Source organism: Ochotona curzoniae, unplaced genomic scaffold (genome assembly GCF_017591425.1).
Source record: "Ochotona curzoniae isolate NIBS_2020 unplaced genomic scaffold, NIBS_Ocur_1.0 contig_1302, whole genome shotgun sequence".
Taxonomy (NCBI): domain Eukaryota; kingdom Metazoa; phylum Chordata; class Mammalia; order Lagomorpha; family Ochotonidae; genus Ochotona; species Ochotona curzoniae.
In genome coordinates, this window is record NW_024465035.1 from 16,847,340 (window position 1) to 16,991,518 (window position 144,179).

Consider the following 144,179-nt stretch of genomic DNA (forward strand, 5'->3'; position numbering starts at 1 on the left):
CAGTCTTCATAGCTATTTAAAATGTTCTAACATGAAATAATTGTAAGCATGCTATGTTTGTATAAGATCCTAAGTATGCAATATCAAAAGTATGCAAGAAGGCTTGGCCTGAAGCAGCAACCGCATGGATGGATAGCACAGAGACTGAATGTCCAAATTAGGATGTCCACAACACACGTAGGGAGGAGAAGCCCAGGAGAACGAAGCCTTGTTACTGACATCCCCGTAAAGAAATCCTCTGTAATTCTAAAAGTCTTTAAGGAAAAGGCCAGCGATCCCCAAACTTCCATGTAAAGAAGAAACAGTCAGACTTATTCTTGTAAGTTGAGTTGAGGGGTCACTGCCAAGATCGGAAGGCTAAATGGGTCTATTTTTCTCAGTCTGCTCTTACTCAGGAAAGATACTAATTAGAAAGATACTAAAGATGCTTGTAGCATCCCCCCTCCCACCCCTCAGAGTAGCTATTGGTTTATGGCCCAATAAGGGAAAAAAAATGCAGTAAACATCTTTTGATGACGAATTTTACGGGTAGAACGTATTTATATGGAAGAATAAAGTAGACAGTGGTTTGGAAAAATGAGAAATTTACAAGGGATGAAGCTAATGAAGAGTGTATGTAAATCTTCACTTTTAAAGAAAAAAATGATGGGGTCCAGCGTCATAGCATAGTGGCTAAATTACTCATCCTGTATGTGCTTGAATGGCATATGGGCACCGGTTCTAATCCCAGGTGCTCCACTTCCCATCCAGCTCCCTGTTTGTGGCCTGGGAAAGCAGTTGAGAACGGCCCGAAGCCTTGGGACCCTGCATCCACGTGGGAGACTCAGGAGAAGCTCCTGACTCCTGGCTTTGGAGCTGTTCAGCTCTGGTCATTATGGCTGCTTGGGGAGTGAACTAGTAGTTGGAAGATGTTTCTCTCTGTGTATCTGCCTTTCCAATAAAAAAAATCTTTTTTTTTTCTTTTTTAATAAAAAAGAATAAATGTAAAAAACTAAGAATTGGTAATGTGTTAATTATAATTTTTAGCAAGTTGCTTAGCTCTACTCATATCTGATTAGCATGAAAATAGCAAATGTTAAAAAAACCATGGAAATAATTCAGATGTATATTCTACATCTTTCCTGTGGTTAAAGGTTTTCAGGCAGGCTGTGAAAGCTTGTATTGTGTGTGACACTGCAGGTGAATTCTATGAGGTTTATTTACCAACTAGTTGTCTTCCGAAGGGCCCACAGCTAAATATTCGGAGTTCCACTCGTTTCTTTTTTTCTGATTGTCATACACCATCATAACCTCTCAAATCCGCAGGGGTGGAAACATTTTCAAAGCAGCTCTGCCAATGTTCCAGATCTCTGCCATAAAACATGAGTCTGTTTTCCTTGTTTCAAATTGCTAAGGCAACTCTCAGCAGCTTTGAGTTGCTGAGCCTCTACCACCACTCACGGCAGTTTTCCTCTGTCTAAACCAGGGTAGGCAGTCGATTCAGGCTTTTCCTTCTGAACAAAATATCTTGCTTTGGACATGCCTGATGGGACTGAAACGGAGGCAGAGCAGAATTGGCTGTACAGCTGCTGTTGCTCAAGATACTCAGGTTTATCAAATTGCTAATACCCGTATAGCGACACACCTTGCAAAGTCCCACTACAAAAACCCATGTATCCATTTAAAAACTGTGAACTTTGTGAATGAATGAAATGCACACCGTCTTATTTTCAAGCCCCCTGTGGTGTTAGGATTAGAAGCCGCAGTTGGTTAAGTGCTTCCCTAAAGCATTTCCCACTGTGACCCCCATTTGCTGACAAGTGCCTGGAATATAGTCTCTGTGCATTATACAAGGGACAGTATGGGAAGGACACTACGACGCCTAATGAATCACATACTGGAATGGAGAGCGAGCCAAACTGGTGGTAGAAACGTGACCTTCCTTCGTAAGGTCAGATAGTTTTATTTTGATTAAACACTACAATACAGTATATATCCGTTTAAAAAAAAAAAGAAAACTCTATTGTGTATATAAATTATTCCTTTCATCATCATTTTTTTTCTTTTATCTTTTCCATTACAGCTTTGGTACAATGTGATTTCAGTATATAATCTTTAAATACTTTTAGCATCACAAACCCAACACAAAGTACAAAACTAATCCAAATTAAGGGATATTAGAATCTACACAGTGGTATTCAGTGGTAGGAGAGAATCTTACCTTGATGAATTCATGTCACTAGCTAAGCTATAAAGGCATACCTAGCAGACATGACAGAAGTATGCACCATTAACCAGCTAACATTTTGTATTAGTCTTTGTTATTATTATTATTATTTTTTTTTACAGAATGCCAGCAGCAATCATTTGAGTGTTGAATGAATATTTAAGTCCTCAGCCAGTTTGCCCACCTGGTTCCTCTCCCCTTAAAGGCCATGAGTATTATGGAAAGAAATGTGGCACAGCTAGAGCTCTCAGAACTTAACCTGCCAGCCGGTGTTGCTCATACTTGCGCAGTTTGTCCTGCAGCTAGCTGACACCACAGGGACTGCACTGGAGGGGCAGTGTGGTCCAAGCAGCCTAAGGTTGTTCTGAGGGGTTGGCGGTGTGACACTACAGTACATGGGCATTCCGGTGGCTGGGAGGGACCCTTGACCTGGCTGGTTAGGTAGCATGATTGGTTGTTGGTATGACTGCTGGGGCAGTCCTTGAGAACCCTGGGTCATTGGCACCTGCAGAAAGACACAAAGAGGAACGCTGCATGAGAAGATTCTTCCGAGTTATCCAAAGGACAATGCAGTCTCCCGAAACATTCACTCATTGGAGTTCAACCTAAAGATCACCAACTCAACGTTACTGTTTTAAAAGCTGTTTCAGCTGGGAAAGTCACATCAACTTTCTGATGTCTAGGTCATTGGGTGAATGACCCTACTTCAGAGGACCAACTTGAGGACTGCAGAAATGGGGTGCAGTGTCTGACATGCTGCCTGGCACACAGGAGATGCACCCAAGGTGTCAGTTGCGAACATCCTTCTCTCCTCCCTTGAAGCACTCTATAAGCTGGTTTTCTCTGTTTTTAAAACAAAGGCTCTATTTATTAGGCCTCATGAAGGTCCTTTAAATGAGTCTGATGCGTTATTTAGAAGCATCTTACAATCTTGGTAAAAATTCTTGGATGTGTACAAAAATGAGAATTTGTCATGACGGTTTTCCACCATGAAATAAAAATTCAATAAAACCCAACTTTTTTGATTACTGATTTTTTTTCCAGAAGTGTTCGATTTTATATTGAATCAAATTGAGCAGGGCTTTCAGAAGCCAAAATAGTTTTAGAAGCATATGCTTTCCATCTCACACTTTTCTTTTACAATCTTGACTCAAAATCAGCTATCCATAGTGGCCAGGCCAAACACCTTTGGCACAACCAAGCACCCAACACAGTGACACACCTACGACTTTGGACAAGTACTACTTCATGACTCACACAATTCCAGGCAGTTGAGGTATACCTGGTAAGAAGACATTGTTGGGTAGGAGACCATCATGCTTTGCACCGGAGTTCCTTGCTGGTTGTTGATCAGGTTCTGACCCTGTGGCGGCTGCTGCACTCCCATTAACCCTTGAAATCCCTGTTGACCAGACAGAACTGGCTGGTAACCTGTAAGAAAGAGTGACCATTTCAACTGTTGGGGCCAGAAACAATACAGATGACATATCAAGGGGTAAGAGCAACTGTTCACAAGGCAACCGTTAGCCCATTCTTATGTCATAAATTTGTCAGACACATGTTTGTTTCCTAAAAAATGATTTGTTTCAACTTTTAGAGTAGAGAGGTTATGACTACAAAATAGCCTCTGACATATTGGTTGTAAGTCATCCTGGTGCCAAAAGCCTAAGTGGTGATGGTGAATTCTTCATGGTACCAGTTGACTGCTGCAAACTCTATTTGCATGTACACTTTTCTCATGGCTTGAGTTCACAACTTCATGCTGTTTTATTTTAAAAAACATTGGACAAACTCATTCCTACTTTACTACTCACCTTCTTGTACTGTTCTATTTTGCGCAGAAACCACCAAACAGCATATTAATTTTGAATGATTTCTATTTTCCCACATTATAGTGAGCAAAATGACTCATTCCTCTTCGGAGTTCAATATCAGGGGTCGTAGAATAAAGACAACAGTAAATGAAAGGTGTGCCCTGCTTTTCCTCAATTATCCTATCAGTTCCCGAGAGCGTGTTCTGTAACTCTGAGTGACCATATACATACAATAGAACATACAGAATATAGTGTCCTAAGAATTGGCTTGTTTGTGCTGTTCTTAGTGGGTCACTAGGCTGCCTTTCTTTCCCTTGTTTTTTTAAGTGGACCAGATTAATTTATGAATTTATTCAAATGAATACCACATACCACAGATGGTTCAGCATGCACCTGAAAAAGACTGTGAACCCTTTATATAAATGCTGAGGAGAAAGACACAGTAATAAAGAAATGAAACAGAACCACTTCAGACCGTGAAGTAAGATCTCTTCTGAGGTCATATTAACCATGCCAAATACTTTAATATAAAAGAAACTGCTGTCTTGACACAAATATTTGAGACAGAGGAGTTTCAAAATCCATTTTTTTTCCCAACATAAATACCAACCTAAGTGGTATAACCAAAGCTCAAATTGAAACAAGATTTAAAAAGTGCAAAACCTCCTTAATCTATGTGTCAGTTATGAATGACATAGTTATACAAAATAGTGTATTCTGATGTATGTGAGGATTTGAACTCAATGGAAGAATGACAGATTGATATTTATGCCTTTATAGAGACAACACTTTGTTGTTATCCTTTGCTATTCCCTAAGATATCTTCATTCGCTTCAGACACACTGTGGAAACACGGCTTACTGAATTAGAAGATGGGTCCAATTCCTTCATTGAGACTGAGGTAAAGCTGGGTAAGGAACACCCAATGGGAGAGTCTGGACCGCCCATAGCTGATTGAGGGGTGCAGCCAGCATATCCTCTGAAAAGCCACCCTTTTATCTTAACATATTGTCCCCTTTTACCTTCCCATTACTGTGATTGATTTTCTTAGATGTGGAGTTATGTTTACTTCTCGGAAAGACACGGCATATTGTCATGAACATGAAGGGGAAGAGGATTGTCTTTCCAGCCACATTCTGTCCAGAGGAATAAACCAAAGCTCCCCTGTATGTTCAGTAGCTGATACTCCAACACCTTCAGGTTCAAGACTAATATACCAGTTTTGAGACCTGCAAACCTTCCTAGTGTTGACAACACATACAATCAAGAAAAACTCTCAGATTGGGGATAGGAAATGAGTAAGACCATAATGTATTTTCCTTCGTTTCTTATTAGAAAGCTTCCTAAGCAGAAGTTTCTGGGAGAAATTTTTTTCAACATTGATTGCCCCCCCAAAAAAACCTGTTTTTAGTGTGCATTGGTGTTTAGTTCTTCTCTTTTAATTGTTTTAATTTTTATCTAATTCCCCACAAATTTTGTTATGGCATTATTTTAAATTAGTGTAAATTGTTACCCGCAGAAGAAAATGGCTTGGTTTCATCATAGGCAACTAATCACCGACAATCCTTCTTTACCGTTTAGTTCTACAGCAACAACAGGCTCTATGACGTTACTTTCAAATCCATGTGATCACGAATACAAAACAGTCTTGATTCTTGTTGAAGATTCAAAGCACAGGTGGGAAGTGAGAGCAAGACTTTTCCACATTCCGGCATTTACTTAGCCATACACAGGATGTCTTGTTGGCTTGGATGGGTCTTTGCAGAATGCACATGGCCACTATGTCAACCAGACGTCGAGTAGAGGGGAGAGGAGAAGGGGATAGAGGAGAGAGGGAGTAAGGTGCCCTGTTTGCCTAGGATACTGATATATGTCCACACTGAATCCTTCAATCCTGTCTGAATCCTCTTGGTCAAAAAATAAAGTGAGTTCGTTAACCATTCATTTACCACACCACTCTTTAAGGCAAAAATAGAATGGAGCAAAAATAACCGACTTGTTAAGACATTCAGGGTATATGAAGTCAACGTCAGTTGATATTCAAGGGGAGAAATGTGCTGGCCCCATTCACATCAAGGCCCAGAGCCTGGACCAGCACCATTCATCCTTGCTGTGAGCACAGACCCAAGTGCCCTGCATACCTTTCTCAATAGACTTCATTGGCCTGATGATTAGTGAATTTGAATACTCAGTTATACACAGCAATAAGCTCTGCACTGGAGTTCTTATGGTAAACACACTCAAGGCAAATCAGTGGAGTATGTACGCTACAATTTCAAGATAAAAAATTTAAGTGTAGGAAGAGCTCAATTTATATTCAGGAATCCCATTCATGTCTCAATTTACTCTCCAGGCAAGAAATTTATATGTGGAATGGTTTAATTGGAGGAGAGGAGTGCCCGTCTTTTTCAATTATTGTGGAATGATCTTGAAGAGCTGAGGCTATTTGGAAGAGTCTGAGCTCTGGTCCAGGAAGAGAGAAACAGCAGTGAGAAGGCAGTGACCGGAGAAAGAACCAGCCGTGTCTGCCTGTGACACAACACCCCGAAGGCACAATGGCAGTGTTGGTGACACCCTGCTTATCTTGTCTATTCTAATGACAAATGTGTTCCAGTTTGTCTTTTGCTAGCTGGAGAGTGATCACTTTTTCGTATCTACATAGAATTGGCAAGGTGCAATGCATCTCATAAAATTGTAATAACAACAGCATTCTGCCTCATAGGCTTGTGATGGAGATGATAAAGACAGAAGGTATTTTTTGTTTGTTTATTTGTTTTCTAGTCATGCTTGTTTCAATTTCCAAGTCACATGTGTCATTTATTTTCTGAAAGCAAAAAGTTTAAGAATGGAGGATTGGGTCCCAGCAAATAAGTAATGTCTTGGGCTACGATTAGGAGATTGTATGAACCTAAAACACTGGAATCACATCAACCTGAAAATGGAATAGCATGCCGAGAGTTTTAAGATACTCTTTGCAGTTTGGGGATACTTCATCACTATTTGAAGAACACAATACAGCAATATTACAAAAAACTAGGATGTAAATTGATCAACTCTTATGTACTATGCTATGATGGTGATTTACATTATTTCAAACCTTATTTGAATACCTGCCTGCAGATTCAACATTTTGGCAATTAACAAAATGACAGAGTAATAACTTGTATTTCCTGGTGTCTGTTTGCCTTGCTGCTGCATTCAGTTATGAAAGCAGAACAAGGAGAATGGAGGAGGTAAGAGAGACGGCTTACCTTTCTCAAGGGAACCACTCCCTTTCTGCTCCACCGATCCCATCCCATCTCACCCCACCCCACCTCACCCCACCCCACCTCACCCAACCCCACCCCACCTCACCCACCTCACCTCACCCCACCTCACCCCACCCCACCTCACCTCACCTCACCTCACCCCACCTCACCCAACCCCACCCCACCTCACCCACCCCATCCCACCCCAAAGCACACCACCCCACCCCGCCCCACTCTACCCCACCCACCCCACCCCACCCCACCCATCCGCTTCACCTATAGTGCGTACTAATTAGAGTATTCTTAACATAGTAGAGTGTCTTTTCAAATTACTAGTATTCACAATCTGCTTAATATTAAATCACACATACCACATATGATATTTCTACAAGTACCTAAGGAACTGTTTGAGTTCACGTTTGCTCTTTGCTCTAGTCTAGGGTAGAAAGGCAGTGGACCCGCTACTTCCTGACCGTGGCATAGCAGATAAAAAGTGCAAATTCAGATGTGTCTGGGAGTGGCCTCTTCTTTAGCTGGTGTTTCGTAGCCTGAACATTTTTCCATTTCCCATTATCTACCTAGTTTTGCTTCTTGGCTTCTTATCAGTTCTGCATGTTCATCTCTTGCGAAGAGTTTTCATTAATTTCTGTGACCGGAGTCCCATTATTTCTTTTATTGATCATTTACTGTAAGTTGAAACGTGATTTACATGTCTCATGATTATGATGCCAGTCCAGAAGACCCTGTGCTGTTTACAAACACCTTTTATATAAGAGAAAATTGCAGTTCAACACGGTGGAATAATTCATCCAAGCTGCACAGCTCACAGGAGAGAACATTAAAATTTAAGCAGCATTGTTGAGAATTCAGTACTTTTGCTTTGGAACTGCTTAAGAATTCCTCTAAGTCTTAATCCCGTAATATCATCTCTTTCATTTATCAGGTACTTAATGACCAGTTATTACACTTGTTGTTTTCTCAATGGTTAAAATAATTATGTGCAGGGGCAAGAGATTAGTTCTACAGTTTGCAAGAAACGAAGCAAGCAAGCAAGCAAAAAAGAATAATAAAACCCAAAAGTAAAACCCAAAAGTAAATCATGGTTTTCCTTTGCAATCTAACACACACCACAATGCCCCTTTTAAACATTTCTTACTAAGAGAGTATGAAGACCAAAGGAGAGAGAGAAAGGAAATAAACAAAAATAAAAGGAAATAAACAAAAATGAATTAAAGAGAAATGACTGCACTCTGCAATGGGTCGGCTGCTATTCTTGGGCTTTCTAATTCAATAAAAACAACGGGTTTATTCCTGAACTGTACTTTATTATCACTGCAACACCTGCAAAACATGGAACCCTTGCTAAGGTCTTCTGTCGATAGCACTTGGTGTTTCAGATGGCTTTGGTTAGGGAGCACAGACTCGCAGCTGAAACTTGAAACAAGCATAAAACAAATTGTACTTAACTTTCTGTTGAATCTCCACTATGAATTCTTCCATTTTCAATCAATGCCTACTTTCATCTTACGTTTTAGCGGTCTCTGCACCCACACTGGATTTCTCCTCCCAGCACACACCCCATTTTTATGCAAGGACTTTCATTCCTTAGGAATGTAATGCAGAATGACCTGCAAGGAGCCTGCATGACAGTGAAGTGATATGCGACACGCATCTGAGTTAGGACTGGTCCAACCTAATGAATTTGAGGAAAGCTGTGACAGTCCCTAAGTGAGATTGGGTTTCCAGATGCAGTAGTTTTTTCTCCACACTTGACTTGTGCTCATTAGCTTTCATAGTGCACACAGCATAATTCTGAAAAGCCTCTTTACTATCCCCTGAGAACATCCCTGCATGGGTCATTTTCTAATGGCTGTACACATCAGATGAACCACCCTATTCCTGCAAGCTCGGGGGCCTCTTCGCTACAATTATACTATCCGGATCCATGTTATCACAAATGCAAAGCTAGTTTTCTTTTTTCTCTTTCTTTTTCTTTTTTTAAAAATAAGGGCAAACATGAGAGACATTCTTAAATGACTAGAAGAAGGGGTCATGCATGGAATTTCAACGAATGCCTCTAAGGGAAGCCAGCATTGAATTTCATTTTAAATGGAAGAGGCTGTCATGTTATTGAAGTGATTTTCTGAACTTTGCTGGCCCAAGTGCTGTGCTGGCAGAACTTCAACAACCCAGAGGGAAAAAGACTGCCTGAGATACTCACAAACATTTCACTTTCTTAATGAGGTTGTGCGGCTCAAAAGAAAATGTGGCATTCCTACACCTCTTCGGTGTGTTAATTATGGACATACTTAAAACCAGGCTGGATGGCAGCAAACTGCTGTGGAGGCAGCGTTAGGGGCTTTGTCCTATGACCAAGTTTGGGGAAATGTCAAGAGATAGATGTTTCTAAAAACTGCCCTATGTTAACCCTCCATGGTGGATGTTTCTACTGATAAACTATTATTGACCAGCAGATAATCACGAGGCCAAGCATCAGGGATCAACATACTTGTGGTCAAATTAGTGACACTTGCATGTGGCCTCGGCCAACTACCTTGATATAAGACTACTCTTACAGATTCAACCTACGCAAACCCACCTATCACTATTACTTTAAAGGCAAGTGATGAATCAAATGTCAAAATAAGGTACCCCCTTTACATAATAACCATCTATATCATTACCCTCCCCAGATGGCTCAAGATAACTATTTTGCTCAGTTTCAGACTGAAAAGATTTTTGCCCAAACACTATTCTAGTAGTAGATTGAACAATAATATTGGTCTACTGCTGTGTCTACTGGGAGGCAACACTAATTATGACGCACAGAGAATGGAGATGTGAATTAAGGCAGGGATGACATGAACGCAGATAAGGGGCGCACAGAGATACTTGGGGTATGAACTATCAGACACAGGCTCTGTGAATTCCAGTGGTATCACATGCTTGATGAATGTGAGATCATGGATTAACTGACTTGTTATAGTCATAGATGTAAGTTGTCTATCTATCTAGGGGAGATGAATAAGCCATGATTTGTAATGTTTGTCTGTTTCCCTTGTGTAATTCTCATTGTAATTGATTTTGAGCTACTGAGAACTTATACATCAGATCTTTTTAAGCATATGTCCCTTACGAGCTGGCATGAAATAGTTATGCACACCACTGATCAGCATGACCAGTGACACTTCCATGTCCGACAGTCAGCTTTCAGCTTTTCAGCTTGTGTAAATCTCTGTTCCTTTGATTGCTCCTCTCACAAAGCCCATCTGCAATTTGCTTTTTTTTTTTTCCCCTCTGCATTTGGTGGAGGAACGACCAGAAAAGACATTCATAGTGCTGAGAAAACAGATGGGAAAAGATATCCTGGCATGGCATGGCGTGGGAATAGGAACATGTCTCAAGGTCTAGGATCACTGAGAGTGGAACATTTGCTTCAGGTGTGGAAAGGGAAAGTTGGAAGCATTCCATGGAAGATTTCCTGGAGATGTGTTTGAATCTCTTGTTAGAAGGCGGTGGCATATTTGCTAACAGGGTGCAGAAGAATTGACATAATGGAACTAAAAACATAGATTCAGCATATACAAATCCAAGACATGAAAAACATGGTTTCAGATGGAGATATCCGGGCATGACAGGCAGGTCAGAAATAGGCAGAAGCAACACAAGTGCCTAGAGATGGATTTAGAAGTCTATAAAAATGGATATTTATTGCATAACACTGTTCAATTTTGTTGAGCTGAGAAAATGAAACTTGAATAGGGAAATGAAGAGTAGGTAAGAAAACCCAGAATTTAGTATTAAAAAGGAATTGGAGAGGAGTGTGTCCAAAAAGATAAACTGGCTATGATTTTAGTGGCAAAAATCCTGAGAAACAGACAAAAGTAGACTCTAGGTTCCAAAAAAAAAAAAGTCATTGATCTTGAGAAAAGCAAAGTCAGTAATGGGTAAATCACTCGGGCAGAAAGGAAAATGAAGGAAAAGGATGCTGTGAGAAGTCTGGCAGTGAGGCAAAAGTGGCAGTCAGACCTGGGCAGTCAGTCAGAAGGGTACTTAGGAAGATGAGGTTCTGTTGTCTTCTTTTTGCTGCTATTTTAACACAGGATATATGTAAGGACTTCAAATACGTTGGTGATAGCAAGCCAATCTCTTGATGCACACCACATTCAACAACAACGGGTGCAAACAACCAACAAGGTTGGGAGTCTATATATTTTTTTCCCCCAGATTATCCATGCTACCTCCCCACCATCTCATCTCCTTCAGCAGCAAAGTTGTCTGGGCTGTTTTCTCCCTGTTAACTTGATGGAATAAGTAAGACATCTCTTGAGAGCTTATCTGGAGACATCACCAAATGTCATAAGACAATTCTGGACCAACACCATAAGCTAGCCAAGATGACGTCAGACAAGAATTTGAAAGAGACTACTCATGCAGTTTTATGAAGATTTGATTTACATAGAATCGCAAACATCCAAGAAGACCTTGATTGAAGATAAATGAGATGTCTTCAATCCTACAAACTCTATGCAAAAATCGATTGTCACTGTGACATCCTCTGAATTATTTACTGATGCACACAATCAAGTGGAACTCCCAGAATAGAGCAGATAGAAGAGTAAGACATTTTCCATTATATCATGGACACATGCTTTTTGAGCATTACCTTGCACACAAAAATACTAGGCACTAATATTCTCAAATCTAAATTCTTCTGATGTTTCCTTAGGGTCCAGATAACTATGATGAGTCTGTTTTGAATTTCAAGAGATCCGAAAATTTCAAAGGTCAAGTGGTTCAGGTTTGATTACAACTCAAGTTTCTCCATTATAAAATGTGTGAGTCATTTTTCTGTGTTCTACCTCTAACCAATATTTTCCACTGAGAGTTTGGGGGTCTGTGTTTCAAAATCTCTCATCACAGAGTTTGTGAAACTTTGTATCTGGTTCCTTGTTATTATGTGCTTCATCAATATCCATGAGGACTCCAAAGCAAAGCCTCTGAACACCCAAAAAACCCCCACAAATCCAAGCAACAGAGAAGGAATCATTTTTTTGTTCATCTGCATAGTCCACAAACATGCAATCATCCTTGGTAATAGCAAGAAGAAATGCCTTTTATCTCACCATGTACGAAGCTTGTACTGAAAAGTAGTGCTGATTGCATGCGGTTGAGGCAACGGTTGTAGATCTGCAGGCTTGGCTACACAAAATAAGCATATTCTCAGCTGGCTATGGTCAACGCTCAGAGACAACCTGTGCAGAAGAACCCTTCAATTACCCACTCCAGGCAGTCTGTCTCCACCAGGACAGGGCAGTGTCTTTATGTCTTTTAATCAATTGTGCTAGAGCAAGGAGAAAAACGATCCCAATCGCTGCTTATTAACTTTGCCTTCAACCCAAGACACTCAGATGTAATACTTGCATCCCATCATGGTTAAGAATATCAATGAGCACTCACACAATGTGAGTATTTTTAGGTGAACACAAGCCTTGTGGCCTGGGGTTCCTTTTGAGGGTGCAGAAGAATTCTCCAAACCCAAGCTCTCTGGACCTTCAGACTAATGGAATACTTGGGGTAGTGGCATTGCTATTATCGCCACTGTAGTGAGATAATTGCTAAGTTCTGGATCCAAGAGTACATGACACAAGCCCACAGTCATTGCACGGCTGGACACCAGGTTTTCTCAGAATTTCCTATAGCATCCTGCCACACAGCATAATTTACTTGCTGACACTTAGGGGTTCTGGATTCTCACTGCCACTGCTCAGTCCAAGCTCGCCATTTTATCCCCACCTCTGGTGGCTGAACTTCTCCACCCAGGCTAGGATGCTCTTTTTTCCTAAGCTGCTATTTTGGCAAAATCAAAGGCTGTCAATGTATGCCTGCTTGAAAATGACTCAGAGGACCTGTCGAAAGGCAACTGGGCTCCAAACCCCATGATTCTGATCCAACAGGTTGAGGTGACAGTTTGGAAATCTGCATCTCTGACACGTTCCATGGGATGCTGACACTACTGGCAGAAGGACCACACTTTAAAAATCTTTGCTAGGATTTTACTGTCAATCAACTCTTGCCTTAGACGTATATTGTTTATCCATACTCGTTCCCCTTTCCCTCAATAAGTGAAACAGGATCTGGCCAATCACACACTGTTGGGAGCAGCTCTCCTCCCTTGAGTTCAGTGTTCTTCTCCATACAGTACGAACAGTTTCAGGATGGGCTGGTAGCCCTCTTCTTCAGTACCTGGTATTGACTGATACATGACTGCCCTTCTCTCACCCTTTGTTCTCCATACCTTGCATGACATTGAATTCTATTTTGGTACTTATTTAGGCCATACTCCCCAAGCAGCTGATGATTCTCTGGAAAAGGAATCTTTGCCTGCCCCTGTGTTATTTATTTAGCATCTTAAGAGCACCCACTGATGCTGCTGGAAAACTTCCCCATCTCTCTACAAAAGCACATGACAGAAAACAAGAAGACACACACTTGAAAGCAAACCATGCGGACTGGAGAAGTCAAAGTCCTACTCACGGAGGAGGAGTGGCAGGTATGTCATTGGAAAGACATGGACAGAAATGGAGACAGAGAGAGAGGGAGGAAATGATGACTATCCACTGGCCCACTCGCAGATGCTCACACTGAGGCAGGGCTTGCATCACACCAAAGCTGAAACCTGAGAAACCAATGCAGGTCTCCCCCAAGAGTTGTAGGGACTCAATCCCACGAGTGATCACCCGCTACCTCCTGGGTTATGCGCTAACAGAGCTCTAGAATCAGCAACAGAGTTGGCCTTGAGTCCAGGCACTCTGTATCCCAGGAAGCAGTCATCTCATTATCAAATGTCTGAGCCTCCTCACTCCGCATCCCTTTCATTAGCAAATCCCACTTGGAAACCACAGGGCAAAGACACGGTGCAGTCTACTGTGGTGTTGGTGGCTATGTGGTAAGAGGAGAGACCAGCAGAGGATATTCTTCATATCCCTTTCCTTCAAAGATTACAGTACAATGCGATCCGTCGTTAGGGAGAATTTTCCAATAGACTGGTCCAAGCTGCTGAAATGCAGATTTAGAAAAATAATGTTGCATAATGATGCTACTTTTGTACTGTCTAGGATTTCTGGACCCCTTTTTCCACATTAGAAATTAGAATTTATAACACCTGATAATACATCAGACTGTGCACTTAGCAAGACTGCTTCCACAATTAAGCAAATGTTAACTCTCAAATTTTTATGTCACTAGACATTAGGAGAGAATATTTGACTCACTGCCCTCATGCCTGCCTTTCCATTTGGAGGACATGGCAACATTTGTGAGGAACTGATGATAACTTAGATAGGCGTATTAAGCCATGTCACTGTTTAGATGTCCCGAGAGGCAAGGCAAGGGGTGGGGGGAGTTAAATTATGGTTGAACTCAAGCAGTACCACTCCTTTAGCTGAATTTGACATTTTCCATTCCTGCCCGCAGAAACAGATGGCAGAGATCAAATGGATAACAGTGGGTGAGGATTATTCCAGGAGAAATGAAAAAGAAAGGAGTGGGAGATTTAGAGTATTTCTCCAATGATGCTAACTGTTCCTTGCATTCTCACAAGCATTATGTAGTTTAGAAAATCCTCCTAGTTAATCTCAGATTGAGTACATTTAGCCATTAAATACTTAAAGAAACTACCAGCAAGGTGAATATAGCAAGAGGGAATATTTAATATTATTTTTTTCAGTAAGCTTTCTGATGTTGAGTCTGAAAAACACCCAGCCTCCTCTTGGAAAGATCACAGGCTCTGAGATCAGACACACAAGCAGTTGACTGCCAGCTCGCCTCATACCAGCTCTACGACTGGGCAAATTCGTCCTCCCTACATGCCTCTTGCCTATTCATTGGGAACCAATAATTCCCAACTCCCCAGTGCTTCTGTGAAGGTCAAGTAGACATTGAGTAAATATGACTTGCTTGGCACATGGCATTTACTACATGGCAGCTGGCACTGGTTGCCACCAACTGGCACTCTGTATAGAATAATGTTTTTATATTTCCAGGAATGACATCTCAGACAAACAGTAAAATCAGTTAGCAAGGTGAAGTTCACCTGCCACAAACAAAAACAGTTTGGAAATGATTCTTTTAACTTTCCATGTTCAGGTTTAAACACGCACTTTCAGAAGACCCAAGATACTGTTGTTCACTGTAATCCATGCCGTAGGAACCATGAATCCCACAATGAATACACTTTTATGTCCTTGTCTTCTACAGTAACAGCCATCTCTGGTAACAAAAGCAGCAGAAGCAGCTCTGGACATGAGGATAAGTAGAAATACTCGGCACAGTAGGGATTGGAATAAGCGAGCTGGTCCTAACCAGGGAACAGATGTCCAGGCAGGCATCATTTGGAAAGGGCCAGACTCCAAGTCCGTGGGGGTAGCACTGCTCTCTGGGCTGTCACTTTCAAACTGCCAGGCTGCAGGTCTCCTCTTTGACTAGTGGCTCTCCCTAAGGAGCATCACCAAGGACTCAAGGAAACCAAGGTCTCATTCTTGCTTCTAGAGAAGAAACAGAGTTCTCCTAAGGGTGCCTTACCCATCTCCGGCTGTTATAGTCCTACCATCTCAGAGACAAAGTGTAGTTAGTGTATTATGGATTCAAGCAGAACCTAGCAATCTTTTTTTTTTTTTTCAGGTGATATTAAATGGAGCCTGATGCGATTGCCCGCAAGAGAACATACAAAGCTGTGTGAGCCCTCCTCTGCTTGCCTTGGCCGGCTCCTCTCCTGTAGCTTCCACCTGATGTTTAAGCCATTATACCTGAGTGACACTTCCCGGCACACCTGAGCCTCACAGAGCGACAGACTCTTCTATTTCACAAATATCCTTAACTTAGCCATTTCTTCATAATTTGTGCTAGATAATTAAGTGAAATTTTAATAGAAGTGTAATATTTTCTATTAATATATTACAGATGAAGTTTTAGTATTCTCTAAACTGTGACACAGAGTCATAGTACCTAAAATCAGAACACATAAAGGCGCAATTTTACTTTGTACATTTAACAAGGGACAGATGATGTCATAGGGTCATTCACACTCTGTTTAACTCCGAAACAAACAAACAAAAACACAATTTGTCAACGGCTATCATTTGGAATGCTGGATAGGGAATGAAATTCATAATAAAGTGGCCATTACATTGAGGTCACGTTAAATAGTTAAAATAGAACCAAGTTTTTAACTTATGTTTGCAAATGTTACGTTTCATGAACTCGACAAGTCAAATGTGTGGTTTGACGATCTGTTGCTTCCAACTTAGGAGCTAAGACAAAGAGACCCATTTTACTGACTTCTAGTGCTAAGTCACAAAGTGCCCAGTGTCCTCTCGATGGGCTCTTTTCCTCCCAAAGGGCCAAATTAGATAGAAACATCATTGATCCCCCCTGTAAACTTTGGAGGGTATTTATTTCTTTAATCATCAGCCCTTACTTGTAACATTTTTTTTTTAAATAGAAAATGGAAAACAAGATCTACCTTCATCACTTCTAATTTTTTTTAAAGACTCATTTCTTAGTTTTTTTTTATTGCAAAGTCAGATATACAGAGAGGAGGAGGGACAGAGAGGAAGATCTTCCGTCTGATGGTTCACTCCTCAAGTGACCGCAACAGCTGGTGCTGTGCCAATCTGAAGCCAGGAGCCAGGAGCTCTTCCGGGTCTCCCACATGGGTGCAGGAACACGAGGCTTTGCGCCAATCCCGATTGCTTTCCCAGGCCACAAGCAGGAGCTGGATGGGAAATGGGGCTGCTGGGATTAGAACTAGCACCCGTATGGGATCCCAGCACATTCAAGGAAAGGACTTTAGCTGCTAGGCCACCGAGCCGGGCCTGTTGGCTAATTTTTTAGAAGCAGGACAGGCATAGGTTTTACTAGCAATACCATTGATGCCTAATATTGCTGACGCTCTAGTGTAATAAGTATTAGTCCCCATTTTCATGCTCTTGTGCATATGCAATATATACACACATACATAATTATATACATGTGTGTTCTAAGATGTGTCTCCACATATATATATGGTGTGTGGATATATATATATATATATCTTTTGTAAATCAAATAACAATTTTATTGGCATACCTTTCCAGAAAGGTTATTCATTCTGTTGCCTCATAAATTGCCTTACAGCATTTTTCCTTTTTCTTCCTATTTGTAACGCTTCTCTGTCTATATACGTTCAGTAACAGAATTAAAGCTATTTAATACAGTTTGGTTGCTAATTAGACTCAAACGAGTGCCAACCGTAGTACGGAGTGTTGGAAAGCCAACCGACCTAATTTCCTCAGCCAGCCTCTTCAAAAGCCTCAAAAGCACAGCTTCTCCTCCCCAAATGGCTAAATAAAACACTTTGGGTGGAGAAGTGTGCTTCTATTAATTTGATGGGCTAGTCTTCTTGTTAATTGACATTCTGGCTGTAATAGCTGGAGAGCTCAGCAATCCTTTATGTTCATCTTTTGCACATGGGTGCTTGCTTTTCCTACGGATCCTTGCAAGGCAGAGAATGGGACAGTCATATGTTGGCTATGACTGAGAAATATTACTGATCAATGGTACTGACATTTAATCTTTATGTAGGAATACGGATCCTAGTGAACATTTGATGAAAGCCTTGAGCCCATATACTAGTCAATTGTACGGAGGCACATGTTACAAAAATATCTTGGATTACATTTTTCTGGTTTTGAGAGCCCCAGAAACCCAGTAACTAAATTCGGATTTCCAAAGGTCTGACCTAGCCAGAGATCAGCCTTTTTCACACTGTTTTGGTCAAATGTAGCATGAAGCCTGCTGCCCCTGGCTCTCCTTCAGGCAGATTCCAAGTTCTGAAAGGCGTGGGGCTTGAAGTAGCCTCCAGGAGGTGGTGGGGAGCATCTGTGCATTGAGGAAGAGCTGGTCCATGTCACTGGAGAAAGTGCATGCATCTGCCACTGGTCTGAGAAAGAAACAAAACAGCAGCCGCCAGATGTTTCTTAGAAGAAGCCTGAAGAATTACATGGAAAAAGGGAATTCTGCTTGAACATCCCCAAATACAACGCATTTCCTTTGCTTTATTTTTATTTATTTTTTTTTTTTTAGTAAATTTCTTTTAGCAAGATTTTTTGGAAAAAAAAAAGGTCATTTTTCACATAGGAAATCATTTCAAGTCAGTTGTTAAATCGGTAACCTGTGGCTGGCACTGTGGTATAGCAAGTTAAGCTGCTGCCTGCAACACTGCTATCCCACGTTGGAACATCATCCAGGACTCATCTTCTCTGTGTTTAATCCAGCTTCCTGGTAGTTCATCAGGAAAAGCAGCAGAAAAGGGCCTCAGTGCTAGGGCTCCTGCTATCTGTGGGGGAGACCTGGATGAAACTTCTGATTCCTGTCTTTGGCTTCTGACCCAGTAGAGGGAAGACCCCTCTCCCACCATCTTCCAATCTCTCTCTCTCTCTGAATCTCTGTATTACTCTGCCTTTCAGATAAAGAAATAAATCTACAAGAAACAAAAGTAGGAATATTCTGGGGGCCCACTGCAATGGCTTGATCCGCTAACCTTCCCCTTCAAGCGTCTGAATCCCATATGGGCACTGGTTCATGGCCCAGATGCTCCACTTCCTATCTAGCTCCCTGCCTGTGGCCTGGGAGAGCAGTAGAGAAAGGCCTAAAACCCTGAGACCCTGCACCCATATGGAATACCTGGAAGAGTCTCCTGGCTCCTGGCTTCAGATTGGTGCAGCTCTGGCTATTGTAGCCACTTGGGGAGTGAACCAGCAGATGGAAGATCTTTCTATCTCTGTCTCCCTCTCCTTGTAGATTTGCCTTTTCAATTAAAAAACTAATAATTAAAGAATATTCTGGGGAAACTTTCTTCATCTTAATGTAGCTGACTTTAAGGGAAATCTCTAACTTCATTGGAAGTTCTTCTATCACCATCACCAGGATTTCTGGTCCAGGTAGAACCCAGACACGTGATAGGAGCATCAGCTAAGTTGTTACTGCCTCAGTATCATCAAAGAATAAAATCTCAAGTGCTCATACGTTTAAAAGATGTAGCCAAAGCTGTGGCAAATAATTGGTTTCATTAGTAGCTAACTGAAAACACGTCTAGCTGTTTTCTTTTGAGACCACAATTTTAATTAAGGAAAGTTTGTGTTTCAGCAGCTGAGGGCCCTTGGAAAGCTTACATGATGAAATTTCATGAACAATGGCTCCTAGGCGGCCTGGCATTATTAACAAGATCATGATGAAGGACATAGCTGAGCAGCTTAAAAATAAATGGTTACAGCTGCTTTATGGAGATCTGTGAGAGCTGCCCTTTGGCACCTGCTGTCCATCACCATTCAGCTAACGATATCTCCATAGATACGCACACCCTCCAAGAAACTGGTTCAAACCCTTTTGGGGGAGGAAACAATTGAACTGATTGTTGCATTATATAGGCAAACATTGTTGAGTCATGAGAGAATATGTATTATGGTAAAGACAGTTTTCAAGACAGGCTTTTGGTATAAGTATACTTCAAAGAGTTCGTGGGAATCAGAATTAAAAGACAGGTTTAGTTCTGATGCAAAAGGTTCTGAAACCCAAGCACACACGAGGTCTTCAAAACGTCGCTGGGCAATGTTGAGTCTGAAAAACTACATTTGTTGTTCAAAAAGATTGACATAAAAATACAGGTGTCTTTTCATTTCATTTGCCATGAACTTTTGGAAGCACTCTTACGTATTTTACAGTAGTTACACTCATTTATGCGCATTGATTTCCATTCTTCTTGAGACGGGGAAAGTGCTAGAACTAGTGACGTCAACCTCGTAGGGTTACGGCGAGGATTAAGTGAAATAAATGCCTGGGTCAGCTCTGACACATAGAAGGATCCCAGTTGTTTAGGTCCATACTTTTTTTCTTTTCTTTCTTTTTTTTTTTTGGTTTTGTTTTGTTTAAATGCTTAGCAGTTTGAAATCCACTTCCTCCAGGCTTTGCTGAAAAGATGTGATATTCTAAGACTGTTTTATTCTTTGGATGGCATCTTTACTCGATTTCAAGGGATAGGTTTAAGCCCTATGAATAAAAAGAAACTCAACACTCATACTGCAGATAAGGCCAAGTTATATATTTTTTTAAAAAAAAAGCATAAAAATCCTTTTTATCTCGCTTTAATAAAAAATAAAGTAACTATGAGCAGCTCACTCACTATAGGCAGAAATAATTGCAAACTAATAACGCCATGACAGCAAAGGCAGCTGATCCAGGCTCTGGCAGGCACCCTGCTCGCCACGCGAGCTGACATCCATGTATCAACTCACGCAAAGCCCAAAGCTCTTTAATTTATCCGCAACTCAGAAATCCACACCAATGACTGCTCCAAATAAAGTGCAATAAAAGAGAGGAAGATTAGATCTTGTAGAGGAAGTTCGCCGGGGCAGAAAGTGTAGGCTGTCTTTGAAAAGGGCAAAATGAAAACACACTGGAGACCATGAGATGGGGGTGGCCATCCAGCAGGCTGTTCACACCCATGTGACTACAGAAAACCTGCCTGGCTGCTAAGACTGGCTTCGCTGGCGCATCAGCCAACGGGAGACATTGGCTGTCAGCCTTTATTGGCCATGGCTGCCTGCTAGCAATGTGACAGTAAGGCTCGGGGTGTGGGTTAATATGGGTCTGCGGAGAACAGTATAAAATTCTAATGGAACTGTTTCATTGGGGGAATTGAAGAAATCTTAACCACTGGGAGATGCTCTCTATTGAAACAACCTTGGTTTTTGTGCCACTTCCGAGAATGACTGATGCTGCTACTGGGTTTTTCTCCAGATGCTAAAAAGGCTTCAAAAATAAACCTGTTGATTGAATCCAAGTCAGCAATTCTCACTGAGTACAATAAGCAGCTGTGACCAAGATAAGACCATGAGAGACTTGAAGTAGCAGCTGCATTTGCTAATTGCAAAGATGGTACTGAACTGAAATAAGTCTGTTATTTAGTCATTAAAAAATAACTGGATTTTCTCCATGTCTGTTAAGTTCAATCTACATAAACAGGATTTAGGAGGATACAGTAACAACAAACAAATTAAAAAAAAACAAACAAAAAACCAACAAAAATCTGACTCGAGCATAACATAGTCCAAAGACTTCTGTTTTACTATATATGCCAATGCAATCATTTTAAGTTATTTTCCTCTTAATTGCAATTTCCTGATGACATTTCTTATATAATATTTTTTGCCTTACTATATTTTACTTACCCTTGCAAGGAAATGCTTTGCAATTGTAATGCCCTTGCAAAATTCTCCTTACAATGCAGTGTCTGCATATAGCAGATGTCTAATAATGTTCTGTGTTACTGATGAATGAATACTGATCATCAAAACAGCATTATCTCCAGATGTCACGTAACATCTCACACAGAGCTCTCACTGCTTAACAGTAGTATCTAGAGGCAGCAAGTTGAAGTGGGAATGGACCAGATGAGTATGTCTGCACCAGGAGAACTGATGGAAAAGGAGATTGAAAAGCAAGTGTCAGTCTCCAAATGGGGAAAGAGGAGAAGGAGGAAGGAGTCCCTCTACCTACAAAACCGTATCATGAAAATGACAATTACGACTCTCGGCTCTTCTGTCGGACCGTCTTGACTGGCCAAGTGCATTCCAGGTTCTACAAAGCAAGGCAGAAGGTAGAAGGACATTTTCTTCCACTGCAGTCCTGGGCACCACCCTGATCACTTCTGTGGCACTGGAAAAAGCAGGGAGCTCACTGGCCTTCAACTTCTTTATTTTAAACATGAGAGTTAGAGCAGGGATAGCTCCAACAATTCATGACGTTAAATCTGGTCACTACCAAAGGACATTCTGCTACTCGATGTGGAGAACCCAAGGTTCTTTTTATTAGGTATTAATTTACTCCCTTTGTCACAACTAGTAGCCAACCCCTGACCAATATGTTACATATTTTAAGTATGTATTTTAAGATGTATTCATTTTGATTGCAAAGTCAGGTATACAGAGAGGAGCAGAAACAGAGAGGAAGATATTCCTTCCAATGATTCACTCCCCAAGCAGCCACAATGGTTGGAGCTAAGCCAGTCTGAAGCCAGGAGCCCAAAGCCTCTTTCAGGTCTCCCAGGAGAGTGCAAGATCCCAAGGCTTTGGCTAATTCTCGACTGCTTTCCCAGGCCACAAGCAGGGAGCTGGATGGGAAGCAGGGCTGCTGAGATTAAAACTGATGCCCATATGGGATCCTGGTGTGTGTAGGACAAGGACTTTAGCTTCTAGGGCACCAAACTGGGCCGAGACTAATGTTACATATTGAAGCCGTGATCTGATGCATAATGCCACAAATCAAAGACATGATGGAGGCAAATGGTCTGTTAGTGCATAAAGCAGCGCAGTTCAGGGAGGCAATCGGCAGGCCACTCTTGATGAGGTCAACATGTTAAGTTAAATATGTGGTTTGGAATAAGCCATGCTCAGAAATGGAGCTCAGTAACTGTGTCCTCAGGAGGAGATGCTACTGTCACTGACCATCCAAGAAAACACAGGTGCATTCATGCTTCTAAAGCCTGGGTGTGTCTCCGGACAATTCTTCTAAAAACGTAGCTGTGACTGCTTGGTGACTGAAAACAGAGCTTGTCTGTGTTAAGAAGAAAAAGACAAAAAAGAACCACCGGCTTTTTCAAAGGCTGATCCACCAAGACCATTGAGATAAAAGGACACATGTTCAAGGGCAGAGGCCAAGGGCACTCTACAAGCCTCAAGTGCTTCCCTCGGCTAAGAATGCTGAACCATTTTTCCAAATTTTATGACCAAGACCCATCAAGAAACTATCGTGGATAAAACCCATCTCTTCTTTCCTAAGCCAAACTGGTGAAAAGCAAGGAAATGAAAAAGGGATTATAATTGTTAGACATTCCAGGAAATAAAATATTCCTACTATAGAAAGTTTAAAATCTCATTCAGGACTTCAGTAGAGACTGGAACATCATATAAAATAGGTTTTATTTTAATTGCAGAAGAGATAAAAATAAATGTCAGATATGCATGAGTGTATCATGGCGCAGAAACTTTCCAGCCATCTTTACATTTGCAGTGACAGTGTCTCTATTAGCTGTGGTAGCACAACAGAACAGAAGCAATGAGCCACCTGCATTCTGAAACCTTTTCTTGGTGGGCTGTGTGTCCTCACACTCCCGCAAGCAGTGTGCACTCTATTTTTGTACTTACGGGCACATAGTTGCACGTTTTCAGGGCAAACCACCACCTGCCCTTTTAAGAAATGACTCTATCCTATGCCATGTCGCCTTTTCCATGTCTTTGCAAGACAGTATGAGTTTAGCTACAGGAATGTGTTCTTTTGTAATGAACATCGCTAAGCAGCTTCTCCGAATAATTATCAAAGGGTCCTGTTAAGCCATGCAATAATAAAACTGTGATAAATGATTACCCATTGTAATGAGAGAGCCCACTTCGCAGAGCTATGGGGGATCTCCAACGAAAGAGGAGGAAACACAGCTAGATGGCGTCCGATTCAAGGAGCGTGTTGATAGGCTCGAAGCAGAGTGCTATGGAGTCAGCACCTGAGGGCGTTCAATCCTTCAGAAACACTAAAGTAAGAAAAGCGGCGTGCTGTGAGCAGACTGGTCTGGGAGTGCTTCTACGGCGCTTGTACATTCACGGTTCTACAAGATCATAGTGAGTTCAGCATAGGATGCCATAGTCCTAACTGACAGCACGTCAACTGGAAAGGCTTGCTATTTCATGATACCAGAGGACAAGATTTCTGGATGACTAAGAAAGCAGTACTGATGGTCAATAAGGGGTTATTAGGATAACCTATAGCTGCCACAAGTTCCTAGGAGACATATGGTCTTGCAGGATTTTGTGCCTGGTATAGTTTGTGGCTGTTCTTTCAGACAAATAGATGGTAGTATAGATTTTGTGTGCTTTTTCTTTTCCTTTCTTTTTTCAAAGTAATTTGCGCTTTCTCCAGTTACAGATATATAAACAATCTCTCTCTCTCTTTCTCTCTCTCTCACACACACACAAGCACACGGAAGAGTTTTATTCAAGGATTAATAATCATTTCCCTCTAAGTTCCAGTCAAGCTTTACCCAGGCTGACTTTCTCTTTTAAAGATTTATTTTTATTATTTTTTCATTGGAAAGGCGGATATACAGAGAGGAGAGACAGAGAGGAAGATCTTCCATCCGATGATTCACTCCCCAAGTGAGCGCAACGGTCGATACTATGCCGATCCGAAGCCAGGAGCCTCTTCTGGGTCTCCCACGCGGGTGCAGGGTCCCAAAGCTTTGGGCCGTCCTCGACTGCTTTCCCGGGCCACAGGCAGGGAGCTGGAAGGGAAGCGGGGCTGCTGGGATTAGAACCGGCGCCCATATGAGATCCCAGGCGTTCAAGGCGAGGACCTTAACCACTTGCGCCACCGCGCCGGGCCCCAGGCTGACTTTCAAAAGAGAAATTTCTCTGTTCTAGCCTTTCCTCATATTTGAAGCTTAAAGAATTGCTAACTGTTTAGTAGACTATGCCTTTAAAATGAATTCAGTATTGAACGTTACCAAGCCTGCATCTAAGGACACGTTTACAACCTGATGAGAAACACTAAGCATGTGATGGTGACACAATTGTAATCATTTTTTCATAACATAGTAGTGAAATAGAAAAGGATGCAGCTCGTCTCTGCGAGAAGACAAATAAGCTAGAATACGCGATGCCTGATTAAGCACTTGAAAATGTAAAACTCAACATGCTAAAATGGAATTCCCACTAAAAGAACATTGGTGGATGGGGTTCCTCGCAGAAATAGGCAATCATCCATGAAAGCGTGGTAATTTTAGTGTACAGTCATTCTCCTTTTTATCTGCAGCTTTTCTTATTATAGTTTCAGTTACTCAAAGTCAACAGCAGTCCAAAAATACGAAGCAGGAACTCCAGCAATTATTGCTATGTTTTAAATCACATGCTGTTCTGAATAACAGGATGGAATCTCACATCTCTGCCTAGAATGTCGATCACTCCTTTGTACAGCATAGCCACACTCTATATGCTACCTGTCTGTTGGTCACTGAGTACTTGTCCTGGTTGTCAGACTGTGGCAGTATGGCATGGCCTGTATTCACAGAACACTCGCTTTGGTTAACACTGTGGCAGTAAGAAGATGAAAAGCATGGTGCATCATGAGCAAAAATTGTTAATGCTGACTTGTGCAAAGATGCTTATGAATTACTGGGTCCAGAGACTTTTTCAAGGGCTAAGAAGTGGCTAACACCTACCCTTTGGGAAACCAATTTAGAGATCTGATCTGGCCTGAAGAAGTTAATCTATAAAGTCCTTCAAAATGCTTATTTAGGATCTGCTATGATGGCCTAGCAGCTAAGGTCCTCACCTTGAACGCACCAGGATCCCATATGCGCCCCGGTTCTAATCCCAGCAGCCCTGCTTCCCATTCAGCTCCCTGACTGTGGCCTGGGAAAGCAGTCAAGGACCAACCAATGCCTTGGGACCCTGCACCCACGTGGGAGACCTGGAAGAAGTTCCTGGCTCCTGGCTTTGGATTGGCTTAATTCCAGCCGTTGTGGCTGCTTGGGGAGTGAACCATCGGATGGAATATCTTCCTCTCTGTCTCTCCTCCTCTCTGTATATCTGACTTTCCAATAAAAATAAATAAATCATTAAAAAATGCTTATCTAGTGGTTTGACTAAAAAGCAAACAGTCATTGCAACCTGAAATAGATGCCTAGAAAAATCAGGAATTCTATGGCAGGAAATAGAAGCCCCTTCTTGATAACAAATGTAAAAAACAAACAAAAAACAAAAAAAGAAAAACAACTGAAGCAAAACTGGATACAATAACATGTATGCAAAAAAAAAAACCCCACTTCATTTAAGAGCAAATAAATTAGTCTCTAATTATTAAACCTGCCATATGTACAGACCTAATCTCTGCTTGTGGTGAACTACTGAGGCAATTACAAATACTTTCCTATCATCTATAAAGCAGTGGCAAATTAACGTATAAATATTGTGCAGTATATCAGTCAAGCCAATAAAGACAGAGTATTTTTTTGGCCATCATACTGCATAGAGTCCTGAAACAACTGGAAAATTAGATTTTACTCTCCTTATCAGAAGCTTGAGAGATGATGTCATTATTGTAATACGCGTTCTCTCTAGAGGCTAAACAGTTCAAGTCAGACACATTCTCGATTTAGACATTGTGAAATAAAAGAGAAGCTGCAAATCAGTCTCAGAGATCACTTTGAGCAAATATTTGCTGCCACAGCCTGACCTACTGGCATGACTGGCTAGACAGCTGAGCGCAGAAGCACATGATACATTCAAAATCGTGCTTCTTCCTCTTGTGTGTGATGGACCTAAAACGAAGCAATTGTGCTGAGCTCTAACTTTTTTTCTGGGCTGTTTTTACTGAGACGCTGCAGCAGTCAATAGCTGAATGATGTTTAGCCCCCAACTATAAGCTTTTAATGCTTACATAATTATAGCAATAGCAAATGCATAAGCTGCTGCTATCAAATAAGGATAGAAAAGCATCCTGGCTCTTGATGAGCTTATAGTTTTCCTTAGGATAATTCCTTAAATTGAAAATACATACATATATACATATGTACATACATGCATATATAATGTCTCTCTAATTTCACTTTAGGAAATGGGGTATGATATATTACAATTTACACAAATAAAAGTCTTGGAGAGAACAGTATCTATAAAGCACGAAAATAACTTACCATTCTGGCAAATGATAAAACTGCTTACAGTGGCAGTAGTGATTTATTGAAGCAATTGAAATATACTGGGAAAGTATATTAGCTGTGCCTCTGCCCACAAAGGGAGCATTTGACCAGGGTAGGACACTCCAATGATAAATTACAGATTAGAACCAACTGAAGGCAATTGGCACAACAAATGCCCACAGGCTCCAAATTCCTCCAAGAATATGTTTTTTCATGATGATCCTTCACATGCAGAGCCATTTCAGGCCAGCCATGGAACGAATTAGCAACTGATTGTTTCATTCTGGGAAGGTGCTGCTCTCTCTTCCTTTTAAATAATAAAGCTGCCCTGGTTTACATCACTAAAGACATTGGCACTTTGGTACCGCATTCAGCATTACCTTAAGCACATTTGCCACCACAGCTCCAACTGGCAGGGATTTGCACATCAGTTTCAGAATGGAACTTGGCAGAGCTGTGCGTTTACATGTCCCCCAATGAATAGAATCCAAAATGCTCAGTTTCCTTTTCAATGAATCAATGATGGCTCTAGCCGTGGGAGTAAGCATTTCAAACCTGGAAAGTTAAATATCACTGCATGGGATATTTCATGCAAGTGGGTGTTGGGTATACCCTGAAAGTAGGAAGGGGCTTTGAGACAGAAAGTCTTCGGAATCAGTGTCCAGTCCATGTCTTTCCCAGCTCCTATGTGGTGCTCGGAGGTGCATTATTCCAACATCACTGAATGTTTCAGTGCCAGAGATCTATGCAGTTTACCTGCTTTTCGCTTTTAATTTTTGATGCGGTAGTCCTAGGATTATCTTCATTTTAGTTATGAGACACTTAGGCGCGCACTGATTCAGTCATAGAACTAGACTGGAGTCCAAAAACTCTGGTTCTTAGGTTTTTATACATTATACAGGCCACATTTTTGACATGAAATGATTATTGAAGCTGGCCTACTTAAAATAACATTTATCTTCTATCTTGATATTTTTTCATCTCAGTAGGAGGAAATTGCTTACATTTGATTTGATTTAATTTAACAGGCATTGAAAGCATTCAGATTTCATTTACGTGTCACCTTTGCATTTAATTTCATTTGCATTTCACTTGCTTGTTTCTAAGGGGGCTGAGTCTTGTTCATTGACAAAAAGCTTGTTTGAAATTGTTTCACAACTCTACGCCTCTGGTGAGATGGATTGCTGTCTGGTTTAAGTACACTGATGCTTACACATAAAATAAGTAGAGAATCCAGAACAAAAGAGAGAGGACCCAATTCACCAACTGCTTATTGCAGCATTATCATCCTAGATCCCTTGCTCTTTGCTCTTGTTTGAGCTTCTTAGCTATCATTCAGACTCAATCTCAGACAAGTTTCTAATAAGCTTGTGATCATTCTCTCATCCCAAATTACAGGAGAAAAAAAAAACAACAACAACCAAAAACAAAAAGCAGGGGCTAAGCAATCTTGCTTAAAATTTGACTTTTTGACAGGCATAAGCCAGGAGAAAGAAAAGTATAGTGCATGACAGAAACAATAACTACTTGTGAAAATGGAAAGTTTCAAGTGCAGGAATAATGGTATGCATTTGGTGTGTACAAGTACATAAGTGAATGTGTGTGTGTGTGTGTGTGTGTGTGTGTGTGTGTGTGTGTGTGTATCTGTGTAAACATTCCAACATTTTTGAGCTTGATGTTGAGGGCTTTGTGATTGCAAAAAGTTCTTTGGCATTTAGAGATTTGACAAAATCACATTCGATCCTAATGGTTTCTGGGATGGTGAAAATGGCTTACGTGTGGGGTGATATCAGATACATGCCTTTAAACACCATTGGATTGCCATATAGTCGTGATAGGACCAAAAATCACTGTTAAAATGAATAAATGGCTGGTCAAAAGATTGATGTTCTTCTTGCAATTGAAAAATTAGACTGATTAAAGCAGAACTCCTGGATACTACCCTCTCCTCCTTTATTTCTTTTGTCATAACATTAAAATCATTGGTGCCTGTCATGCTAATTTCAGTGTTTTCAAAATCCATTTTCTGTTAGCCTCTGCTTTCCATAATGTAATAATAGCAAGAAACTCTACTGCTTCTTAGTTCCACCTATATTGTTTCCCTTTGTAATGTATTAACCTATGCCTTTTTAATATTGTGGTAGAAAAAAAGAGCAATGGAATAGAACTCAAAATTTGCCTACAGCCCCACAGGGTCACTGTGTGGGAGGGTAGTCCCAAAGAAGGGGTCATGCAGAGGAGGTGCTCTCAGGTGAAAAGTTGCTGTCTTTGTGTGGTTGGCAGTAGTACATTAAGAAGAAACCTACAAGAAGGCAAAGAGGTCTTGTGAGTGGCCTCTCAATGGATTTTCATTACAAGCAACCCAAACCAGAAATGACTTTTTCAAGTCCTCTGCATCCTATCACACCCCTGCGTTTGGAAAAGGCAAGCAGTTATATATCAGGTAGAATTCCTGACAATGTGGAAGGAAGTTGACACCCAATTTCAACTCAGTGGTATTTCCTGCCAACGTGAATTTCTTTAAATATAACAATGGAAGTAACGCCAGAAGACTTCTCTTCACTTAGTAAAGAGATTTAGGTCAGTGGTTTTTAAATATTAATGGCATATTAGATGTTTGAGGATGCAATTTATAGATCTTTCTGAGCATTAGGATCTGCTGCCTTGAAGGGCAAAGTGCACTCTCCCCACAAAAACAGAACTCCTAGGGCAAAGATAGTGCCTGGTCACTGGCAATTCAAGAAGATCTGATTCCTTTTATCCTTTATAAAATCCCTCTTCACATCGCCTCAAGTCCTCATGTAGGTCGAACATACAGCATTTTAGAAATCATGCCAGTCCATTTGGCTTTGGGATTAAGCTAGTCTCCATAATTCCATGATGAGTTCTTTAATTTCAAAGTCTTCCTGGTTCCCATTTGTTTTAGCAACACCCCCAGATTCTTCATCACTCTAGTGTAGTTCCAATCACTCAGTAACTTCATCTCAAATTTCTTCAACGGCAGTATATAATAAACTCCCAGCTAATGTAATTTTTCTCCTTCCTACTTTTGTTTCTATGCCTATCAGCTCCCCAGTCAAAAGCATCAATGTTGGTTTTGTGGAGATTTCCTGTCTTCCCAGGAAGATCTCAAATCCCCAAACTCAAACGAGGCTCCTCCTTCACATCCCCCAGAAAAGCCAGTTAGCAGTTCTCCTTGGTGATGCTGGTGTCACCACCAGGCAATTGGCCAGGCAACAAGGCACTGCTTTTGACAGCAAAGCCACAAACCCTGAGGTTGCCACCAGTTTCAACTGAGGCAGGAAGACAGCTCCTGGGGATACTGGGAGCTGGCATCACTAATTTACAGTCAGATATTGTCATCAGTCACCACCACTAGCACCATGGCAACAAAATGGAGAAAACAAAAAGACACATTTTTAGCTTGTGTGTGTGTGTGTGTGTGTGTGTGTTTAATCTCTCTTTGTACCGTCTCTTGAGTAAATCTTGACACGTTGCTTTCCAGCTTTGTGAGATGCAATTATAAACACACGTGGAGACACAATGTGTTGGTTAGTATGACTATAGGCTCTCTGGTCCCAGAAGACATAAACGCAGTTCTGACAGCATCAGAGTGGAAAGGCATGCAAGGTCAGCCTCGCCAATGCAAAGCTTTTCAAATGATCCAAAGTTAACATCGTAAAAAAAAAAAAATCTTGTTTTTCATTTAATGTATTTGTTCTTCAGTTTAAGGAAGGAGGAGACCTTAGCAATCTAAAGAGAGAAGCTCAGAAGAAAGCAAATCTGCCAACGCCCTAATCATGGTCTTCCTGCCTCCAGGTAGTGAGAAAATAAACACTAAGCCAAAAAGAAGAAAAAGAGGGAAGAAGGAATAGATGAGAGGACAACAGGACGGGGGTAGTTACTTATTTCCTCATTTTTTCTACTTGTATGGGAGAATTGCTAATAGGAGAAAAGGTATGGACCGATTCAATAGACTTCTAAAGTTCTAAAATCAATAGGGGCAGGAGTCACCCAGAAAAAGGGAATGGTCACATCACATCGTACCTTAATAACTGACCACTTCAGCAGCAGAACAAGTTGGAAAGAAGCAATTCCATACTTGTGTTCATTTTACTGTTACTTCCTTACTGTTCTGAGGAGATATAACTATGGACAGAGAATGTGTTGTGGAGAAAGTAAGCTTTGGATCCCAAGGGATGTGGATTTATTGATCTCCTGGGACATAGCAAGAGTTTAGGTCTTAAAAAAAAAATCACACCAGAATATCTCTCGGCTCACTGAATGATGTCACTGGAACTGGATTTTAGTAGACTCACTTGCCTGTAATTCATGCGTGTATATTTCTCCTGTCACTTTGAGTAGGGGAGAAAACATTTGGATTCCATGGGGACTTATTTGAAAATATATCTAAACAATGGACCGTAAGTACTGCCAAATTAATATATCAGTTTCCATGAAAATCTCCAAAGAGGACAGTGCATCTTGCTATTGTTATTTTTCAAAATAATATTCATGAGGCTATGCCTAGTGGCTTAGATGCAGGTTAATACACCCGTGTCCCATGCCACAGTACCAGACACCAAGTTCTAACACCTGGTATTAGCTTCCTACTAAATAAGATCCTAGCAAGCAGTGAGCTGATGGCTTTCTTAACGGGGTCACTAACACTCACTTAGCAGGTCAGGATGCGTTTCCTTTATTGGCGTTTGAGACACAGTCAATATATGGAAATTCTCTTTGTTTCTATTTCTCTGTTTTCTCTGTCTTTTCAGCACCCCCTGTTACCCCACAGTATCTCTGCCTCACGAATAAATTTTAAAAAATTAAAATAGTTTATTCAAATTTCAGAGACTTAAAGCAGATGTAAATAGAGCTATTGTCAGTTCCCAAAATTAATTCATCAGAACAATCATATTCACACACACACACACACATATAATAAAATCCAATTTCTCTTTGCCGATTTCCCTATCTAGAAAGAACTAGCTCAAGGTGGGTATAAGAAAATATCAGTTCTACCTCCAAATATTTGTCATTAGCGGAAAGTAGAGGAAGACATTGAGAATGAGGTCTTGGAGCCCATGACCCCACCAGCCAAGAACTGCAATCCTTCTATTCAGGTGATTTCTATGCCTGGCAGACAGCACTCAGCAGCCCTGGAGAGGGAGCAAGGGAACAAATAGCAAATATTTCCAGTAGATCTTTTATTTTTTTGAAATATTTTTGCCACATTCCTGTTGCTAAGGAAACTGTTTCTTCTGCGTGATGCATCCGCAGAGGTACTAGAGGTAGACTACAACGGAAAGGATGTGAGCTCCTCGCGTTTTGTCACATTTAACAATGGGAACTCAAAAAGACAAAAGTCCTTAACAGAGGTGGAAAAAAAAACACCACGAAATTTCTATGGAGTGGTCCCTGTTTGAGAGAGGAGCAGAAATGTTTATAAGGATGGCTTATTATGGGGTATTTGTTCAGCAGGAAAGTTGGAGATAAATAAGTGAAAGATTTGAAAGACTGAGTCAGTCCACAACATAACAGCTTTTGTTTGTTTGTTTGTTTTGTGTTTTGTTTTTTAATTGAAGAAGAAATGGGGAAAGCATTTCAGATTGTAACTATCTTGCAAGGCACTGCTGGCTGTTCAGAACGGCTCTCCACACACCAAGCCAATGACCTAGGGTTCCCTGCATCACAACTGTGGGAGGACCATGCTTCAGTATTGTTATTAAAATTGTATCATATTTTAACATGAATTTAACATTTTTCATTTATTAGCAAGTACATAAAAATGCAATTCAGGGACTGGGTATTTTAGCACTGAGGGCTAAGTTGCCACCTGCAATGCAAACACTCCATAGAAGAGCACTAATTTGTGCTCCAATCACTTACCCTTCCGATCCAGCTCCTGCTAAAGTGTCTTGGAAGGCAGCAGGAGCAGGCCCGAGCACTGGACCTCTGTCCCCCTTAGCGAAAGAGCAGGAGGAATTCCAGGATTCTGGGATTTGGCTTGTTTCAGCCCCAACTGTGGCAGCCATTTTGGGAGCAAACTGGATTACCTCTCTTGCTCTTTCAATTTCTTTCTCTATATCTCCACTTCCGTATCTCTGACTCTTAAATTAATTTAAAATGAGATAAAAAAATGTTTGTTGCTCCATATTTTTGTGTTCTGCAACATTAGCAAATTCACTTGCTAGTTTTAGCAGATTTTTTTAGATTGTCTTGAGTTTTTGGCGTAAATGCTCGGTTCCTCCACAAGTTCTGTTTTAGAGATTTTACTACTTAAAGGTGCTCATAGAAACACTGGAAGAACAAATGTGCATGCAACTGCAAGGCTATGAGTTTTGAAGAAATGAAAATGGGCATATATTCATAAAAATGGAGTAATCTGTAGTCGTAAATACATGTTTTACCTGTAACACACAAAAACATATAGGCTCAAAGGCATAAAAAGATCCGAACAGAAACTCATCATTCCAATATGGAGTTTTTACTGTACTTTTAAACAAGTTTTCTTTACTGTAAGTACTGTGCTGCTCTCACATAAAGTGTTTACACACACAACAACAAGCAAAGGTGGCATTTAAATCACTCTCTCTGTTCTAGCTAGGCAGAACTTATCTCTCTGTTTTCGCGCTTCCTTCCTACCTGATCTCATTAGCACAGACTCAGCTCAGCAAAAGCTGAGCCTTTTCTGCCAGTTAGCACAAGGAGGCCTCTAACAGGCAAGAACAAGCTCTCCAATATTCAGTTCAGGGCACCCCAAATGCTCCAGCTGACATTGCCCGTGTGTGGACGAGTCATTTGTGCGAAATGAATACAACCCCAATTGGAGCCAACTTGACATTCTCTACTGAGCATTCAGGCAACACTTCAAAATCCTTCTCCAGGGTCCTGAATTCGGCAAGGTTTTTGCGTCAGTTCTGGTCTCTCTGCTATTTATTTATTTATGTTTGTTTATTTATTTTTATTTTCAAAAGAGCTCTGTCCACTGTGATGGATATTCAATGCAAGGATCCTGGATCTGCTTCCAAAGAATTAAAAAACAAAACAAAACAAACCCAAAAAACTAAAACAAGAGAAAGCATCTGGGAGAATGCTAACTTTAGTGAACCTCCAGGACATGGAGCAGAAATCTGGAGGAAGGGGTTCGCAGGAAACTGAGGACTAGAGGAAGTGCTTGAAGGGCACTGATGGCTTCACCACAATCAGGAAGACTGACAACTGCTAAGTACCTCAGTGGCACTAGGGAGGGGCCGCCGTGGCTTCCTGGGTTGGACACAACCATTTGTGGGAATGCTCCTGCACTGCTAGCATGCTTTCTTATTAAGCAAGTGTGCGAAAGAAAACATTTCCACCATGGGATGGTGCTGCAAGAACTGGATAAATGAGTGACCCCATTTGTGAGCATCATACCCTCTTAGGCTCTGAAAGAGGGTGTGTGAGTGAGTGTTTCTTCTAGACCTATCCTAGGATGTTCAGCAGGGCACGTACAAGCCTGCAGATTTCTTAGGCTAAAGTGCTTGTCCCCTTGGCTCTAAACTGGAAAATTTATGTACCACTCATTTGGACAAAGGAATCGGTGGCATTTCAGAGATGGCAGGAGCTGATTAAACATTTGATCTAATGCTGATTGTATAGAAAAGGGACCCCACTCCCCATCCATGGATGTAATGAATTAAGTGAGCCCATACTCATTGATTTGACTGAATTTAGGATTTCTGTCTACCACACTTAGCAGCCATATATGAAGACAGTGGAAGGAAGTACCGCAAAGAGTAGCATCCTTAAAGGGTCCTTACTTCTAAGATAGTATCCTTTAATTGAACAATCCATACCTCATTCTCTATTGCAAGTTAGAATGCCATCAACATTTGGAGGCAACAAGAATTCCTTGGAAACCAGGAAATTAAACTGTATCCAAAAACCTGCACATCCCGCTGCCCCACGGGTACCGCTTACATCTTGGGACTTAAGAAGGAAGATGAAAGTAATGCAAGATTCTCTTTCCCAGGCTTAGCATTACATTTCTAAGTCACAAACCCCAAGGGCTAGCTTTATGAAGGCTCTGGGGTGAAGTAGAGATTTTGCTGCTTTTTCTGAGCTCTGCTCGCCATCTATAGCTGTGATTATAAGTGCTTCCATGAAGAATGAAGTCCCCTGTCTCAGAACGAAGAGGCACGTAGAAAGAGGAAAGTCAGAAAATCATTAACGTAAGATAAAAATGCAGACAACTAAAACACAACCTGGAAAGCACCATGAGTGGGGAGCATTCTGTGTAACACAAAGAAATGGATGGAAGAGTAGCACAGAGCTTCCACAGAGTCAAGAGACAAAGCAGAAAAATAAGAAATAGATTTGAAGATGAGGAGGCAGTGGAGAATAGGAAGAAGTTATTTCTTTTAAGACTTATTCATTTTTAATGCAAAATCAGATTCACAGACAAGGAGATACAGAGAGAAAAATCTTTCATCTACTAGTTCATTCCCCAAGTCATAATGGCCTGAGCTGAGCCCATCCGAAGCCAGGAGCCAAGAACTTCTTCTGGGTCTCCCATGTGGGTGCAGGGTCCCAAGGCTTTGGACCATTCTCGACTGCTCTCCCAGGCCACAAGCAGGGCTGGATGGGAGGTGGTACATCTGGGATATGAGCCGGCGCCCTTATGGGATCCTGGCACATGTAATTCGAAGATTTTGTTACTAAGCTATCGTGCCCAGCCCTAGGGAAAAATTTTAAAGTAATCCATTTAAAAGAAAAAAGGGCTTGAAGATAGAAGAATTCATACACCAAGATGTCAACCAGCAACAAAAATTGTTGACAAGAAACGAACAAGGTGACAAATGAGAAATGAATCAGAGTAGGAGGGAAAAAAAGGAGGGTCAACAATGTAGATGGCATAAAACAATCCTGTCTCCTAAATTTTTTTTATAGAAAACGGGAACCTTGGAACATGGAGAATTGCAGCTTGTTTATGTAGGAAAACAACAAAGATGTATTAGGGGCTTCCCTTCCATTATCCCTTACCAAAATCTTTCTATTTTTTCTTAATTTTTAAACAAGATAATATTTTCATTGTTCTCAACACAATAAGGAGAGCGAACAAAGGTGCTATAGTTTCTCTTCTTATCTGTACGGAAAAGCAGTAATTCTAATAACACCAAACTGCCTAACCAACAAAAATGCAAATGCCAACGGCTGCAGAAAATACAAAAAGCCATGGTCACTACTGCACAAGCGCTCAGCAAATCCCCTTAACTAGAGCCTCCTTGGGAACACAAGAAATTTGGTCACTTAGTGACACTGGGGAATGTGGAAGAATTTTAGTTCTAAAATTAGGAAGATCCCCATGATGGCTCCTAATATAGTGAATGTTTCCTTTAAATCCTCATCATAATACTTCTATTCCCATTACTGTCCATGGAGTAATTAGACCAATTAATGGAACACAAGCTCATTTCCATAGAAACCTTTTCCAAACTAATATTTTCAGAACAGCATGTTCCACAAAGATGTATCCATGTAACTCCAACTGATGTTAACAGAAATGAGACAATTACATCCTTATGTAATTCTTTGATAGCTCATTCCTCTGCTTCTGATAACATAATAATACAGACACTCAAAGTATAAATCACTCCCTGAGAGCTGTCAAGTATAACAATTTTTTTACATTGCATCTCTGATTACTGGTTATGCATTATTTCCTCAAATTAAAAGTACACATAGATGAATAGTGCTTTAAATATTAAAACATATGGAAATCATGTCGGCTAATTAAACAGATAAATCTTTTTAGAATCATCTCATTTTAGGGAAGGCAAATGAACTTAAAAGACAATATCCTACTACATAGAAGTGCATGTATTTTGTTGGTCACACCAGGATTCCAGCTCCTCTCTTGAGTTCTCTTAATCTCTTTTTCCATCTTCAGCTAATCCCAAGCAGAAGACAACTCATAGTGAGAAGTCTCAGAGGCATCAAAATCAGAAAAGAGTTTGGAAGACAAAAATCTCTCTAAATGATCAGGATACTGACCGCTGAATATGTCAAGCTAAAAATGCAGGACTTCCTGTCATTCTTATTTTGACTGCTCTAGTTAAAAAAAAAAGGAAAAAACCAATTATATATTTCATCAAGAAACATCTTGTACTGTTTGAAACACGTATCAGCACAGCATTAAGATAATGAGCTTCTTTCTCACTTGGAGCCATGAGTATGAACAATACGCTATTTCATCAGAAACATGGCTCTTTCAGGAAAAGAAAAAGCTAAGCACATTTTTTATTTATTGAACTTGTGTGCAGACCTGTCATGGAAGGGACTGTGTTTTTTGGTCTAATTTCAAACAGGCAGGACCCACTGACAGTCATAGATTCCTACCAGCCGTGTTATCAAGTCCACTGCACTGTGGTATAATCAGGAGGAAATGAAAATGACTGAGGGACAAGGATGAAGCTACCATCCAAACAGAATTGGATGATTCTACAGGCCCAGGTTCTTCCCTGTCCCCTAAACACAAGAAGAGTTTGTCAAAGATGGCCAATTGAGTTTGTAGCAATCCCTAAGTCAGGGTTAGGCATTTGACGCTACGGTTAAGGTATCACATGAGACATGCCCAGCCCATACCAGGTGCCTATGTTAGAGACCCAGCTAGGTTATGACTGGGAGCCTCCTAATGCATGCCTTAGGAGGTAGTTGGCAATGACCCAAATATTTGGATTCCAGCCACTTGCATGGGAGACATGAACGAAGCTCCTGGTTCCTGGTTTCAGCCTAGTCCAACCCCAGCTATTGTGGAGATTTGTGAAAAAACAAATGGATGGAGATCTCTATGAATCTATGCTTCTGTCTCCCCCCTCAGTCTCTATTTCTGCCACAAATACATTAGCATGCCAAAATCCAAGCCCTCTCTAACCCCACAAGTGGACTTCAGACCCTGTTACAAATCTCTTGGGTCGTTCAAATTGAAAAATTTAAATCCATTGGTTGATGTTTTGGCCTGTCATTCTCTTTGATTTTCAAACACCTGATAATATTTTTGTTAGATTTGAATTGGAAGGCCAAGATGTTTCCATTTTCCATTTAAATAGTCACACAACAATGGCCAGCTGAGGCACCATGTTTTCTACTGAGGAAAGATGACCCACCTGATAAGGGCTGGCACTGTGGCACACCAAGTTACAGTATTTCTGGCAATGCCAAAATCCTGTATCAGTGCACCCGCTCAAGTCTCATCTCCTCTTCCATCCCACCATCCTGCTCACGTGCGAGGGAAGGCACTGTATGAGAGCCTAACAATTTAGATCCTTGCCGCTCATGTGGGAGACCTGGCTCAGACGTGGCTATCTGAGGGGTAACTGGAAAGTAGATTTCTCTCTTTCTCATCTTCTTTCTATCTCCTGCTCTTTCCCTCTCTTTGTAGTTCTGCTTTTCAGACAAACATATCTTAAGATTGATGAAAGAGAATGCTTTCTTTCTTTAACCTCTCTGCCACATCCATATACTCTGCCACCCACCCACCAATAGGCACACACTGATACACACCCTGCATAAATCAAAGTGAATAGAAGTTGACATATTATTCATGTTCTAAACATTTATTGCTGCTCGTTATACCACAGAACCTTGCTTTATGTCTCATCTTGACATTTGCATTTTGAATATTAGCATGTTATTTTAAATACTTATCAGCCAAATTCACAACATCTACTACGTTGATAGTAAAGTATTAAAATAAGATGCAAAATACAAGTTAAAGAGTAAATTTGGAGGTCTTGGCGTGGTGGCTACGTCCTCACCTATCACACGCCAGGATCCCATATGGGTACCAGTTCTAATCCTGATGGTTTCACTTTTCATCCTGCTCGCAGCTTGTGGCCTGGGAAAGCAACTGAGGATGGCCCAAAGCCTTGGGATCCTACACCCCCAAGGGAGACCCAGAAGAAGCTCCTTGCTTCTGGTTACTGATGGGCTCAGCTCCAGCTGTTGCAGCCACTTAAGGAGTAAATCCTCACATGGAAGATCCTCCTCTCTGTCTCTCCAACTACTTCCTGCATATCTCACTTTCCAATAAAAATAAATAAATCTTAACACAGAATAAGTATTGGGGTGGTCCTTGCCCTTCACACTAGCTTACATGTAAGCCAGTGCTGCCACATTGTTCTCGCGCTGGTATACTAGTAGTAGCAACATCATGTGGGAGCTTGTGAGGAATACAACAATCTGGACCGGTTTGGGAGCTACGAGTCAAAATGTGTATTTCCACAATATCTTGGTAGTTTATTTGGGCACTGAGGTTTTAGGACCACTGGCTGTGATAATTTCTACCCCACCTCTTCCAAGGTGAGAGTTTGGAAATGGTATGCACTAGCTCTTGGTTTGTGTGTAGCGGGGACTTAGAAGCATTGAACAGGTACAACAAACCAAGTGTGCAATGTCCATTTTTATGTAAGCGAGTCATCTTGTGAGGTCTGTTAGACAGAGAGTAAGGGAACGCTGAAGGGACAGAAGACAGAATAACTGAAGATTCCCCACAATTGTAATCTGCAAAGTATTCTAATTGCAATATCACAAGCCAGGGTGCAGCATCTTTTTCTCAACATAGAGACTCGAGAAAAAAAATATAGCAAGGATGTACATAAAATAGGCCAAGGAAAACACTCCCCTCCCTACCCCAGAAAGCTGCTTGCAGTTTTGCATTTTGATGCATTTTTAAGATTTGTTTTTCATGGTTTCTGTCTAAAATGTAATTTGAAAAGTAGACCATATTTTTTTTGTATGGAAAATGCTCTATCAAACTCTTCTCCCCCTTCCCCAAACGAATCATTCAGTAGATACCTGGGAATGCGGGAAGTTGGAATAGGAAAGGGATTTTTATAAAGCCCTGGGGAGAAGCAGCTCCAGAGCTTTCTGATTCTGCACTTCGTGGTCTGCAACAATTATAACCTAATTGGAGGCTCTCTCAACTCTGCGTTTCTTTTTTTCTATTTCCGATGCAGACAGATTTCCTTCACTGTCCTATTTTCATGGCACTCAGAAACCCAGACTCCCCTGTCGCTGCAGGAAGGCAGAGCTGTCTGTTTTCAGCAGGCATCTCTCTTCTTCCGCATCCTAACATGCCATCACTGAAAGGAAGCACGTGTGACATAACGGCATGTCTCCTAGGGCGCGTTCATCCGAACCTCACTGTTCAGAGGGCCTTTAACCTTGCAACTCCTCTTTGCAGAATGTTCCTAACCTCTTGCAAGCTGTGACTTTCCGTATTCCTGAGGGTAAGAGCCAAATGATAACATGCTCTGTATGAGTTCCAAATGAATCCTCCATCCCTGGGGTTCAGGAACAAATACTCATTTCAGGTCTTCAGACAGTCTTCTAGTTGGCATTATAAGCAAAAATGCCTTAGCAGTCAAGTGAACAATTAGGTAGAAAATTGGTAAAAGAAGAGAAGATTCAAGTGACAAAATATCCCCCAAAGAATCATATGATGTGTACAGAGCACTCCCCGCCGGGGCAGCAGCATACCTAGTTTTCAGAAAGTGTTCATGGAGCATTCCCTAAGACAGATCATATCCTGCGCCATGAAGCCATCTGGGCCACTCCGTAAGGACTGAGATCATCAGAATGTGTTACGTAACTACCAAGGAATCCATCTAGAATCAACAGCAGAAAGGCAAAAGAAAAATCTCCAAACATGAACGTGCGAAACAACACACCTTTGGCAATCTAGGATTCAGAGAGAAAGTTACAAGGAAAATAAAACACACAAGTGAAAGGAAATAACACTATGACATATCAAAATACATGGAATGCAGCGAAAGTAAGGCTGAAAAAGAAATTTATAGTGCTAAATGTTCTCATTTTAAAAAAGGAAAAGCCTCAACTCAGCAATGTAGCTTGGGAACTACAAAAAGACAAAACTAGCAAAAAACAACAAAAAAGACCAAAACAAATCTTAAGTAAGCAAAGGGACCATAAAAATAGAAAAAAAATCAATGAGATTAAAATATTAAACAATGAGAAAAAAATCAATGAAACAAAGAGCGAGTTATTAAAATTTACAAATTTAGACAGGTATGGAAATAAACAAAACAAAACAAAACAAATCAAACAAGCAAACAAAAACAGAAACAAAGCCAGCCCAGCAAGGAAATAACCTAACATATTCTGAAAACTTTAGAAAAAGTATGTCACTGTCAGATTTACATTTCTATGAAATTCAAGAACTTACAAGAACTGGGTCAAAAACCATCAACACTCAAAAAGGATGAAGATCATCTGGCTAGTTCTAGACCCATAAAGAAATAGAAGCGAGCATTTAGTCAATAAAAATATTATTATTGTGATGATAATACTGAGCCTAGATTTTTTTTCCCCCAAATGCCTTTTTATACAACTGTATAACACTTTTTAAGTTAATTTTTGTTGCTTTCATGACACATTCACAATTTGGGGGAATCAAAAATGAAGTTACATGTAATTCCTTTCAAATCAAAATAGGACGGAAACACGGAGTTGGGAACACTATCAAAGAAGTTTTTTTTTCCCTTTCTTTCTGATATGTGATTGAGTATTGACATGTCTCAGTGAATCTGGTTATTGATCAGCTTCCCAAAATGATCTAGTAGGAACATTTTGCTGAGTCAGCAATTAAAAGCCAGGTTTCTTCTGCTTTAATCAAACTGTAACTGAATGACAAGCAGAACACATCCTGTGTCTGTAACACAGCCATGCTGGCTTAGGTACTAAAGACTAGGTTTTTTTTTTTTTAATTGATTAGGCTAGTCAATAAAGGTGACACTAGTCACCATGTTTATACTGCTCCTAAAATGTGGTCAGCACACAGGCTTAACACCAGACCAGATTGGGTGATTCTTCAACTTGGTCAAGTCCTGAGACATAGAGGTAATTTATTTCACCCACGTGAGCAAGAATTTCTTTTGTCCATAAGTCATGTACAGTAATATCTCCCATGTAAATCTGTGGTGGGCTTAAACAAAGCTTGCAAACACTTAGTACCACCCCTAGCCCATAATCCATCCTCAGCCTTCCGTGGGTATAATTACTGATGTTATTTTGGGACCTTCATTTTTAAAAATTTTTTTCTAGTTCATCTCATGAGGCTGTTCCCTCTGCAGGGAACCCATTGACACAGACCTGCCTCCACCATGCTCTGGCACGGCCCTTTGGGTGCTTCAGAGCCAAGGAACCCACAGCCTCTGTCCTGTCATCAGAGTTATCCGGGTTCTATCAGCAGAGGTGATTCGCTCAGATCAGGGGACACCATCCACCCCCCCAGATATCTGGTACATTCAGCACTGTGATTTGAGGCCAGCTCCCAGGCTTAGTAGTCACAGAATCTAGACCTCCAAGGGCTAGGTCAGCATAGAGGTGGTCACTTCTTGGAAAACCACTGTTTCCGTTTCCTTTCACTCTCCTCGCCTTCCCATTGCCCTAATACCTAAAGCACGGACCTGGCTTCTTCTATCTTGTGCTCAGAGCTGCCTTTAGGCTCCTGCAACTCATCATAGAGCCATGATTTCACTTGCGAATGGTGATGCGTAAATCACAAGACGTGCCAAAGCCAGTAGACGGCCACGGGGTATAGCTGCACTCACAATTAGGCTTCTGTGGGATGCAACAGGGGATTTTATCATCCCTAAATTCTCCCATCATGCTTTAGGAAAGAATCAACATTCTATAGGCATCCCCCCCCGCCCCCACCAAGACCATCATTGTCAGTGAAGCTTCTAGTAGGGAGAAATAACGTGGTTGTCCTAAACTGACTCCGTTGTCCATGACAGGATCTAGCTTCCTCAGCCCTCACACACATCCACAGGATACTGGTTCAGCAGGTTGTGGCACATCTGTAACTACCTTCTTTTGTTTGACCACACTCTTACTGGAAGCCTAAAATCCCTTTTCAGAGAATTACCGCATAACAGCACGAAATTAAGCAACAAGAAAATCGTGATCATTAGGTATGTGTTATCTTCCTTCTTCTAAAGTCATTGTGAACCAAAAGGAAAACTTCACAGCCTCTGAGTCAAGATCTGGGACGTGCCACCCATGACTTCTTTTAATACACAATAACAGAAGCAAACGAGAGACAGCTCAGTAGGAAGGCAACACATCACTGTAATATGTGTCTGAACCGCTAGCACAGTTATCACTGCTATGATGGAGGGGGAAAAACGTGTTCCAAAAACCAGAGAAACTATTGGCAAATGCTTCTCTTGACTATTAATTTGTGACTCTTTTGGGCTCTTACTGCTGCACAAGCATAAAGGCATTAAGAGGTCAGGTGTATTCTTCCCTAAAGTATTACAACCTTGCATGTAACAACACAAAATGCAGCTGGAAGTAATCGGGGGTCATCAGCGCCTCCAGTTCTTTCACACAGTTTTCATATAGCTCACGAGGTGAACTAAAGAACATACAGACTTCCACAGCTCTGAAGAATTTCATTCTGTCTCCAAAGTGGCCCCATGTTGCATTTTAAGGTGCTCGTCATGGCTAATCTGTTGCAAGCACTCTGCTTTTCCTTCCCCCCATACAAATGACACATTGCAGCTCTGTATTACGGATCTACATATAAGCAGTACACATTACCTATGCATTTACAGATTCAGTGCCAAAGTCACACACCAAGGGGGCATTGCTGAGCAGCAGCAGGGAGCATGTGTGCTGTAGCACGACCTACTTACGGCAGGCAGGCAGGCAGGCAGGCAGGCAGGCAGGCGTCTTCGGCATGACAATTAGCAGCTTTTCCTGCAGTCTGGTCAGCAGGAAGGACACCAGTTCTCCCTAGCACACCTCACTCTGCTGGGCTCCTGCTGCTCTCTGGGTCATGGCATTCCGTTAGGAGTGTGACACAGTAGGGAAAGAGACCGGTTCACTGTGAGACCTGCTACTCACTCTCGTACAGTGTATCGGCCCCCCTTCCCACTGCACAGTGGCTGCCGGGCTCTGGGCAGGAGGCAGGTGGCCATGGAGAGAGTGAACCAGGAAGTCAGAATTCCATACCATGATACATGCTGCATTGTTGGGAGCCTTTTTTTTTAAAGATAGTATTAAAACAACCCAATCTGGTTTTCTAGACATTTGAACAGGGTATGTTCTTTTATTAAACAGAAAAAGGGGAAACATAGGAACTAGGGAGACGGGGGCATGGCATACTTCTTGTTTTCAAATACCATAAGAGACCCCGCTGTTGTTTTTGCACCTGAGCATGGCATGCACACGCGTGAGTAGATAGATGCGCCCTTCACTTTCTTGCACTGATCAATTTTCCCTGTAGGGTTAGCCAAATGCTTTTTCAGCTACTTTGTGAACGGGAAAAGAAATTCATTTTTCAATTGCCAAGTGTGGGAGGCCATCCAAAGAGTACAGCTGCAGTCCTAGCCAGCAAAATCACGGGGTTAGGAGAGAAAATGTTGAATAGAATCCAAGTACCTGCTTGCTGTGCTGCCTGTGGCATCTGTTGACTTCTCTGAGCGCTGTACTGTACTGAGGCCATGGGCCGGTACTGCTGTGTGGTTGAGGTAGGGTACTGACCAGATGAATAATAGTAGACAGGCATCTGTGGCAGATGGGAGACAAAGCAGGGCATGAGAACTGCATGGTCAGGAACACTTTTTCATCCACAATGCACTGTCACTTTATGATGCCGTATGATTGCATTGATTAGAATGAAGGCCCTTCAGAATTGCTTGTAAGACAACATGTATGTCCTGTTACTTCTCCTGGAGTGAAATGAAACACACCTAACCCTTGAATCTGAGCCATTTCCAAGGCTTGCTTTGACCAGTGAATGCAACGAGATAGAAGCCAGCTCAGAGACTTGCAAACCTGATCTTTAGCAGACTTCCTGTAGAAGGGGAGTCTAGCCAGGAGGAGGAAGTCTAGTGAATCTGCTGGGGAGAGAGGCCTCCTGCAAACCAAGGGGACTCAATTTGACAAGCCTCTCCTCTCATTTCAGACATGTCAGCACAGCCCCAGCCAATACCATATGGAGCAGAGCGGAGCCAGCTGTCGTGAGCTCTGCCTTAATACCTAACCTAGTCAGGACAACAGCTGATTTAAACTCTCTCAGAATTCTTTTCTGTGATTGGCAAGCAGGTAGTATACAAAATTTAGGTTCAACCAAATCAGGGGAAGGGCCAGCCCTATTGCTCATGTCACCATGCCCTGTAACTTTCCTTTTTCAAAACAGAAACACTAAAAAGGAGCAGGGTTCTGGCACCTAAATGGCCACAATAGTCAAGGCAAGGAGAGGCCAGCACACTGGAACACCCTGGTGAATTACAGGGACCTGAGTATTTGCGCCACCATCTGCTGCCTCCCAGGAGACATTATCAGGAAACTGCATCAGCAATAGGGCAGCCAGGACTCCCCCGGCACTTCGACAAACCAAGAGGGCATGGTGAGGGCTTAACCCTCCGCACCACATCCTGCCCTCTGCAACTTTCTGTAACTGAAAGCATCCTAAGTATCTCAGATCCAGTCAAGTCAAAAGTTTCTTGATCTGGAAGGACTATATTTTTTGCCCATTTCATTTATATAAAAGCTATATTACGAATTCATTGTTTCTTCTCTCTTCTTTGAAAGAAAAGAGGTACCTTATTTAAAAGCCTACGAGAGTTATAGACATAAAATAACATCATAAGGTTTTTGTGGCTATTTTGTTTTCTGATTTGTTGGCATTAAATAGGAAACCATTTTCTATTTCAGTCTTAGTATTGAAATATACATAAAAGAATGTTCTGTTGTAGGACAAAGCAGGAACAAAGGGTAACTGAATCTGTATGGATCCCATTTGATCATTCAAGGCTATAATGTTGATCACCTAGTAATATTGATATTTATGGGAAAGAGGATGGGTGAGCGAGTTTCATTCAACCATGGGTCAGCATCAAGCAGCTAGCATGTAATATACATTGTCTATAGTAATTTCCCTTGCTTTTTAATAGGGTAAGTGTTAAAAATCTCAAGTAATTTTCTATGTCTGAAGACCCAAGTGATTCTGGAGTTATGTTTCATTTATACTGCAGCTAATTGTGGCTCTATCGTTCTCCACCAGATGCCTTCAATATTGAGAATGAGAAAAGCCAATGTCAAATTCATTCATCAGCATTATATTTACATGTCTTTCAGGAACGATAGTATTTTGCTACCTTAGGAAAGACTGTCTTGATTAAGTCTAAGTTAAAAAAATGTTGCATTGATTCCTTACTCTTCGCTCTTACTTTCCACATGAAACAGCAACACCTTAAGGGCAGACAACTGGAGTTCAAACACTTGGACGCTTCCTCATGATCACACTTGGCTTGATAAAAGAACAGCTATGTGTAAAACAGTCAAGAAGTGTTCATTTGATAGTTTTTATTTTTTCCTTCCAGATCTCCCTCCTTTTGGCACTTTGACAAGCTGTTTTAGAGAGCTAAAGGCTTTTATCTCAGTAGCTCTCCGAAGCGCAGCCTTGGCCACCTCTTAGAAATGATGGCCTCCAGCCACAGAAATCAAGTAGTCACTTGTCTATTCTCACCCACCCTGAGAAGAAGGAAGGCAACCCAGGCTCACAGAAATCTTTTTTTTTTTTTTTTGGATTCGTATGCAAAATTTGGAGGGAAAAAGGAGACGGGACAACCCCAAATGAAGCAGTGACGTATTTACAATCCCTCGAAGATGTGGAGTGTCCAAAAATGTTCTGATGAGGAGAAGACGTAAATAAATCAGAAAGCAACAGGAAACTTTAACAACAAGCACGTCTTCCATTTCTCCTCTTCAGCTCACTCTTTCCCTTGCAGTGACATGCCAGCCATCCGGTGGGCATTTGGAATGCACACACAGCAGAACTGCTCAAGCTGGTTCCTCCTTCCGCAGGCATGTATCACATACCCACATATGTGTATGGGCTTAATCTCAACTGAGTTCTTTCCATTTGTGTAGTCAGGTAATCAGACTTCTTTTCAACATTTATTAAGGTGAAAGTCACTACGGAGTGTATCCTACACCTTATGTGTCATTAAATCGGACAAAGTCCAGACTGATGGTGAGCCACACCTTCCTTTTATATCTTAAAAATCCAATGGAAAAGAAATAGAAATGTTTCTCCTATAGACAGTTGGGGGTGCTCTGAATTTCCTTTGTGCAGGACACTGTGAAATTCCTCCATCAGAGAACTGCTTCAAACATTTTTTTTTTAATTAAAAAATATTAAACATTGTGTTGACTCTTCTCTTGGGAAACAGAAATGGATAAGGGCTCTTAGATGCCAGTTAGACTCAAAGAGCTAAGCCATGTTTCATCAGTCATTAAACATAAAGAGCTTAATTTGCTCATCTAATCATTAACATATTAACAAAATCCTTCCCCCTGTGGCTTCAAGCTACTTTTATACATTTCTTTAAATGCTGCTAGGGAAGAGATAGTGTTAGGAAGACAGTGGAAGATGAACTATGAATGAATCACTTGAAATCCAACGAACAACTGAGTGGAAGTCATTTCATGGTGGAGGGTTTTGTGTGACTTGAAAAGAAAATAATTTATTCACGATGTTAAAGGCAGTGAGACAAATGACCCAGAGGGGATGCTGCACTTTAAGCCTCTCGTCCAGTGCCAGACTTCATAATTAGGATAGAATTTGCTTGGGAGATGTGTGCCTTGAAAATGGGCCAGAAAAGGTCTGTGTGCATTTTACATCTTGACAGTAATCACTTTCCATATTCTACAAGGGATGCCCAGGAGAGCAGCTGAGATGCTCAGTGGTGAACAGTAGCACATAATCAGTCTGAGAAGACAGTAAAAACCAGTGATCTGTGGTGTCTTACATGCTCAAGTCAATTAAATATGATGAATGGCTACCTGAGAGTGCAGACACGAGCTCTGCATCTCCCTGGGGAGAGGAGAGGACAGTGGGTACCAACTTACCTTCCTCCTTTATATTCATGGAGGAGCTCCTGCCTGGAGCACTAGATTAGCTCCAGAAGACGCTTGTGAATTGATAAGAAACACGGTGGAAACATACGTGCATTTGTGCAGCTGCGACAAGGGAGGGCACAGGCCTGTAGGCACAAGGCTTCCTCCTTCTGAAAGCTTTCTGCTTCTGGGAAAACCTGTGCATATGCATCCCACAGAAGGGTCTGCTTCCTTAGGTCCTCTGGACCAGCGGCTTGGAAAGTGGGATAGTTCTCTGTTGCACAGTGGGCAAAGGGCAAGTTTCATCCAGCTTTCTGAGCCAAAGACTGCCCGACCAAACAAAAGCATAAAAGAAGCTCTATTGGAGGGGAAATACCAATATTGACCAGAAGACAAATCAGGTTGGTCTTGTGAATAGTGTACAGGAAGAGATGAAGGTCAAAACAAACCATCCATCAGCTGTGAGTCATAGCTGTGAGCAAAACACACCTACCTGTGCAGATGGAGGCTGTTGCACAAATCCCTGCGGGGAGGGTGGGGGTTGGAGCACTTGCTGGGAGATGGGAGGACCAGAGCCTGTGCATCCCCCTGAAGGGAGCTGCTGGCTTGCAGAGGCAAGGATGTAGCTGGGCTGCTGGGCTGGTTGTGGCACGAGGGAGGATGGGTAGACAGGACCCTGTGGGGGCTCCGGAGTCTCTCCTGAGGACTGCCGGCTCAGGTTCATCTGGTTGAACTGGGTCGCCACGTCATCTCTCTGCAAACCATGAGAATAAAGACATCATCTGGGTCAGTGTGATGATAAGAGAGACACAAGGAGACGGATATAGGACGTGAACTTGTAGCTGTGGGAGAGGGAACGTGTAAAACTGGGGGAAAATGCAATGATGATCAGAATAAGAGCACACGTGAAGGTTTGAATTACCAACAGGAAACAATTCAATCCAAATAACCCCTCTTGTTAAAAATATGCATTCTGGGCCTGGCGCCGTGGCCTAGTGGCTAAGTCCTCACCTGGCATGTGCCAGGATCCCATAGGGGTGCCGGTTCTAATCCTGGCAGCCCCACTTCTCATCCAGCTCCAGTTGAGGATAGCCCAAAGCCTTGGGTTTCTGTACCCTCATGGGAGATCCAGAAGAAGTTCCAGGCTCCTGGCTTCAGATTGGCTCAGTTCCGGCAGATGTGGCTGCTTGGGGGGAGTGAACCAGTGGACAGAGGTTCTTTCTGTATCTCCCTCTGGTATATCTGGCTTTCCAACAAAAGCAAAAGAAATCTTTTAAAAAAGTATTCTGTTTATTTGAAAAGTAGAAAGAGAGAGGCTATTATCTGCTGGCTCACTCCCCAAATGGCTACAACAGCTGGTGTCGGGCCAGGCTGAAGCTAGGCACCTGGAGCTCTATCGCATCTCTTGTATGCATGGCAGGGGTCCAAGAACTTCAACATGCCCTTTTGTTTTCTCTGGTGCATTGGCAGGGAGCTGGATGAAACTGGAGCAGCCTGGACTACAACTGTCCTTTTGAAATGAGAGGCAGGTGCCACAGGTGTTGGTGTGATCAGCTGTGCCACGATACCAGCCCCCAAACCTCCCTCTTCAATGCAAAAAGGTAATGATTTGCTCTGTTGAGAGCCTTGTGTTCTGTCTGGAATAGGCAGCTGAGCTTCCTGGCTGCCATCATCAGACCTACCTTTAAAGAGAGGTGGAAGCACCTGTGCTGGATGCCGTGCATCCGTGTCATGGAGAGGGAGCCAGAACTGATGCAACACTGGCCTAGCTCATTCTTTCAACTGCTTTTCAAAAGGTGCTCATACATTGAGGAGTGGTGAATACAAGCACATGCTTGGAGCAGGGGCCTCTGGGAACACTTCTATCAGGAGCCCAGAGTGGTGAGAGCTACCAGCCTGACTCTGACCTTGAGATATTTCTCAGATCCCCACACTTCATCTGTGTCTCTCTATTCCTGCCTTGTCCTGAGGGTTTTTTGTATGCCTCAGCCGTGCATGACCTTATAAGGGTACCAGAGTGCAGATGCATTCAACATGGACAAGGCAGTGAATGGGGAACGAAGCCTTATTTTGCAGAGATGGGTCCATCGTCTCACTTGACAGTCAGCCGAGGTTACCCAGCCAGCACTAGCTGCTGCCGTACAGGAAAAGGAGCAAAACTAGTGACTATGTCATTGCAGGAGGGAAAGTTATCCACACGTAATACAGTACCATGGAGAAGTGCTGTGTTGCAGACACAGGGAGGAGATGCTGGGGAGGAAAAGAGACAGCCGGATATTGCACTGACTGGGAGGAAGCCTGCAGTCCCTGGACAGACTGGAAGAAACAAAATACACTAATTAGATCATGGAAAGCACTGAGGTTGAAATCCCACAGGAAGCGTGCCACTGTCCACACAGACCTGTCAGACAGGGGCATCCACCGCCAACAAAACGTTCAGGCACTGTAGTGGACAACACAGCAGAAAGGAGGCTTACCTACACACGGCAGATGCTCTTTTAAGAGAATACTAATCTGCTTAATGTTGGCAATGGCTAGATCCTCTGGGTATAAAAATATTGTCTGAAGACAGAATGAGGAAAGCCAAAAGCTCCGGGGCCTCCTGAGGACCTTTCCGGGTTCTGTGGGTGCGTCTGCACATCTGCTTAGCACGGGAGGCAGCTCTGCCTCTCTCCAAGTGGAGCTGGGATGAAAACCCAGTTCTCCCTGGCACCGACTTAGGTCTGCTCCTCTTACTGAAGAAGGCTTCTATATTGACTCTTTGGGGATATGAGCATTTGGTATAGGATGGGAATGACTGAGCAAGACAGTGCAAGGACCTATATGGGATTACAAGTTCGGTCTCTAAAACAGAGGAGCCCTGATACAGAACACATAAAACTAGATATTAGTGAAAACAAGCAGATTCACTTTATCCCCTAAGATGGTATATTTATTCTCTAGGATGATGCTCCCACTCTACAAGTCACTGGATGAAGCACCCATCTCTACTTCCACTTAAGCACCTGGATTATATCATGGGATCAAGGACCCCACCTCGGGCTCCAGACTGTATCCTTTCACCGAAGAACTCAGGCTGCTAAGTTTTATTTTAGGAAGCTTGAGGAGATGGGTTTGGCACCGCTGCACCCTGCGATGGCTGCTCTGAAGACCATGCAGCCTTCACCCCAGAACCCTTCCCTCCCCGTCTTCCCGTCTTCCCATCTTTCAACTTGCCTTTACCTGAGTGACCAGGGCCCCTGCCAGTGGCGGCTGTGGTGTCTGGACCTGTTGTGGAGGCTGAGGTGAGGCCTGCTGCTGGGGCTGCTGTGGGGGCTGTCCCACGATTGTGCCCCGCAAAGGCTGTTGGCTGGCAGGCGGGTTGTAAATAGCAGGAGTCCCATCAGGGTTCACAAAAGGCTGGCCTGCAAAGGAATCACAAGTTGCGGGCAAGATGAGCACCTCAGTCTCTTCTTGGGTGGAAGGTTTTTTCCAGAGAGCAACCCTGAGTCATGGGGCAAAGCCTTGGGATTCCAGGATGCTGGGATTTTCACCACTCTCATTTGTGAGTGCTACGAAACAACACCAACTCACACGATTTAAAGTGCAGCAGATGAAATCACCACCTTGAGCAAATTTTGCTGATGCTGACTGTATCTGCAGCCAATGCTGCCCAGCCGAGAGCCCTGTGAAAGGGCCAGCTTTGAAACCCATATACTGTGCTGCCCTATACTTTCAAGAACTCAGAGAATGACATGCACTAATGGGTGATGGCTGCTTCCCAGTCACACACCTCCAGGTACATTCAACCTCAAGATATTTATCGTTGTGTTTGCTTTGCTTCTGCCTTTTCACCAATTGAGAACCATGACCAGCTTCACGAAAACACATCCAACAGAGCACAAGCACATCCCTTGTGTACACAGATGGGCTACCATGAGTTTCAAGCTTGGTAAACTCATCGCAGAATGGCCTTACAATAGAGAAGCAGATACACATTCTTTTGTCTTACGAATTAACAGAAGGGCTCACCACCATTCCTGCTGCTCTGTTGCTGCTGTTGCTAATAGCATTGTTATCTTAGAGATGATGGGGTATTTCATCATCTTCAAAATAGCATCATTTAAGTCTCATCATGATTCAGGAAGGAAGAAAGTTACCTACTGTCCCCTTTTGTGTTTAGACAAGGAAATAGAAGTTCAACAGAAAGGTGCTAGGAATAAGGAGCTGAAAGGAGGGGAGTGGAAAGGGCAGGAAATGAGGGAGCACAGTAGAGGCAGAGCAAACAGGTACTTCACACACATGCCCTTAGCTGTTTCAGTAACACTCAGAGAGCTTTGTAATCTCATTTCACCATAGAGAATGCAAAATTAGGGCTCAGAGAGACCAAACAACATATTCCGGGGTATGAGCTAAACAACAGCCAAAAAACAGTGAGAGAATCAAGAACTCACTCTGATCTATAACATTGCAAAGACCTTTCACTTTCTAGTACACCAAATAACTTCGTGGACTCCACAGTTGCTCAGAAGGAGGACATGGTAAAGCGACGTATCATGAAAATGATATGCATCACTGAAAACTACGATTCAATGAATGTGAAGGCAGGGTGTGGGTAGGGCATGCTTCAAGGTGCACTTGTCCTTGGCATCAGCAGACAATGAAAGAGAAGGATCAGAACACGGGGAAATGGCTAGGGGCAGCGTGTGCACCACTTTTGAGTCCTTTCCCCTAGTTCTTGCAACTCTATTGGAAAGTAAGATTGTCCATGAGCTAAAGTCACATAGATGGTCTCCAGAAACCCAAGGGAAATGTCTGGGAGCACCAGGGCCCTCACATTTCTAAGGGGGAGCTTCCTTCTCTCGGCATTAAGGAGATGGAGCAGCCCATGCACTGCGTTCTTTCCAAGCACATACCAAGAGTCATTTATCCATACTGATACGCAGAGCTTGCCTGAGCAGTCTCGGGATAAAAAGCACAGGAGGGCAGAGAAAACTCAGCCTTGTTGAAATGTCACATGTAAAAAGTAAAACTCATCCATTTCATGAGATAAAATAGAAATAAAAAGCAAGTAGTACAAAGATTAAAAAAATGGTAAAGCAGACTCAAAGGGAACAGAATATTTTAGTGAACAAAACAGCATATAGTATCCATACAAGAATAGACTGCTGTCAAATAGGAGCTAAACAAATTAACTCCTGTATGCTAGCTAAACAGCACTAGTCATGGAAAGATGTCTTTTACATGATCCCATTTACTGCATACAAAAGCAGCCAAAACAATCAACTGCAACAGAAGTCATAACAGGAGTACTTTTGGAGGTGGGGGTTGATCCCAACATGAGAGTCATGGAATAATTATTAAGTGTATGTCTCATTCTGGGTGATGTTTAGATAGGTGTTCCCACAAGCAAAACTTTCTTGAGGGTTTTCTCTTTCTTTATGTGCAGGCTGTGCACACCATCATATATTTTATATCTCAATCCATTAAATTAAGGAAGCAAAATGGTACACTGTTTGGAGGCAAACACTGAGGCTGTAGTGAAACCAAACAAAATTTCATATAAAGAGATGGGCAGACTAACCTTAACTGTCTGTAATGGCAGAGTCTCAGGTCAGCAGTTAGGAACACAATTCAAGTCTCTAACACGAGTGGCAGGAAGCCAACCACTTGAGCCACCTAACCGCCCTCCTAGCTCTGAGCTAGTAAGAATTTGAAGTTAGGATCTAGAGCTGGGAATCAAACTCAGGTACTTCAATACAGGATGAAGGCATCTTAATGTTAGACACAGCATGTGCCCCTCTTACCACAGTTTCTGAATGCGAATAGATTGATGTGGATATGACAAGAAATTGTCAGTGCTGAGGTCAGTATGGTGGCTCACCAGGCTAATCCCTCAACCTGTGTCGCCAGCATCCAATGTGGATGCCACTTTGCGTTCCAGCTGCTCTACTTTCCATGCAGCATTCTGCTTACAGCCTGGGAAACCAGTAGATGATATCCTGGGTCCTTGGCACCCTGTACCCATGTGAGAGACCTGGAAGCAGCGTCTGGGACACTTGCTTAGGATTGGCTCAGATCCAGCCATCGTGGCCATTTGGGGAGTGAACCAGTGCATGGAAGAACTTTCTCTTTGTCTCTTCTTCTCTCTTTAAAATCTGCCTTTTAACTAGAAATAAATCTTTTCTAAAAAAAAAAGAAAGAAATTGTCTGTGCATGAAGATACTTGCCTAAATTAAAGATGTTCCTATAAATTTCCTGGGTATTAGTGGTTTTCTATGGGGGCAAAGCAAATGTGATCGTCACAGCATAAAGTGACAGGCCCAGAATAATGATTAAGTCTAGTGTCTTTTTTTTTTCAATATTCTTCATGCCCTTGATGCTTGTATTGTTATATTTTATCATTTTAAATATTTTTTGTCCTTTTTTAAAAATGCAACTTCCTTCTGGATTCAAAGTCTCAAGTCCACATTTTCCCTCCAAATCCATACGAACCTTCAAGCTTCAAAAATCTATCAACATATCCAGTGTTCTCATCCTTCAGTTTTCCGTTTTTGGTCATTTTTTATTTTAGAAAAAGAAGAGAGAAATTTTAGGCAGTGAAGCTTTTAAAAAATGTTTGAAAAGCAACAAGTATGTAATTTCATCTGAAATTCTTTCAAAACAATCTGGCTTTGTGCCTACGCACACGTGCACACACACACACATACACACACATACACATGCACACACACACATGCGCACACACACACACACAATAATGAGCGTAAAGAAAGAAAGTCATTGCTTCTTACATGACTTTCACTTTTCCCTAGCGAGGACTGATAAAATGTGAAACAGAATCATAACACCCCAATATTTAGGTGTCCTTGTGGAAAATTCTAGAGTCTCAATTTGAAACGTGATTAATGGACTCTACACTGGAAGAAATTGAGGCTTCTAAAAAATGCAGCGAGAGAGTACTCCAATAGTCACAGAAGTAGGCTCTTATGGAAAAAGAAGAAGGAATGAGAGATTGATTTTACATTCACTGAGGAAAGGTAGGGAAACTCTGTGACATATGAAACAAGTAAGGTGGTACTAAAGAAGGAGCAAAAGCAATTTTTCTAAGAGATCTGGCAGAGGTAAATATTGGTTTTCAAGTCAGGTAATCACATCATCTTTATATCCTATGATTTCTCCCAAACCAGATGTAATTAGGGTTGAATAAGCAATTAGTTTGAATGGCAGCTGTTGAAGATATGGGGCTGGTCCAAGATGAGGTTTTCACGTTAGCAATGGCACATGCATGCCCAGCCGGCTTTACCCTGTGTGTGTCAGTACTGGTAAAAATGTGCAGTGACAGCAAAAAAGCGAGCTTCCTTTCAGCTCAGAGTGGGGGGCAGAGAGACACTAAAAGCAGCCTGCTCTTTTCTCTCCAGGATATAAATTTGGGGTTAAAAACACTCTACAATCCACATCCACACGTAAAGTGAGTGTAAGATCGTATGTCGATAACGTGTCATTTATGAGTATCTGTACCTGTACCTTGCTATTCATTCCAGGGAAGCAAAACAAAGAAAAATAAGTGAAACTACATACACAAATAAATGGATGAAAACAACTAAATAACAGCCCATCCAAAAAAGCTCAGAAATGTGCTAGCAGAAAGGAAGAGAAGTCAAGGGCACAGAAGATTCATGATTCCTAACAGGAAATCATTTCTGCAATGTTCTTGACATAACATTTGGGCTTTGGGCTGTGGCATTGTAATGGCTGGATGGGCAAGGTTGAGCTCAGTCCTAATAAAGATACATTTATAGTCAGCATAAGACGATTTCATGTTACATAAAAAAAAAAAAGATGGAAGTAGTTCGGATAAACTGGTTCTAAATATTTTAGTCCAAACTAAAAGAATAGCATTATGGAAGCCTATTGGGACTTTTTGATTGAGCAAAGCTCTAAACTGTTTGTGAATGTGAGGTTCCCACAAAAGGACTGCCCTCTCATACAGCGCTCACGCATTTGCAGATAAGTGCAAAGGAAAACAGCAGCCTAAACTCTGTGGGCATGAGATCCTTGAAAGACACCACAGCCTGTTGGCATCTCTACATTGCCCCGTGTTGAGAGAAAACAACCCAAAGAATTGGAGCTTTCTGCTACAAACTCCCAAAGGAGGCCAGCTCCAGGAGAGCCAGTGGGGAGGAAGTCCAACAGCCAGGAATTGTCTCGCAGAGAAAAAGATTCTATCTAGATAGTGCATTAAGGAAGAGGTTCCAGTGTGACGCATCCATCCACATGCTGGCCAAGTAAAGAAAGAGCAGGCCGGAGGTCTCCAGTTACAGTGGATCTGCTGAGGGCCAAGTCTATGGGCAGAGGAAATTAGCATTGTGGTTATGCTGGCAGAGCAGCAGGAATACAGGTGGATGTTGCTAGATTCACAAATATATTTGCTCCTTAATAACATGGGGTCAGCTGTTTTAGCAAATAAACTTTGACTTCAGTTTCATTAACACATGACTTGTAGACACATTGGTATTTTGAAGTCATTGCTTATTTTCGCTTAAGGTGTTTTTTCCGCAGTCTTCGTTTTATATCTGAAACACACTCTCAGGTGTGCCATTAATATATAAAAGGTAGCTGATATTATTTCAATAATGCTTAAGTACTGAGTACTTGCTCAGGACTACTACTCTGCTATCCGTTCTCAAGAAGCAATAAATACAATGAAAGAGCTTTGCCTAGGTCATTTGTACAAGGGGCTCATAAATGTGCCGGTGATGATGTAGCAATGAGTAGTGGTGAGATGAATCCGAGGGCAGTTCCCACGAGCAGCAAAATAGTTACATACTCTGAAACTGTATCACCAAAATATGCTTGCTGCGTATTGGGATAAAAGAATTTAGGAAATGGTGACCCATGTGGTTTCTAGGCAATTCACAGAAATAGAAGAGAAAGAAGATAAATTTCAGTCCCAAAGAGGTTAATTTTTCAAGACAGAGGTCAATAAAGATCATCATAAATACACATACATGCATGCATATTATTTATACCATATAATCATACATAGGGAATTTTTCAATTTGCAAAAATAAATAATCCTAAAAATGGAAGAAACACCCTATTTCAACATCCACCTTGCCAATCAGTCATAGCATACAACGCCTTGATAATTTTGCTTTTGGTCTTAGGGTATTTCCATGTGCAGCGGTTTTCAGATGAGACACGTGTGTCCAGCAGTGCCATCAGCTCCATTTCCTTAGCTGGATTCTATTTCGAAAGATATATTTTGGTAATAGCTCTCAATGACTCTGGCCAATGAATAAGAACTGAAGTTGGCAGCAGGCATGGTTTCATTTCTTTCTTCTATAAACAAGATTATGGATGATGATAAACACACACACACAAAATTATACTATCATTATCAATAATATTATTGCATTCTGCCCTAGATATTTTGTTGAGCTTGTTGAGCCACTAATTTTGCTTTCAAATGCACTGCTCAAAAATCCTTGGTGTGTGTTCTCCCCTGTAAGCTCTCCATCTCAATTAAAAGTGAGGGCAGCTAAGCCAACAGACTCAGATTAAACTTCGATCGGTACCCAGGGTAGCCTTTAAGTTTCTTGTCGAGTGTTTAGAATGATCCAAACAAAATAAAAAGAATCCAAAAATTCTCCTTTGAAGTATCTACCCCAAAGCTTCTAAATGGTCTTCTATAAAATGATCATGTCTTCCTTATGATATTTTCAAAATGTCTCAGACACCAGACCTTGAGAATGTGCCAAATGTTAGATGAAAGTGTGACAATTATTCAAGTAACTATTTCACGGTGGTTCTCTTGTGTCTCCCAAGTTCTTTATTACTAGTGGAACTATCAGTGTGAGACAATTGAATTGAATCACTTTTATGAGCTGCTCTCCAGCTTTGCATTTTTAAGCTTAGCCAATTGCAGAAATGCTCTGGGATGAACTAACACATGTCTGGTATAGATTTCAAGATAATTCCATTCCTTCCCATCCACCCTCCCCCTCCACACCCATCTCTCCATAGTGATTGCTTCTAGCCCGACTTCCTAAACCAGGCCTCCTTAGTGAGGGCACAGCCTATGCTTTGGGTGCCATGACACTGTGTTGTGAGGGCTGCCTTGAGAAACTGCGGCATGCTAATTGGCCTTTGTGGCTCCCACCTGTTAGATGCCAGTAGCAGCCACCTTTTCCCCTGTCTCTCAAATGAAAACTAATGCATCTTCAAAAGAAAACAACAACTAAAATGCCTGCAGAAATTGCCAAATGATCTTGGGGACATGTGAAAACCTGCCCCTGGTTGAGAAATTTTACGTACAATGTAGAACTTTCTCAATGTATTTGCTAATACCCAAAACTTTATGCCTTAGGTCCTTGGGAATCAATGATCTAGAATTTGATGCACTGAAGAAATGAAACTCAAAGCACCACATTCATCCGGGAATCCTGATGAAATAATGCCAAAAATCAACCTAGAGCTAGTATTTCTAAAACACATGAAAACTGGCTCTCTATCACCCGTTCTTCCTGCTATCTTACCCTGTTGCAGGAGCTGGGTAAAAAAATCCTCAAGTGAAAAAACAACTTTTATAATTAAGAATCCACTATATGTTCCCATCAATATCTCAATTTCCTGAAATATCATTGATTGTAATAAAAACGCTTCTGACAAAAATGCAAGCTCATCAGGGTTTTAATCTGAGTCACCCAAATGTTTTATTAGTGTTTCTCAGCTCAGCACACTGCTGTCTCTGACTTCAGATCCTAGAAATGAGTGAGAGACACTTGGGCAGGAGAAGGCAGAGTAGATGTTTTTGGGAAGTATCCATATTATATTGACTGGAAAACAGGTATAGCTGTACATCTGCTCTTCCTAAACAAAGCTGCCTCCCTGCAATTCATGCTTCCAGCTCTCTTCTTACAGGAATATCCAGAACGTTTGCCACTGAATTTATTAAAACTAAACACAAGAATAAACTTTTAATAAGCTGTGTCCCTGAAAAGAAAGTAACTAACCTGTGTGTGGATTAAGAAGGATGCTCCCAGGTGGGATGCCTGTTGCAGCTTCCAGTGGAAGGAGGATGTAGCTGGTGCTGCTGGGAGCCACTTGACCTCCCATTCCATTCTCAGCATAGGACACACAGCTGGGAGAACCGGCTGCCACGCCCGAGACCAGCGGTGTGTTCTGGAGAGGTGGGTGGGTACGGGACAGCGATCCTGAAGAGCCTGCGCTGCTGGAAGACTCTGAACCTGGCACAGGGATGCAAATGAGCAAATCGTTAATGCAGGGAGGAGACAGAGAACAGATCTGCGCCTAAATGCTTACTTCTCTGCTGTTACCCATCCTGAGATATTCGAGGTGTGTGCTGCAGAATTGAGGCCACTCCTCTCTTATTTTGGAATCACATTTTACTGAAATCATGTTATATATTTTCTCAGCTGTGTCAATGTCCTTGGAAAAGAGAGGGTAAGAAGCTCCCTCGCTTTCAGGTTTTTCACGGTACCACTAGGGTGACACATCAATGAATGGTATCCTAAAGCCCTGAACTCAGTGCCCGGAATCTTCCACATTCTTGTGTAATTAGTGCCATGGCAATGCGCTACTGAGCTGGAATGATAGCATAAAGTGACTTGGGTAGAGGTTAAGAGCTGAAGCTTAAGAAGGAATCTGATGATATGCATGGCTCTAAATATTGGTTTGCAGAGAGGCTAGCTAGAATGTTCATCTTTTCCTTCCAGCTGTGTGGAGAAAAACTGGATTATTCCTATCGGGAGCACAGTGTATAGCAGTGGACACATTTCAAAATCAAGTGGGGTCTCGTTCAAACAGAGGCATGGCTTAAGAGTCAGTGTGTTGGATTGAAAGACAGGGAGGCACACTGAATCAGAACCCTAACTCTTTCTCAGTGTCAGAGTAGAAACAACTTTAAACCATTGAATATCAGTTTCATTTTGCTTGAAGGTGAAATGATACAAACTTTCAGTATTACTGGTTTTAAACAAAACACAGAAAATATAGGAGACAAGCAACCAACCAACATCGAGGTGTAGTCAAACCATGGGAGAAACAGATGGAAGAAAGTGTTGACAATCTTATTAACATGTTTAAGTACTTAAGACATTGTGTTAGATCCGGTATAGATAAAGAACCTGATAGAAGGACCAAGGAAGGTTCTATTTAAATAGTAAGTGATCCATCCTTCAGATGAGGCAGGAGAGTAAACTTACGGAGGGGAGGGTATCGGTGATTAGAGACTGTGGAAACTGAGTCAGGGAACCCAATTATCTAGCTGGAATCATCCCTAAACATCTCTCTTCCTCTTCCGTACACCTTGGTCAGAGAGAAGCATCTGCCATAGCCCGTGTCTGTTTTAGGCATTCTCTGCTTTTCACTGAAGCAGGATGCAACAGCACTAGCATCTTTTGCCTCTTCTAGGTGACAGGTGCTCACCAGAGCACCAAAAGAAAACCTACCAAGCAAATTCAAAGTAATAGAGGATTGGAGTGATACTTTGGGTTGCTGGGATTTTGGACAATATAAAGATGAAACTATTCACTCATAACTATTGAGGCATGTTGTTAAAAAGTATGACTCTTTACCGCTGATGTTTAAAGTATGTAAGTGATAGTTAATTTTCTTTTTAAGATTAAACATGTGCTCTTAAATCATAGATCTCTCTAAATAAGTGATAGGAATACAATGCAACGAAGGTGGTCAAACAGAGAATGTGATGATTTTTGGGGGAAAGAATAATATTTATTGAGCACTTGGCATGTGGAAACACTGTAAGTTGAAAAAATGTTTAAATGATTACCTAGTAGTTTTGCTTCTATAGATAAGGAAACTAAAGTATAAGGAAATTAGATTAACCAAGCTAGCTCTGCTAGCTAGGTGATTGCAGAGCTAGGGAGTGATCTAGACAGATGGGATTAGAGTTCACGATTTAACCCTGACCTCAGGCTGCCACATGAATATGCACAGGTCCAGACACAATCTTGTCACCAGTGTTCTCAGTTGCGCATGTCATCTGCTTTTCCCATGACAAGTGAATAACACAGTTATTGCTCCATCAAAAATGGTTTAAAATGCAGATGGGAGTTTTTGAATAACACAAAGGATGTAAGAAGGCATCTTGAAAATATCGAGGACATTTGAGACCCTACTGGTGAAACCATGGCTCTGAAACTGTGGTGACAACCCAGAAGAATGTAGACCATGTCCATGGGTGTATCCCGTGTGAAGTGAGGCTCTCATATTTGGTGTCAGAGCAGAATCAATCGCAAAGCCTCCTGAACCTAGATGCTTAGGTCATGCAAAACTGATTCAGCTTCATAGAGTGAACATCTAGATAGTGACAAAGAGCTGAGATTCAACAAGTTTGTCCCAACCCTGATTTATGGTGTGGTCTACTAACAAAATGGGTGTGTTTGGGGTTGGCATGGTGACTCAACAGTCTAATCCTTCATCTGCAAGTGCCCAACATCCCATATGGGTGCCGGTTCATTACTCGGCTGATCCACATCCCATCCAGCTCCCTATTTTTCTACTGGGAAAGCAGCAGAAGACAGCCTAGGTCCTTGGAATTCTGCATCCCTGTGGGAGACCTGGAGAAGTCTCCTGGCTCCTGGCTTGGGATCAGCTCAGCTGTAGCTATTGCAGCCATTTGAGGAATGACCTGCAAGAGGAAGATCTTTCTCTCTGACTCTTCTCTCTGTAAAGGTCCCTTTCAATTAAAAGTAAAAATGAATCTTTAAAGAAAAATGAGTGTGATGAGGACTGGGGCTCTGTGATCAAATCCAGAGTGATTCAATTTTGGCTTTTGAGATATGGCCGCTAATCACAGATTAGCAATCTCACTGCTTTTTAACACCTACATGGGAAAGTGGCCAGAACCACAAGAACTCGGAAGAGGCGATATTAATCATAGGTAAAAGAGGGAAAGAAAAATGCATGTTTCTTAAGCTCCCACACTCTCAGAGACAGACAAGGAGAAGCCTGCTTGGAGGTGTGCTCAGCCATCAACATGTTGCAAAGTCTTAACAAATGGCGCTGTGGGATCATCACCAATGTAGTCTGGCTTATAAGCGTCCATCTATACTTGGCTGGCACTGTTGAAATATTCAGTAAAAACAGATGCTGAAAACAAAATCTGGAGTAAGAGTAAAATAAACCTATATTTCGTAATTACATTTGTATCATTTTCTTTCAGCCTAGAAATTGCTCAATGAACAAAGATGACCTGCCAATTAACTTGTTTTATAAAATCTTGAAAATGTAGGCAAGAACTTTGAAGTAATAATTGTAGCACAACTTACAATTCCACATGACCCAAACTTCCAAACTATAGCTCTAATTGCGTTTTCAGTTAATTAACCTTGGATTTGTTGGAAATAATAACATTTTGGATTCATTAAACCAATATGTAAAACTTGGAGAGCTTGAAGCATGAAACATTTAAAACAATTTAGTCTTATGAAAATTTAAAATACAATATGAACCCACTAATTTTATGTTAAAACTGTTTCAGCTTCAAAATGGATGTTAGCTGCAGTGATAAAAGCAAGCATTAGAAGCATTTACTTTTTAAAATTGAGATTGATATTTAGAAACCTCAGACATTGGGGTGCTAATCATAAAAACATTTCTGGTTTCCTTTTTAAGACTCTATGCTAGCCAAGACAAGTGATTAAACACTGTGTCCTTTGTTTTAAACCCTGTGCTAATCACTCTCCATGAGCTGCCTAAACTTCTTTTCAAGTCAACCTCATTTTGAAAATGATAACTGATCATCAGCTAGGTGAAATGCATTTCGTAAAGCTCGCTTAGTGTGTGGTAGAGTGTGAATCTAAACACAGCAAATCCACAGTGGGGACCATGCTGCGAGCCTACAGGCTCTACGTTTATCTCCTTGTCAATCAAAAGCAAACCAGCTGGCTCAGGGCCCTGCCCGGGTCTGTGGATGATTTTAAGAGATATAGGACGGGCCCGGTGCGGTGGCGCAAGTGGTTAAAGGTCCTCGCCTTGCACGCCCGGGATCCCATATGGGCGCGGTTCTAATCCCAGCAGCCCCGCTTCCCTTCCAGCTCCCTGCCTGTGGCCTGGGAAAGCAGTCGAGGACGGCCCAAGGCTTTGGGAACCTGCGCCCGCGTGGGAGACCCGGAAGAGGCTCCTGGCTTTGGATCGGCATAGTATCGACCCGTTGCGCTCACTTGGGGAGTGAATCATCGGACGGAAGATCTTCCTCTCTGTCTCTCCTCTCTGTATATCCGCCTTTCCAATGAAAAAAATAATAAAAATAAATCTTTAAAAAAACAAGAGAGATATAGGACAAAAATTCAGTGCCAGTGACAATGGATGCTATGCCCTACGTGACAGCTGGGAGAAGGAGAAAGGAGAGAATGATGACCCGATGACGTGGTAAGAGACACAGGAAAATGAAGAAGAAATGAGGAAGTGAAACTTGGAAACCCAGAAGGGAGACAGGACTAAAAGAGAAGGACTTGGGCAGAGTCCCTGGGATTTGAGAGAACACTTGCCAAGGAGGAAGGGTTTTCAGTGGTTTTTGTTTCTAGTTCTGACTCTGCTAGCTGTGTTAAGTGTGGGAACACTTTCCACGGAAGAGGGTCTTCAGCCTTTTAGTTCTGACACTGCTGGCTGTGTTTTCTTCAGGACATACACTCATACACTGTTTTGTAAGTCTCCAGGCAAAGTGATGGTTTCTTTAAGGACCCAAGTATATGAATAATGGGTGATTTAGCCCTGAGCCATAAAGTTTCTACTTTTTGATCATTCATAATTCAAGAAAAGTATCTCAGACTCAAGAAGTTGACAGTTTAGCAGAATAACTCAAAGCCTCACACGCTACAAAGTGAAGAATATTCAGAAGTTTTTAGTGTAATAATGAAAACAAACAAGAAGAGAAAGTGATGATAAAATGAGATGTATCTTACAATGAATTAAACAAACATTCCAAGATATGGAGAAGAAATATGAAGACAGCAAGAATAATCTTGCAGATAGAAAGCACACAGATCATACAGCTTTCTTAGAAGTTACCCCCTGTTTACATTCCTATACAACTGTGGTCTTCCCGCTTTCTTGCTCCTTGAATATTAGGGTTAGTGGTGAATTAATGCTGTGATTGCAGAGTGGATTGAAAGCATGTCGTTGTGAAAATCAAAGAATGAGAAGGAAGGAAGGAGGAGATTGAGGGAGGGGGAGAAATATTGTTAGCTTCTATATCTGTGACATACACAAAATATGTTCTTTCATATCTATAAAAAATAAAGAACTCGACAAAGTGCATCTTATTTCCTCAGACCAGCTGTTTTTAAAGGGTGCTGCCTAGAGCAGTGGCGTCAGGATCTCCTGAGAAATCAAACATGCCGATTCACAGATTCTGTCCCAGACATGCTGACTCGGCCCTCGTGGGGCTAAAGCTCTAACACTGTTTATTTGCCAGGCTCTTCATGTGGAGTTGATGCAGCTAAAGTGGATAATTGCCTACTCTGGAGGTCAGCTGAGGATGGAAGACAGTAAAACAGTGAACTTGGACCAATGGAGCTAGAAACGGATGTCATACGCTTGTTTCTCAACCACAACACAGTTATCAAGTACAGGTGGCACTCCAGCGCCCTTTCCAAGGAGGCGTGACAGCGCCTGAGCTGGGCAGCCAGTAGACAGTGTGTGTGGGTGCTCCAAATTTAGCAATGGGCCTCCCTCCCCCTTCGCAAAAATGTCGGAAAACATGTTTCTCAAATAGGAAAAGTTTCATTATGATCTATTTCAAGCTAGAAGCTGTGTAGTTAGGGGAGGAGAAGAGTAACTTAAATGTCATGGCCTCAGACTTGGTTTCTAAAAGGTCAAAGAAGAGTTTGCAATTCCACTGTGAGCCAGGAGGTGAAAACAGGAGGGCTGTGCTGTTTTGAAGCACTCTGACAGTGGAACTGACAGCTTTACTTCATAAAACCATTTTGGGAAATTGGAAGCCTGTTTTGATCTTTGGTTTTTTTTTTCTCCCTCCTACGTCTGCACCTTGACAAGCTCTCAAATGGAGACATATTAAAGAAAAAAAAAAAACCTGAAGTACTTACAATCTTTAATCACTCTTCAAAGAACATGGTATTTTAGCATTCTTGAAGTGTTTTAAATGTTTCCAAAGAGCTTTGCTTTTGGAAATGATTTGGGGTTGGTGCATAGAAAATGATGATTAATTTCAAAATCTTAAGAGCTCTTTTGGTGTGCTGGAATTTTTAAGTACACCATTTAAGGTACTTGGTTTCTGCAGTTCGAGGAGATTTAAAACTATTTAACCTTTCTTAGTTTACAAGACCTCAAGTGTTCCACAATGGATTTTCTCATCTTCAGCTGCTGCAATAATGGGACATGATAGCAATTAATTAGCGCAAGAAAGCAGGAACTTACTGGCTGCTGAATGAAATTTACTAGGGAAACAGCATGAATGTGTCTAAATCTGTTTCAGAAGCAGTGCAGGTGTATCCATCTACCATTTATCTATTGCTCTATCCATCCATCCATCCTATCATTCTATCTCTCTAGCTAAATGCTGTTGTCTTCTTAAAACAGCATAAGATAATTTCTTAGGAGATGTTTGTTAACAACATGATTATGTTAGACCGTCATCAAAATAGACCCAGATTTTCCCATCTGATCTCTATCTAGGATTCTCCATTTGCCATCCTGTCCCATTCTCTTTGGGCCTCCTTCCAATCTATTACCCCAGGCATAGGAATGTTCTCTTAGTACATCTTGGGACCAAGGACATGTCACTGAATCACAGCTCCCAATTCATTCCCCTAGCAAGAACTGGGGAGTCTGACATTATTTGAGACAAAGCAAAAACAAACCCAGGTACATTCTACAACCACAAACTGAGTCCATGGAGTGCCTGACCATTTGTCATTTTTCTGGGAGTTATGAGTGATTAAATCATGAACGTTTAAAATGTTGGAGAAAAACTGATTGTGTAGATTCATGTAAGTGTGACAATATCATGGTTTCACCAGATCAAAGTTCTTGTCAAGTTCAGAGGGTTAGATCTGCTGTCAGCATTTACTTCCTACTGTTTGTTCATTAAGACATGAATCACTTTGCTTAAAATATCATGTTAAACAGTGTGGGGAGAAAAAGCTATCTGTTTAGCACCTTGGAAATGAAACCTCTTAGAGACTTGAACTCCTTACATGCAAACCAGTGATGAAAACATTAAATGGCAGTAGTAAAATTGAGTAAGAACTGGTATTGACGGACGCTGATCGCTTCGCCGTCATTATTTGTATTGCTTTAGGTCTATTGATTCTTAATCCTCACAATAGCTCTGCAATACCCAAACTATAATTCCCATTTGTGGAGTGATAAGTCTGAAGCAAACCTAGGTTAAACAGCATGCCTATTATCACACAAACAGTACATCAATGCAAAAACCAACACCACTGCAATATTAACACTTCAGCTACTTTCCAGAAGGACTACATCAATAAAAACATCTACACAAAGACATGGCTAATTATTATAAGCAATTAACATGTGCAGAATCCAAGAAAATCATTTTCATATAAATTATCTAATCTCCCCTTAAATTTCATTGACTGGGTAAATTTAAAGAAAGCAAATTTCAAGTCTACTGAAGGAGAGTGTAGCTACATCCTGCTTTAGCCTTGTATTAAAGATAAGGAAAATGAAGGCTTAGTACAGTTTTTGACATCTCAGCTATATCTGTTAGTTAGCTCAGAAGAAATGATGTTTCATATGGCTAGCAAAGGATCCAGAAATGCCACAGGACATAAACCTGTTCAGTACTAACTACCTGCTTTGGACAGCTTCCCGATACTCCTGCTACTGGATGTGCTGTCGCCCCGAGCCAGCACCGTAATGCCACCAAAACTAGCTGTCTTGGTCATGGCAGGCTTCAGATTGCGGTTGGAACTGTCAGAATCTGTGCTGCTCCAGGCCCTCTGATGATCAGACCACTTCAGTTCGTTCTCCGAGCTGCTCTGCCGACTCCCAGATGCTCTCCCTGAGCCATCTCTGTTGCCCCTAGATCATGACCAGGGAAAAAAGAGACACAGGGATGCGTTACGTGTAATGAGCAGTGCAGGAGGGGACAGTGGGGCCTTTTGTGCAAGAGGTATCCACACCAGACCCACCAGACCCTTTCCATTAAACAGTGACCTCCAAAATAGTGATGAAACAGACAACACATTACATGAAACACACGTTACAGACAGAAAAAACAAACCTAGGAATGTCAAATGGCCCCTCTGCCATTGAAGGAGAAATGGGCATAGGAACTTTTTAAAATACTATTGTGAACTTCTCTTGCAGTCAGTGTACAAGATTACAATCTGATCCAAATCAGCAATGCTTACTGTCTAGAAGTAATTAAGATATTAAATACTCCTAAAAGTAACTCCAACCAATGAGTTCTTTTTTATTTCTTACAGATTCAGCTATATCTCCATGTACCTGTACCCATGTGATTTATATTTATGTGTGTCTGTATTTGTATCTATATCTAATCTATATTTTCCTGGGCACACAACACAGAATTATCCTGTAAGTCAGTGGGACACAAATCATAGGAAAATAGATACACCCCCTAATTTCTGATCAATATGCCATGTGACCTACTGAACTATTAATTTAAATTTCATGGATGTGTCCAGTAGTTCTGTTGAAAAGTAGGCCTCCAAAGACCATAATGTTTAGCTGAATTATTACTAGAAATATATATCTGATTCAAACACTAACCAACCCAATTGTTTAGAGGTACAAAGAAAATTTTTGATTTTGCTGCAATTGGCTTGCTAAGTGTTTTTACTTCTTTCAGGAAAACTTAATAAGGTAAATTGATCCAAAAGATAATACAAATGTGGTAGCTAGTCTTAAAAAAAAATAAATCTTTTTAAAGCCAGGGGAAGAAGTGGAGCAAAAAAAAAAAAAATTCACAAAACCAAAAGCACATTTGATGAAGAACACGTGATGAAAAAGACACAGCCGGCTGCTCACTGCTGCACTCTGTGCAGGCTTTTCTTACATTATGTCTATTCTCAGGATCTTAGGGAGAGCTGGCTTTAGATACAAGGGTCATCTGAAAGCCAGGCTGTGGGTAGAATGTAACCAACCTGTACCAACAGCTAGGAGAACTGTTCTTAAGCTAATTGAAACTCCAGAAAGTATAGAAAGTAGAGTGAATTTAAAAAAAATCAAGTAAAACAAACACCTAAAGAGCTTGATGCTTCATTTTGATTGTTTCTTTTTCTGTCACCAAATCTGGCTTCATGTTTCCTTTATCGATGCTTAGTGTGTTAACTCACCTTTGGCAGAATCTGGCTAAGTCATTAGTTAGCAGTGGTGATTATACTGGGAACATCACAAACTCTTATTTTGTAGCTACTTCGAAATGTGTGTTAGAGAAAAACATTGGTTTTAGGAGATGGGCTACTCCTTGGTTTCAGGATACAGGATGACGATTGTTAATTCTGCTTCAATCATCCTCTCCATGACCCCCACATCTCCACGGGAAGGGTACAGGTTACCCTTAGATGTAAGGATGGCCGAGTTGGTCTTGACCAGTGAGGTGGCCAGCATTATTCATTGGTGTAATCTGTGCTACAGTCTATACCCTTCACTATGGTGGAGAAGTTTTCAGAGCTACGAGGGTTCTCTTACACATGGGTCACACTCTGTGCTCAATAAAACACCCTAGGAATTCCTGACCACTGGCATCTCCTCTACCAGCTTTTGTCACGTCACCTGTGCATTTTAAAAAAGTGAATTTAGATTAGGAAGTCAGCATGAATGAGATTCCCCCCCCAAAAAAAAAAAATCTAACTGAAGCATCTTCCCAACGGCAAGGTGAAGGTCAAACTAAATGCCATATCCTTTTGGATGTGGGATTCTAACAGACTCAGAGGTGCCTTCTCATCACTTGTAAGACCAGGTCTGGTCCTGTCCAACCAGGATTCAAGATGACAGTGATAATACGACCCTTGGTCTTTGGAGCTGGTCCTCTTGTAGGTGACCAGCAATTGATCCCAGCGTAGTCATATTCCACTCTTAGTTTCTGTTTCTCGAATGATTAGCAATCAGCATCTAACATGTACCTTTTTACATGTTTGAATACTGCTATTTTTTCCCTAAGTTAGAGCTGATGTAGACCTAGGATTGTTTTTAAAATTCCATGGATGGATCTCTGTTACATTTTCTAAATCATCTTCCTAAGCTGGGTTGATTTTGGCGGGAGAGGGAAATCATATTTGAGACACTTGATCTGACGTTGGCTAACAGGGTTGGAAATGGGGACAAATACATGCATTTTGTCTACACTGGCCTGAACAAAGTAGGCTGTCATGTGAGTGCATGAGTAGTGGCCCATTGTAATCTATGTTTGATATTTCCAGAGAAAAATGCCAGGTTATTTTCTTGAATCTTCAAGTGTGAAAAAGCAAAAAAAAGAAAAAGTCTAATAATGGACAAGCAATATTTCACATTATGTTGTTCAGAGAAGTGAAGGAAGGCCAAAGAGATGATTTTGAGTTTTCATTTTTTTTCTGTCAAATTGGAATATTTTGCTAAAGGCCAGGTTGTTATATTTACATTTACTACAAAAAGATACCTTGCCAAGAACATGATCCCTCTGGTTTTCACAGTAATTTTGTAAGTAGGCAAAGATGCAGTTTTTGAGCAGGCAAAGGTGTTATCTTGCCTGTCCTACAGCATAAATTAGTCCACTATTTACAATGAAGTTACCATATATGAACATATCAAATGAACACAATAATTTCAATCAATACATTAAATATATGGACACATTTCTCTATGTGTAGTAGTATGTATCTTCTATTCTGTAACAGAAGCTAGATACACAAATATGGTTCAAACTGTTAATAAAAATGACTTAACGGAAGTTTATTTTGGCACAACACATCTGCCACAACTTTTTGAAGATCACTAGCATACATGAATTTCAACATTAAAAAAAACTCTACTTAAAAAATACATTTATTTTTGCTTCTACTTAAAAGACAGAGACTTAGAGATCTGTCTTTTGCTCGCTCTCAGGAACAGGGGCTAGCTGAGGATGAAGTTAGGAGCCAAAAACTCCATCCAGTGTCCCCTGGGGTACGAATGCCCAACCAAGCACTTGAGCTATCTGCTACTCAGACACATTAGCAGGAATCTGGACCAGACACTAGGTATCCAGATATTAACTGGTTCTCCAATATGGGACGGGGGTATCCCAACAGGGGCTTGACCTTCTGTGCCACAATTGCTGCCCAGAGTTCCATTTTTTCGTACCTAACTCAGCTTATCTTTTAATTTCATTTCCCCAGAAATGTTTGACACACCCTTATACATTTAATGGCGTAATGAGAAAAATGACGATGGCCCCTTTCCTTTTGTGGAGTTCCCAGCTTAGCATGGAACCCTAAAAGAGAATATCCACCTTCCCCCTTATCTTACATAGATCGTGATTTGAGCGGTTCATACTAATTTAAACAAACCTCCCATCATTCCTTAGAAATAAAATCTGTGCTTTGAAAACAACACTGTTTGAGTTCTGATGATGGATGACAGTGACTTACAAATGAGCTATCCAAACAGAGTTATCATTGACTTGTTTTCCAGAGTGATGTATATGCAATTGCAACTTGCCAGAGAAATTTTAGTTCAATGTAATTCACCAAAGTTGATTTGGGGATATTAAATCAGTATGCTGCTCAAGTTAGCCCTTGAAAAACAAAAGCTCAAGGAGAACACTAAGGAAGTGCATTGAAAGCAACAGCTTTCCCGTTTCGTATTTTGTGAATCTGATCAGATTGGAAAACAGCTTTGTGACAAGCTTTACAAAGAAATCACCACATGCGCTTTGTTTCATGAACAGAAAATAGCTTACACTACTACATGTATAGTTAACAGGATTTTTGCCACATAATCTGAAAATACAGTTGAAAAAAGGAAATCATACCAACCGAAAGAGCTGTCTTTTCTTATAGGTCTCACTGCATATGTTACTGTTCTCCAAGAGCCTACTGGAAATGAAAAACATGATTTTTATAATATAAAACCTTAGGGTCTAAGGGGTAAGTGTCTTAAAGTTAAATGGATGCACATTCTATTTTAGAACATTTTTTCTTATCTAATAATCTGCACTCCATGCTTTTTTTTTTAATGCTGACTTTTACCATAATAATTTTATGGTCACGTAATGATATTAAGATTCCATAGCCCACAGTAAGATCTCGATGTTAAATAATAAAGAAGGGTTGGGGAAAATAATAATAAAAAGAACAGAAAAAATATGGATAAAATAAATTGAGATAGATATAACCTGAGCTTCAGACAAAAACTTGCGTTTTCCGAGTTATTCTTTCTTTCTTGTGCTTAGAATACTGGGCATCAAGAGAGAAGTATGCAAGAAATGTATTTTTTCTGTAGGTGAGTCAACCCGTTACTTTTGTGACCCATCAAAATTTGCTCAGATATAATGAATATATTTGAGTGTAAGTATATGCATGCAATATCATGAGTATAATATTGAATAAAATCCAGGTAACATATAAAAGACACGTAAGTGTAAATAGAGCATTTCAGAGTAAGATAGGATAATGATTGGGTTTTTTTTAATCAGAGAATAAACTTTCACACTCAACACAGTTGTTAATGTTCAGTGAATCTTTTCAGTAAAGATACTGAATACTCAGTTGCCACAGAATCGGCCACAGATTCTAACGTGCATGAATTCTCAGCTTTGCCCTGTTAGGGGATGTCTGTCTAAATCCCTACAGGTTTTGAAATTACATCAGAATCCCTTGTGTGGAATTGTGTCTAATTTCCATGGTGGCTTCTAAGAGAGATTACTTTAAGGGAGTTTAATTATTTGAAGATTTCCAATTGTTAAAACGCATGATGAAAATTCTGCTTCTTTTCTCCTAGCCATCATCTCTAAATGCTCATTTTACATTTTCCTGAGTCTTTGCATTTAATCAGATTCTATTTTAATACATTTTGTAGAGTACCACATTAACATGGATGCTTGAAATAAACTGAACCACCACCTTATTTTGGATATCATTTTTCCAAACCAATTTGCCCATTTTAAAGCATCTTAATTGTGATTAGTGCAGTTAATCAGGATTCCTTAATTTGACCCTGAATATTAACCATGAAATCAAAATGGCATTAAATATTTATGTTAATTTTGAAACGGTTGAAAAAGAATTTTGTTACGTAGTATGAGATATCCTTAAGATCTTCTATGCATCTTATAATCCTTTAATTTAGTGTTACCTTTCCTCACTAACTCCTAACCCAGACACAATTTTAAATTTCTGCTTTCTTTTATTTTTGTTTTGAAAGGGTTTCAAGTTACCTTTTTAAAAATAAGGACCAATGTTCAGAACAAGACACTCAAAATAATGCAATTCCAATTATGATACATAGTATGGTATATAATCTTGGACCACAGCAAATAACCAATAACACCAACGACATAAATAATTTTAGCAGTCTGTCCAATGAGCTGATGAAACTGCAAGGTCCCATATGATCTCAAAATGGATTCCTTTTAGTGCCTGGCAAAGATTATGGGAGTTACATGTTTGGGAGGACTTTGAGTAAGGAAAATGTTTAAACCTCTCATTGGAAATAACTGAGAGAACATTTTCCCCAATGCAATCATCTCTGGACATGCTAAATAACATAAATGTGTGAATATATATGTTTGTATGCATGTGTACATGCAGATATATGTATTGACTTATACATATATTCAAGAACACACTTATTATATATATGTATGTATATATATAATCAATGAGTATACAGGACAAACATGACAAATTTTATTTCTTTACAGACATGAAAAAGTCAAGTTCATTTTACCTGCTCTCCACAAAAAGGCTTTCCTGGGAGCAAACTGACTGAAAAATAAAGAAAGGCATTGGATCAGACGACCTGGGTATCCTGAGGGACCCCGAATCCTTACCTGATTCTAAAAGTCAAAATACTAAAATACACACAGAAAATGGAAATAATGAGAAAAAGGTGAGAACGCAGTCGAGTTACAAGAACAAGCATTTCGCACGCAGCATAGTGATCCAGGGCATCTCCACATTGCAAGCCGACTAAGCCTGTTCCTTGGGAGGTCAGAAGAAAGAGGAGTGGGGGTGGTGCTGCGGGGCAAGTACATGACCGTGGGAATCTGAGCTTGTGGTTTCCTCTGAGTTCCCCGAGCCACAGTCACCAATACAGATAGGGTGAATGTTGCCACGCAAGGCAGATCCATCCAGGGATGGGAAAGTCAGGAAGCCACAAAGTTTCCAAGCTTTGCTGCAAAGCTTCCCTGGTGACGAACGACTCCCGTGAATGAAGAATGGACTGCCAGCCTCTCAATGCGGAAGAGATGTCACCCAGCATTGGACTTAGAGAGGGGATAGGCAAAAGACAAGTGAGGACAAAATGAAATAAATGGAAAAGAGCAACTACAAGCCCCATGTAACACTTGTTAGCTTTTTCACAAATTGAACCCAAGATGGGTTTCTTCTCTTGTAAGGAAAATGAAATTGTGTTGGGGGGAAAGTGGATGAAATGAAATTTAAACAAAGTCCAGGAAAAGGACGTTACTTGGTCATATAATAGGGTGACTGCATTTTGGATGCCGTATTAGCAATTAGTTTTTTTTTTTTTAATACATACCTACCCATCATATTATATGGGTAACATTTCCTAATGGTTGGATAAGAGACTTGTTCATTGAGACACACTTGACTTTAAGGTCAAATAAACTAAAGAAATCTTAATGATCTTTCAATATCTAATTTCTGGGTTTAATGATATCGTTGACATAACTACTGCTCTGAGAAGCAAGCTGAATATTGTATTCTGTTTTCATTTTGCTGGATAATTGAAGGACAGGACCCAGACAGGATACTGTCAGAGACCTGAGCATTTCAGGGAAGGCATCTCTCAAATCATCTCTGTTTTAGCCTGTTTATATTTGTAATTCACCCTGAATTTCAAGTGTACAGAATCAGCCAATATGGGTGCTTCTCAGAACCCATATTGTGAAATTTTGACATTTAAATATGAAAAGGAAAATAAATATGCATGATGTGTTCTTGACATTAGTCCTGTGAGCATTATTTTTTTTAGCAGTAACCAACCAATATTCCAGCATTTCACGACTGCATTTCATTTAGCTTTTCCAGCAGTTTGAGTCAAACCATTGTCTGTGAAAGGTGAAGCTGTTTCAAGTGGCCACTAATAGCTCAGGACACCAACTTCTCAGCTGCTGGAGGGAAAGAGGTCAGCCAAGTTTGTAATGTTCTGACTGGCTAGTGGAATTCCTGCAACTACTTTCATGAAGGAGCTCGTCAAAGACATACAGACCCCTGCAGACTCATGAATCTAATAAAGCATTTGGGAAGAAGTGAAGCAGCCCAGACTCTTTGAATTAAAAGTCGATGATACCTTTCCCCAAAACAAAGCTCCATTGCATGTTTTTTTTTTCTGATTTACGTGGAAAACTCTTTAAACACCATCGCCTCTATCCCTTCATCACATTTTCATAAATAAGATACAGATGGCGAAGGGAAGTGATTCAGTAGCTGACATAAACTTTGAAGAGTGATATTAATAACTTGTACATTTTAATAGCAGAGAAAAAATTGTCACAGTAATTAAATGCAACATTCATAGCTGTCACTTATATGCATTCTCAGATATAAAAGGCTTGCCTTTTTTTAAAAAAAAAAAGAGAAAATCATTTTTGTCTAATGGGTTATAACATTCTCTCCCACATCCCACCCTCAACCACAGTGGCACCTCATGACTTTATCAGTTCTTGCAGAAGGGTCCCCCAACACCTCCTGGGAAGACAGAGGGGAGCTCCCGTCAATTCCACTGCACATGCAGTCCTGGCAAAACATGTCTCCCCCAAATGTGTTTCTTTATTAACCCATGCTTTTGAAAGTCAGAAACATGCTATACAACTAACCACCAAAAGAAGTTTAAATCCTTTCCAAAAAAAAGAAAAACCCTTTGCATTTCAAATATTAATGACCATAAAACTACACTTTTCAATATTGGACTAAATTTAGGTTTCCAATAATAACTACATTTTCTCCCAATATCAAAAAATGTGCACCACATTTTCCCATAAAATCCCCAAGGCAATTTGCATAATTGATTGTGGGCCTGCATACAAAATGCATGTTCTCACATGCAAGCAAACCCACTCAGTCACATACACATGCCTTAAAGACCAAAACTACGTCTTGAAAAAGTCAAGCCTGTTTCCAATTTTAAAACAAACTGGACTTTTGCTAACATATAAATACCATGAGGTATTCTTTAACTCACTACCATTACTTCAAGCGATAATATACAGATATAAATTCAATATTTGATTCTATTTGATTAATTCTACTACTTTAACAATTGCCAGAGAAAGCTAGTTTTAACCCTCAGCTTTTGACCTGTAAAGACAATAAATGAATGGCTAACAAACGTGATCAACGCTAGACTTCAGTAATGTCATTTCCTTATGCTGGATTCTTCTCATTTGCTTCATAATTGGCTTAATATCCTTTACTCATCGTCTTGTGAAAGAATGATCATGGACCTCAGCCTCTTGGGCAGTGATAATGATCATTTGGGGAACTAGAAGTGCATAGATCAAAATTCCCTTAAGTCTACTTTCCTTGCACATTGATAATGAAGACTTGTTCTTACATGCATTGAAGAACGTTAACCACTGTTTGCTTTTTCCTTGGCAGTTTAATGCGCAGAAGTTAAATAATAATTACTCCACGCTTTACCAAGGTTGGTCTGTGTTTCCCACAGACCACAGCAGCAAGGAGGTCAGATCTTTGGTAACATTAGGTGGCTGGCATCTTCGACTCTTTCTTAGATTGTTTTCTCCAGGGGAAGCTGGTTGCCATGTCAACAGCCGATGGATAGGCCCATGTGGTCCGTTCCTACTGAAGTTTTGAGGTCTGCCAGCATTCATGAGAGTGAATTTGGAGGCAGAGAACCCTTCAGCAAGTCTTTAGATGACTGCAAACATGTGCGATAGAGCAGCTTCATAATTAACAACAAAGACCCTTCCCATAGGAAACAATGTGCACGTGTTCATGGACATAACATTTACAGTTGATACCAGTGGAGACATTGACTTTTGAAGTTATTCCATAGATGCTCGCTGGAGCATCTCCATTCCCAAACCCTGCCCAGGGTTAAGGGTGCAAAGTAATGCTATATGCAAGGTAGTGCCACATTTGACTCAGGAAAGTCAGAAGTTCTGGCCAATGGAGAGCCTAATGAGCCCTGGCCCCTATTTATGCAGCGGTACGAAGCCATGGCCATTTAATGGAGGCTGTCAAGCAATTTCATGGAGTTGAAAGGCTATGGAAGAACTTGCCTTCAAGTTCTCTCCCATTCAGGTCTACATTTTACTTTTAAAACCTGTTAGTACACATGTTAGCTATAGAGACTTCAAACAACAGCAACGCTTTCCTTAATTTTTGAACCTAAGACTCAGGTTTACTGTTAAACTTTTGAAACAGATTTGGAAGTGACAGGGTGCAATGGAAATCAGGCTGCTATATCATTCTGGTGAGGACTTCCCCTTGGGCAGGACAATGAGCCAACAAAGTGGGCAGAAAGGCGGTGTCCTCATGGCAGACATTAGTAACAGTATGATCTGGCATCTAGCCCCTGAATTCGCACCAATGTAGCATAGTTTCAAGCAAAGGCTTCACATTGGTTGCACGTTGTCTATGTAACTAATATTAGTATTTCTTTTCCATCTAGCTTCTCATTAAGAAATGACTTGACTGTCTAGAGCGAGCAAGAAAGTAAGCACGAGAAAGAGAGGGAAAGAAGGAAAAGAGAGAGAGAGGATGGGTGGGGGAGGGGGGAGAGAGAGAGAGAGAGAATGGGAGATAGAATGAGAATGAAGAATAATGAAGAATACGTTTTGGGAAAGTTTCCCCCATGAAGGTTTTTACACAAGAACATGTTAGGTCTCAGCCTACTGCAGACATGTTCCTATATTGTGACTGGAATACACTGCATTTTGGCATGCAGCAAAAACAATTAAAGGCCCATGATGCAACAGGTTGTATGTTTTGCCTTATCCTAAAGTAGAGGAAATATGTACAGAATCATCTCGAATTGGATCCAGACCTCCAACTATGGTGATCTTTGTCTTCCTATTTCCTGAGCTGTTAGCAAGATGATTCAGTCACAAAAGTTCTACATTGGTGGGTTCAAGAAGGGGCACAGAAAGAATTCTTGTGTTTGAGGAAATCAACTCTGCTCTGTGAATTCCAACTAAAGCAAGCAGTTCCAGGCAAAGGATCTAAGAAATTAGCTGAAAAGCCCAGTGCCAGCAGACTTCTTCCATGAGGAGCACTGAAGCTTAGGTCTCCAAACCAGCTGTTATAACTCCTCAGTGCAGATCACAGAGGAGGGGAGGGGTGCTGCATCTGACCTACCAAAGCTGAGAATGTTGGCTGCAGCACCTCGCAGAAGAGCTCAGGTGTGTCTTCCTGCAGAGCGACAAAACTATCACAGCCCAGGAGGCAGCCACATGATTGCATGGAGTGGGAAATCTGTGGCAAGTGTCAGTCCTTTTAGCTCTTCAGCATTTAAATTAATACTGGATGGTCTTCATCTTTAAGTCTGTATTTAATTTAACTGGATTTATCTTGGTAACAGTCAGTGAGGGATGAAAAATTTAGTCCCATTCTTTTTGTGTGAAGACAAGTCTCAGGCAGAAGAAAGTGTCCTACAATTATTTCATTGGTGAATTGTTCCCAAATTTAATTTGATCTGAATTTGAGGGGAGGAGCAGTGTTATTATCTAACTTAAGCACCATGAAGTGTTCATATTTACTAAGAACAGATAATATTTTGTGTAGGTCTGTGTGTGTGCTCAACAGATTCCTTGTATGTACCTCCTCTGTGTCATTACTATTAAAAAGAACACAATAGTTGGTTATCTGCTGGCTAATGGAGTGGGAAATCATTGCTTCAAAGTCGATGACTTCTCTCTATACTCAAAGTCTATTTTACTAACCCATCTTATAAGTCCAAGTATCAGTTGGTCATTTCCTAGGAACACACCCAAGTTATTCGATAGTTTTCCATCACCTCCATGAACTAGGTCCTCTTCCAGAAACACCCCTGGCTTGCTTCAGTTCAGATTATATCCTGTTGCCAGTCTCATGCCCTGCCAGCTGACTGTCTGGGCAAATCTGCCTCCTTGCTGATGGAAGGACCACGCTAAAGAGGCAATGAAAACAACTACTCACAGCGTGTGCAAATATTCTCTCCCTCACTCTCTGATACTCCTCTTCTCTCTCTTCCATTGATTTACTTCGTCTGTCATCTCTAAATGGATGCATTCTGTTTTGCTAAACAGAAAAAAGAAATCAGGATGGTTATCCAAGTTGAGTCGTCAGAAATCTACAGTTAAGTAACTGTCAGCTGAGAATAATCAATGTCCTCTTCAATAAATGGAGCCTGCGTGAGGGACTCTGTCATGTGGAGTGTGTGTGTGTGTGTGTGTGTGACACGCAGTGCTGGGAAGTGTCTGCTGTGTGTGCTTGCTTCCTCCCAGGATGCAATCAATGCAGGTGCCTCCTACAACAGCACATGGAAGGTGCCTCACATGTTTACCCAGTGATGTAGTGGCTCTCCATGGATGGTCTCTGTCTCTGGCTAAGCTACATAGGTCGTCTGACTGCTCAGAAGGAGGCACAATGCCTAGTATAGCAAGAGGAAAAGGTTGGCTATGGTGAATAGAGGCAGAAATAGCTTTGAAAACTCAGGCTTTGGAGAAAGTGCAAGGGAGCATAGGAAGTGATGGACAAAATGAAGATGTGCACGCTATTTCTCTAACTCCTTATTTGGGTTTTTGACTCATTCACTGCCTGACCTGGTGAATTGCATCTTCATGGAAAGTTGGATTGCAGGCTGCCAGAGGGAATCTAACTTCCCTGCTGTGTAGAGAAGGGTCAAAACCAAGAGAGTGAAGAACAACTCAAAGAAGCCAGCATGAGGACAGCTCCTTGCCCTTTTCTCACCTGAACTATATCCCATGGCATCCCAACCTGCTGCCCACCTTCCTATAGCCGACCCTCCAAACCATTCTGCGTTAGACACACCCATCCACCTGGTCAACAGACTTTCACGGAGTACAGGACCCAAGCACACATTGCAGCGTCAACACGAGCCACGGTGCAGCTCGGGATAGAGGCAGAGGTGGTGGAGGGAAATAAGATATAAATGAACAGTTTTTTAAAGTGAGTCTGTAATGCACATCCTGCTCAAAGTGACTCACTGTGAGAGATTATAATGATGATTGAGTGAAATGCAGATTCTCTTACCTTGAAGAATTCTAAAAACAAAGCCATTTGCCATAGAAGCTATTGTAATTGTCAGAAGCATGAAGTACAATTGCAATGGCATTTGACTTTCTACTGTTTTTATAATCATTTAAAATAGCTTTTCTTTTGCAGTTGCTGCAGTTTTCTTTCTAATCATGCTGGATCACACACCCTCCATCCAGAGCAGGGATTTAGCCAAGTCTCTTTACCTTCATACAAGGTGCCACGAATACGGCTACTCAAGAACAGCATGGTGTTTTGTTTTTTTATCACAAGGAAGATACATAGGATAAAGTTCTGCCACAGTTCATGCAAAATAAGCAGACAAGTTACATGGACCGGAAAATGCTGGCAGGAAGAGGAGAAGGACGCTAAAATGTGAACTGCATTTTTTTCTGTGAAGACTTATTTTAGGATAGTTGCACAATCCACCTGTCTTCACCATAACAAAGTTTGTTCTTTACAGCTACACCGGTTGCTCATCGGTCCGTATTGACAATCCAGCTCAATTTGTGCACAACTGAAGGACAAAGCTGTAGGGATTGGAACGACTGCCATAGTTACACAAACATCTACAAATGCAACTGACGAAGCTTTTCCCCACAGCTCGGAGCCTGTGGCATCCCAACGCCCCAATCCCCCAAGACATGCAGCAGAAACTGCGCCAAGCACCACCCATGCAGCCCAACACAGAGCCATTGCTAAAGCAACCAGGACATTTTTTTTTTAAATGCTATCCATTGAATGCCAAAGTGGGACGCACAGGGAGGCAAGAAGGCGGGTGGGGAAAGGACAGCAGTGTGAGAGGAAGAGCAAGGCTGGGAGGGTCAGAAGGAACAACAAAGGCATGACAAAGACATCAGTCAGCCCACCTTCAAATACAACAATGTCAGCCACTCTCAAACTTGAGAACCAACCTGATTGTCTTCTTTATCAATACTAGAGTTATCTCGCTTCAAGATAAACCGCTTCTGGGATTCTTCACCTTTTTCATCTTTTAAATGTTCACAAAACCTTTGCTCTGGTCTGCCAGCAAAGTAAAACATATCAATGAAAATATTTTCTCCCTGTTTAAAGTTACTTCTTAGTGTTGTTTCTTTCCCCCACAGTTGCACTTAATCCTTTTATTTTTTTAAAGTCTACATGTGGCTTTGATATCCGAGTCGCTGGCAATACAGGTAAATAATGATATGTCCCGCCACAGGTGCTGTTAGAACAGCTTGGCTTTGAATGCTGAATCCTGTTGCTGCCTGGCCACCATAGGTGAAGTTCAAATACTTCCATGATATTAGATTTTAAAGATTCTGCATATAACATAGTCTCTACACATTTCTTTCATCGATTTTGACCTCCTTCATTCCTGAGTTCAGCCAACTCCCCAGCCCTTATTTCCCCCCAAATATACCTGGTCAGCACTTGAAAGTCCACCATATTAGTTCTCCTATATCTGGAAACCCAAACAAAACCTTTCACTGCATGCTCCGTTTTTAGGAGTCGTTTGAAGCCTTAATAAGTAAAATCATTTCAGAAGTAATTCTATCATTCCCCCAATGAAAAATGCTCCAGCGTCTGTCACAATACATTCTGACATTCTTGACCATGTCTTGTAAATCAGTTCAATAACTGGGGAAACAGGAGATATTTGCTTTGAGCAACTTCATGATTAATTAGTACAGCAGAAGTTTTCCAAGCAGTAACAAACTATTGATCAGTCAACTGGGTTGTTTTTGCTTCTTCTAATTGTTAGGCATGGTTAAGGCCACTGCCTCCATTTCCCTGTTAATTTCCCACCATTTTCACAGCACACAAAGAACCCGGTGAATGACTTGCGCTCAGGTTCATCCGAAGAGCAAGTGCTAAACTGTCTCTGGTTTAGAAACTTGTAATTTATGAATAGTACAGTTTTTCTGTCTTGTCTGATGTATTACTTCAGAAGCCTGGAGGGTGTCTCCCTACTGAGTTCATTATGCTTCCAGTCCCTGGGAAACCACTTCATAGTGTCTATTGTTAGGGTAAAGGACCAATAATTAAGAGAATGTCACCATTCGTTCACAGCTCCGATAGGAAAAACAGCACTTTTAAAACAAAGGAGTAGTTCAAATATATAATTCAAGTCTTGGTGGAAAGTGGTTGTTCCTTAAGTATAGTGAATGATTTTGGAGCAGTGGTGACCTTATCTTATTAATTCTTCACAGTAAATTCATGCGGGACAAGCACAATATTTATTTCTTTTTCCATCTTCTGAAGTCAAGGCAATTCTGTAAGGACTTTTTTAGACTCTGAGTTAACACTTTCTTTTTTTTCCCCTCTGAGCCACAGGTGGCAAGCAGCCTGCTCATATGCTTACTGAAAACAGGCTCAATCCTTCTCTGGTTATCCAGGGCATAATGGTCCCTCAAATCAAAAATCAAAGTCAGAACCCCCCACCACATCACCCTAGAGAAGCACGTACACGTTTCCCAATAGATGTGAAATGCAATGTGATATAGGATAAATATCTAGAGGTGGAAGTATGACAGCTGCAAATCAGAACACCAAAGAAATAAACAAGTTGCACTTTACAGTGAGTCAGCTGCTTACAGAAATGAAATCTCCTTTTTCGTAGCACAGTCATAGCACACTCAATCAGTCATTCGACTACAAAATCTTATAAGAATGTAATGATAGACGCAGGTCACTGTAAATTTTACCAACTCTGAAGAATTTGTAAGCAATTCAACAAATGCAAATACGCTGTTATATCATTTTTTTTCTCTAGCAAGAAAAATTAGGATGCTGCCTGAAATATAGACGTTGATTGCACACCTGTTAAATAGGTCTCTTCTCATATCTCTGGCTCTGCGGTCCAGTAAGCACCAGTAGCAAAAAGGATCTGCCTACTGCTACATTTATGGATAGCTTTTATGCCTGTTTCTATTGGTCTGTTACTGATCAATTAGAAATGCAATGACCTGAGATGCATAAGGTGGTGAGATTTTGTTTTAGATTGAATCCTTTGTAAGTTGGGGACACTGCAATGAGAATGCAGCATGATATCCCAAATCTGAGTATATATGTTGTGTAGGGTTCTTGATTTTAGAATGCCTCGACCGATGTCTGGCATTTGCAAGGCCTTCTAGAGAATGAGCAAATGAATCAACATGTCAGTAAGTGAAAATTTAGCATAACTTTTCATGAATCATAATTCAGGAACAGATCAGTATGTAAGACATAATGTCATAAATCCTCTATATAAAATGGAAGAAGAGAAAGCTTTGACGACAGAACACATACAAATTAAAGTACATTAAGACGACACTCTTGAACAATGAGATTTATGTATTGGTTCACATTGATCGAGATTAATTTTGTTACTAAAAAGCTTTCTAAAATCTGAGGGCATTTTGGGAACACCAGGAGCTGGGAATCTTAGTTCTCTTAGTTTTGTCATGTCTGATTTTGAATTTTTATGGTTGCAATGAGAAAGCTTTTTGAACATTCCTTTATGGATATTTAGGAAGAAGACGGCTTTCACATAGCCAAATCATGATCAAAAGGTTTCTTCTAATTAGTAATGCAAATATTGTACATAGCAAGAATATTCCTTACTGGACTACAAATTGCACAACTATTTTCCCAATAAGTGCTTTCAAATATCTTAATTTGTCTTTCTGATTTTATAATATACCATTTCAAATTATTCATTCTTGTTTTAATTTTTCAGAAACATTTTAAGTTACCATAAAGTAAACATTCACATTTACTTTAAAAAAATCAAATAAATCTAGTTATTTTTTTCCAGTTTGATTTCAAAGAGAACCATTTATCACTATGAAGTGAAAGAGTTTTCAGTTTATGCACACACAGATCAACATATACAAGTACAATATTAGAAGTGATTGAACTACAAATTACTGTAATGGACCCTTACAGCTCTTAAAAAATCTTTTCACATTTAACTTAACAGAACAGCAATATTATTTCCATATCACAAAATGAGAGGAACTAAAATAATGTATCGTGAAATTTTATTTTAAATGGTGATGAATTGCCAGTAACGCACTTACAAAAGAATGTACCTCCCCCTTCCCTGACAAAAACACTCAAAATTCCAGAAGGTCAAATTATTTGTTAAAGTAACGTGATGACACTTTATTATGAGCCTGCATCACCCGTGTCTATTTGTTGATGGATTCTCTATGCTGTCATTTCAAACCAGAAAGTAGGTTTAATGCTTCTCTTGGAAAACAGTTTCCTGTTTTCAATGAAAAAAACAGCACCTACACTTTGAATCAGTTCTACGTCATTTTTGATCAAATCTTTAAAAGGTTAGAACTAAGTTCTCATTGTTCCCTAATTAGATACAACTCACAAATTCAGAAATGGTGGTGCCAGGGAAGACAATAAAATTCTGACTTCCAGTCAGTCAGCTGTAATTTCATCTAAATTTTTGTCCCTTGGAAGCTTAAAATAGATAAGCACTTATTACTATTAATTTTAACCTTTTATGATCCTGACATGATTTCAATTGTTTACTCACACTGTCAGATTCTTGCTACTAAATTTACTAATTTTCTCCCCAGTAATTGAACTTCATTTTTCCTCTGGTCCCCTATACACAAATGAAGAATATAAATCAAGTAAATATGGAGGGACACAAAAAGAAATGCTTGGATGTTGGCTCAATAACTAAAAAACATTTGCCAATGCAATTTTCCCCCTAAAGGTATAGATACATCCTCACCCTTCAGCTGGGGCTGGTCGGTTTTATTTTTCAATGCATGTTTATTTATTTTCATCTACTTGAAAGCAGGGAGGGAGATGAAGACATAGAGAGAGAGAGAAAGAGGGAAAGAGATTGTCACACCCCAAATTTTCATTCCAATGCCCACCATAGCCAAGGTGAGGTCAGTTTGGAACCCTAAACCCAGAATTCCGTCTGAGTCTTCAACAGAGTGACAGTAACCAAAGCACTTGACCATTCCCTGCTGTCTCCCAGAATTCACCAACAGGAAACCCAATTGGAAGCAGAGTAGCAGGGATTAGAACTGGCGTTTGACACTGTAGGCTTCCCAAGCAGCAGCTTAACCGGATGAGCCACAGTGCCTGTCCCACCAAAACACACTTATGTGATCAATCATGTTAGAGAATCCTGTTGCCTTAGCATTTGACATTTCCAAAAGGAACTGTTTATGATTTTGGTGCCTTCCATTGAAAATATAAAGTCCAATGTTTCTCGTAAAATAAGTTCAACTCAAATTTTCATGATGAATCTGTTATGTTATATGATTCCTTCCTTCCTTCCTTCCTTCCTTCCTTCCTTCTTTCTTCCTCCCTCCCTCCCTCCCTCCCAGTCTCCTTTTCTTTTCTTTTCTTTTCTTTTCTTTTCTTTTCTTTTCTTTTCTTTTCTTTTCTTTTCTTTTCTTTTCTTTTCTTTTTTCTTTTCTCTTTTCTTTTCTTTTCTTTTCTTTTCTTTTCTTTTCTTTTCTTTTCTTTTCTCTTTTCTCTCTCCTTCTTTCTAACGTTCAATTACTAAAAATGATAAAACTACAGGCAGATCTAAGGCACCAAGGGAAGATCTTTGCATTTTGAAGGGAAGTCTAATTCTGTGCCTACAGCAAGACTGGTTTCAGATTAAGGGAATTCAACCACATGTTTGCTGCCTCCAAAACTATTATATACTTATAACTATTATATATGTGGCACGTGCACATAGGATGAACTTTTCTGCAACTGTTCCACACTGTGGAATACATATCATATACATTTTCACACTCATGAAATCCTGATAAAAATTGTCATGCTAGGAGCAGAAGATGAATATGTTCTTTAACCCTGTCTTTGGTTCAAAGCACAGTGCTTAACACTTGAGAAATACCTTTTACCTGACAAAAGTCAAGATGACAGAATGGGATTTTAACCCCATTGTGAAATCCGTCAAAGAGTTTGGAATGCTGTATTTTTGTTTTCTTGTACTTTCCACTCTCTAACTTGGCACACCGTTCTTTAATTTGGCTCTTTGGCTAACTTTTAACAAAATCAAGCATACATTAGGATTTTATAAATATATACAAATTAGTATGAATAAAATGATAGTGGTCTGAAAATATTAATTCAATTTAGTCCATCATTCTTTAACCTTAAAAAAGAAGTCATGACTCCAAGACAGAGGCAAAAGATTTGTGTCTTGGTTCCCTCTAAATTGACTAAGAAAGCTCATGATGATCATGACCTGAGTTCCAATTTTATTTCCTGGAAAATAGCTTAGCCTTGCCTACCAGAATCCTGTGGGGGGGAAAAAAAGGTCAACAAGCACAAATTTGATATGTATGTTTACTGCATGGCAGGTTTTTTTGTATTAAAGAAATATTACTATAGGTAGTGCATATCTGTTTAACTTCCAAAATTAAGTTGTGGATAATATATCTCACTCAAAGGCCCATAAATAATTTCAAGTGGAGAAAGCTACACATCAAACTTTGTTTCTCTCTTATTTGTGAGATTTCTCTTTGTCACTTAAGGAACCTCAGAATCACTTGAGAATATTAATGTGGAGAAAATATAACATTTGAAGGACAGGACAGGAAGTTTGAAAAAGTTAACAAGCAAGTCTGACTTGTTGGAGCCTGAGAACTGATTAAGGAACCAGGTATTTTTTCTGCAAAAAACATTTGATGGTTTTCCTGTCTGTAGCCCAATTCATACTATGTTCCTTATCTCTGGCTTCTAGTTGGATGGTTTTGCTCCCATTCCTGTAAAGCAGGCAGTGTAAAGTTGCCACGTTTAAAAATGGCCACTTATGTTAACAGTGGCACTTGTGTTTCTAGCTGAAAAAAAAAAATGGAAAGAAAGAGAAAAAAGATATAGAACACATGTTAGATTTTTTTAGAAAGCAACTTTGTTGTAGTTGTTTGGTATAGTTATAGACGCACATAACTTCCTATAAAGAGTGAAGGAATGAAACACCTATCAGAAGGCATTGAGGGCCCGGCATGGTAGCCTAGCGCCTAAAGTCCTCGCCTTGAATGCGCCAGGATCCTATATGGGCGCCAGTTCCAGTTCTGGTGGCCCCTCTTCCCATCTAGCTCCCTGCCTGTGGCCTTCAAGGATGGCCCAAAGCCTTGGGACCCTGTGCCCAAGTAGGAGACCTAGAAGGGACTCTGGGCTCCTGGCTTTCGATTGGCTCAGCTCTACCATTGTGGCCACTTGGGGAGTGAAGCAGATGGAAGATCTTCTTCTCTGTCTCTCTTCCTCTCTGTATACCTGACTTTTCAGTAAAAATAAATATTGATAAAAGAAGGCATAGAGTTGCATTTTTATCATGAGCCTGTTCAGGAAGGTAAGTTGAATCAGGAACTCAGCATACCAGTCCTGTTGGACCCTAAACCTTAACATGTTGCACATCACTCCTGCCTGGGTCAGCTCACTACCTTTCATTAAAGCAATTATTCATCATTCCAGGAGATTCTCAACAAAACCAATTGACCTCTTTTACTTCAGTCTGGGGCAACTTTGTTTAGAATGAGTTTCATTGTTCTTATCATTTATGAAAGAGCCAGCTTAGTTAATCATCCTTTCTGGGATAAAAAAAATTATTCTAGTTACTATAAATCCCTTGCTACACCTTGACTACTAATTAGTCCTCGAAATCATGCAAGACTTTAGTTCACAAGTTTTATGTGAACAGAAGTACTCCCAAAGCCTCATGTTAATGGAACTACTTAGGTGAAAATCCAATGCAACGAGGTCTTTGGGGCGTGATCACACTGAGTCAGGTCATTAAAGTGGATCCCTTGGGATAGGATCTTACCAACTTCAGGAGTGAGAAAAACATCTAGAAACTTGGATGGTCCTTATCTTGCCACAGGAAGCACTGCATCACTTTGGGACTGCGCAAGAACACCATCATCCAAGGACCATTCGTGCAGCCTGCCCGATCTTGGACCTTGAACCTCCAGGACTATGAGCCCAGATAAAAAGCCTCATTGATTCTTTAACTTAGCTTGCCTCAGGTACTTCATTGTAGTAATTAAAAAGGTCATGACTCACATGTTCATTTCAGCAACACATATACTAAAAGTTGAATAACACAGCATGATCCTTCCAGTAGAAATTACAAAAACACACTTCTCAGAAAGGAGTTGCTGGATTGTGTTCCTGACTCTCAAACCAAATGGCTTCACACCATTATTCTTGTTTGACAGTTTCTGTAACTACTCTCCTTCAGGAGATGTACTTTTTAATTTTTTCGTTCTGCACTCTTAGAGTAGGGGATCTGAGATAAAGGCGGGGGGTGGATGTGAAAGACAAAAGAGAAAATGCTTACAAGAGCACAGCCTTTTAATATGAAGATCATCTAGGATGAGTTCAACATTTGCTGTGACATAAGCAAACCCATCCCAGATACCCAGGGGATCCTCAGTGCCCATAGCTCATCCTGGCCTTCTGTAAAATAGCAGTGCAAATGAATGTTTCCTGTTTTCCACTGTGGTGCACCCAAGTCTGTATCCTTCCTCTAGAATGACAATGAAGAAGAAGTAAACAAACTATCTAGTAGGAGAAAAATGAACCATTTTATGCTAAAATAGCGAAATATGAGTGAAAGGGAAATTCGAGATCAGAAGGAGATACAGAAATGGCAAAGCTTCTCTTCCTAACGTGTATGTGTTTGTAGGATTAAATATCTGGATAACAACACTATTTGTATATTTAAGCTTCAACTATAAATATCTAAAATACAGCATTATAGTCAGTAAATACAACAAAGTATAAGTCGTGGTACCCAAGTAACATAGAACCTAAAAACTCTGTGCTTTATTCCACGGGGCTCGCTGGATATCACCTTGTAATATTACAGATGACAGAGAATTTCAGGAGGAAAAATCAAAGGGTACTCGGGAGGGAAATACCTTTCTCACAATTTCCAGTGAGTGGGGACCAATTAAAGGTGAAACAACAGAACTTTGAGCTCACAAGATGTACCCTGTTCTTTTCAAAGAAAAGTCGCTCTGATGAGAAACATCTCTGGCTTTTAAGGCTCAGTTTGTGGACCAGAAGATACTGTGCTGGCCACGTATAGTCACATGTTCCTAAAGGCTCTGAGCTGGCTTCAGTTCGCTGAAGCAATGTCATCGGCCTTGACTGTCTTCCACAGAAACACAATTATAGTTTTCTACTCTCCAGATTAAATCCTTAACTCCAGCCTGCTGCCATGGTGATAGCGATAGTCACGCAAGTCCTTCTAACCTTGTCTGTCCCTCCTGCATGTATTTTCCTAGCCACTCCTGCATGAACATTCTCTCTTGTCAAAGCTAGATTAACCTTTCTAAAATATCATGCGAATATGTCCACGTCTGTGTTCTAAAGCTGTAAGGGCTACTTAATGCAGAGTGTCCCCCAGTCTTGCATAGCCTCTCACTGGTGGTTGACAGGACCGTCTCTGCAAATTTCATTCGAGGCAGCAGAACATCTCTGTGAAGATCCTCGCCTGTGAGGGCAGACGGTCATGATTAGAATCCTGACCTTCCAGCTCTGACAGCAGTGTGCTTTGGGATCATCTACCCACCCTCCATCAGTAGAATTCTTTTACAATGGGTTGGAAATGTGTTTTCATTCGGTGGCTGTAAGAAACAACCACCACGATCTCAGTACAATATCCCGGTTAGTGTCAGTAAACACTGTGACTAATATCAGATACTTATTTCTAGTAATATCTCAGGTCCAAGTATCTCTGTCCTCACCACATTCGTTTATAAAGTCTTCATCTCACTCAAATTCCTCCTTAACACTTACCAGAACCAGACAATCAGCAGGCAATATTCCCCTAGAATATGTTATGTTTGCACAATTCTTGAGAGAGTGAACCTTCGTGAGAGCCTATCGTGAGTTGTATAACATTTTTTTCAGGTCTTCAAATGTCTGTCTGATATTCTGAATTTATACACCTGGTCTCTACAAATGGAGAATAAGATGAGTGATGACCGAGAGGGCATCTTGCAATTTTTGTGTAACCACAGAGAGCAAATTCTGAGGCTGGGTATCTAGGGGGTGGGTTAATGTTGTTGGACATGCTTTGAATGTCTGGAAAGTCTGGCACAGTTACAGGACAAGATTGCCAGGTTCTGACATCCCTGCTTTCATTAGGTAATTCACCAGTCCACCACAGACACAAAATGAATTCACTTGAAGCCTCTGGTAACTACATTTTTACTATCTTATCTTGTTATACCCTCCCTTAAGACACTGACACTTTTGTGATGTGACATGAAAATGCTTGTGGCAGTCATTAAGCAATAAACAATGAATAGATTTATCGTCTACACTAATACTATCTACACTGCTTTTCATCCCTATGGAAAAAGACAAGGAAATAAAATAGAAGAGAGACGTGAAGCTTATGGATGTACTATCTCAATAAAATCACATCTTGCAACAGTAATTATTACAGAAATCCTAGCAAAAATATCAGGATGTTGAAACATCTTTTTTTCTTTTTTCCTGCTAATCTCACTGAATTAACCTTTTCACTCCATCATTGTCCCTTATCAGGCGATAAATGATTTAAGAGTTGGAATTCTCAACCTATCTGATTACCTATCTGAACTATGCTTTGAAACAAATTCTTCCCAAAACAGATGGATTGTAGCCAAGGTTGTTAAGGAAGATAGTGGCACCCCATTGTGCCCATGTGCTTACACAGTGGGCCATAGTGACCAAAGCATTTTCTCTCCATGCAAATGTAACATTCTTAAGTGAATTATAAAAGTTCTAAGCTTCGTATTTTTTAAACAAAGAAGGATTCTGGGGAATAACTCGCAGGCAGTGTTTAGCTGACACAATTGCAGTTATTAATGTATCCTTACCAGAGAAGCACTTTATTTCCCAATGCATTTAAAGCCAATAGAAGAAGCTTGTTCTCCCCTTCAACCTCCTCGTTCATTTTTATGCCTATATTTTTGTGTATTTGCTGCCATATTTTTGTACGTTTCTCTTAACATAATGTACCACCTGAAATACCCATTTTCATGTATCTGCCCTGGGCAAGGACACAAATGTTTTCACTGAAAAGGTAGATGATGAATATTAAAATTACCCAGGATCACATGAGGAATTCTCATCTCAACCTCCTTCTTTAGCTAAACAGAAACATTTCAATCCTACTCTATTTCCAGATCAACATGACTGCCACAGATCATCACTCAGCTACCACGGCTATGACACTTGAAATTTTCAAGAAGAGAAGGAAAATCAAACCACCTACAACATAAATAGAATGTCCTGATTAGAATGTTTCCATTTTACATTGGAAACTCCAAAGAGCATAGCAACACAGTTTTCAAACCAAATACAAAGTTTCAAACAAAACACCATCTCTTTGTGCTGAAACTATCTACAATGTTTCAGGTCCTGAAAATTGAAACTAATTACCATTGGGAAAAATGACATTCAGTTTGTCCACTTCAATTCTTCTGGAAGATATCAATTATACTTGAACCAACACTTCCGTGTCCCTTTGTTAAAACAGCTGCTCAGCTGAAAGATGGCCTGAAATGTGTCTAGAACTGAAGAGCAGGGCGTGATAGGCATATGTCTTGATTCTTTAGGAGATGCCTGGGAAGTCCAGGACCTGTGGTAATGTCTCTTTAAGGATGAGGAATGATTTGATTCATGAAAATTGGAATGCAAAACCAGGACTTATGACTACTCGGAACCTCTGTCTTCCTCTCCAGCGATCTCACTTTCAAAAAGAGATTGCACATACCCTGCTCCTACTGACTTGCCACTCTCCCTGAAGGTGTCAATAGGAGGTGTTCACTTTCAAAATGGTCACAGAAAAGAAAACCCGTGACTTTTCTAGAAGTGAAGTCTATTTACATGATGTTCACCAACCACAAAATAAAAGTTTTTAAGGGCCAATGATATACTATCGTGGTATCTGAGAAATTTCAGATCATATAGAATTTAGAGACTAGATGGACATTAAAACTTTCAGAAATACTTACATACTTTATTAGAATGAGCACTTCCGAACTACTTTGCTTAAATTTATTAGTTTAAAAGTAAATCAAATTGTAAATAGATAGACATGCTACCCCAGAAGACAATACAATCTTAACACTATCATCCACAGTGTACCAAGATCCTTTAGGTACAATGCTTAATTTTTCCCCAGAACTTGTCTATAGGGAATCAGGTGTCAAATATGTATCCTTAGTTATATGATTGCAAAATCCATGTTTAATGAAAATAAACCTGTCATCTGCTACTCGAAGCATAATCTGCTTGATCTGCAGACTGTTTTTTTTTTTTTTACATGTTTGCCAAGATTAGGTGACACAAAATATTTAGAGAAAGTCCAACCGAAGCTTCTTTTTATTTTGCAGTCAGTGTTTCCCTGTAGTTTGTTACCTGAGAGCCAGAAGAAACAACAGTATGGAGAATGGGAACAACAAGATCGCCCTAACTACAACCAGGAATAGCTGATGGAGAGAGAAAATGTACAGGATTGCAGAAGAGTGACCTTTAATTCCCAATAGTGTTCAAAACAAGAATCTCATGCATCAATAATCAGATGAAGTGGAAAGATGATGAATTTGAACATGTGTCCGCCATCAACCGCAGGGTCCAATGATTCTGAAGTTTCAAGGGCCCTTACACATTATCCACTTCCATCTGTCCGGCAGATATGTGTAATTTGAAGGCTGGAGAAATGGAGTACTCTGTGACGCTAAGATAACAGCTAAGCCCTGTCCCAGCTCTCCCTGTCTGACTTTCACTCTGGCTCAGCTGAGTCCAGGTTGCTCTTCCAGCAGACAGAGTCTCATCTCCATCTCCACTTTGTCTTGACCTCTGCTGAGCCGATAGGAAAAATACATTTCAACCATAGCTCTCTGCTTACCATGAAAGTTCCTTTCTGTAACAAGGCATTCGTAAAGGCCATGGAAGTTACAGTTTACCAAACATCGTGCAGAAAGGGAAATTATCCAAGAAGATGCTTACATGGGGATCAGTTTTGAGTCTAAGCTGCCTTTGGCTATAAAAGTAATCCACCCTGTACCCAAAAGATGCAGGAGTTCAAGATGTACATCTCCAAGTTTTCAAATCAAGGAATATTCATGTTATGCTATGGGTGACTTACTGGGATAATGAAAAGCAATTAAGACTAGAGCAAACACTCTTTTGAGGGACATAAAGAATCTACCTTCGGGCCCGGCGCGGTGGCGCAAGTGGTTAAAGGTCCTCGCCTTGCATGCCCGGGATCCCATATGGGCGCCGGTTCTAATCCCGGCAGCCCCGCTTCCCTTCCAGCTCCCTGCCTGTGGCCTGGGAAAGCAGTCGAGGACAGCCCAAAGCTTTGGGATCCTGCACCCGCGTGGGAGACCCGGAAGAGGCTCCTGGCTTCGGATCGGCATAGTATCGACCCGTTGCGCTCACTTGGGGAGTGAATCATCGGATGGAAGATCTTCCTCTCTGTCTCTCCTCTCTGTATATCCGCCTTTCCAATGAAAAAATAATAAAAATAAATCTTTAAAAAAAAAAAAAAGAATCTACCTTCCTTTTGGAGTTAAAACTCAAATATGGTTTAGCTCTGAACTCTCTATGGCCAGGAAACAGTCTAAGAGAGCAGATTTTGAAGCACCTGCGCCAGGTCACCCACTAAGCAAGCCATATTGGGTCTGGGTTTTCCAGGCAGGTTATCAGAGTCGTTTTTGTTTTGTTTCAGCTAATGTCTACAAACCAGCACATAGAAAAGAAAAAAGAAGACTCTCCTGTATATGCCATGATGGATTCATACTGTCCACTTTCAAATTGAAATATGTTTTGACAGCCACTTTCCCATGGTTTCCTATGTGGTTTCATCGGGTACTGAGAGGAGATCAAAAAGAAACACAGGAGCTATGTCTGAGGAATAAATCCCTTGTCTTGTCTGAATTCTGCAAACTTTCCAGGCGCTCAGATCATCTCCTGCAGATAAATGCCATACTACTGCTGATAAGAGCAAGAGATAAAATAACACGGCACATTTTAAATGTCATGCACTTTGAATCTGATACTGTGTTCTTACAAACGAATGTGTAAGAGAAAAGGAAAATGCTAAGGAACTACAGTGATGAGGCTTACATTCTGGTGCTACTGGTCTTGTTGATGATAACCGATTTTCCTGTCTGATCCACATTGTGATCCAACCCAAAGTAAGCCGCCACTCGATGGAGAAGCATCCTCTGATACGAAGACATCGGAGGGAACTTTTTGTAATGATTGCTGCAACAGAGGACCAGAACCAGTGCACTAAGCATGTTTTAGTTCTTGCCCACATAGGCTTTACAGATAAACCCACGCATCTATGTCTCTTTCCTCACAACCAGGCACCCAGTTTCGTTTTTGGAATTACTGACAGAATTTCCACTTACTACAGCTCTACTGATTAATGGGCAGTTAGGTATTTTGTTGTTGTTGTTTTACTATTATTCATTTCCCCAGCCTGAGAAATATGCTGGTTGCAATGGGTTCTATTTTAATCCATAATACATGATCAAGGGAGCCAGACACAGGACAAATAACATGACCTCACAGGTGACTGTAGATGCTTATCTGGACACATGTCATTACATGGTTTACACTGAAAGCAGCACAGTTATTTCCAGTCAGAAGTGACTGCAGCCAGCTGGAACCCATTAGAAAATTATAATAAAAATGGAAAGGGTTGCTTCTTATTACAATATCTCTATTAGCATAGCGTGGCCTCCTGTTCACAGCCATTTCTGTCAGGAACTTAACCAAGCAACCATTCCCATTGACATTTGGCTCCTCAGTCCAATAACATCTCTAGCTTACAAACAAATGAAGACATTAACTAGTGGTTTATTTATCCCTAAATATTTCTGTATAGAGTAATTCACCTACATACAAAAACTAAAACCCAGAATAAAATTAAGCAGCGTTGCAATTGAACTTACTTGTTGTCACCAATGAAATCAATCATTTCCTGCTCCATTTTCAAAAGTATCATTCTGTCCCTGCACAAAAAACATATGTTACAATGAAGGAGTTGTGTGTAGTTTTCATCTTCAAAGACATTCAAAATATGTGACTACACGACGGTATCTAACTTGCCTCTGGAATAGGTTGGCCATTTGTACACTATTTCATTCTAATCAAGTTCGGCTATTTCTCCTCTCATCTATCAAACATCACGTCATATCTGAATGCTGCACTCTTAGCGTTAACACTAACCTGCAAGTTGTTGGTATAAAAAAGTGACTCAAATACATACCGCATTTTTAATTCACACGAAGCCAGAACAAAAAGTGAGACGTATTGGCTGTGGTTGGATATGTAAATAAATACAAATTTATGTATATAATACAAATTTATGTAAATAATTACAAATAATTGATTTAATCGATATCAATAATGTTCATTCTCTATGTGGCCCGTTAGTCACAATCTCTGTGATCTAGAAAGCACCATCAGTGAGTTGTAACGTAGGTATTAAGATCACCATAAGAAAACATGCAGGCCATTAATAGGACAAAAGAAAATAAGGAACAAAGCTGTATTTGACTATTATCATCTCAGACGTGTTTGGATTAATTTGTGCTGTTTATTTGTTGAAATATCCGTTTGGTGGAATGTTAGCCTTTAGCCATGATGTAAATTAAAAACATGTTATTTCAGAAATTAAAAAAAAGAAAGTAATAACCATGATTGTAATGACCTCTCATCTTTCAAGAAGGAAGAAGTTCATTTAACAGTTTACCTGGAATTATTCTTCAATGTGCTAATCAGAAATTCATGTAAATCTATGCCTGTGGAATCCGTATATTCCTGGCTGCAATCTGAAACACACAGCAAGATGGAGTTGTCAGGAATGGTGGGAAGGGGAAGGGTGGCAAATAACCCAACCTTTGCTATTTCTCTGCTCAGGCAACTTTTAGAAGCGATTGGTATGAATGTATATTTCAACACCAGAAAGTTAGCAGTATCACATCAGAATGGAATTCGATTCAGAGGCTGAACATACTGGGGACAGCCTAACTGCGCATATGACGCGAGACTCTTGGGAGGAAAGTGAGTGGCAGGAAGGTGGAGCCCAAGACCACACGACTGACCACTGACTCATCTATGTCAGCAAGGCGCAGGCCACGTGTGGCAGGCACTCCCCACAAAAGTCGCTCAGGAGTTGAGATCCTATGAAACTTCCTCCCTCTTGTTACTGGGGAAGTAAACAAAACAGCCTCAAAGACAAAATGAGAGTAACTACACAGTCTGAATACAAATCAGTACCAAACATGCAAGGCACTAAATATGTTCAAGTTTTGCAAGTATTCCTGATGTAGTGGAAAGCTTAATTTTCAACGTAATTCCAGGCATCAATACACCTCGGTTTTCTGAGTCTCTGAAACAGAGATAGCCGATAGAAGCAGATATGTAGAGCATGACAATAGTGGTAACTGTCATTATCATTTCCCTGCTGATTAGATGCCCTCAGCATTTGGTGTGTGAGTGTGTGTGTGTATGAGAGAGAGAGAGAGACCATTGTAAAGATTATAAAGCTTTTAACTCATGGCACTCTCTGTTTTGTATTAACTTGGTGTTGTTTTGTATAATGATATGTATGACAACAATTTGAAAGTTTCAATTGTGGATTTGTAGACCTTTGAAGAAACAACTTTCTGGGGAAAACCTATTTATTGATACACAAGCATGTATGTTTCAGTGCTGCGTTGCATGACGTCATGTGGGCGTAGAGACAAAAATCTCATCGGTGTCAGATACACGGTCGATTGCTCACTGGTCGTCTGTGCCTTGTGACATCATCACCCACTGATGAAGACTTGTCCATGTATTTTCTGCTTTTTCAGGTCGTATGTAAGTGAAGGCATAAAACCAGCTCTCATTATTCTCTCCTTAACCAAATAAACGTCTAATCAATACGAATCAAGGGCAGGTTTGTATTTATCCTTGGTATAGGCTTGTCAAGGAGTTTAGTAGACTGTAATGCAAATTACACACACACACACACACACACACACACACACACACACACACTACTTAGCCTAGAAGTAATCTTTCCAGCTGCAAGAACACTGAGAGCAGAAACAGAGTGAAAATCAAGTTCACATTTTTCACACATACACGCATTGATACAGATATAAGGTGGGAGATGATTGTACATACGAAACTTCAGATACATTGCACGGCTACCTGCGTGCCCCGACTGAGTGAGTTCAAAAGACATTTCTCATATTCACCTTTTGATAACATTCTGATCTTGGGTTTTTCCGAGGTTTTATCTTTGCTTTTATCCTTTTCCTTCTCTCTTTCAGAGTCATCTTTCCTAGGTTTATCCTCCTCTTGCAGGCTGGGAAAACTGGAAAGCTGTAAATGAATTGATTCCTGTTGGGGAAAAAAATATAATAATTTAAGGCTGGATTTAATCCTTTCTATCTGGTTTCCATTTTGCATAGAAGTTACTGAGTTCAGGAAAATGAAAGCCAGGTGCAGATTTTTTTCTCTTACACGCTAAAAAAAAAAAAAATTAAACCTGTCAGAAAAATAATTGTTCTTTAGGGTGGATTAAACTTAAGAAGTCAATGAGGGGTCATGAGAAAAACCCAGCATTAAAACTTTGCCTCATGAATATTAACTGTAACCAAGTTAAACTCCAATAGATCACAGCCTTTTTTTTCTGCAGTTCTATTTTTAAACACTTATGAAAAATTTTTTTATAAGTAAACTGATATTACAGTCACTCTCTCTCACATCTTGAAATTAAAAAAAAAAAGAGGTTTCTGCAGTTCTTTCTGTAATTCCATAGAAGGAGAAATTGGCATACAGAAACAGATATTATATCCCTAATTACAGATAGATGGAACATTATAAAAAAGCCACTGACAGCTCATTTACAAAAGGAGGACTAGAACCAAGCCAACGATGATTTTTATTTTACTATCATGGAAACCTAAACTATGTAATTATGGGGAGAATAGATTTGGATTTTTGTCATCATTAGTTACAGATGCCATTAGGAAATCTTTATAACATATAGGCCTGATAAACTTTGCTTTGTGGAAAAGGTAGGATGTAGAATTGTATTTTCCACAAATTGCATGTTTATTTAATGTTATTTAGTAACACTCTCTCTCTTCAAAATAAATGATTCTGTTGAATTAGTGCTTCATCCACTGGTATTAGTGTCAGATCCATGTTTTGTATTTATTTTATACTAAAATAGCTTCTTTTATATAAATTCTCATGTATTAGCCACTTGGTTGATAGTATTTTCAGTTTCAAAGAAGAATAAGCCAAATCATGTTCTTAAATGATTTATGGAAAATATGCTCTGATTAAAACTTTGACAAATTACCCAACATTAAGCCCACTTGTTCTTATGTAAGAGATCACATGCTGGGGGGAAGTTCTCTTTCAGTAGAGACATTACCATTTATGATGCAGGGAAAGTGTTCTCAGTGACTAATAATTATTTTATTATTTTTTTTAACCAAGGCTAAACTAACGCTCCCCCCCACTCCATGTGACTTAATTGGCGTGCCTGTTTCCACTGTGGCTGATCTGAAATTCTCCCTGGTTTTTGATAAGTCCAGCCAATCTTGCAAGCATACAAGAAGAATGTTCCTAAGGAAAGCTTGTTTGTTGGGAAGGGCTTCATTATGAACTCCTGGCCTAAAGACACCCTGTTTGGGAAGACATGTGAATGCTTTGGAGAAGTATAATACATTCCCATCATCGATATTTATCACAGATAGGTTTTCTGACTTCCATGCATTTATCCTAAGGATGAACATCTACAGAACAAATATGTAAAAATGGAGTGAATTCGATTTTAAAAACTTTTCTCACATGTTTTGGGACAGAAACGTCTTCAGGCGTATTTTAGAGTTATGCGTTGCTTCTACCCATTAAGTATACTCTGAGAATGGAAAACATGGCTGAGGTTTGGGGAGAGTTGGTGCATCCATTGTTTGGGAGGGGAAACTGGATGGACCCAGACCATGAAAGGGGTCTCATGGTTTCATCAGAACTGACTGAGTCCTTCAGCCTCTATAACTTTGAATTGAAAATCACAGGGGCTTGGGAATCTATTACAAATTGACGGCTGAAGATTAAGGGATATTCACCACAAAACAAACCAAAAAAAAAATTGTACAAACTGACACCATGTATTGATAGATGCTATCCTTGAAAAAATCATTTTGTACATAAATACACGTTATGGTGTTGAAAGAACACACAAAAGTGCTATAGAATTGGTAAAAAACCAAATCTGTTATTTTTAAATATTTTTTATTGATAGACTCGATAATAAAATACAAGTTTAATAAATACATTAGTACAGGATAAGCTTATATCAAACAACAATAAAAGAGGGATTCAAAATTGCAGGAATACACTGATTGTTAAATAGTAGAACATTGGAAGAGCAAAATTCCTTGAACTGAAGGACAGACTGAACCATCAGGTATGGGTCTGAGATCAAGTAATACAGGTAGCAAGAGATTTTCCCACACAGGAAAATGAAGGCAGTTTTCCAAATACTGTGAACAATGTATACACATTGGGTTTAGCAATACAATCCACGTACTCTCTGTTTCCACCAGCGATGTCTGGGATCCCATCCACACATGTTATAAGTGCCAGTGATACCTAATGAAAGCATTGTACAGAAACTCCAAGGTCTGCTTTTTCATTCTCTACATAAAGTAGCATAAGCATTCGCTTAGACGTGTGAGTGTTTTTTTATCCGCCCCCTGTTCCCAGCTCTCTTCAGCTAATGGAAGAGAAGCTTGCAGGCTTTGTCTGTCTCCTACAAAGCTGATCTTGGTTTCTGAGCTTGGAACCAGCAGGAACAAAGCACCGTTTGCATCTTATTTCTCTGCACCAATTGTATAGGGAAACTAGATTTAGGTCCAGGATGGGCACTACGGTACAGCTAATCTCTTAAAACATCTTTCCTCCTTATCAAATGTGCCCAAAAGCAGATTAGGATGTTAAAGGATGTCTTTCTGTGCCTTGCATTAGGAGAGTGGGGGCAATGGAGGCATTTTCCAGGTCTGTCATTCTGCAGAAGCAACACATATCATGTGCACTCCATTACAGGCCACCAATCCACACGTAAGAATACAAGCTGTGATACTCATATCATAGCCTCTTTTCAATCTCTATTCCAAATAGAAGCACACAGAAAATGCAGAAGAAAAGCCACACATTTCTCAGAGCCCAAGTTGAAAAAAACAGTCAAATAAAAAAGCATGTATAGAAAACAAAGTGTCGGCTACTAAAAGAGAGCCGGTAGAGGACCTCATGACATGAGTGAGGAAACAAGACCAAAAAAAAAAAAATACTCTTAGGACAAGCTCGATCAGGAATTCATTTTTGGTCCTTTTAAAGAAAGTGCTGTCAATGCTCTCTATATTCATGAAGAGCGTTTGGAATATTTAATTGGACTCAGAAAAGCAAAAAGAAAAAAGGCAAAAAATAAATGTCGTAGTCAATTTTTCCTCCCCTGGCCTCAGATATATATATATGTGTGTGTGTGTGTATATATGTTTGCCTTGACTGCTCTCAGCCTCTGGGGAAAATAATAAGCAAAATTTCAGCAGCAAGACTATGTTTATAAAAGCTGATGCGATGCCTACAAGGCAAAGAATGATAACTATGATTTGCAGTTTCTCCTGATCTCATAGGAGAGTTCTGTTACAATTTAAACTTTTAAAAGCCTGGTCATCCTGCTGTCAGGAGCAAAAATGGAGGAAAGGATATACAGCGGTCTATTAATAACATTCGCTTAAATTCACCATCAGTTCAGATTCACTTTGGACAACATTTGCAATGCTGAGAAATCTCCACCAAAGGCCATGAAAAGATCTCGCCTGAATTCAATGTACCTTATTCACCATTCCCTACGTTTCCCATAAGCCAGCAGGTGCATTTGTTATAGACATATGCATCTGGGGGAGCTGAGAGGTAAGACATCTCCAATGAAGGAGGAGACGGGATAGTTACGACTCTACTTGGTTCAGTCTTACTGAGAGAGCCTTTGTGGAAATTCAGCACTGCTGTGCTTTTTTTTTTTTGTTTTAATTAGTTTTACTTAGTTTAAACTAGATTCTTTTGAATTCCTTTTTCATTGGCAGTTTTCAGAGAGTCTGGAAAGAAAGCAAACGTAATACTTGGTGACAAACTGTTAAACTGCTTTAGAATGTCTCATACACATGGGATGAAGCCAGAACATGATTTCATTTTCCACTTATGGTTGACTCCCCCAAAACACCACTGGAGGCCGGGTGACCAGGCATGCACACAAAGGCAGATCCCATGCATGCACCCTGGTGGCAGAGACAGGGTTATACCTGGTCCTGAAGTCCTTCTCCTCCTGGTCTGGCTGACTCTTCACACACAGCCAGGCTCCGGGTCAGTTTCCCTTTTCCAGCTCCTGACTGGGACAGGAGAGAAACAGAGGGAAAGAGAAGCAATCAAGAAAACAAACAGAACACATCTTCAGACGACTGCCCAATCACGTGGCAGTCCCGGGTCAGATTTACAAAACCAAGCTGCCAGTCTTCTGGTCAGCACAGCTCACAGTGACTGTGTTGATGGGGATGGGTGGGGGTGAATGAAAGGCACACCTAGCAAATGTGCCCAGGATGCTGGAAACACACAAAAAATAGGCGGCTGTCTTTTCATGAGAATATACGTAAAAAGCAAACAAAAATGACAAAGAATTGAGTTTCATCAAAACTCAGTGTGGAGGGGGATCTGAGAAGATGCTGCACAAGCTGAAAAATATGTGCTCAATAGAAGTACCCCCTTACTTCAAGGCAGGAATCAACACCCAGGACAAATTTTATCTAAAATCAAACTGAAAAAAAGTCCTGCTACAGCCCTTCGTGTCAAAATAGAATCAAACATACACACTTGCAAATAGCTACTCGAACCCTAAATGCTTTAATTCCCAAGCACACAGGTAAAGACAGATGAATGTGAAAAATAGCCCCATGAAGCAGGCAGTACCTGGGATCTATCACAAAGTTATGGCAAGACCATCTGACATGTTGGCGATACTTTGAACTCGTGTGAGATAGTTTTAGATGCAGGGTGTCAGGTCTATATAGAATACCAAGAATCTTACCTTGGATTTTCTCCTCTCTTGGTTCTGCGCTGCCAGCCGCCTCTGTATGTTGGAAACAAAATGAAGCCAAATGAACAGGGAGCCAACAACCAAGGGAGGTTTGGGCAGGATGGCAGGGGAGTGGAGTGGAGAGAGAGAGAGTCCCTACTGTTGAAACTCCAGAAGTGAGTCCTGCCATATTCCCTGGAGATGACTTCCCAAGCTTCTTCAGACATTTCACAATGGAACTGTTAGCTCTATCCCCAAACAGCAGCTCAGGGAAAAACTTAGACTGGAAGTGACACTGTTGCATGGCTCTTCTATGGCAATGTGCCTTTGCTAACCACAGTACAGGAGAGCGAACGTGTTTGTAATCCAAAGAAAAATCAACACCTACACCCAATTCGTAAGTACAGTGTGTTTTGCCTCGCTAAAACCTTCTTTTCTGTTGTCACTTTCGGAGTATTTACTCCTAATTCATTTTCCCTTCCTGCTGTCGTTCTAACTTGCCCCCATCTCCTCCAGGGCTTTCAGTCTTTGGCAATATTAGGACTGATGCTGTTTGCCCGTACAACTTGAACTCTCACATGTCCGTGAAGATAAACAGGGCTCACGTCTTTCATCTTACCTGGTCTACAATGAATTAAGATCTTGTCTCTCCATTGGAGAGCAAGTCCATTTTTTTATAAGTCAGCCTAAAACTATTTCCAGATAAGCCCCCACTTAGACCTGGAAACGGGCTCAGAGGAAATTCACCAAGTAAACATGCTCCTTGGGTAGTTGTTTCTTTTTTTATTTTTTTCCCAAAAGACATTTTAGAGCATGGCGGGGGGTGGAGGGAGGTGGTGAGAGATGTCTACAAACTGGAAAAGGATAGGATTGGCATTGTAGATTTCTGATCATGGTACCAAATTCCCCTCAAAAGGATCTACGTGGCTTGCAGTAGTGTAGAAATGAAGAATCAGAACCCCACAGGGTGAGGACTCACCTGCAGTTCCAGCTTCTCTTCCTCATCCAGACTTTCCGATTTCACAATGCCATTCTCTGGGGCGACCGTCTCCTGTTCAATCCCTCCTTCGTCCACTCTCGCCTGATTTAGGTCTCCTCGCTCAGACATCCTCCCAGGTGGAAATTAAATGAACAAGGTGTTGTGCCCTAGAAGGTTAAGATATTAGAAAGTAACATCAGCTCAGGGGAAATACCAGCTACCATTCATGGGAGACTTCATGATTGCCAACTTCATGGAAAAGCACAATGAAGCAGGATGGAATCAACAGATGCACGTGGTTGCCCCCTCTGCACCTTCGCATCCACTTATGGGTACACCCCGCCATCCAAATGGACAAAAACACATCTGAAATGCAGACACACGCTGCCACACAACTGCTGGTCTCCACCCCCCAACACAAGGTGAAAAAAAAAAAAAAAAAGAGAGTATTTCTCCAACTTCTGATTTGTGAGGTAATACTGATGTTCTGCGGTATCTCTCAGATTCGCAAGGATTCGCAAGGTTCAGCCTTCCCAAGGTACAAGAAAAACAGTCCACTCGACCAGGGGGGCAAATACTAGTCAAGGAGGTAATCACAAACCAGTATAAATTTAGGGCCTGAATCTTGTAATAAACCTCTTAGGGTCAATGTTGCCAGGCTTCCCACTGACAGCTCCATTATTAAAAGTGTAAGCCCCTTTCCTAAGCTCCTGGCAGTCGCCAGTGTTTGCAAGAGCCTGCGGAAGAAGTCTTGGGCAGGCAACTGGAATGAAGCTATTGCAACCAAACCCACCACTGCAGGCTCCAGTAGATTGCTACCCAGACTGGGGAAATGGCTTTTCAAAGTTAATGCATGTGAGTACCCTTTTTTTTTTTTTCTCTCCCTACCTCCATAAACCTCCTGACACTTTCCCTTCTGATGTGCTGTCAAAGGAGGCTCATGAATAATTTAGCATTTACTTCCCTCACTTTTTTTTTAGGCTGCAACAAAGAAAATTAAAAGAAAAAAAAAAGGAAGAGATAAAGGAAGAAATGAAGAAAAGAAGAGAAAAAGAGAAAAGAGAAATGTTCAAAAAGCCATTCCTTTCCCAAATTCCCCAGCAGATTTTGTCTTCTTCCCAGTTGTTCCAATGGTAATTATTATTACAAAAATCCTCGTTTGGGCATCTTGCTCTGAAAGTCTTTAATTACCATTCACTAACTTCATGTTCTCTCTTTCTAACTGGACCCTACAACACACAAATCTAATTCACAGCCATTTTTATTGCGAATTGGTAAAAATCAACCATGACAGAACAGATGGCCTGTAAGGCTGTCTTTAAAATGCTCAGAGGCATCTGGGAAGGAATTCTGGGAATGCAGAAGGAGCCCTTTCCCTAGAGGGTGGGAGTTTGCCTCTGGAACTACTGAACAAAGCTTTTAAGTTTCAGGATTCAGTGAATCCTGACAGATTTCTAATATTCCAGCTGCACTCGGTATGAATGGGTAATAAAAATAGAAAATTCCCTTTTGCAAAAGCAAACAGCTTGCTTCTCAACCATGGTGCAGAGGATAAGAACAGGGCACTTCTGTCGCCCTAATTTTTCTTTTTTTTTTTTCCACCCCGAGTAGTTCAGTAGAAAACAGATTGGGATCCGATTTAAAAGGTAACGAACACATTGAGTTCTGATTCTCTCTAAACCCAACGTGTCCCCCACACGGATCCTGTCTGTGACAGTTACACTCCGTGAGCTGTGCTGTGCAAATCTGCCTCCCGCTATATTATTACGAACGAAAAACCAGATGGGACGACAGCCAGACAACGGGGACCTTTACCTCTCACACAGAATGTTGGCAGTCGGTCCTGGCGACGTGCTAGCGGCTTCTGTCGTTCTGCACCGCGAAAATCCACGCAAGTGACCCAAGACAACTGGAGTCCCATGTCCCCACTAGCAGTTCGGAATGTCCATGTCCACGCGACTGGTTTACACCGTGTGATCCATCATCGTCAACCTGAAAAAAACACGAGAAGTAAATAACCGTCGCGGCCGCCAGCATGGTAAGGCTAAGGGTAAATAGAGAAGACTTGAGTTTCTAACAGAATGACCAGCTTCCAGCAATCACGTTCACAGCTTGATCCAACTCCACCTGTTTCAAGCCGCCTGCCTCTTCCCTAATGAAGGCTACAGCCGGCTGTTCAAGTCAGAAAGGCACCCACGCAAGGAGCTAAAATTAACAATTGCATTATGCACCGAAGATTACTCACTCCAATTTTAACCTTTTTTAGTGAAATCTCGCACTTTGTATTAAAAAAAAAAAACAAGCTGTATGTTTGCCTCAATGAGAATTGAGATCACCTATGTGCAAAAGTCTTGCCTGTTTTTTTAACCAAAGGCTTTGTCTTAATGATAGATTCATGATACAATGTATTGCTATTTCTGTGATCACTTTTTGTTACCCTAATCATGCATATTTAAGAGTTTTGATTTGATCAGGCATTATCTATAAAAGTTTTTTCTTTCTCTTTTTTTAAGGGATAATGGAAAACTTTCACTTTGTCTTGGCTGAGAATACTTTTTATCTTTCCTTCTACAACTTAGAAAAATCCCTAACCTTCTCATTGTGTGCTGAGCACAGTCCAGGCACGCCTCTCTCTTCCCAGCAGGGCTGCCGCTGCCAGCAGGGCATTCCATTTGACAGCAAGGAAACACTGTCAGGGAGACTCAACAGATCTCCAATCTCACAGCCTGTTGGAAACAATCCACAATGGAATGCGCATTTTCTTTGTCTCACCAACTCCTACCACAACAGCAGCAAAGACAGACTCAATGCAAACACGGAGGTGGGCTTCCAGAAGCATTTGCCAACACCAAGTTGGATCTTCTTCCTTTTGCTGCGACTACATTGGTGCCAGGCTAAAAAGTCCACCAGCACGCATATCTCTTCCATCGCGTATCTGTCTCTGGAAATTAAATGCATCTCAGTTCTTTAACCCGCAAATTAGAAACCCTTTCTTCCTTCTCCCTGCCATCCCTTCTTTGCAAGTTTAAGTGAGGGCAGTTGGTTCCCGAAAGGATTTTACTTTGACTGTATTAACGACGATGTTGGGTTACAAAGCCATTTGTTGAGACAAAAAATATTGTTGAAGGCACAATTACTTGCTCAGTCAATAATGTCTAGGTTTATTCATGCTTCATTAAAACACAGAATTTTATATTAAAACATGTTTCTACTGCTGTTAGAAATTATATAGCTATTACAAGATGAGCAAACAAGCATTTAGAACAAAAACACTAACCGGCTCAGGTCTACTGCAACACACTGGCTATCAACTACAAATCATCAGGTGTTAAAATTTGGATCCCTTTAGCTAACAAGTTCATTATCGAACATGTCTTAGAATAAACATTGGTGATGGATGGAATCACTGAGCCCTTTCAGATTCTGTAATCCTTTTCCCGTAAGTTACCAACGATCCTTGCAGCGCTCTTGCCTGCTTTTCCGACCCTTATGTTTGAAAAGTGGCATTTCAGCTAGCAGGTAAATGGCAATGCTGTTTTCCAAATCTAAGTTCTAATGTGTGAATCCAGCTTCAGTAGGAGGATGCAAGATATAATTCCTCCCATGCAGAAAGAACAAACTGATATTCATGTAAGTCACTCAGAGCGGGAACAGCCTGGGCAAGCATATATGCGTAATTACCAGAACACTTTTTGAAATAGCACTGGGCTCTAAAGTCAGAGAGGTATTATTCTTGCACGCCTGAATCATAAAGTCATCATCTACCAAGATAAAAGAGCAGATGGGCATATGGGCATGAACAGCGAGGAACATATGGATCACAAATATTTTTGTAACTGATTAAAATTGTTCTCTTTGCGAAGACTCTCATGCGAGGAAATCAGCTGTACTCCAGCTTTCTGTTTGCCAAACTAACCTGTCTCCTCCGCTGTCATTCAATCCTGATCTCCTCTAACTCCTCCCATTTCCCCAAGAACCAACACCATGAACAGATGAGTTCCTCCAACCGCTTATCACTATTAAACACCCTGAACAAACCTCAGTTGTTGCAAAGTAACCAAATGACAAATAAATTCACCTACGATTTTATCTGATTTGAAGTGGACATGTTACCGTAACAAAATGCCATCGGTGCTTGATCATCAGTGCTGCCTAGCATCTACAAAGAAGAAAAGGACTAAAACAATGACCGCGTCACATTATATGTATGTTATTTCTTCTTTAGCAGCCAGTACCGTGGGGATGAGAAAGACGGTGACAATGGAGTGGCATGATAAAAAACACCAACTATGCTTTTAGATAGAAATGTCTCAGTTGTGTCTGTGTGAACAAATGTGTCACATGTATTAACGCCCATGGAGATGTGTAGGGAAAGGAAAAAGTTACAGTCCAAGGACTATGTAACATGACGATTCAACCACATTAGTTACTTTTCTCTCACTACTTGTACTAAAAATTCCCATGCAGATGACTAATCTTCCCCCAAATCAGCAAAGGAACTTGAAGATGAGCTAACATCATCAAGATATATTGATTCCAACGACTGAGAAGTTTCTCACACTGTTCTCTCACTCTTGTGTGCTTATACAACTGAAAGCCTTTTACATCACGGTGATGGTCATGACTGTTCTTTATCGCACACAAGGCATATAAACAGTACAGAAACCTTATAAATCAAAATAAAGCTATTCCCACAGCACTGAATCTGTTACAATTTTGTTTCAATTGTGCAGCATGCAAAATTGAGTTTAAAAGAGAGCAAAAACAAAACCAAAAAAGAAGTTGGAATGTAATCCCTTCAGAAAGTAGATCAACATGCATTAATATAGTGTACAAACTAAGATCCTTAGCAAGACTGACATTTCCCCCAAGGTGACAAGGATACTAATGGGAAATTTTCACATGCATTTAATGTCTCAAAGGCATTTAAATCCTTCAAGGGATTTATAAGAAATAGTCAACTAGGAGTTCCACATTTTAATTAAACTTTTTGGTCAACTGAATGCACACGTGTTCTGTAAGATTCTTAAGCCACCATGCAAATGAGAAACTTTCCTGAAAACAATTTTGGAGGAAGAAACTCAAATGAATGAAGAAAAGAAATTTTCCATATTAGGGCTTTAGGGGATATAATATCTCACATGAGTGTTCCTGGCCTCACATTTTCTCCTTTGACCATTGCAGTGACTTCAAAAGTAGCACAATCTAGTTTCTAGATCAACATTTCACTGAATTGCAACTGTGGCTAAAACTGATGCCAAAGCTTTTGATGTATAACCAGAGCCCTAAGAATCAGAATGATTTTTAAACTGAGAAGGGGTTCGATGTCAACAAAAGAAACTGAAGAAGGCAGAAATGCTTTAACTCCTCATTCTCCTGGAAATAATTTTCAGAGCTTTCACCATGCTTAAGGTTTTCTTACATCATGCCACGACATTCAGGTCAACGAACACAGCCCTACTTGAAAACCTGTCTGATTCTTTCTTAACTATGACATAAAAAGAGAAATACGCATGCCGGCAGATCAAAGGCACAAAGTGATAACACAACCAGGGCACTGGTGCTCTGTTAACAAACCTTCCTGTGATGTACTGAAAATGTGCCGTCACTGGCTAGCTTTACAACTGTCATATGCCAGTTAGTACTTGATGCACGTGGGGATCTGAGAAATTTTATCACCGTCACTTCCATCCACACCATTGTCATCTTAGCAACATTCATTTGGCAAGATACGTTTTGTTGTGTGTCCATACTCAGTGAACATGGCAAGAATAACTTGGAGAAGGAGGGAAGTTGCAATGTTCAGATGCAATGTTCAGATGCAATGTTCAATTGCATTTCTGCCAGAAACAGTACATGGGATGGAGGGGGGCGGGTGGCAATATACTTTCCCCAGCAAAAAGTAACAGATAAAAAAACACTCTCTATAAATACATTGGCCAAAGCTGGACATGGTCTTGGTTCTTGGTGCAGTACAGACATCAGACTGTCAACAGTCTGCATGAGAGAGCTGGACGGAGTGAGGCAGCTGATCGTGAGCCCTGTCAATGGTTCCAAGCTTTGGCATATGTTTTATTGCAGATAAGAATTCTCTGTTCAAAAAATGGATGGCAGAAGCTGGGGCCAATGGTCCTTTTGCCATGTGAGAAAATAAGCCAAGGTTTGGAGAGCATTAAGGCTGGTCTTCGTTTGATAGTGTCACCGCTGGCAGTATTCCACGGATTTTCAAATTGCCTTAGCATTCATACCCATGTAAGCCATCACCATCTTACATATCCCTCATCATTCTTTAAAATTCTAGGAAACATCTATCCATATCCAGAAATGGTGGCATCAAAATCCAACCATATGAAAACTTCCAGAAAAAAATTAAACATTCACAGAATGAAACACAACTTTATAATCAGTTGGTCTAGCTGACATTAAATCCAGGGTCTTGGAAATGATCCATGGCCATATGTAGCAAAGATGGATAACAAAGTTATTTTGACTCAGAAAGAGAAAGCTTTTCAATTACTCATGTTCTAGAAATAGCTCAAGTGGACATCTAGATCACACCAACAAATGTCTGCAATGGCAGATGATCCCTGCACGTCGTTTCTTTCTGGACCACTATCTGCTTTACCTGAGAAGGAACCAACCCTGCACAAACAACACTGCGCAGAATCCCAGGAGCTCCTCCCTCCGTGTTAGCCTCAACGTTTCACATGTATTTGACATTATGCTCAGTGTTTCCTTTTGGTAAACCTAAAAACTCACATGCCAGTTATCAGACTGTCTTAACACTGGCTGATAACTTCCACCACAACATCTCCTGTCCACTCATACAACCCGCTTCCCAAGGCCACATGGGAATCACCTGGCTGCGTATTTCTTAGCTCGCAGAGGAGCCATCCTCAGGTTTTGCAGAGAGGCTAGGAATCATTTAATGTGGGATAATTAGAATATTCCCCTTACCAGAATATGTGAAGTGTAATAGAAAGCCTTAGAATATAGGCTTAAAGCTAAAATCTCAAGAATAGGGAGGAGCCCTGTCCTTCTAAGTACAATAAAACAAATTTCCCAAGAGGTAGAGTAACATGGCTAGCATATTGTGCAGAACGGTACCATGTAACTTTGTTAAAACAAAAATATCCTCCAATCGATTTTGTAGGGATCCTTCTGAGTAGCACACTCTTCTGATATCAGTGTGCTATAATATCTATATCAAGCAGCGGCACTGTAGGGAGAGGTGAGGTGTGGCCCCTTGATTTTCTTCCTTGACTCTAATACATCTCACAGAGGCTGGAACTCTGTAATCAAAATCCAATTGGAACAACACTTAAAATCTGCCAAGAAAATAATCTCTTATTTGCTTTCAAGCTATTTATCATGAAAGTCTCCTGTCATGGAACAAAGATTCATTACAGGATGCGTATTTTCAGCTTTAGCTTTGAAAGCCTAAAAACCCACCTCAAGGATGAGATTTTTTTTTTTTAATGATAGGAGAGGAAATACTAATTTTTAGAGGGATCAAATTTTTGGAAATAAAATTTTGTCATCGTCATTGTTGCAAGACGTTTGAACACGCTAGAACTGTTTAAATGACTTAATTGTCATCTCAACACAATGGAACTTTACAGGTGTAATGCAGTTACAGGTGCCACAGTGGAAGCTCAGTGCTTGATTTACTGAAAGTTTTTCTACAGAAAAGAAGAAGACAAGAGAAGAGACATTTTGACAAAAAGAACAAGAGCGAATAAACAATCGCAATGAGTTATTTCATCAGATTTTCTACATGACCTTGAGAGTCATTTAGAAAGGGGCAAAAAAAAAGAGAGGCTTTCATGTCTTTGTTTTCCCTTGTCAAAATTTGGTATTTGATGATGTGAATTGATATTTCATGCCTTAAAGTTGCGTTTTCGAAATTGTTTTCCACAAAGTCACCGTGACTACACCTATTTTAAAGAGAGCTGCACAGTTGTTTAAATTGGCCTCTCCAAGAGCAAGAAAGGCTTGTCTCGAAGGGCACAGAAATGCAGGGTTCTTCCCCCAAAAATAAAGAGGAAAATTTTGCAGTTGCGGCATCTGTGAGTGCTGGAGCTCTGAGTCCAAGAGTTACATTCCACTCCCACAGTGAAGGGAACGCAAAGGAAGAGATGGAGCAGACCCACATTCACACAGCTGTCCCAGCTGTGGCATCTTGAATTTCAGGGCACACAGTCCCAAGGGGTTCCTATCTAACATGGAGATGTTTGGCTATCCTTTTTGCAATAATAATTGCCACCAACCTTTTTCTACGGGATTAAGCTGATGTATAACTCAACAATGACTCTCTATGGCATGCTTCCTACATGGGCAATTTTGGACTGAAGGTCTTACGTAGATGGTTTATACCTTACCCTCACAGAAGGGAAGATAGCAAGCTGCACTCATGTCCCACTCCTCAATGTTGAGTCAGCTGGCTGATGGCTTCTACAATCTATAGACTCCCCCTGGTCTCAGCAACCAGGAGGAGTCTTGCTCCCCCAAAACTCAAAATTCAACCAAAAAGCAGCACAAAGACACACTATTCTGCAAGCTCCACATCAAGGGGATTTTTGTTTGTTTTGTCTACCTCTGTATTAACCCCAATGCTGAGGAAAGTGCTTGGTGCATGACGGGACTGGCTAACTGAATAAAAGTGGGTGCCAAGCTGAACTTGGATTTACATTTCCGCAGCAAGGGGAAGTCTCCTTTCCTTAGTCTGTCAGTTCCTGGTTCCCTGCTTAGGGAAGCACCTCTCTTTGTATATACAATCAATTGTTCCCATTCAGATGATACCCAATCCATCATTCTCATGCAAACGATATCTAATCTATTATTTTCATGCAAATGATATTCAACTGACTGTCCTCCTACACACAGGTAAGCTTCTTCATACTTTAGGTTTCTCTGAGAAAGTAATGGGCACCTCAAATGCAGGACGCTATCCTCAGTCAAGTGCGTGATGACATCATCACTGGCGTGGGTAGACATCGAAGGCTTGTTCTCATCTCCAGCTGGACAGAAACGATTCACCTGGAGACAACCTCTCCCCCCCCCCCACACACACTTCTTTCCTTGCAGCTATTTCATGAAGTTTCCCCTGAGTGCTGGTGCCAACAGGCTTCTCACCAAAGTGAAATCTATCCCACTGAAGTGATGTGTCACCCACTTCAGGTGCAATGGCATCCGTGTATTACAAAGTGGGGCAAAATGCCTTCTTATCACATGGGTAAGCATGGGAGCCAGTTGTTTGCTTCTGTTTTGTTTTGCCTTTATGTTTGTTTGTTTCTTTTTTCTTTTCTTTTCCCAATTTGGCCCAAGACAGTGTGATCCAAAAATATCTATTGACACCACTGCAAACCCAGTGAAGAAGTCGTTGTGTTGAGGTCAACATATTTGCTAGGGAAAATCATCAGTATTTAAAAATAGCTCTTCCTATCCCTAGATGTCCTGTATAAAGATATACATGGGGGCCATCATGATCCCCTTGAAAGCTGTATCCCATATCAGACACAGATTCAGGTCCAGACTCCCGTGCTACAGGTCCAGATCTCTGCTAATGTGCTTTGGGAAAGCAGCAGAAAATGGGCTTAGTGGTACAGCTCCTTTCACCCACGTGGGGAGACCAAGGTGAAGCTCGATGCTCTTGCTGGCTTTAGCCTACACCAATTCTGCACCAGTGAGGCAATGGATAGAAGTCTTGGCTCTCTCTTTCTCCCCAGTCCCTCCCTCCCTCTCCACCTCCCTCCCTTTCTGTCTACTTGTTTGCTTGTTCTCTGATGCTGTTTGTCAAATAAATAAATCCTTTGAAGAAGACGCACTTGAAATGCAAGATAAATAAGTCATTTGACATTGGCATTTTGTTTTTGCTGTGATTTCCATGGGTAATAATGTTGGAATTTTACTAGATCTCTATAAACCATTTTAAGTCATAAAAGCAAAACAGTATCCAAATCACCTTGAAGACATTGTAGGAAAAGGGGTCTGCATTAAGAGCCTTGTGTTCTAAAGACAGAGGAGGCCAGTGTTTTGCCTGATGCCTCCTCTGATAGAAGACAAGGAACTACATGCCTGCAAGTGCAGGACTGAGCTAAAAGACTCAGGTACAGAAAATACATGATGAATAAAACAACTATGAACAAAGAAGGTCCACCATGCATTGACTGCTGAGAACGCACGGGTGTGGCTGTGCGGGACATTCCGTAAAAATGGGCTGAGCATTCTAAGGAAATAAACCACATAAAGAATGATATCACCCCACTCAGTTCCCCGGATGAAGGCCACTGGCCAGAAAGCCCTGATTCTGGGGTTTCCTGTGGTTACCGCTGCTGACAGAGTGGGGAAATGAGTGGCATCAACTGCTGGGAGGCAACATCATGGCATTCCTAAAGGGAAACCTTTTCAGAAATCTCTCAGCTTACTGGTGCCACAGAATCTGTGTTTTTTTTCTGTGTAGGGGGTTTGGCCAGAAGGTAATTTCCTACTTAAGGCATCTGAATCGGTGTGTATCCGTTCTCACTGGGCTGTGCTCCGGCTCTCAAGGGCCATCTGTGGCCATACTGATTAGACCCCAGATGCCCTGCTTGCATAGTGACATAAAGGGAGCATATGGCGGGACATTTGTAAGCGAGGGGATGCAATTCCAAATTGGCCTGCTCACTGTCATTCAGTGTCAGAATCTCAATCGAGTGATGACTTTTCTACCTCAAAAGACTGCCAGAGCCATGACACCTCTCCTCCCTGACAAATGCCGGGCTTTATATAAGACTCAAAGAAGAAAAAAAAATATGTAGACGCCAAAGAAACATTTTCATTGGAAGGGCTGTGTGATTGAGTTGTGTTCAAGGTCAAAGCATTCACAGGTGACTGAAGACTTTCTCCGTTGTTTGTACCCTACACGAAACTGCCATCTGGACCCTTCATTGTTAAAAAGCCAGAGTTGAAGAAAATATGTGCTTTTTTGCTTTTAATTTCTAATTCCAATTTAAAGATATTTACTATGTTTTAAGGATCTTATAAAAACGATAGCTGATCTGTGTCCTAGTGTCACACGTTAGAGTAAACAAAGCAGGAAAGGCAGATTCTCATTCTACACGAAGGAACTAGGAGAAAGTGCCAGTAACATTGCAAGGTGCAGGATCAGTCCAGATTTAGGTGTCGAGAGACGTGATCCCATAACTACTGAAAAAAAAAAGTATGCGGTTTTGTTCAGCACACATCTGGGGATGTCTGTTGATGCCGGTGACCATCGGGGGCTTTTGTCAGTGGACTCTGTGATCGTTAAGCACCTGGAAGTCACAAGACAGACACCTGTGTGGCATGCACAGGCAAAATGGTTGCAAGTACATTTGCTTTTCAAAGACTTCCAAAGAATAACAACAACGCAATGCTGACAGAATAACTGCCAACTGGTATCTGGCAGGGAAACATGGATGTCGCCCATCCATGCCCTCATGCCATGATGTGGCTAAACGTGCAACTTTGAACTTAGAAAGCAAACCTGGTAAAGTAGTGGCACTACTGCTGGGAATGCCCACGTTGGAGCTCTTCATGTTTGTCTTGACTGTTTCATTTCTAAGCCTGCTTCCTGCTATGGTACTTAAGCAAACAGCAGGTGTCATTTCTGGTACTTCAGTGGCTGTCATCCATGGGAGAGACTCCTACAAAGTTCCCAGCCCCTGCCTTAGGCCTGACCCAGCCCTCCCAGGTGAGGGCACCTGGAAAATGAACCAGTGGGTGGAAGAATCTCTTTCCATCTCTATCTTGCTGCTTATCCTACTATATAACATTTATTTATTTATTTATAGTTATGTATACTTATATATTCCTGATAAGATAGCTGGAAATACGGTATCGCATCAAACAACAGGAACATAAGAACATATAAAAAGTTTATAAAGGTATTAAAAGTTTGCAAGAGTGTGCACCTGGGTTATAGATGTGCAGAAGGCCAGCGTGAAACTGCCTAACAAAGAATCAGATTCAGGATTTGATCTATTGTGGAGTTAAGTCTCTATTAATTGTTTGAAACACGGAGTTCTCAGTTCTTGAGCTGTGAGCTTATTTGGGAAGTCAACAACATTTTAAATGACCTACACTGAAAGGAGAAGAAAGGAATAGTCAATCATTGAATCCATAAGACATAATAAGATGCTCTCAGAAGTAAAGTCTATTTTATGAGATATGATTTCCTTAATAAAAAGTTCGAAACCTAAATAGCGGAGGATTATACAATGGGGTTAAAAAAAAAAGTCCTAACTTTTCTTTGTTTCTTCTGGGAAAAAGGAAGAAGAGTACTCAATCACCTAGTGAAATCCCACGCATTCTATAATGACTTGAACAATTACTTATTTAATCAATTTATAGATAAATTGAGCCAGTCATGAGATTATGGTACCTAATCATAATGAAAAACCACCATGGTCTCATTTACAAATGAATAATTAGTTCTTCCTTGTCATTAGCGCTGCATTTAATCACGTTGATAGATAAAATTAGTTTTACTATGATGCAAGTTGAGATTTTACTGAAGAATGAAGTTGCAAATCCAGCAGACTGCAGCAGTTAGTTAAGCAATGTGAGCGCTCCACATTAAAACACTGGCTGAGATCCCAGCCGCTCAGCTTCCAACCTAGCTCCATGCTAAGGTGCCTGAGAAAGCCACTGGCGATCGCTCATGTGCTTGGGCCTCTGCCACCCAGGTGGAAAATCAAGACAGAGTTGCTGGATCCTGGGCTTGGGTTGGCTCAGGCTTGGCTGTTGTCATTCCGGCAGTGAGCCAGAAGATAAAAGATCTCTCTATGTCCCTCTCTTTCTCTGTATCATTCTACCTTTTAAATGCATAAATCTTTAGACAAAATTTAATTAGATGATAATATAAATAGGGTCCGTTTAAAATAATTCTGATACATCTACTAGATAATTGCTATGTGTCTGATGTAATTTGGATTAAGATAAATGATACAACCTCGAAATTGTCTTCTTTTTGAATGGAAAAGCTGAGTCATAGGGACAGTAAATGTGATATTGAAGAAAACAGGTGGAAGCAGAGTGAAAATTCCAGGAGATTGCTTCTAGGATTTCCATTTTGTCCATGAGCATCACAGTCACCTCATGTCTGTAACGCAGGTGAGCCAGCGCGATGCCAGGGTGACTGACCCGCACAGCACCCCAGGGCATAGCTGAGGGCACAGCCTTATCCAGGACTGGCACACCTTCTCAGATGAAGCAGCTTGGATTTCATCATGAGCAAAAGTGAACATAAAGATTGAGACGAGACAATGACTACCTCTGAATGCTCATGCGTGTTGTTGATCACACTGTGAGGCTTGTTTGTTGGGGCTTTATTCTTACCCATTCCGTCAGAGAATAGGAAAGCAAAGGCACAGCCAAGAATTGCTCACGAAGCTACTGGTAAGACATCTAAGGACATCTAACCCACTGTGCAGGAACAGGAAGTCAGGCTATGAACTGGCATGCTTCCACCCAACGTCAATGAAAGACGAACACCCGACACAAAAACTTTTCAAAATTATTTTAACGATATCAAAAAACCTAAAGACCAAAGTAAAAAAAAAAAAAATTAACTTATCCTAAAATATGGTTTTTTGTGTGGAAAAAAAATTATAAAACTGAAAACCACTCAAAAAAAATCAAGAATAATTAGAAGTATCAAAAATCTTGTGGGAAAATGACCACTGTCATTATTGGGGAAGAGCCCGTAACGGCACTAAGAAGTAAGAGTCCCTTTCTCTTAGCTGGTTTGGATTCATAGCAAGACAAATCTGCAGCTGTCCATAGCACCAGTCACTTGAACGTTATCCCGCTACTGATGGAGCAGGTGTCGGAGGCTGAGCGGCCTCTGCCACTGGAGCTGAGCAGCAGGGCTGCAGCCGAGCAGCTCTGGAGTTGGGCACGGAACAGCTGAGTCATCACACCACAAGCGGAGATCTGGCTATTTCAGGAGCCAGGGCAGCACAGCCGTCCTAGCATTTTGCCATTATTGACAGGGAATAATTGAATATCTTCATAAAAAAAAATTCTACATCCACTTAGGAAATGTCTTGGTAGAAATAGGTATTACAAAGATGACAAGAATAGAGTAGTGGAAGTTGTGTTAATTCTTTGAATCACTGAGTAGGGTTCGTGAAGCAACTTCTTGCAGGAAAAAGTACCTTTGGATAAGAGGATGGTTCCGGGAATTTATGGAATATTTTCCCGGAGAACATGGAAATAACTAAATCCTGAAGGTTTGGAACAGTCTCTCACCTCCTAATACATATGCTAACAACACATAAAACAACTATAGTAAACCATTTTAAATGTCATATCCATTCCCACTGTGTTGAAATATAGATAGAGTTAAATGCTGGTGTGGGCTCACCTAAGCACACATTTTAATTCTATAGATATTTTTACTGTGCATGATCATTCACACTGTGCCACTTATTTCAAAAACCAAGTTCTTTTACATTTTCTGATCTAACTTGAGAGGTCTGTTATAACATTCATAGACACGAAAAAAAAAAACAGGTCAGTGGCAATCATATGGTCCCAAACTGTGTATCTATCCAGCAAAAGGCCGTAGATAAACTAAAACATACTGCTTTTTGCTGTTAATTCAGTTTTATTTCTGAACAGCTTCAGCACCCACAAGCAGACATAAATATAAGCCAAGACATAATTAGTACATTCATACATTCTGAGATAAGACGATACCTGTGGCATTCCTTTATGATCCACAAATTCATCTGCTCGTGTAAGAGTGAATTTTTTTGTGTATTATTGAATGTGCTAAACTTTTTCAATTCATTTGAATGTGGGGGAAGTATCACTTAGAAGAATCTGCACACACGAAACAGCAGGTGTGTGAAGTCACTCAGGGTGTGCAAGGAGCAGTCCTGGGAGGCCCCTCCCCAAATGCCAGATGAGGCCACAGAGCAGCCTGCAGACAGTTCCAGCTCAGAAAACACAGTAGCAGCTGCTGGGAGTTGGCTGCCACTCAAGTCTCAGCTGTATTCTTGGCCCCCTGCCTGCCTCCTGTAGGCTCTTACTAGGGGCGTGTGACCAAGGAAACAGCTGAGCCCCTCTACCCCCACCCTAAAGAGGAAGCACAACCGCCACAACCCCCCACCCCTCCACCACCTGCTCCAGAGCCAAACAACCAACAAATTTCTGTTCAATTTGCGGGACAAAGTGGACTGCTGATTCACTGTTGGGCATGCCAGGGCCCTGCACCATGAGGACAGAGCTGGGCAGAGGCAGCTTCTAACCGGGCCTCGTGTCCACTATAGCCTTGAACTTTCCGGAGATCAGAAATGGTTTGGATGTTGAACTTGCGGAGTTCAAGTAAGAATCCAAATACTGCTTTAGACCTTCGCTGCACAATGCAATTCTTTCTAAAACACAAAGTCTGATCTTTGTTTATTTCAGGGGTCATTTCCATATTCACTAATTTCCAAGAGGCCACCACTCAGACAGCATCTATAGAAAAATGACATGTGCCATGTCCAGCACCATTCCTGGCTGTGACTCAAGGCCAGGCCTCCTTGGGTATCTGACCTGCATGCAGATCAGAGCTCTTAGGACCAACCCTGACTTCCAACACTGCAGAATCCCAACCCACTCTTAAGGCATGCTGTTCCAGGGGACCTCTTTCTCCTCTCAGCTATGGGGGCGCTGTGCTTTAAAGAATTACAAACTTCTGGAAATAGAAGGATACACTATTGAAGCTGCATGATGAATGTTCTAAGGTCCCTGTTACAGACCAGGCTGCTACAGCCACTTGAGGAGTGAACCAGCCGAAACAAGATCCATTTCTTTCCATCTCTCTCTCATCTATATATTTATCTCTATTTCTCTGTAATTCTGCCATTCAAATAAATAAAATACATCTTTTTGAGGAAACAACTAGCAGATTTTTTAAAAAGGTACTAAACTATCGCCATGGTTGTCACACCTCACTTAGTACCCGTAAAGTGTGGATCATCTCAGGCAAGCCATCACATCTATTTCCTCCTAGCCGGTAATAGTTGGCTGTGCCCTGTCCTGGCATACACGTGGAACAACTGAAATTCAATGAGGCCAAGACATTCGCGGAAGGTCACGGGAGGTACAAAGTCCAACTGTGTTTCACTCTCCCTGGGGGAAAGTGCTCTTCGGAAGGAAGTGAGGCATAAAACACCGGTGAGAAGTGAACATGTTTAGTTTTTGAATTTTGGCTGGACAGAAGATATTTCTAAGTGTTCCATTTCTGTCTGCTGTATTTATTTCTTGGGTTACAGTGCTTCGCGGACAGCATGTAAAACACCAGAACTTCAACATTCTAATACAGGCACAAAGGAATGATTAAAACAACAGCAAACACCTACACCATCATTCTATGCCCTGAATGTACACCACGAACTCTACTGTTTATGGCTGAGAGAGCCCTTTGCCTGTTTTTCCTTCATTTTCCCCCAATTATTTATCTTTTCTTTCAGTGCAGATGCCTGGGGCAGTTGAAGCTTTAGCAGCATGACTCATCCTTCTATCTATAGGCAGAGCTCAGTAGCTGGATTTCATACTATGCCAATAAATCGATATGAGAATATTACATTATATCCAGTATTGGATATTGCGCAAAGTTGAAAAGATTTGTATTCAAATGGGACAAAATAAAACATAAGATCTCTTGAGAATTCGCCTTTCGTCGTCTTTAAGTACTAAAAACAACCTGGAGTTTCTCAGCTTAGTTCTCCCACGATCTATTTTCTCTACTGTTCAAGCAGGTATGCTAAATAGCGAATGAATTCTTACCAGATATTTCCTTACTCTTCAATGAAAGAATTCAGATGAGCACAAATCATGATTAAAAGGAAAGAAAAAAGGGATGGCGCTCTTGTGTCCCATAAAAGGGAGATAGTAAGAGCAGAAACATTTACTCAAAGTCCTTCACCAAGGTTGGTTCATTGTCTTTCAGAGTCTGACAATCACTCTTCAAGAAGTGAACTGCAGAATGAAGTTAGCCATGGCTTTACCCTGCTGCCAGGCACAGGCAAGTCTTAGAAGCAGCCCTCCTACCTCCTTCCTGCGGAGATGGACGATGGTTCTCCCTTGTCCTGTGAAGGGACAGCAGAGAGTGGGAGGGCACAGGACACAGCAGCCCAGTGGGGATGGTTAAAAGGAGAGAGGAGCAAGGTTAGAGTGGGCATGCACATATGGCTCAGACAGCTCGCAAGCATCAAGGCAGCGAGAAGATGACAGCAACAGTGAACACAGCAATGCCAGAAACTCATCAGTTCTCTGGTGACCAGGCCTCCAGTTCGGATGTCATCTTGCTTTTGATTCAGAACCGTTAACAGACCAGTCCCCTGAGTCCTTCCGGAGGAAATGAGAGAAATGATGTGCCAATACTGAAGAGGTTTTTCAGTAATTTGGAAGTGATATTTTTGTTTTACGGTTGCTCATTAAACCACTTCTTGCAGTGCGTTGGGGACAAAGAGGAGCGACACTGAGCTTTTCACCTTAGAATCCCTTGATCAGGATGCCAGGGAGGCTTGTCAGGGCTAGAACACACTCTAGCCTTGGCAATGTGTCTCATGCTCTCTCTGTGCCAGCAGATGGTGCAATGAACACCTGTGACATTTGTCAGCACAGAGCTCTCTGATATTCTTATTACGAGAACTTGCATGAACCTTTGCACGCCCTGCTGTCATTGTGGGCCCATGTGTCCCCGATGGAGCAATCCAGCCAAGGGGCTGTTTTTCCATACAAAGCAAGGAAACTCTCCAGCAGTAACCATCACAGTACAGGCATCTCCGTTTTGCAAATGTTTCTCCTGTAGGAACTTCGCTTGCGACAAATAACTGCTTTAAGTCTATGTGTGAACCATGAGATCCACGACATATCTCTCCCTAATAACCAGCCTATAACCATCTCCCACATGCGGTCTCCCATGAGCTGTTTCTCTGCGTGTTCACACGGACGACCTCCTGGACACGTGTCCCCATTGCAGCACTCAGTATCTGTAAGTCAGGCTTTGAGTTCTCTAAGTGCAGGAACTATTCTTGGCTGATCTTTGTCTCCAGGCTGCATCAAGCTGTCTGGAATGTTTGTAAACATTTCTACAGTTGTTAGCAAGGCTGCATGAGTGGCACAGTGGTTAAGAGTCCAGCAGTTAGGGACATTGGATCCTAGATTTGGGTGCCTGGTTTTGTGTCCTGATCCTGGTCCCTATTCCAGCTTCCTGCTAATAAAGCTCCTAGGAGGCAGCATGTGATGCCTCAATGGCTTGAGTCACTCTTGTCTGTGTGGGGGACTTGGATGGAGGTCCAGACTCCTGACTTCAGCCTGGCCCTGCCCTGGCTGCTGTAGGCATTTGGAGGGCAAAACAGCGGACATAAACACTCTTTCTCTGCCTCTCTCTCTCAAATAATGTAAACACAAAGATAAACTACTAGGTTTTTTTTTAAACTGAAAAATTATAAATGTCTTCCAAGAATATATTCCAATCATGTAAGTCAGGAAACATGTATGTATTGGTCAAATCTTTAAAATCTTAATTGTTTATAATATATTCACACTATTTCATTGCTCTCTCTCTATATATGTGAGGTCTAACATTTATAAAACTAGCTTGCATGTTGTGGCTGTACAAAAAGTACAAACCTCAGGTTCTGACTATGATTTTCAAGTATTTAATCTGAATTGCTGATTAGCACTTATTGAACAGCTATATTTCACTCTTTTCCAGAAAGAACACTGACTTTCATTGATTCAGTGGAAAGAACCCCTTATTTTGACCTTTGTATTAAACTGAACCTATATAGCCGAATATAAAAAAAGAGACACAATTCCAAATGAACTCCTTTTGCAGGTACTAAGAAGATAGAATCATAAGTCAATTTATATGTAGATCAATACATTTCAGACTTGAGGTGTTTCATGTCAAATCTGTGATTATACTTGAATTTTTAAAAATGAAATAAAATAAATAGAACAGAGACAGTAAAATAAAATAGACTGAAATGTAACAGATAAGAATTAGAACTTTCTGCCCAAAGTGCCCACTGAAGCTGCGTCGAATTTTATAGAATTTTACCTCACATATATGTGCTCCCATGTATGTGGGGAATTTGCATTTTTATTTATGGTTTACATGTGTGCATTCCCCAGTGTGTATGCCTTGTAATGAGACATCACAGAAAGATATTTCTTAAAGGGAATTGGTGACCAAAAAAAAAAAAATTGCTGGAATCGGCCACATCATATTTTCATATCTCCTTGAAGAAAACATTGGAATCTATATTACCTCATATCCTGTTTGCCAAAGTCAGCAAGGAAGAACGTGGGTTATGACAAGCTCTTGCTGTGACATCTCAATGTTATTTATGAGCTGCAAAGACCGTATCGTTTGAATGCAAGGATTGGTGCCTGAGATGAGGATCAAGCTTCATGGTCAAAACAAACAATTGATTATCTTGGACAACACTGTCCAGCAGACCTCCTTTGGGCAGCTGCTGATTGCCGGTCCCAGCTGCAGACAATTGGCCTGTGCGCATCACTTGCACTGTGAGGAACATTTGTATCTGCTTCTCCAATTCAGCCTAGCCGGAGTGCACCCATACACCTCCCAGCCACGAGGCCAAACAGGGGTCAGCTCAGAACACAGGTGACCTGAAGGGCAGTAAGTCCTCAACAGCATCAAGTGCATCGTTTTATAAACAAATCTTGACCACTGTGCCTGTGCTAGAATTAATTCATGGATAAACCATCTCATTTGACAGTTCCCGAGACCCACAGGCCAGTCCTCAGGAACTTGGGGAGCCATTCTTTCCTATCCAGGGAATCTAATAACCACATACCTCTTTGAAGAAACAAATCACAAAAGTGGTGTCTGCATCATGCTCACAGATTCCCCTCGTGGGCCAAATCGGAGTCTACCTAAGCAAAGAGGCTCTAACTCCTACTACAAAAACTAATAATATCAGTGTTTTCCTATTTTACTTTATGCGCCAGTTGCCAAAAGTAACAGTTTATGGTTTTTTTTTTTTAATTCTCATCACAGCGAATCATTTGTATTTCTGAAATAAAGGAAACAAGGGGGAGAGATGGGTATAGATGGGGAAGAATGGAGGAAAAAAGAGAGAAAAGAAATGGTAAATCCTTGTCCAAGATCAAACAGCATTGCATTATTCAAGCATAATTTCCCAAACCCATTTTGTGCTCCTTGCTTCTCTCTCCTTCTTTCGTCTAGGCCTCTGGAATCTGTTCATCATGCAGTACATACAACACCCGCGTGTGTAGTTCAGAACACTTTAAATAAACAAATAAATCAGGTTAGAACTACATCTTTTATCATAAGTAAGTGGCACTTCAGCCATCAGTTGACAGATATAAGCAATCATTTCCCACCAGTAGTTACCTCAAATATCTCAATGAAACACGAGACATGTACTCCATATCTAGCTCCGTATTAATCTAAAAAGTAGTAGGCACAGGTGCCCCATTATGTGGCGGTGAGTAAAGCAGCTGCCTGTGAGGCTGGCATGCAATACAGGTACTGGATTGTGCCACAGTTGCTCCACTTCTGGACCAGCTCCCTGCTAATGACTTGAAAAAAGACATCGGAAGATGGTCCTTTCCCTTAAGAAGGCCTATGTTCTTGGTACTTGTGAGGCTTAAAGTGACTAATATGTACAGAAGAGGCCAATGCTAGGGTCATTAACAGTTTCCAGCTTTCTAACTGACCACAAATTGACCTGCTAGAGATTAAGATGACAGAATGACGACACAGAGGTGGTCTGTGTGTGACACAGGTACTCTGATGCAGTTGTGAGAATGAAAACACAGGTAGACATCTCTGTAATTATTACCACGATGCACTAGTTCTTTCACTCCATAAACCTTGTTTATGCATTCCCTCTAGAGTCACAACAGCTTTATCTAGACTTTGTCACTGCAGTTTTATCATTTTGTGATGTGACACAAGTGCAACACAGACTACGGTGCTCCCAGCTTGCTTGTCTGACTCATCATGATGCCATGGAGGCCCACCCCACAGGATTCAGGCACTGCTAGTACAGAGGAGCGTTTGCATTGCTTCCAGTTTGCAGCAATTATGAACAATGCTGCAGGGTTCATAGCCATCAGTTTCTATTTGGTTCTTACCCTTGGTAGAGCATTGTTGTACAACATGTTCAGCTGCCTGATGCAGAGGCACTATTCCATAGAAGCATCTTTTAAAGTCTCAGTTGCTTCATTTGCAGTCCAGCTCCATGCTAATAGCCTGGGAAAGCAAGGGAAGACAATGCAACAATGTGGGCCAATGTGCCCATAGCGGAGACCCGCATGAAACTCCTGTGTTTTGGATCCAACCTATCCCAGTCCCAGGCAATGCAGCCATCAGGGGTGAAAGATATCTTGCAGTCTGTTATAATCCTCCAGAACACAAGCTCCTCTTTCTGTTGAGTAACTTCTCTTTGCTGTTTTAAGATGTAATATGGGGAGATTAGGAATTACGGTACAGTGAGTTGAATCACTGATTTGCACAACTGCATCTCATACAGGAGTGTAAGTTCCAGTCTGTCCCTTTGGTTCCTAACCCAGTGAACCCCAGCTCACTGTGTCTGTGCTTGGGCCCTTGCCACCTGTGTGGGAAACCTAGATGAGACTCTGAACTTCTGGCTTCAGCCTGGCCCAGCCCTTACTGTTGGACATATCTGGTGGAATGAGCCAGTAGACAAATCAATCTCTCTCTCTCTCCCCCCCCCTCTCTCTCTCTCTCTCTCTCTCTCTCTCTCTCTCCACTTAAAGTAGTGGGAATCAAATTTTAAAATGTAAAAAATGTTCAGAAACAAATGCTATACAGATGATATATTTAAAAAATACTTTTGGATGAGGTTAGCTTATATATTTTTTTAAGGTTGAATTATTGTTAGATTTTACAGTAGTCCATTAATATTTAAGATTATGAACAGACAATTGCTTGAACTCAGTGTTTTGAAAGGGATTTTGTTTAGTGATTCACAATTTTTGGTTCTTGGTCTCATGACACTAATACCACTTGAAAACTTGTTAGAAATCTAAATATTGGGTGCCTTCACCCCAGCACTGCCACATCAGAAAAATCTGAATTTTCATTAAGCATCAATTATTGTTGTGCATGTACATTCTTAAGAGATGGGTCCTCCAACATAATAAAGAAAGAAGATACCGATTTTATTCTATACTAGAACTCACTTCAAGAATGTTTATATCAAACTATGAGTCCCGGATCATCACCTGGCATTTCTAAGAAGCCATTTTGGCTTTGGGGTAGAGCTATGGAATTCAAATCTAAATGTATAGAAATCCCCGATTCCTCGTTTGAAACAATAATCCATTCGTCAATCTATCTTATATTTCTATCCTGCCATTCAGCATCATTTGGAAGAGAGAATAGAATATACTGGTGTTCCCACTCTTTGATATCTTTGTTTTGTAAGCTTATCCCTAATGGGGTGTTGTTCATTAGCAGAAAAATAAGTGAATTCAGAAGGAAAAGCAAACAGAAAAATTAGCTAGTTGGATTATCCATGACTACTTCATGAGGAGAGTATTCATTTTCCAGTGTAATGAGATTCCAAATATGCATGTCATATTATAATTAAACATTTATAGATAAAATATTTATAAATCGACGTCAGTGCACACATATATTAACCAGACCACGTGTACCCGTTTTCTCTATTCTGCTCCCACCTACAACAACACTTCTTAACAACCAAATCAGGGCAATTCTCCCAATGTTTTGTCAAAGCTTTTCCAAATAAGGTTAACTAAGGCATATGATGAACTAGCTAGGTTAAGAACTCTGAAGCAATATGCTCACTGCATATAACAATAAAATAGCTTCATAGCAAAAGGAGCCTTGTATCTATCTGCAATTTCTCTAAAATTTCCTGCTTCTTCAAGCTAGCCAATGGTTCTTCGAATTGTTCCTCTGCCTCGGGTCATGTAATATGATCGAACATCTGGAATAAAATCCAAGTGCTGTCTGGAAACTTGACTGTGCCAACATCTGAAGGAAGGTGTTACCTTTGACAAGTAAGCAGTAAGCAGGTTAATGGTCCCTAGGGTGCTTCACTTTTATCTCAGCGAAAGGCTGAAACTTCTGTTAACCTTACCACTTCCTTTATCTGAGAAACTGACTCTGTGAGAGCAGAGGGATGAAGAGGCCACGTTGATCCTGCACAGCTGCCAAAAGCAACCGTCACCTTCCACCCAGCAAACAAGGGCAGTGCACTTGACAGCCAAGCTTGGGGGCGATGGGGTGTGTATTCCAGGTGTTTGGGGTTTGTTGGTAGAAAGCAAAAAGAGGATAAACAACTTAGGAAGTGCATTCCCACAGCTTGGTTGAAATTCAGGTTTTCCAGAAGATTAATTTCAGGAGACACAGATCAGGGAAAATGAGTAATTTATTCTCAGTAGCTGTAAATTCTCTGGTGAGCAGGCTGAAAATCAGTTTATTTACCTGTTATGAATTGTTCCCCAAGGGACAGAGGCAAGGGATAAATAGGATAGCGCTTGTCTCCTGCCTGACAGAAGAATAGCTTACAATACATCGAAAGAACAAGATAATGGGCCTTAATTATAAAGAATCACAAAATAAGATCATAAAATACATTTAAAAGCCCCAAACTTGCAAACCCATTAGGGCGAAAAACCAAGCCAAAATGAAAACACACACACACACACACACACAAAGGTCTTTTATTTCCCTCTTTAAACCTTATTTGTCACTAGGCATTTTCAAAAATAATTTCCCATCAATTTGAAAAAAAAATAATGGTTTTGCTTACTAACGTATACCTAGGTATCTGTTTGCGCTCTAGTGCGAATCATGGGGCCCTCTCAAACAGCCGTTTTACTTCAGATGAACTTGCTTAAGAAGCAACAGATATGAATTTAGACACACCAAGGTCTCTTATTCTCCCATATTCATTGACTGAATTGTGAAATGATATTTCTCATGCTTTATAGAAGCCGATGGAAAATAATCTGCTCATTTCCCCAAATTAATTTTTACCTTTTTAGCTACTCAGGACTCGAATCACAATTTTATAGCTTTTAAAAAAGATAGACTGAAATATCAATTCATTATGCATATTTTATAGGCACTAATGATTTCGTGGATAAATAATTTCTAGAAAGAAAGCAAGATGGACACATCATCTGCTATTATCTGGTGTCTTGCATTAGACCCATGAAGAAAGGACCAGCAGCACAATGATCGGCTAAGGTGGCCAGTTCGGTCAAGGCAGAGATGAACTTCAAACTTAGGTCATATATGTCTAATGTGTATTTATTAAATATATTAACTAAAGCATATATTTCATGCAAGTTTATCTGTTTACCACGGCACGAGGAGAAGGTGCACCCCAAGGGGGGATGAAATGATTTGATGGCGTCATCCGTGTCCCAAACATTGCCTCATGACAAGACTCTGACTTTGCATATAGTTTCTGAAGTTATCTTGTTTGCCGTGACCCAATCACACATCCGTCTATTCTCCCTGATTCCCATTTTTCTTTTAGATTTCCTCATTCTGTTTGTGTCTTAGTCAGCTGTGATCCAGTACAGGGTCATTCCATATTGTAAAGAAAACTGGGGAAGCAGAGATAGAGGCATAGAGAATGAAACAGCCCAAAGTTTCCATCCACTGGGCCCCTCCACAAATGTCTATCATATCCAGGACTGGAGCAGGCTGAGGCTTGGAGCTGGGAATCCTGTCTAGTTTTCCTACTTTGGTAGCAAGTGGAATTACCTGCAACCTTTGCACAGTGCTCATTAGCAGGAAGGTGGAGTCAGGGTATAACCTGTTTACATCTCTGTCACTAAGCCTTAGGTACACCCTAAGTATATTGATTTTTAACTCATCACTGTCCCTCTGGCTTCAGCAAATGATACTGGCAGGGCTACAGAAATTCCAGATCTCTATATTGATAGAAATGATTGCCTAGAGAAACAAGGTAATTCAGAGTACAGAAGGAGCAAGCCAAGTGAAGCAGTTTGCACAGCGCAAATGGTGCTAATGACCTAATCAATACATAAAATGAGTCCAGATTTTCACCACAAATGGCCACATGGTTGCTTTCCTAAAAAGTTTAGAAAAACATCGCATTGCCTTCACTTAGATCTTCCTTATCGTCTGTTAGTGTGACCCATCAAGAACACCTAAATGCTGGCTCTGTGTCAATTCAATCCATTAGATACATTCGCCAATACCTGGTGTAAAATCTATCAGCCACTTCAAGTTATTAGATCTGGAGCTGTTTCAAGGCTGCAAATTCCTTTCCTTTTGATCCTTACTTCTTCCCAAAGATTCAATCAGCAAATGATAAAAACCATTGCTATTTTCCTAGCCTTTCTTGAAACATCAAAACCAATCTTTCATCACAGCTGGGTTGAAACGTGGACATTATGTTCTCAAACGATTTTTAGAAAAATGGATTTTAAAGTTCTCCTCTCTGGCTGGATCCACTGGGAGCATCTCTGATTACGGGAATAGCCCTTTGCTGCATACAAGCATTGTTTCAGCTGCAAGGAGAGCAAGTCACGCGTCTACCATGAATGTATATAAAATCTTTTGTCGGGCTTAGAAGTCAATGCCCAATCATCCCACCTAGAGACTGGATTCCACACTCTTACTACACACACCTACAAGGTAGCTTTTAGCTTTCTTTGTCAATCAGCACAAGAGTAACACTTTTATCCCCAGTGAATTACATCAATAGGAAAAGAAATACTATCTAACATTTTGAGTACACAGGACATTCTGAATTATGCCCAGATCTCGTTAGCAAACCCCCTATGCCCACCTAGCACATACAGGTTAAAGTCCACCTGCTGTACAAAAATATCTTCTAGAATGACAAGGCTGAACTCCAAGGGTTCACCAACAACCTGTGCTTACTGAATCACTGGCATGCGAAGCGGTGATCACGTGTGGCTTTGCTGAAACGGGTGTCAAGGATGGATGAACCAAATGACCATGATTACAGTCACATTAGAAGCTCCTTCTCTGGGAGGCATTGCTGAGATTATTTCTGTGAGGCCAACAGAATCAGGCAAAGATTTTGATAAGGAGAAGATAAACTGAATACATATGCACCAAGATAAATAAATTGATGCAAAGCACTTGCTAAGCACCTTATATTCGATACTTAAAGCAACCTCAGAGTAGAAATGAGCCAGTGGAGGCTTGGAAAGATTTTAGTGAGTCGTTGAGTTGGAACTGAGCCCAGCTGCCAGGGATCCCAGATTCTGTTTCTTAAAAAACTGTCCCTGATGAGAGCATGTCTAATTATTACATTCTTATTTTGTAGCATTTGGGATCATTTTCTAAACTGAAGAAAAGACATGTAATACCATTTAATAAACAGCTTAAAAATGACCCATTTGATATTAAAAAGGCATGGAATGAAAAATTAGTCAATCAGAAGAGATTTTAAACATTTTCCTGTATGCTATTGTTGCTTCATATTTAACTGCTAAATGTTCTTTCTCAGTGTTTCAAAGCAAGCTATTCTTGAAACAGAAACCAGATCATCTGAGGTCATTATGTATCCAGTTCTTTTCCTGCCCCCAAATATCTAAATATTTTGCTCTACCAATGGGAAAAACTGCATCTAAGAAAAAATCATCCTTCAATTGACCCACAGATACAATTCTTTTCCTGCTGTGTGATTTCCCTACAGAACAATGTAGAATCATCACTCTGTTTAGCCTCAGACATTATTTTCCTTATCTCTTAAGGATTTTTATAATATTTTGGCAACAATTTTCCAATTTCTCACACAAAGAAAGATGAAAAGTAAAAACGAACTAAAACAATAACATTATCTTAGAAAAACCCAATTCTAACAGCATAGGATCCTTCTTTCATATGTTATTATAAGTAATGGATTTTTTTTTCTCTTATATGATCAGGTGCCTTGAACTTTAAATCTTGCTTCATAACTCCAACCTAATGCAAATCAACTGCTTTACAGCTCTCATAATATGGTAAGTATATGATTGCATGGGGCCCGCATAACAGAACATAAGGGGCTCATCCAAGTTCTTTGTACCCTTGTGTCAGTTGGCCATGTTTTTCTTGTCGGAGAGCTATTTGCTTGGCTGTTTTAGTTCGTGCTCTAGTGTTACCCATAGAATTCTTCTGCTCAAACTCCTCGGATGCTCAGGCTTCTATGCGTGCAAGGTATACAGGCAGTTAATTTTCCTAACAAATTCTACTGACAAAATTTTTCCTAAGTTTTCCAAATTGTGCTATATCTCATTTTTATTCAAGATATTGTCCTCCTATATCTCTGGATTTTCCTTAATCTCGGAAACTCTCCATCCACTATAAGTTTCCCCAAATATTTGACGTAAGTCTTAAGACATCGGTAAAGCTCAATAAATATTTTCAAAACATGAGTCATGATAGTGACATGTGATGCAAGAGCATGTCTTAATGACAATTACCCAAGAACTCAGAGGACTTGTCAACTCAGCTCCATGGAAGCTCTCTACTGAGATATTATGCACCACCAAATATATTTTGCTGGGTTACTGATGGCAAACCAACTGAAATCAGAATATAGCATTTTTTCTGCTTAATCCTGACGTCTGGCACAGGCTCCAAGGGAAAGACTGAATTTCTCCAAGGACAGGTTTGGTTTCCTATAGGATGTACATGGATGAACATCCAGTTCATCCAATCAGCACGGTACTTCGTGTGTTCTAAAATGTAGACAGTGAGTTAAGAAAGCACGCTTATTTGATTCTTCACCGGTTCCATTTCTATAGAACAAGATCACTGTGATAGACAGGACTAAAGCATTAATCCCCTTCTTGATAATCCTGGGTAAACGAAATGGTTTACCGTTTGACTCTCACCAACGTGTTTCGGTGTGACCAGGGAAGAGGTTTTTCTAGAGATAGAGATGGAAAGAGATGTAACTTGCAAGGCAGGAAAGGACCTAGACGCTTCAGATTAGCTGGTGTTCTGGTCCCGCACTCGCCCTGTCTACTTGTCCAATCCTCCGGAGAAGTGAATGACGTCATCATGCCCGCCCTTGGCACCACAGTGAGGTGCACTAACATCACGTGTCCAGATAAGAGGTTTTGTCTCCTGCTCAGCAAATCAGTGAGTTGGGAATTTTTATGCACTTGCCTCACTGTGCTCTCCTAACCCCACACCAACTGAGTCTTAGCTATATTCTCTTTCACGTAGATGGGTGAGTGTTAAGCAAATCGAGGTCCAAGGAGTCTTGGTACCCATTCCTGTCCTCCCCCACCTCCCCAGCGCTTCTACTCACTGCCTGAGACCTGAGGGAAGCTCTTTGTCACAGCGCAAATAATCTTGGGTGCGGCTACTAGTGCAAGGACAGTTTTTCATTCTCTTACAGAAAAGATGCGCTTCAAATCCACCGAAGCTGAAACTTCAGGGGGAAAAAGGCAATAGAAACTTTACTTCGAATTGATTTTAAATCCTAATATTAAACGCAACAAAATCTAACCTGTGATTCAATAGATTTTGATCACTTAGCTACCTCTCGCAGGCATTGCACCAGCCTAGGACTGCTATAGAAAATATTTTTTTAATAGAGTTAAATAACTTATATTTTTGGTCTGTGTTTGAATCCGTGTATCATAATGATTATGAAGGATATTTGAAGATACCAGGTGTTCATTTCAAAACTTATTTAACCAAATTAATCTACTGCTTAATTCCATTTCTCAGGAACTTTTGGAAATACCCCCCACCCTACCCCCTGACACATACGCACTGTATTTTGTTTGTTGTCAAGCAAAAGTTAAGATAACATGACAGTAAAGGTATTTTTAGATACCTTTTCTGGAAAGGTTTACTGGATTGTTTTCTGCAATGCGCTATTCTTCAGAAGAACGGCTACTACTCAAACGATGAGAAAAATTAAAATGCAATTATCAAATGCATTGAGACAGACTCAGCAGTTTCGGAGCTGAGCACACGGCATGGTTCTCCCTTTTCTGATGGAGGATCGGGGAGTGTTAAGCCGCATTTGGGAGTGGACTCTAGCGTCCTGCAGCCGAGTTCACACAGGCACAGAATGGGCTCTTCAATCAACGCAGGTGCAGACTGCTTAGGGCCACCAGCCCTCTTCAAGCACCTTACTGAAGACAGGGAGCCGAAGCCTTCTGCAGGACAGCCACGGCAGCGTCCTTGCAGGTGCCCAACTCTGCTGCTTTGTCTCAGAGTAGAAAAGTCTGTCTCTTTTCAGCAGGACCGGATTTGTGGTTTCTTGACTCGCAATCATCAGTGTGGGGTTCATCAGTCCATCTCGTCCCTTCCTATGCTAAGGTTTGGATTTTCCTATATTTAGACAGTAGAAATCGCACATCTGAAATCTCTTGGGGAAATAACAGCTCAATGATCTCTGTTTAGACCACCCATCATGGGACTTCCCTTAGAACAGCAGCTGATCATGCTCACTGCATAAACAGGATCGCTACAAACATCTCTGCTATTACCTGGGTTTGGCTTCACCTATTTCAAAGAAAAGAAAAAATTATATATCAATCCCTTGCCTCCAATTTTAACCATCCATATGCTTACCAGGTGGCAGTGGATGATACCTACACTCCAAAGCATGGAAAATTTCTTTTTTTTAAAGATACTTTTGTTATAGGTAGGTTGCATCTCCCTAATGTGGTGCAATTTAATTTTTTCCTTCGACATGGAAAGATGATGGTCTCGGGCATTTCAATTCTACTTAATGCTTGTGAGAGGTTAGTCTTAGTCCCACTTTAGAATGGAGAAACGGAAGCAAAGAGGAATTAACCGAATCACTGAATCCACGAAACTAGCGAATTGTGGCTAGGGGAGATGATACAGTTTTACCCGCACGACGACCAGACACAGAGAGGTTTAGATTTTTGTTCAAAATGACGTTAGTGATTATTCGGTCAAACCTACAAGTCAAACATTAGCGGTAAACACACACTGGAAAATGAAGTGTGTACCAATGGAGGTGAACTGTGAAGAAGTGAGAGCCATCGCAGTTGGCTTTAGTTTGCCAGGTCTTCCATTTGAATTCCAAAGTGTATCACTTCACAGGACCTCTGGAGTCTCGCCCTTTTTCGCACCTGCTCTCTTCCTCCGTGACACACAGATCCGGGATCTATGATCTCACCCAAGTTCCCCACCTTTGCTGACGTACTTTCCATTCCTTGTATCCAGAATTCCAAACAGGAAGTCCACTGAACTCAAAACATGTCTACTGTTTCCCTGTGAGGATATTTTGAAGAGCTCATGGAAAGTTTAAAGAGATTTACAATTTTGAAATCTATTCATAGTTTTTTTTTCATACTACATATTCATATTCCAAGCATCCCTTGTAGCATGGTATTAAAAACTGTTTGCATCAAAATAAATTTATCTTTCAATGTCTTCCATTAACCATCTCTAGCATTCCTGCATACAATCTGACAAATAAAACCAGCTTGCAGTCACTCACAAAATAAAATAATTTCTCTGCGTATATTATGGGATCATTGCAATGTATACATAGAAGACATATATGTGTTTATGGTACAAAAATTATCTTGTATTAACTTTATATACATTCTCACCTGTTCATGCTGAAAAAAAACCACTACCTTCTGTGTCATCCATGATCTGTGTAAAGGCAATGGTTGTAATAGTAATTACAGACTAAGATACACAATTTAGTCTTAACAACCCCAGGGGAAAGTTCATGCCTGCAGTATGATTTCATGCTATGTTAGTTTTTGTTCAAGAAGGCCTGTTAGTTATTATATGAAAATTTCTGATTTAGAATAAGTTTAATCTTCTCCAAGGAACTGTATACTGATCAAAGTTGCATTTGCAATAGCAAATATAAATGAAAAGCCATGAACACCAGCTCATTGCTTGCTGTGAAATTTGTGTATTCAATGCACTGTCATTTGTTTGATAATATTATGCAATCTTACATCACCAGTGTATCTCAGTAAATTTAAAGTGAGTAGATATGAAAATAGAAATAAAAAAATCAAGAAGCTTAATTTGATTGATTCCATAGGTCAGGTAAAAGAACAACTAATGAGAAGATTAATACCAATATAATAAATACCAATATAATTTAGTGATAAACATTTTTTTCTAAAAAAAAATTAAAATTCCATTTCGCAACCAAAAGGTTTCTTGTCCATTTGCGAAATAGTTCTAAAGAAGCAATGAGCTATGCATTCAGGATGTAGATTTCATCCCATGCTCATAGGATACTTTTTTAATATTCAACAACTCTTTGGTAATTAAAATCAATCAGAAATCAGTGATGCTGTGGTTTCCATGTCACATACATATCAACAAGCAAAATGATCAAATAATTCTGGTGCATATAGTCATATCAATAAATAGGAAAACTTCTAATTGCCCTCATTAAATTGATAAGTAAAGAAAAGTTAAATAATTGCAAGGCTGGCTGCATTTTAGGAGATTAACAAGTCCTTCCTGCACCTCTGTTCACCAATAGTGAGAATTACCTAAAAGCAAGTGGAAATACTGCATGAGTAGATGATAACCGGGACGTCCATGGATATTAGATTCAGACTGATACCAGTGCAATGCTTTCAGAATTTGATGCCAAATTTTGATCTTTAAAAAAACAAATGCTGAAATATTCTACCTATGTTTTGGTGCTGATGCTCGATTTCAGCAAGATTCAAAACACCTGGACTTGGAATCATTTTTTCCTTTAAAGTAAGGTTCCACCAATTAGAAGGTTCTGAAGTGGTTTAGGTCAACAATTCGAAAGGAACCTAAATATTTTAAAATCATTCCACAACCCTCTGAGTTATGCTTACCAAAGGAATACCTCCATTCTTGTCTCTAGTATTTTTATAAAGCAAGGAACCAATGAGTGCAGAAATGTAAAGGAATGCTTATCCATGAGTGAATCCCAGCACTGAATTTCACTGTGAAGCTAATGACTTATTTCACTTCTTGTACCACCCCCTCCCCATGTCCCTACCACAATGAATCCTATTGTAGTGGGTATGGGAGGCAGAGGAAAATTCCTGGGCTTATCTACCTAGACATGCTTTCAAATCCATCTAATTGAAAAAGATGCAGAAACAACAACAACAACAACAAAGATTTGCTTGCAAATTACAAATGTATGATTTTGTAAAGAAAAATTAGGCAAAGTATGTCAAATAAACCATTACAAAATTTGTTAAAATGTTTCAAATGCCATCAATGGCTTGCTTTTTGCTAAAAGTGTTGCCTCTTCTATTTAAAAGGAAAACTCACTTGTAGTTTTCTCAAAATCAGCATCAATATTTACACAAGTGATATTTTTATTAACAAAAATCTTAATATTTCATGTGTTATGCGCAATGGATTTCTAACTTAGGAAGTGGTATGATACGTTAGAATGAGCTCAAAGTCCCGTTTTAAAAAGAGATAATCATTAGTGAATTTCCCATTTTACCTAAAGCAAATGAAATGATTTTTTCTGTGGCTGGGGAAGAAAACCAATTGCCAAGTTTTTCAAGGTCATATGAATTTATGACTGTGGAATAGTTATGAGCCTATACCTTGCGTGGGAAAATCTAGGCCAAACCCTTCATCATTTTCATGCGTCACAATAGCAATTTTCATTCTAGTACATATCACTTGTCTATGAAACGTAAGAACCTGATAAACTTGTCAAATGAATGTGTATCTTAAGCAGAGGTTGTAGAAAGTGCCAGAAGATACTCGTTTGGGAAGAGTAAGTAGAAAAAGTTAAAACATTGATCTGGTGTGACAGAGATGCTGATTGGCACCCCTCCACCTGCAGTTACTGGATCGGTGCTGGCAGCAAGACCAGTGGAGCATAATGCAATACAGCACGGGGTACTGTGCAACTTCGGCATATTCAAGCAACCCCTTGGGTTTTTCAACATTCCTGCAATTGTCCTAATATAATTACTTCAATTTACTAAAGGTTTCGCCTACCTAGCTTCTGCCCAAGGCACATTTATGCCCTGATCATTTCAGAGACAGGTGAATTCAAATTGTCTAGATAGACATTTTGTATCTTAAGAAAATATCACCAAACAGCAGAGGACTTTGAGACCCCGGGTTAAAAACTTTACCCAATATTTTTAAAACGTGCGGGAGCAACTTGACAACCCTTGTCAAGTTCTGTGTTCTATAGCATATCATGCATACAAGGGGAACACTCCAGATCTCAGCTCAAATGCAATCCTCAGAGCAATGAAATGGCTCCAATGCAAAATAAATAACTAAATAAATACTTCAACAGCTACTACGGAGATTAATACAGGAGAGACAAAATTAATTTGAAGTATAAGGCTAAGGCACTGAAAGGAATCCATTTATTAGGACCTGGCATTGAAACATCTTTTAAAAAGCTAACCATCCAAACAAAAGACATCCTGAAAAAAAAAAAAATCAATCAGACATTCATTTGGCTCAGATTTTTTTTTTTGCCTTCAATTCTTTGCAATTATTCACTTTTATTACTGCGTAAGACTCTTTTATTGTAATAAACATTAAAAGCGAAAAATGAAGCAAGGCAAAACTCACAAAAATGGAATTCTGATGAAACTGCAGATTTCCTACAGAAGAAAGAAATGGGAACCCTTCATCCAAAGAGAGGGAGTGCGTGATGGCTGACTTACAACAGGCTCACACAACTTCCCGGGGAATTCTGTGCATTTCTTTCAGGACGCCCATACTTTTGTTGGTTAGAGATTCCCAGATTTCTAAGCATACCATCAGCATGTGCTACCCGTTAGAATAATGCCAGTACTTACCATTTGAAGAAATAGCTTTCTCTGCTGGTATCACTTTGATGCCCCGCATTCTTTCCTAACCTTGTCACAAAGCTAACCTGAATCAAACTGACTTCTACACAAGTGATTAAGTCCCAGCTTCCAACCTCCTGGACTTCCAGCTCTCTCCTCTTCCTGGGGAGGGCTCTCCAGCGCACTCATCCTGGACTAGCCTGTACATTGGGTCTTCAGTGTCTGACTCACAGTCCTCACTCCACTCAAGTAGCTTCTCATTATCCTGTCCACACTGAATTTTCCGAGCATGCCCACGGACTTGAGAGTCTTGAAAAAACTATCAGCTTCGTCATCCAAATGTCATGGCCATAAGGTCAATGTCAGAGCCAGCGCTGGTTACCGTCCTTTCTAGAAGGACCAAATTGAAAAGATGCACCATTCTACTTTAAAACATTACAGCGGCTCCTTATGATTTGTGTCTCTTTTAGATTTAATTTTTAGGAGAGTTTAGCATAAAAATTGGCCAAGTCGAATTCACCTCTGAACACCGTTTAAATATCTTTATTTAAACAAATAATTATAAGGCTCAAATTCCCACTTAATATAAACTGATCACTTTCTCTCAATGTTTATTCATTTTGAGAATACCTGGGCATTTTGACTATTTGGCTTCATTTGGAACAAAGAAAAAACACCTGCGTGCATTATGTTGTGAATATAAAAACGAGCTACAGAGACCACTCTAACGGAACATTCTCACTTCCTGTCTCGACAGGTGTTCTCAATATTTTCAAACATGACAGGTAGGTGGCCTCTTGCACTTGCCATGCTGTAACATGCAGACTTTCTGCCCTTCTTGGTAACATTCCAGAAGTCCCCAGTGCTATGACTATCTGCATTTTTAAAAGTAAACAACCTATAGTAAGATCATCTTTGGTATTTACTTCAGAGTTCAGGCGATAAAACCCAAATATTCCAGCAAGTTCAACCAAGACACATCCTGCCTCACTTAGTTGCCACAATTCTATATCAGGATTCCAAGTTCATAAAAGAACTGTCACAATTCCTGTACCTTATCTTCAGGCAGCCTTGATATTTTACAACCATACTAACCATTTCATCCTCAAATCATTTTACAATCTCCCAACCCTTCGATGGTAGAGAATGTTAAGAGTTTGAGATTATTTCTATGCTCCTCACCTCCCCAAAATTCAACGGCTTGTTTCAAAAACACTACAAAGACAGGAACTCCGTGATCGCTCCTGACTCCAAGTTTTAAGCAACTCAAATTCCCGAGTCTTCTAAGAACTAACAAGAGGTTATCAATACACGCATACACTTCTCTTTGATTTCCATTAACACAACATACTAGGACCTAATCAAAATTACCACACCCAGAGATCGGTCTTCACTTTTCCCAACATTCATCTTGAATATCCGTAACTACGCTCTGTTCTGTGTTCCCACACGGTACTCCCATCGCTGAGTGATGTGCTTCTCCTTCATCAAATAGCATTAAAACTCGACTGCCCAGAAGTCTGCAGAGGAGCGTGCTCTAACAGTGCTAATGCCACAGTTCTCAAGGCAACCATTGTCAACTGGGACCTAAGAGGGAAAAGTCCCCCGGAGGTTGGCAAATTGCAGCACTAGCAGCACACACCAGGCTGTCTGGTGTGAGCTGACTGCTGTGAAAGGCAGGCATTGTGCAATTAATTCCCCCAGAAGTGGAAAGTCAGTTTTGGGAACTGTGCAGCTTCCTTTACGTATGTCTCACCCAAACAAAGTGCTCGGTTAAAGAAGGCATGCATCAAGAGAAACTTGAGTTATCTCTGTAACATCCATCGCATCCATCAAGGGTGAATTAAGTATGCACAGCAGTTTCAACATCTTAAACAAGGCATTGCAACCAAATCGTTATAACAGTGAAAAAGCAAAGATAATCAGATGATGTCCCTGTATGTTGGTCATGAGAAAGCACATCACTCAAAGAATACAATTAAACACAAGCTCTATCAAAATGATAGAAAGGAAGAGATTTTGAAGAATGAAACAGAAGCGTGAACAGAAATACACACCTTGGCAATCCACGTAGACCCGGGGAGAGTGTATGATCGCTCACATAGGAACCGGAGTGGGAATGCAGTCGAGATCATTGTGGTTAAGATATTAGATTTCCTGACTACCGGAAGAGAGCAGCCAGAGCTCTCTGCTACCATATGCCTGTCTTTTAGGAAAAGACACCAACTAATATTCTAAGACTGGAAAGCCCTGGGTTGACTCACACACACACATACATACAGAGGATTTAAACAGAAGGTGTGTTGTGTGTGTCTCAAAGGGTTTTTGACTTTTACCAGAGGAAAACAGCTTCCCATCATGACATTTCTGTCTGTTCTCAAGAATAACTAACAGTTTCAATCTTCAGGTGAATGAAGAGGAGATTTATTCTGCCATTTGAGCAAACTTGTGCAGATTCGTTTCAGCTTTGGAGAATGGCATTGTCTAGGGAGATTGACATTCCCTGTTAAGATACTTGGACAATCAGAAAAGTAAAACTAATTTATACTCCAGACAGACATACCTACAAAGCTTGCAAAGCATTTTACAACTCCCATTCTCAGAACTTTCAGACCTGAACTGTGTCTTTATACCTTCAGGAAGGAGTGAAGCTCTGAATAGAGAAGTGGCTAACAGCAACCAGAACTCCAGGTCCGATTTCTCAGCAGAAACATCTAATCAAGCCTTCTTCCTAGAAAACTTTCTAAACATCTGTCTCATTCAAACTCAGACTTAGGCCATCAAATTCGGAGGCTGCAAGGAAACATCGTTCAAGCACGCACAAATAAAACTGCACAACTTCACCTTGTTTAAGAATCTTTTTCCCCACCACCACGGATCTGAAGACCCAGGAGCTCAACCCTACCAGGACAACAAGAAGGCTCACTTCCCACCTTTCCCGATGTTGTCTTGCAAGTGAAGCAGGGACATTCCAAACTTTCTTCCGAGACACTCAGACACTCGGCCAAACTCACTGTAAAGCTCTCTGAGGAAAAGCACTGCCTTTCCCAGTCCCTTCCAGCTTTCCACTTCTGCCTTACTTGGGGGAAGGGGACTGAATCGTCCCCTCTCTTCAGAGAAATGCAAAACCACAGAGCCATCAGAGCCATAGCAGCTTCTTACGAACAGACACAGAAGCGGAGCAAATACGGAAAAAGGGGAACAGTTCGAAAGGAAAGGACAGACACGGTAGAAAAACGGAGAGAAAGGCTGGGGGTGGGGGAGCACAAAAGGAGTGCAAAGCTCACGTCGGAAAATCTGAGTATTACCTTGATGGGATCAGAGACAATGCTCCCAGCGTCCTGATGCCTTGATTAGATGGGTATTTTTTTTTTTTTTTTGCCTCTTATAAATCTGATCGTTTCTCAGTGATTGATTTGTTTAGTGTGGCTTTGTGTTTGGCTTTTGTTGCTGTTTTTTCTTTTCTTTTCTTTTTTTTTTTCTTTCGGTTTTCGATCGATTACTGGTGGAACTGCCAGAAAAGGAGCGCTGCACGGCGCAGGCTGGGGTCTCCCGCAGCGCTGCGGTGACCGCACTGGCTGCAGTTGGTTACCCCGCGGCCCCTGCTGCGGACGCGCTCCCGCGGTGCCTTGGCCACCCCTCGGCAAGGAGCGCGCCAGCCCCTGCCTCCCGTCTGCTTGTCCGTGAGTCCGGCCGCCTGCCGCTCAGTCCAACAACTCCAGGGTGTAACTCGCTGCCCTACACTCTACTCTAGAAGCTGCCGCTGTTGTCTGCAGCCAGTCCATGCGTCGGTCCGTCTGTCCCTCGGTCCCACCAGCAATATTAGGTCCCTCTTTGCAGTCTGGTGCGCCCCAGGTCTGTCTCCAGTTCCTTTGCTCCAGCCTGCTTCCCTTGGTCAGAGAAGCGCGTCTGGAGAGAAGATGCACGCTGGGTGTGATTCTCTCACTCGTGTGTGTGTGTGTGTGTGTGTGTGTGTGTGTGTGTGTGTGTGTGTGTGTGAGCCCCTGCCTTCTGAGAGCTCTCTTTCTCTCTGCCTCCTGGTCCTCCTCTGTCAGGCTGATTGCTCGCACCTGTCCGTCGCTCTGTCAGCCCCACCGGAACCCAGCCAGCGTCTTAGCCTCGTTCGGTCCCTGGGCCCAGCATCCTCTTCTTGACAGCCTCCGTCGTCTGCACCTCCGCCCGTCCGCACCCTCCCACGCGGCTGGCACTGCCTCCGGGGGCGGCGCCCTGCTCCTCCCTGCAGTCCTGGATGCGTCCGGTCTCCGATGGGACCTAAGGCAGCGTGCTTGTTGCACGTGGCCCCGCAGCCTCTAGGTCCAGCGACCCGCCAGTTCGTGACCCGCCACACCCGGACACGATGGTCGCTGGGCGCTGGGCGTCTGCGGGTGTTGGGGGCTCCGGCTCAGAGGGCACGCCCAGAGTCCAGCCAGCCATGGTGCAAGCACTTGAGCGGCGCGCGGTGCGCCCCTGGTGCCACCCATTCCCCCGCCGTTCTCTGCCAGCCCCAAGACTGGAGACAAAGCGCAGGAACCGGGCGCGCGGTAGCGTGAGCATCATTAATCATTGAGAAAACTGGCACGGTGCCCTCTGCCCCTCCACTCCGCCTCCCCGCTCCCAACCGGCGGGCGCGCGCTCCCTCCGCCCTCCAGCCTACCGCTTCTGGGGAGCGCCACTCCGGGCTCTTGGGATACTTGGCAAAACCTTGCTCTGGGTGCTTCCTCCGGCACAGACTGTCCAGGCCAGCTCTGCGGAGACAACCCCGCAAGAATGGCACCTCGCCCCACCCGATTCAATCTGTAGCCTGTAGCCTTGGTGCTCTCCGAGATTCTTTGCTTCCGCGAGCTAGAAAGTCCCCAGCGGGCATTGCCAAGTGCACTTCCCAAACCGATGCCCACTGCAGCACTGGTTGCAAATCTCCCAAGGGTTGCAGAACTCCCGAAAGGAAAGGGCTTGAAGCAGGGATCAAAGCTGACAGCTGAAGAAAAATAAAATAAAAAACTTGATTCTCAGGGTTGTTCTGTAAATGTATTCTTTTTGTTATCTGTAATTCCTTCCCCCCCCCCCCATTGTTTTGGGGACACACACTTGAAAATAAAAGATAGAGGAGAATTACTAGATTTCCGGGAATACCGCCCACTCCTCTTGAGTACAGCCCACTTTTTTGCAACATTATAGGTCAATAGCCAAGATGTATCACGCCAGCTTTCTGCCCCCAGCTGAGAGCAAGGCATTTGATTCAGGGTGTCTTTGCTAGGTTGTTATTAATGTGCAGTAAAATTATAGTTGTAGTCTCCTGCATGGAATTGCCTTAAGCTCCTTCTAACCATAGCCAGCAATTCAGCTAAATGTGGAGAGCTGCTGGGCCACTCCAGAGCTGGTGCAGCGATCGCTCCATCCCACCATAAAATGATCAAAATCCACTTCCCCACCTGCAATCAGTAACTCCATGAGACAACAAACAAATCAAGCACAAAACAGGTCGGAAAATTTCCTAGTCCCCTTAATTGTCACCCACCTCTAAGGATGGCTACTGTACCAGAGTTCTTAAGAAAGGTGTCTCCCACACTCTGAGAACAGTCTTTCCTACAGACAGACGGCTGTGGTAGTGCTCCTATAGGGTACAGTATTGATGATAAACCTCAAATAAATGATATGTGTGCTCCTATAAAATGTTATATAATAGGACATGATTACCTTGACCTTTGATGAATTGATAATTATTTCTACAAGTGTAAGACATTGTCTCCGTTGGGGTTCAGCTTTTGTTAGATAAAGCATTAATCTGCGGTGTCAGCAGACCAAACCTAAGGAATTCAGGACTGTGAACTTGATCAATGAGTCCACCCTTTCTACTTGATCATTTTAGCAAGCATGTTTCACTCCTATAGAATTCAGGGGGAAACTATAAAAAACATTTCTAATTTAATTCCCAGTGCTTCATCTTGAGTCATGTTCTGGAAAGCCTACTTTCCTTTGGGGGAAATTGTGCCACTTTGTGCTGTGTCATATATTGAAACCATTGAGACCGTGTGAGAGGAGAGTCGTGGATTTGACTTCTACTCCGAACAGGGTGGTACCTGAACAGCTTTTGATTGGATGGCTAGGTCACCCGCTAGCAGGAACCTTAAACACTTGCTGCTCTTAACACAAAATCTATATGAAAGCAGGTTAACCGTGAGAGTTTGCTAAAACACAGGAACATGATCCTATAAACTGGGCTAGAAGTGGCAGCCGCTGAGCAGAGGAGAACCCAGTATCCTCTGTACAAATTGGTGATGTTAAAAAAAGAAAAGGCAGCAGGATATTTCCACGTCTTTATAGTATAGCTAGATTCGGTGGCTAAGTTTATTCAAGTATCTTATGGAGTCCGGATTTTAGTTTTTCAATGCTAGCATCTCAAAGAAAAATATGATTTTGTTTCAACTGCATTTCCTTTTTAAATAATATATTGCTGCCACATTAGGAACTTAAGAAAGCTCAGGTTTATTTGAGGTCATAGATGTAATTAACATTTCAGCTACTCAATGTAAGAATTTTGTGTCCCAGTGCGGGCCTGTAACCTGCTCTGGGGAATATTAGGCAGGCGGTGAGCAGTAAGTGAACCTTCTAGACATTCAGAAAGCGCTCCTATTCCTCTTAACAGCTTGAAACAGTTACAGCTTTTCTAGTGCTCGGCATTGTAAGTACCACTTACCAAAGTAAATTATTTTTTTATTATTTATTTATTTATTTATTTATTTATTTATTTATTTATTTATTTGCTTCTTGAATGTCTGGGGGAGAGTTATGGTTGTACTAGGGTACCAAAAGCATTCGAATCTTAGGGATGTGAAATGACAGAAGGTGGGCGGGCAGGCATTGATACACTCATGCTCTGAGGATGTTTTAGTTTATTTGCATCCTGTTTGAAATAAAGGAACCTCCGTGTAACCAGGTAACCCCAGCTTGGGGAGTTGAGCTCACTGGCAAACATCTAAGATTGTTGACAAGCTCCTCTAAACACATATTCTCCATGGACGCTAAATGAGTGCCCTTTAATGAAGCTCCCAAATTGGATTTTCAAAATAAGGCGAATTACTGAAAGAGCCTCGCCACCTTTATAAGCACCTTTTCAGCTGAAGTGAAAAGTAGAATTTCCATGCTGTTTCGCCTCCATCATTCGTCAACAATTAGGCTGCAAGGAGCATGTCTGTAGGGCACACTCCCTCACCATCGTAAAGGCCCACAAATCCCCCAGAGAAACTTTGCATTTGCCCTGTTTCCAGCCGAACAGTCTAGGTCTATTAAATACTCATCTTGGTTTAAAGCTTTAACAAATATGTACAGAAAGCCTGGGAGGAAAAAGGGGTGGGGGGCGGGGGGGCGGAGATGCAAAAGAAACATGAAACGGATGATTAGCATTTCAACTGCAGAAGTTGCAAGCCCCGTTCTTATTTTGTACTCAGCCAAAATAACTCTAAAACACGTTTCAGAACATCAACAAAAAATGTTACATCACGTACGCATCTGAGTGTGAAGAAATGTCACAATCAAACACAAAGAGGATTTGGGAGACTAGAAACCAAATGTTCCCATGGCACGGATCCCTTGATGGCGGCAGTTCCTCCCTGTGCTGTCAGCTGTGCACACGGGCAGGTAGGAGGAAGTATTCTGCGTGAGCCCGTGGGGTTCTCACGGCTGGTCCCCACCGGAGCACTGAGCCGCATGCGCACACGGGAGGCTCGGCCAGAGACGCAAAGCCAGAAATGTCCTCCAACATGGAAGGGTGTGGTATTTCCATGGAGTTGAATTCGAATCAGAGGAAGGAGTATGTAACAAGGAAATAGCTACAGAGAGGGCTAGAAATCTGTCACTTCAGTGTTGAGCATCAGAAGGCAAGAGGGACTACGGACTAAAC

General features: G+C 41.1%; 1 protein-coding gene across 16 annotated transcripts; it reads right to left on the reverse strand.

The window, feature by feature from the left end:
- Positions 1–1,928: 1,928 nt before the first annotated feature.
- Positions 1,929–104,890, reverse strand: ARPP21 (cAMP regulated phosphoprotein 21). Of its 16 annotated transcripts, XM_040964419.1 has the most exons (22): positions 104,553–104,620; positions 104,289–104,458; positions 103,355–103,447; positions 102,467–102,633; positions 101,500–101,541; positions 100,721–100,807; positions 96,602–96,746; positions 95,107–95,185; positions 94,304–94,363; positions 93,468–93,608; positions 80,285–80,393; positions 78,291–78,392; positions 72,856–72,893; positions 70,944–71,000; positions 66,773–67,005; positions 58,965–59,198; positions 51,190–51,371; positions 50,179–50,283; positions 48,461–48,721; positions 44,503–44,629; positions 3,489–3,637; positions 1,929–2,711 (listed from the first exon to the last, which is right to left on the reverse strand). In XM_040964419.1, exons 4-22 carry the CDS (start codon positions 102,593–102,595, stop codon positions 2,454–2,456), a joined length of 2,538 nt encoding a protein of 845 aa, XP_040820353.1. In that variant the 5' UTR covers positions 102,596–102,633; positions 103,355–103,447; positions 104,289–104,458; positions 104,553–104,620; the 3' UTR covers positions 1,929–2,453. The 16 variants fall into 16 exon arrangements, with proteins under 16 accessions (XP_040820353.1, XP_040820361.1, XP_040820346.1 ...); XM_040964427.1 differs by lacking the exon at positions 103,355–103,447 and having other exon boundaries at positions 66,776–67,005; positions 104,282–104,458; XM_040964412.1 differs by lacking the exon at positions 103,355–103,447 and having other exon boundaries at positions 66,776–67,005; positions 70,944–71,003; positions 104,282–104,458.
- Positions 104,891–144,179: the final 39,289 nt, after the last annotated feature.

Excerpts from the sequence above, each read along its gene's own strand:
- ARPP21 (XM_040964397.1), bottom strand. The coding sequence starts at position 102,595 with ATGTCTGAGCGAGGAGACCTAAATCAGGCGAGAGTGGACGAAGGAGGG. Across the intron at positions 100,808-101,499 it reads AAGAGAGGAGAAAATCCAAG|TCAGGAGCTGGAAAAGGGAA; the intron begins GTAAGATTCTTG and ends CTCCTGTCCCAG. Across the intron at positions 93,609-94,303 it reads GATTTCATTGGTGACAACAA|CAATCATTACAAAAAGTTCC; the intron begins GTAAGTTCAATT and ends CCTCTGTTGCAG.